Raw genomic sequence first — 144,179 nt, forward strand, 5'->3', positions numbered from 1 at the left:
TGTGAAATGTTTGAAAGAAAAACCAAATAGGTCTGCATGGCTAACAGAGCAGAAGGCACAATGCTATTACAGTACCAGCAACCCGGGTTAAAATCCGATGCCTTCTGTCAGGAGTATGTTCATTCTCCCCATGTCTGGGTGGGTTTCCTCAGGGCATTCCAGTTTCCTCACACCCTCCAAAATGTGAAGGATTGTAGGTTAATGGGGGTATTTTGGCAGCAGAAGCTTGTAGGCCAGAAGGGCCTGATACCATGCTGCATGTCTAAATTCAAAAGGTAGGATATGGAAAGAGAGAAATAGAGTGAGAGCTTCAGGTTAATGATCTTTAACAGGAACTGGCAAGAATGTGAAGTGGAGAAGAAATAAAAGATAAGATTGTGATAAGGCGTCAGCAAGAAAGATTAAATGATTAAAAAGCCTGCAAGGTGAATGAGAGCAACTTGGAACAAGCAGAACCAAAAGAAAACCTGGAGAAGGAAGTAGAGTTGTATCTAATGCTGTGGAAAAGGGAAAAATTAATCTGGAAATCCAAATTACTGCAGGACATGCTCATTCATTGAATTCTTGAATAAATTCTTGTTTTTTTTTCCCCCACTCTTACATATTTTAAATTGAATTAGTCCTCACCTTGCATCTGGAGGTTGATTCTACCTATATAGCAGCTGTAACATACTGAAGAACTCGGCATTCTACCTGCCCTTTTATTATATGTGTGGGACTGGTCTATCTAAAATTAGATTTTATAAATCACAAAGCCTCAAATTTTACAGCAAATCTTTGCAGTGGCTTTGTGAAATCAAATTAAAGATGACTATACTTGGATAATACTACAATTGACTGCATTTTTTTGTGTGGGGACACAGTAAAATTGATTTATTTTTACAAAAGAATGCTATTGCAAACTTTTTTGGAAGTATGAAGTTAGTTTAAAAGGTATAGATTTAATTTAGATAGTTTTGAAATAGAATCTATTTTGTCTTCAAAACTGATACGGTACTATCTTTTAGAACTTAGACTGCACCACTTTTAACAATGACAAAATATTCTCAGGATGCTGCAATTCTGCAGTAACACATCCTTGGTTTCTCTAATGCTGTATACCAGCCATTCTCAGTGGGGACCATTCAACTTCCATGGAGGCCACAGCACACTTAAGGGAGGCCATGGACTGAAATCATAAAAATATTTTGTTATGTTTGTTCTGTAGTCGGTAGGAGAAAAGTACTGAAGAAACCAATTCATCTTAATTGCTTCACATGGAAGGTGGCCCAGAAGCTTTGAGCAGAGTCCTAAGAGGGCCATAGCCAAAAACAATGCCATAACACAGAAATGTTGGAGGAATTCAGCTGGCCTTGTAGTATCTATAGGAGAAAAGGATATCTTACTGATGTTTAGGGCATGGGCCTTTCCTCAAGGAATGAGTTAAAAAGACAGGTGTCTGAAGTAAAGGCTAAGGAAAAAAAGTGGGAAGAATGGGAGAGGAGGAGTACCAACCAGCAAACAAAAGGTGTTGATTGAGTATGAAAGGGAAAAGGTGAGAATTGATTTTGGCTCTGTGAAAGAAAACAGGGAGAGGGATGGGAGAAAGAGAGAGTTAGAAAAAGGAAATGGGGAATAAGATGAGGGGATGGTGGGGGGTGGGGTAGGGGTAGTTTCTAATGGAAACCAGAGATGTCTATGTTCATGCCATCCAGTTGGAGGGAACCCAGATGAAATTTAAGGTGTTGTTCCTCCAGTTTGCAGGTGATCAAAGTCTGGCAATGCATGAGACCATGGACAGGCATGTCAGCAAGGCAACGGGATGTGCAATTCAGAGCAATTGTGCAATGAGACAAGCCTTGGATACTAACAATGAGAAAAATGTGTGTGTGTGTGTGTGTGTGTGTGTGTGTGTGTTGCACTTTCACCTCAATGCCACTTTCCTGCACTAACTTGAAACCCTTGAATTTGCTCTGAAATTACTCAGCATTAGTAGGTTCAATTCATTGGGCATCCACATATAAGGGGACCTATCCAGAGGCTACAACATTTATGCATCCATGAAGAAGGCACACTAATGTCCCTACTTTCTAAGAAGTTTGAAAAGATATGGCATGTTATAAATATTCAAACAAACCTCCATAGGTGCACTGTGGAATATATACCTGAATGGCCAAGAATGCAGAACACTTTAGAAAGTGGCAACTATAGTAACTCCATCACAGGCATCAATCTCCCAGATATTGAAAACATCTCAAGAAGGCAGCCAGCAACATTAAAATCCTTTCACCCTGGTCATTCTTTCTTCTCACTGACACATTTGGGCAGAAGGTACAGAAGCCTGAAGTCTTGCACCTCTAGGTTCCAGATCTTTTTTTTCCCCCAACTGCTGCCAGGCTCTTAAACCACACCTTACTAATTTAAACATATGTAGTGTAGATTATGGACGGTCAAGAGGGCTCTTCATAAGGGTACCTGGTGGAAGTATGGTTTGTGGAGGGTAATATGGCCTCTCTGGGGAAACATGAAAGATGTCTGAACAGAAGGAGAGGGGTGGTGAGGGTGAGAGATGATAGGTGGAGGGGGGAGGACCACAGTAAGGAGAGGAGTCTAGGCTAGGTAGAGAGAGAAAGGAACTGAAATAACTAATGAAAGGGGGGGGGGAGGCAAGCTGATTAGTGAAATGCAGTGAACTCAAAATTTCCCATGCTCACAAACCCCCCCCTTCCCTCTTTTGTTCGGACATCTCTCATGTTCCCTCACACCTTGATGAAGGGCACAACCCCGAAACGTTGGTGAGGTATCTTTACCTTTAGTACATAAAGGCACTGAGTGCCTTTAGTACATAAATGCTGAGTTTCTCCAGCATTTGTGCATTTTTTCACTTCCCCCAATAATATGAGTTGACTTGGTTGCACAGGCTGCTTTGTCCACATGACTAACAATGCGGAATTAGAAATCAACCACCTGGCTCTTCAAGGTTTTTCATTTCATTGCTGTTCTCAGATGAGAACTTGTATCTGACCTAACCCTTCTTTTGTCTTTCAGTCCAAACCATGGTGCCTTCAATAACTCTGGACAATGAATATTTTACTTCCTGAACACTTTTGGGCTTATTTTATTGATTTTTGAAATCACCTTAAAATGTTCCCATCAAGTATGGTTTTAGATATTGCCTATTTTCTGATTTCCTGTCATATTTTAAGTCTATTTCAAGTATACAAAACCATGAAGCACAACATGTCATTGAAAATTCATTTTCTGCATTCCCACTTGGACGTCTTCCCTGTTGATCTTGGTGCAATCAGTGACGAAAATGGTGAAAAGATCCACCAAGAAAAATTATAATCATGGAAAAGCGGCATCGGGGAACTGGAATCCATCAATGTTGACCAACGATTGTTGGACACTGACACGAGAGGCGTCAGATGCTGAGTACAAACAAAAATCAGTGGCAAAACATTTTTCGGTCAGTTGAATGAGTGCAAAGTATCGGCATCACTACAGAATTAAACATGCTAAATTCAATAGAAGTTAATTTAATGTTTCTTTAACTTCCTACATGATGCAACAAATCTGAAATGATCTTTGCGTTCAATTTGAAGTTGTCTATCATAATCCCCATTTTTTTTAGGAAGCAAATCTTTTGGGGGAAAAAAATGGTTGTACAGTGTAATTAGTATTCCACACCTATATTTCCTTATATCACGTAATATTGAAAGATTGGGAAAGCATCACAGTACATTTTAATTCTCTGGATCACATCATTCCATCTGATAGATAATTATATTCAAATTAATATTTACTTATTTTATTTAAGCCTTTGTGGTTTGATATCATATTCTGGCAATAATTGTTGATCAGGTAAATTTTTGTCTTTTGTTGCACTGGTATTTGTTTCATGGGGGAAGATGATGAGCGTAGTGTAAATGCAAAGGATAAAATAAAAGTTTTCAATCAGAGGCTATGTCCTTGGGGCAAATAGTACAATGGGTGAAGGAAGTAAGATTCTAAAGGAACATTCTTAAGATCTTTATATGTAGCAATCAAAGTAATTTTCTGTGATAAATGTGTGAAGACCTTTTGATTTAAGATTATTATTTTTTTGGTTCCCATTTTGATGATTATGTTTTCTCCACTATCATTGCCTACAGTAGTAGATTAATTCTTCAGTGTATAATTTTAATGTTTAAATTAGAAGGAATTACCGGTATTCACAAGCATTGGAACATTTCTGTGGTATGGTGCACATCTGAAAAATGTTTGGAATCAACAATTCATTGTTTCCTTAGTTGCATTAAATTGGGAACAGGTGTCCATCTTTGGCAGTAAGATAACTTTCAATGAGACTATTCCATATCTTGTCTGAAAGATGATTTATCTCAGCAGGGAGACTCATTTCAGGCTGTAAAATTGGCCATCATGAGAAACATGATAATTTTGTGGCTGAACAACCTGAGGTTTACAGTGGAGCTGGTCACGTTGGCGGTGAGGCGGTGTTTGGCGGGTCAGCAGTGAGGCGTTTGCGAGGCGGCCTTTGACTGGTAAGTGGTGAGGCAAGGCCTAGTGGGAACAACATTAAGGAGCCAGACTCAGCGAGGCGAGGTCCGGTGGGAGCAGCAGCAAAGAGCCTGACCCAGACACAGCTGGTTCCGGCAGGGGCAGTGGCAAAGGGAAGTTCAATTTTTGCTATTAGAATAAGAATTAGAATATGGCAACCAAGGCAGGGACATGCTCCTCTTGCTCCTCTTGTCAGGGAAGCCAACAGTATCCCTAATGACTTCAGCCGTGAGAAGTGCATCCAGCTGCAGCTCCTGAAAAACCAAGTTAAAGAATTGGAGCTGGCGTTGGATGAACTCTGGAGCATTTGGGAGTCAGAGGGTGTGATTGACAGGAGTTGCAGGGTCACTATCATACCTAGGAGGCAGAAGAAGGGTAGATAGATGACAATAAGGAGAGGGAAAGGGAACAGGCAAGAAATGCAAGGTACCTTTGTGGGTGTTCCCCTGCATAATAAGTATACCATTTTGAATAGGTTGAGGGGGAATGACCTACCAGACACAAGCTATGGCAATCAGGTCTCTGGCATGGAGACTGGTCATGTGGCTAAGAAGGGAAGGGAGAAGAGGCAAGCTGTAGTGATAGGGGATTCCGTACTTAGGGGGACAGATAAGAGGTTCTGTGGAGGAAATCCTGAATGGTATGTTGCCTCCCTAGTGCCAGGGTCCAAGATATCTTAGATCAAGTTCAAGGCATTTTCAGAAAGGGGGGGGGGGAGTGTGAGCAGCCAGATGTCTTGGTCCATGTAGGGATCAATGATGTGGGTAGGAAGAGTGAGTAAGTCCTGCAAGGAGAGTTGGAGTTAGGTGCTAGGTTGAAGGAAGGGACCTCCAGGGATGTGATCTCAGGATTGCCACCCATGCCACATGCTGGTGAGGTTAGAAATAGGAGGATAATGCAGCTTAACATGTAGCTGAAGACATGGTGCAGGAGGGAGGGCTTCAGGTTTCTGTATCACTGGGCTCTGGGACATGTTGCAATAGAACAGATTGCAGGAGTAATATCCTTTCAGGAAGGTTTGCTAGTGCTGCTCTGGTGGGTTTAAACTAGATTTGCAAGGGAAGGGGAAAGAGAGATCTTGAGCAGATGAAGGACTGGAGGAGGGAAATGATTATGATAAAATTGCATGCACCGATAGAAGTCAACGGGTTGAATGAAGTGGAAATGTTCTCAAGTGCATCTATTTCAATGCAAGAAGCATTGTAGGAAAAGTAGATGAGAGAACATGGATTGGCCATGTCGAATTACAACATTGTGGCCATCAATGAAACTTAGTTGCAGAAGGAAGAGGACTGGTAGCTCAGAGTTCCAGGCTTCTGTTGCTTTGGATGCAATCGAATGGTGGGGATGAAAGAAGCAGGTGTGGCATTGCTCATAAGGGAAAACATCACAGCTGTGCTTTGGCAGGACAGACCAGTGGGCTCGTCTACTGGGTGAAGCTGAGGAATGGAAAGGGTGTGACCACACTCATGGGGTCTTCCAAATAGTCAGGGACAAATGGAGGAGCAAATCTGTAGAGAGATAGCAGACAGGTACAGGAAATAAAGAGCTGTGATAGTAGGAGATTTTAACTTTCCACATATTGACTGGGACTCCCATAATATAAAAGGTCTGGATGGCCTGGAGTTCATTAAATATGTTCAGGAAAGCTTTCTAAATCAATATATAGAGGTACCAACTAGAGAGAGAGAGCAATGCTGGATCTTGTATTGGGGAACGATGCAGGGCAGGTGACAGAAGTATGTGTCGGGCAACATTTTGTGTCCAGTGACCATCATGACACTTGTTTCAAGTTAATTATGGTAAAGGATACATCTGGGCCTCAGGCTGAGATTCTAAATTGGGGAAAGGCCAATTTTGAGGAAATGAGAAAAGATCTAAAATGCGTGGATTGGGATAAATTGTTTTCCAGCAAGGATGTGTGAGGTAAGAGGAGGACCTTCCAAGGAGAAATTTTGAGAGCACAGAGTTTGTATGTTCCTGTCAGGATCAAAGGGAAGGTTGGAAGGTTTTAGGAATCTTGGTTTTCAAGGGATATTGGGGATCTGGTTTGGAAGAAGAGAGAAGTGTATAACAGGTATAGGCAACATGGAGGAAATGAGGTTCTTGAGGAGTATAAAAAATACAAGAAAAACCTCAAGAAAGAAATCAGGAAGACAAAAAGAAGACATGAAGTTGCTTTGCTAGATAATGTGAAGGTAAACCTGTAGGGTTCCTACAAATATATTAAGAGAAAAAGGATAGTAAGGGACAAAATTGGTCCTCTCGAAGATCAGAGTTGTCGTCTATGTGTGGAGCCTCATGAGATGGGGAAATCTTAAACAGTTTTTTTGCATCAGTATTTACTTAGTAAACTGGCATAATGTATAAAGAAGGTCGAAAAATAAGCAGTAGTGTCATGGGACATATAGAGATTAAAATGAAGGAGGTGCATGCTGTCTTACAGTGAATAAAGGAAGATAAATCCCCGAGGCCAGACATGATATTCCCTTGAACCTTGATGTAGACTTGTGTAGAAATTGCAGGGGCCCTGGCAGAATAGTTAAAATGTCCTTGGCCATGAGTGAGGTGCCAGAAGACTGGAGGGAGGCTCATGTTTTTCCGTTGTTTAAAAAAGGCTCCAAAAGTAAACCAGGAAATTACAGGCTGGTAAGCCTGACATCAGTAATAGGTAAATTATTGGAAGGTGTTCTGAGAGATATCCAAGTATTTGGACAGTCAAGGGCTGATAAAGGATAGTCACCTTGGCTTTGTGCATGGTAGGCCATGTTTAACAAATCTTAAAGAGTTTTCGAGGAAGTTAGCAAGTAAGTAGATGAAGGAAAGACTCTGGATGTTGTATACATGGAATTTAGTAAGGTCTTTGACAAGGTCCCACATGGGAGGTTAGTTCAGAAGGTTCAGACAGTAGGTTTCCATGGAGAGATTGTAAACTGGACTCGAAATTGGTTGTTTGGGAGAAGTCAAAGAATGGTAGTGGACGAATGCTTCTCAGACTGGAGGCCTGAGACTAGTGGTGTGCTTCAGAGATCTGTGCTGGAACGATTGTTGTTTGTTGTCTATATTAATGATCTGGATAATAATGTGGTAAATTGGATCAGCAAGTTTTTTGATGACACTAAGATTGAAGGTGTTGTGGACAGTGAGGCAGGCTTTCAAGGCTTGCAGAGCGTAAAGCACGTCGAAAGAATCAAAGACTTGTTGATCCAAACCAAGGCTTTTATTAACTAAAAGATTGGAGCGTATCACATGTAGGTCGACCAGTCCAGAATGACCTGGTCTGGCCAGGAGCAACCCTTTAAGACCTGCCAGTAGGCGTGGCTACACTCTCAGCCAATCACAGTCATCCTACACTACCATCTGTACATATACACATTAGTGATAGAATCGGTACTATCACACAGAGGGATCTGGACCATCTGGAAAAATGGGCCAGAAAATGGCACATGGAATTTAATGCAGACAAGTGTAAGGTGTTGCATTTTGGAAGGATGAACCAAGGTAGGACATACACAGTATGAGGAGTACGAAGGAGCAAAGGGATCTGGGAATACAGATACATAATTCCCTAAAAGTGGCATCACAGGCAGACAGGGTTGTACAGAAAGCATTTGGCATCTTGGCCTTCATAAATCAAAGTATTCAATATGGGAGTAGAGATGTTACGGTGAGGTTGTACAAGACATTGGTTAGGCCAAATTTGGTATATTGTATGCTGTTCTGGTCACCAAACTGTAGGAAGGATATCAGTAGCATTGAAAAAATGCAGAGAAGACCAAAGAAAGAGAGAGAAAATAAATATCCTCCTTTTTTTATTTGAAATCAGCTAATTTCAAGTATCAAAAGTTCACTCATCTTGACGTTGAGTACCATGGTAGTGTCTCGTTTCACAAATTTTGAAGTCTCTTCAAGTGAATGTAGAAATATCTTCTGATCTTTCTGGGTAATCCTCAATCTCAGCAGGTAGAATAATACAGGACTGAAATCATTTTTATACAGCTCTGCTATTACCTCATTGTAGATCTTGTGCAGAATCCTCCACAAGTCTAATATGAAAAGTTAGATTTTTTTTGGAATGACTGGTTCTCAAGATTATCCCCATTTTTTGATAATGATGAAAGTGTAATATAACTGCAGTAGGATAAAAGTGAGTGGTGTGCTCTTTCCAGCACTAAATCATTTCCAAACACTTCGACTCCAAACCATTCAGTAAGAAACTCCGTAAAAAAAACTATTTGAAGTTTGCCCTTTTCAACATTCTCCTTCAGACCTAAAATATGAACATAATTTTGATGACTCTGTCCTCTAATGTCAATACTTGAGCATTTTGTTTTGTTATCAGCAATCAAAGCTTTGTTTTGTCGTTCAAGTTTATTCAGCCTATTATTCACCATGATGCCATCGGCTTCCAATGTAGTCAGACATTCTTTTATTTGTGGTAGTAAGTCCAAAGCTGTATCAAGTTTCTTTTCAATTTCTTTAGTGCACATTTTAAAGCTTTGGCTGGTTTCCAATCATTTGACTAGCCATTCCAAATGTCAGAGGAGTGTCCTATTCAATCTCAGTTTCTTCCTCCATTTCTTCCTTCTCCTCTCTTTCTTTCATGGTTTTAAATGTCGATACTTTGGCTACTCTCTTTGGCCTGAGAGATCTTCTAGAAGTAATTGACAGACTTAAAAATAAACTTTAACCAGTTTGGTTAATTAAAAGCGAGTAGAAAGTATGGAAATGTAAACAATTTAGCCGGAGCTCACGACCACACCTCTTCACAGCGTCAGGTTGCCAGCAGAACGTTACCTTCCCACATTCTAAAGATGTACAGGTTGTAGGTTAATTGGTCACATGGGTATATTGAGTTGACACGGGGTCATGGGCCAGAAGAACCTGTTACCATGCACTATGTCTCTAAACAAAGTCATGTACATCACAAAACAAAATGTATTTTAAGTGATATTACATCCCTACTTGCTCCCTCTGCTGGATAAGAAGTAAATTTGTTTTATTTCCTTCCAAATAGCTGATTGCAATAATTTTATTAATATTATCAACAAGAAAATGTCACACCACCTCTGAGACAGAATTGCTTTGGGAAAATAATGCTCACTCCCTCTGAAGATGATGGCTGTCCTTCATTATGTTTGTAAGTGGAAGAGGTAGTATGTTCTGAGGTTAAGAGCAGCATGAACTAAGATACAGATTTAACCACATGGCTGAATAACTCAATAATTACAGAATAAACATCTTTCCCAGAGCAAATGTTTCTCCTTGAGCAAATCCTTTCATGTACAAAACAAATATGTCACCACAGTCCCCTTCCATAAGAAGTATGCGATAGGTCACCTTGTATCTCATTTCTATTCCAAACAAAGGGTCTCCCAAGGAAGAAAGTAACCAGCATCCAAATGCTTCTTATTAAATTAGTAATAGAAAATCACAGAGCAGTATGATCTGCATTGATTGCATCTATATTAACATTACTTTCTTTTGGGTTCACCAGCATTGCAGCATTATGAAATCTATGGAGGTTGGTTACACTTCCTATAGATGCTGCATGACATGCTGAATTACCCCAGCATTTTTATGTATTCCACAACAATCCCAGCATCTGCAAACTCCATGATCTCCCTAATGAATAGTATATCAGCCTGAAATATAATTGCTAATGTCTAAATTTGAAAAAGGAGTGGCAAGGTTAGCAAAGAGATTAGCATAAAGCTGTTACAGCGCCTGTAACAGGGGTTCAAATCCAGTGCTGCCAGTAATGAGTTTGTATGTTCTTCCCATGTCTGTGTGGGTTTCCTCTGGGTACTCCAGCTTCATCCCACCCTTCTAAATGTACTGGGTTGTAGGTCAATTGGACATATTTTTGCGGCTTGGACTTGAGGGCCGCCTCGACAAATGAAATTTTTAAAAAAGCTATAATGCAGTGTGAATAATTGTCATAGTTATGTTATTCTTTCTCTCTCTCTCTCTCTCTCTCTCTCTCTCTCTCTCTTTCTCTCTCTCTCTCTTCCCCCCCCCCCCTTCCATCTGCAGTGAAAAAATGCCTCTGGTTGACATTGTGGTTTGACTATATTTATGATGCCACTGCACACATTGAGATTCTGCCCTTGGCACACCTGTATGTTTTATTAATAGAGGGTTTTTTCCCTAAATCAGAAAGATGTCTCTGCATCAGGAGTTAACTGAGAGACAGTCATCATAATCAATATTCTAGTCAATATGAACAGCAACAGAACACAAAGGAGAATGTAATTATCCAAAATACCAAGTTGTCTTTAAAATTGGTGACCAGTCAGGCAGTCATATTCATCGTATTATTCTGGGAGAAGAAGAAAACTGATAATAGTATTACCTTGCCACTTGTTTGTAAAACCAATATAGGATTGAAAGCACATTCCTGCAGGAACCATTGGTAGTAGCTTGAATTATATGGTGAGTGATCACACAACAAAAATACTGTCTGACAAACAGTATTTCCCACATCCTGTTATTACACCCAAGATGGTGACAAAACATCTGAGTATCACTATGCTAGCTAGTAGATTCACAGAACAAATGACTGGGCAAGGTTAAAGGAATGATGAAAGCCACCACAACTAATAACATATCCTCACACTCTGGAAGGTGCATAAATGAGAAAAGGGACTATCTAATTCAATGGATGCCAATTTTAGCCAGCTACAAATTCCTGAGGAGACATTAAAATGCTTCATAATATTAAACTGAATCTTGCATAGGAATTTTTATAGCTGTCTTACAAATCTGATTGAGACTTTAATTTAATTTTGAGGTACAGCACATTGACAGGTCATTCTGACCCATGATCCCACCCACCCCAAATGTTGTACACCCATGTGACCAAATGACCTACTGACCCTATATGTCTTTGGAATGTGGAAGGAAGCCAGAGCACCCAGACGAATCTCAGAGAGGTGATAAAGGTTGGTTATGAGGAAAAGGCAATGGATGTTGTTTACGTGGACTTGAGTAAAGCATTTGACTAGGGCCCCTCATAGAGGACTGATCCAAAAGGTGAAGATGCGTGGGATTCACAGTGAATTGATAGCTTGAATTCTGAATTGGTTTGCCTTCAGAAGGCAGAGATTAGAGGCGGAAGGGTGTTATGTGAGTGACCGTTGGCATTCTGCAAGGAGCAGTGTGGGGAGCCCTGTTGTTTGTGATGTACATAAATAAATTGAATGAATAAGTTGGTGGGTAAGTTTGCAGCAGAGATAACATGTGATGGAGTTATGGATGGTGTAAGACTGTTAAAGGATATTGCAGTATATAGAACATTTATAGATATAGGCAAAGAAATTGAAAATGGAGTGTGAATTGTTTAAGTTTGGAAGGTCAAATGTAAGGGGAATGGCAGGACTTGCGAGCATTTTGATATGCAGGTGGGTCTGGGGGCTCAGGTCCATAGTTTCCTGAAAGTCAATAGGGTTGTAAAGAAGGCATATTCCATTGATTATAATGGTAAAGAAGTCATCTTGCAATGAAATAAAGCTTTGGTTAGGACACACTTGGAGTACTGCATATGTCTGGTCTTTCCATTATAGGAAGTATGTGAAGGCTTTGGAAAGAGTACAGAAGAGATGTTGCTTGGATTGTGCACTTCAATGAGATATTGGACAAATTTGAGTTGCTCTCTCTGGAGTGTCAGAGGTGGAAGGGAGATGTGGTAGAAGTTTATAAAATTAGAGAGGCCTAGATAGAGAATCGGGATCTACTTTTCTGGGGTTTAAAAAATTTCACATATGAGAGTTTAAGGTGAGGGGGTGGGAACATTTTTTAATATACAGATTGATGGGTCCTTGGAATAGACCGTCGGGGGTAGTGATAAAAGCAAATAAGATGGTCACATTTAAGAGGCTTCCAGATGGGCACATGAATATTCAGGGATAGACGGATATGTATCAAACAGTAGGAATTTAGTTTAATTTGGTGATGACAGTTTACCTTATCAATGTTCTCATAATTTATTATCCTCCAAAAGATCTAGCATCAGCTTCCTATGCTCTGAGGGGAAAAAGTCCCAGCTGATATATTGCTGTTCCTTATGACTTGAACCCGCCAGTTTCAGTAACATTCACAGCACCCTTTCCACCTCAGTGATATCCTTCCTATGGCTGGCATGTACTATGCTCCAAGTGTGGTGTCACCAATAACAATCCCACATGGGGCCCTTGACCATTTTTGCAGAGCTTTTCTTCTAGACCGAGTTGTAAAGAAGGGTTTGGGTACCTGAGCCTTCATAAATCAAAGTACTGAGTACAGGAATTGGAATGCTATGGTGAGGTTGTATAAGCCATGGGTGAGGCCAAATTTAGAGTATGGTGTGCAGTTCTGGTTGTCTAACTACAGGAAAGATATCCGTAAGATTGAAAGAGTACACAGGATGTTAACCGGGCCTTCAGGAGTTGAGTTACAGGGAAAGATTAAACAGGTTAGGGACTTTATTCCTTAGAGCATAGAAGATTGACAGGAGATTTGATAGAGGTTTACAAAATTATGAAAGGTATAGAGAGAGTAAATGCAAGTAAGCTCTTTCCACTTAGATCAGGAGAGAAAAATATGAAAGGAAATGGCTTTAGGGTGAAAGATTTAGGGGGAACATTTTCACTCAGAATGATGGGGGAGTGAAACGAGCTGCCATCTGACATGGTAAATGCAGGATCACTATTCAGTTTTAAAAATAAATTGAAGAGATACATGGATGGGAGAGGTCTGGAGGGTTATGGGACTAGAAAGGCTGAATGGCCTGTTTTCTGTGCTGATTCTATATCCCCTGACTCAATAAATGGTTTCAGCTCAAAACATTGATCATTATTTTTCTCCCACTGATGCTGCTTGGATATCTGAGTTCATCCAGCAGACTGTTTAGCTTCAGATTCTAGCATCTGCAGTCTCCTGTGTCTTAATAATGACTTGCACAGTTGCAACATGAGGTCCTTGCTCTTGTACTCAATGGTCCAATCTATGAAGGAAACCATGCCAAGTGTTTTCTTCACCACTATGTCTACGTCTGATGCCAATTTCATGGCATTATCTACCTGTCCGCCTAGGTCTTTGCTCGACAACACTCCCCAGGGCATTATCATTCACTGTGGAAGTCCTGCCCTGGTTAAACCCATCAATGTGCAAAACTTTGCACGTTTCTAAACTAACTCCATCTGTCATTCCTTAGCCAACTTTCCTAGTTCATTGTGATCCTTTGGGAATCTTGGATATCTTTCTTCACTCTCCAGCATTCCACCAATTCTAGTATTAACTGAAAATTATATTGTCATCAAAATTGTTAATACTGGTGACAGACAACAGTTGACTCAACACTGATCCCTATGGCTTACCACTGGTCATGAATCTCTAATCTGAATAGCAACCCTGTACCGCCATTCTCTGACATACCATCAAGCCAATTTTGTATCCAATTGGCCACCTTGCCCTGGATCCCTTACAACTGAATTTCCAGACCAGCCTTTCAAGCAGGACATCACCAAGGTTAATGTTAAAGTCCACATCGACCAGATGTACTACCCTCCATTCAGTAATCATCTTGGTCACCTTTTCTAAAAACTCAATCCAATTTATGGCACACCATTTTCCATGCACAAAACCATCTCTAATCAGTCCGTGCTTTTTCTAAATGCAGATAATGTCTTTTAGAATTCCCTCAGCAGTTACTTAACTATGATTGACATTAATCTTACCAGCTTGTAATACCCTGGCTTGTTCACGCTGCCTTTCTTAAAGAGAGGTACAACATTAAGGTGGCACAGTTGGCGTAGTGGTTAGCGTAACGCTTTTACAGCACCAGCAAGTGGGACTGGGCTTGAGTTTGTACATTCTCCTCGTGTCTGCGTGGGTTTTCTCAATAAAGGATTCTGGCCTGAAATATTGACTGACCATTTCTGCTCTGATCACTGAGTCCCTTTGTTCAATGAAAATATTTTTGCATCTTCATCTTTTGTGTTCCTCATGTGACCAGAGCAAGTAGTTGTAACAATGGATCCTCTTTGAGGACCTCCAGCATGAAGAAATTTGCCTCTGTGTCTAAATCAGTCTAATCCCTGACAAGAATTTTCCAACTCCCTGCCAATTATTCCAATCTGCAATCAGGAAATAACAGCAAACCAGAAGCTGAAGCATTGTTATTTGCATTGTGTTTTGTCACTTCCAGAACTATCCATAGACATCACACCTGTGATGTTAAAAGCTGGAAACTACAATAACCTACAGTTTATCTGTGAATAATCAATGGGAAATTAACACAGGAAAATCTGATAATTCTGCTGATCCTGGTGTTTCATAACAGCAACTTTCAGTTAAAGTGTCTTGTGCTAAACATAAGGTAAACAGAAATTTCAATGCAGAAGGAAATACAGTACCTTCATGCCTAGACAAATAATTAAGTAAGTACTTTATTATTGTTGCAAAAGAAAACACAACAAAATTAAAAACACAACCTGCAGTCCCCACAAGTACAACATAGAAGAACATAAAACTAATAAAACCAATTAAAATCAATAAAAGAAAAAACTCAGCAGCATTAAACAATACACTAATTTGCGGAATTTTATTCTAAATGACTCTGGGATAGAAACTGTCCTTGAGTCTGTTCATCTGTGATTTAATGGACCTATATCATCTACCTGAGGGCAAACAAATGATGGCCCGGGTGAGTAGAACCCTTAAGGATATTGGCTGCCTTCCCGATACAGCAAGATCAAATTAAATCCTTCAAAGAGGACAGGGAGCACCCAATGATCTTCTGGACTGTATTGATAACCCTCTGAAGACCCCTCTTAATTTCTGCTGTACTGCTGGCAAAGCGCACAGGAATGCAGCAAGTCAGCACACTTTCAATGGAGCAGTGATAGAATCTGATAAGTTGAGAAGGTAATAATATCATTAGTGGAGAGACATAGGTCAAATTGAATCAGATGGAACCGAAGGAGGGGGAGTTGTAAACCTGAAGGTGAAATAGGACTGGAAGAGGATGGAAGGGTGAATGGAATGGAAAAATGTTGGGGGGGGGGAGTGGTTGGGATGTGAGGAAATTGGACAAAAGCAAAAAAAAAAAAAACATTTTTCTTTTCCCTGCATGGATTTTGCTGGATCAAACAAGTTCCTCTTACAGATAACTTTTTTTTCTGATCCAGATTCCATGTGTCTTGAGATTAGGACTGAAGCTAGATTGCTTCCTCTGTGCTCTACAAGCAGCACCAATTCTGCATAATTGAGTACAGAATCAAAATTCTCCAGAGGCTCAACACCATATAGAACAAAGCAACCCAATATATCCCCCTGCTCAAAATTCATTCCATTCACCACCATGGCTGCAAAGTGTTCCATCTACAAAATCCCCTGCAATTATTTGCCCTGGTTGCTCTTGTCAGTATCTTCTATGCCTGCAACCTTATTGTGAAGAAGGGCGTGTTGCTGTTAATAAAACCTGTGAAGCAAAAAAGTTCAAGCTGAAATGATTATAAAATAAAGTCCCAAGTCAGTTGTGAGTTGAAAGCCATTTAATTGTAAGGTAATCCCAGGCTTGTGCCTTCATCCTACAACAGGAACAAGCTCAAGGGATATTAAATAAAGATGAATGGCAAAAAAAATCAGAGTTAATAGCTCAAAGATTCATTACTGTAAGCTTCATCCTCTCCCTCTGTGGTCCAAGAAAGAGCCTTGACATCAATTGTTGCTCACCCTTTCATATAGAGCATGAGGTCAGACTGGAATTGAGTCAGAATGATGGATTTGAATGTCACATGATGAAAATGTTCCCAGAACTATCCAAGATGGAATCATTTTGTGAGGAAATATTCTTCCATTTCTTTCATGAGACTGAGTTTGAAGACTGTGAATATCATTGCACAAGCGAATCTTGCATGTCTGCCACAGATACCCTGTCAGAGAGATGATCACCATCTTTGTGAAGATGACAACATCTTGATAAAAGGCTGAAAGCTAATGAACAGAAGCACATAGATTTCAGAATAACTTCATTCTAGCCTGGGGATCTTGATATTGGATGAATACTAATACCGTATCATTATTCAAGAGAGAGCAGTTGAATAACCTGCCGGCCATTTCCACATTTTTTTTCTTTGGGAGGTTGTTGGAATCCATCATCTTAGACAAAATAAACTTTGATTATGAAAGGCACAGGGGCTAAGCATTGATTTGTTGAAGTCAATATGTGTGTGATTAAATTTATTGAACTTTTTGATAAATTTGAAGATCAATTAAATAGAACTGTTTTGGTATCTATGGAATTTTAGAGTGTCTATAGTGTCAATAAATCTTATCAAGGAGACCAAATAAGCAGCGAGGTTTAGAAAAGTGAAAGAGGTTGTCATTGAAACATTTAACTCCTGTGAGTGATTGATAGGATTAATGTTGCTATGTAGTTTCCTTTTGTTGGAGAACGTAGAACTAAGACTACCCACTCGGGGATGTGTCTTGCGAGACAGGGTAAAGTTTCTTCTCAAGAGGTTTGGAAATTCTTGATATCTTCCACCCCACAACACTATATATTCAATTGCTGTATACCTCAAGATAGGTAGATTTTTGAATGCCGTTCAGAGGCTGGGCAGATGAGATTGGCTTGAAATGAAGCTCCAGTCCCATATCCAATGAGGACAAAAACATTCAATAAAATAAATTTGATCACTTACTTAAAGTTTAACTATTCTCCCTATTGCCAAATCTAAATGTGTTCCATTCGGACCATGCAGCCAACAAATGATAATATGTCTTTAATGACTTTGATCCTTTCGATAACATTCCTCTCCTCCTTCAGTTCAAAGATTCGGAAGTTCTGTGTTACCTTCACCATCATCCTCCACTGTGGTGAAGACATGTAATGTAATTAAATAATAATTTAGTCGCATTCTCTACCTCCACACGAGGATTTTCCAACTTAATGTGCCCAAGCTTTATACCAAACTGAGAACGAACGGAAAGAAGACAAAATAAATGAGTTTCTAGCTAAAATTGAACTAACGAAATTGCAAGAAGAGGAGCAAAACAAATTGATAAAACCATTTGAAATAGAGGAAATACAAGATATATTAAAAAAGCTACCGAACAATAAAATGCCTGGGGAGGACGGTCTCCCAATAGAATTCTATAAAACATTTAAAGAGTTACTATTTCCTCCTCTCCTGGAAGTAATGAACCAGATTGAAGAAACACTAAACAAGCCAGATTCCTGTAAAACAGCAATAATTACAGTAATACCAAAAACGGGGAAAGATCCACTAACACCAGCATCACATAGACCAATATCTCTACCTAACTCAGATTATGAGATAATAGCAAAACTATTAGCAAACAGATTGGCCGACTGTGTACCAAAAATAGTAAAACTAGATCAAACTGGATTTATTAAGAAAAGATGAACAATGGTCAATATCTGTAAGTTCATTAACTTAATCCATGCAGAACAAGGAAATAAGACACCAACAGTGGTGGTTGCTTTAGACACAGAGAAAGCCTTTGACAGGGTAGAATGGAATTATTTATTTAAAGTACTACAGAGGTTCAATCGGCCAGAGAAATATATTAATTGGATTAAGGCATTATATAAGGGACCATTGGCGAAGGTGACAGTAAATGGATATATATCGAACCAATTTAAATTAAGTAGGTCAACTAGGCATGGTTATCTACTATCTCCCTCACTGTTCGCTTTAGCTATAGAACCGTTGACAGAACTGATAAGAACAGAAAATAAAATAAAAGGGATAAAAATAAAAAAATCTGAAGCAATAATATATTATTCCAAATGAATGACCATACTGTCCACTGTGCCTGATTGCACTTGTGTCAACATCATTGATCTTAATATCCACTGCCATATCAAGGAAAAATGACAACGTCTTTATTCCACTCTCATGAAGTGATTGAGAACTTAAGATTTATATTGAAACAGTTTTCTGCAACTTTTTAATAACATGTTTTTACAAGATCATATTCTTGCATTTTATTAATATTTAATGCACATATGCAATATGTCCCAAGAAATGCAGATTATATTGATGTCTGTAGTCAAAGGCATGGATCTTAATGACCTGCTAATAATTACTATAATAAAAGTTGGATCAGATAGATTAGAACAATGGTAATTGATTTATGCAGGTCTTGTTTGAAACAGATATCTTTTCTGTAATGGTTTCCTTTTAAATATCAGAAGGCAATCATGTGAAACCAATAATTCTGACAGAAACCTAAATTATTTAAAATTTGTAGCTCTAACATTTCCACAGATATTGCTCGCTGAGGATGAGATGCACAAAACAGATTTCTCACATTTTGTAGCAGACATAATGCCTTTATATCTTTTTATTGAATTCACTCGTCTTCTTGGAGAATCTCTTGGGATTGAGGGTGACTTGCCTCCTCTCTGGTCCTCCCTGCATTGAATGTGGACCACCAAATGGAGCTGGTTTAGTATAATGAGCAGGGCATTGGTCTAGCCGAGGACCCTGACAAAGATTTCTCTTCCCTCCTGGTAAGTTTGGAGGATATTGGAGAGTTGGCAATGAAGAAACTTCTCCAGTGCTCTTGGATCTCTGCTGTCACTGAAGCACCTGCACGAACAGCAACAAATTTGCTTCTCAGTAGCAACTGCAGTCAGATCTGATTCATTGGATTCTCTCTTCCCCAGTCAGCCAAAGGCTGAGGTGGGGATCTTGGCACATTAGTGACTTTTTTTCATTGAAATCTGCCTTGGCTGAGAGGTGGGACATGACATTTGGACAGAGAGGCATATCTGGTGGGGTCAGTTGGTGGACAACTTTTGTTGGTTTTTTTTGTATAAATTACATAATTTCACCTTTTTCAGTAAAAGAATTACTGATTAAACCAATCAACTGGCATTCCTGAAGAAAGGTTCAAGCTGAATAATCAACTTTACATGGATGCCATTAGGACCTGCTGAGATCCTCCAGTACTTCTATGCATTGTTTAATTACTGCTGGCTGGATTCTGCAGTCATCCACCTGGAGAAACATATTGTGCTTAATGCCTTCCAAACCTTGATCCATTAAATGCTTATCTCTGTTGAGTCAATATTAATGTTACTAAATGAATAAAATGTTCTTTTGAATGGTTTCCCAAATATTACCACCATTGAGAAGCTAAACAATATGTATCCATTAAAAAAAATGCTTTTGATACTTAGTTTAGCTTATTTATATAGCGCATTTAAAACAACTCACATTGACCTATGTGCTGTACAGATCATAAATTACATCTTAACTTAAGCATCTATTGAAAGCGGAGTATAAAATGGGTACTCGAGGTTTAGAATTGTACATATAACATGTTAACAATCAACAATCAACTCTAAACATTTGTGAGTAAAACTACAACATCCACCTGGATTTAAAAGAATTAAAGGAAGGGGCTGATTTGATGGAGGGGTGAATGTTGTTTCACTGTTTGGGGGATGCAATAGCGAAGATGCGATCTCCCTTGAGTTTACGATTGGAGTGTGGAATAACCAAGCGCCCAAAATTGGCCGATCTGAGGGGTGTTGAAATGGAGTAGGGTGTTAGGAAATTGGTGATGTAGGAGGGGGCTCAACAATTAATGGTTTTGTAAACAAACTGGAGAACTTTAAAATCTATTCTGAATTGTACTGGCAGTGAGTGAAGAGAGGCCAGAATAGGAGTGATATGATCCCTCTTTTTTTGGCTCCTGTCAGGAACCTTGCTGCAGCATTCTGCACCAATTGACAATTGACTAATTAGTGTTAGAGTTGCCTAAACAGGAGAAAATGAGGGTGTGGATAACTTTCCCAAGGTCTTTCCGTGACAAGAATGATTTGATTTTGGCAATAGTGCGGAGCTAGAAAAAGTTGGCTTTTACTACTGCATTGACTTGTTTGTCAAACTTTTTAAAAATATGTTTTATTTAATACTTTACCGTGAACCATGTCAACAACAATATATACAAATATTTATCATTAAAATATACACAATGACATTTTCATTCCCCCCCCACCCTCCCTACCCCCATAATGTAAAGTAAGAAAAAAAGAAGAAAAATAAATAAATAATAAAAGAGCACACAAGAAAAGAAAAATAAATCGTGTCATCCAAAATTCCACTTTTAAGTTTTTTCGCACTTGTATCTTATCACTTTTAGAGATGGAGGTCTGAAATCGGTGGTTTATACTATATTCTGTGTATGGTTTCCAAATTTTAAATCCTCCCAAAAATTCTGTGCTAAAGTGGGCCTTATAACCTGACTGGAATTTTTCAGATATGTTGTTTTAATGTAGGTTGGGCAACAATTGCCCACGAACAACTTTTTGAGGTCTTTTGACTGGATGAAAGTTTAGAAACAGGTCTGTAATTTTTGGGTGTGAAGGGGTCTACATTGGGTTTTTTTCTAGAGGGGCTGGACTACAGCTCACTTGAAACTGTTAGCAATAGAGAGGATGCTAGGACCGACTATATCAAAAACTTACCTCAGGAGAGGAGTAGGGATCATGTCGAGGGGGCAGGTTGTCAGCTTCATGGCGAACACAATCTTTCTAAGGGTGGCTAGTGTGTTTGGGCTAAAACAGTCCAGGTTGGATGAAGAGAACTGTGGTACAGTTAGATTGCATGTGGTGGGGGGGGTGGGGGGGGATGTTGGTCTTGATGTTCTCGACTTGGTTTATGGAGAATTTTAAATATTCTTCGCATTTGATATGGGAAGCATCCGAGTTGGGATTAGGTGCGGGACCAATGATTGAGTTGATGGTATTGAACATGACCTTGGGATTAGGGGAGTTGTTGGATATTAGGTTGGCTAAATATTTTGTTCTTTCGGCCTTTACTGTTTCTTGGTTATATGTGCCTGTTGTCTTTCATAATTTCAATGGAAATTTGTAGTTTGGTACTGAATCAAGAAAGATGGTCATGCATCAAAATACAATACAATTAAAGAGACAAGCTGGCCAATAGAATTAGAATTTTACCAACAGACATTTTACAATAAAGGAGCAATAAACTACAAAATAATAGAAAGGCAGCTAAAACAGTGCTTAAATATAGAATGGGGTTAACATGATTGACAGGGAGACACCAAGATAATGACAGAGACTGGAGGTTATAGTTCTGATGGGTGTGTTTCTACAGTTCAGGCTCATGGGTCAGAAGGATCTGTTACCGTGCTAAGGGGGATTTACTATTCCTCCTGGTTGAAGAACAGGTGAAAAGGATACAGTAGTTTGCCTCCTGGCAACTGAATGTGTATAGAGAAACCACAAGAGATTCTTTTGCAGATAGGATTCTTCATCAAGGAATGATGTTGTCACACAGCCTTCTGCATCTTGTATATCTTAAATATTTAAAGTTGAAGAGGATACAATTCTATAAAGAGAGCATAGGACAATGGAATTTGTTTTTTTAATTACTTTGGCATGTGCAAGCACGTTCACAATTGAATAATTGGATTATGATGTCCTTCACAGGGAACCTAGATCTCTTTAAAAATTCTTGCACTTCAGCAATGTGAAGTGATTAACTTCCTCTGTCGGAGTTTGCTGAGTGTAAGTTGGCTGCCTTATTTGTTTAATAATTAGCATCCGGATTTAATCTATTTATTTTATGTGTTTTGTAATTTCATTGTATTTCTACAGTGAAACCCTTTCATGATGCTCCCCGATGTTATGCGAATTTGGATATAATGTGATGAGCCATTGGAGCTTTTTCTGGTTATACAAAACTTTTAATGATGGCTACCACATGTATTATTGAATGTTTTTGACTATTCTCCTACCCCTTCTTCCTGCTGCAGGTCTGGAGGACGGAAGGCAAGCAGTCCCGGATGACACGGCCTCTCTGGATGGCCAGTACTCAGAGTGCAACAGTAGAGCCAAGCAGTCTCCGCAGGGTGCCTTCAACCAGCGACTTGGAAAATACCAGCCCTAAGGTCAGACCTTCATCACGGCCCACCTGCTGGCGGTGGCCGAGCTGCCTGACAAGGCAGGGGGCACAGAGAGCTCAGCAAGACCAAAGAGCGACAGCTTTAACCAGAGCTCGTCACTGGACAGTGGGGTGCTGCGGGACACAGGCAGAAAGCGCAAGTGGTTTGAGGTGACATTGGGGATGACTTGGCTGGTGTCCAAGCTGCAGGAAAGGCACTGGGTGGAGGGCACAGAGGTGCTGTCCATTGACAATAGCCAAACAACGAGGCTGCTAGGGGACCTGGAAAACGAGCACACCCACCATGCAGCCACAGCCACAATGAGGCCACCAGGGGACATCAAATCTGAGCCGGGGATCTCAAAACTACACTCAAATTTGGAGGAATATGGTAAGATCTCTGGGGACAAAATAAATTGGGAATAAAGCAAAATTATGCCTCTTACAGAAGGAGATTACACATTGTCAAAGAAATACTCAATTTAAGTGACCAAAAGATAGAATTAAATATTTAGGGATTTTTGTAGATAATATTTAAAAAAAAAAATATATATATAATTTGAATTATTTGCCATTATTCATTCAAAAAGGTTGAAGATTTAAAATAGGATGAATTCACCTATAATGTTAATAGGAAGGGTTAACTGTGTAAAGATGAATATATTCCCAAGAATACAATATTTTTTTCAAACCTTACTTTTATTTTACCTCAAACAGTTTTTTTTCAATAATTAAATAAACATGTAAGGAAATTTCTTCAGAAGAGTAAAATGTCAAGTGTTCCTATGGAAAGATTAATGTGGAAATATGAATTAGAAGACCTACAGCTAACTTTATGAATTATTACCAAGCAGCTCAAATGAGATTTCTTGTCTCTCTTTTTGAAGGAGTAGAAAAGCCGGCATGGGTTAAAATAGAGTTAGATAAAATAGAGAGATTAGCAGAAGAATATATATATTATATATATGGGATTCCAAATTATTAATTGGGGGTAAAGTGACACCATTGTTGCAACACTTGATTACTGTTTGGGATAAGATAAAAGTCGAAATTGGAATAAATGGAAGCGTATCGCCTAAGACGCCTTTGACCCAATATCAGCTTGTACCTTTTACAAAGGATAACCAATTTTTTAACTATCTGGTTCAGTGAGGGTATTAAAATATTAAAGAGTGTTATGAATAAGGACAATTTATGTCATTTGAATAATTGAGGAATAAGTATGGAATATCTAGCAACACTTTATTCTGTTATTTCCAATAGAAAACATATTTAAGGAAAAAGTTAGCTTTAGAAGTGTAGTTAACTACATGGAAATGAATTGCAGTGACTTAGAAATCTGATTCATATTTAGATCAGGGAAGATGGAATGCAGAAATTCAAACCTATATCCCTTTAGAGACAATCACAAAAATTTGAGAAATAAATATCTTATATTTTTGTGAATTTGGAAATTGTACATACAAATTTCAAGTATAGATATGTAGAAATGTTCTTCCAGCCTCTTAAGAATTGTGTTAGTCTTCTTCCTTAAAATGAAAATGATCATATATAATCTGTTGGGTTCCATTGAATTTGGGGTGATGCTCCAGGCAATCCACGATATTATATTGTTTCTTTCTCTTTTCTTTCTTTTTATTATGTATATAATTCTTTATTTATGTGTGTGTGTGTGTGTGTGTCTGTGTGTGTGTGTGTGTGTGTGTGTATGAGAGTGTGTGTGTGTGTGTGTGTGTGTGTGTGTGTGTGTGTGAGAGTGTGTGTGAGAGTGTGTGTGTGTGAGTGTGTGTGTGTGTGTGTGTGTGTGTGTGTGTGTGTGTGTGTGTGTGTGTGTGTGGATATATACACAGTATATAAAATTCTTTGTGAGTGGGAAAGTAGGGGAAGGGTTATAGCCATCATGTAACAAATGAAAATTTATTCAATGTAAACACATTTTATTGTACAATCATTTATTAATTACATGTATGGAAATTTTTCTAAATGAAATATTTTAAAAAAAAGAAAGAAGCTGAGCATACTCAGCACAACCTCCACAGCCACAGTGTGCCCCCAAGGGAACTCACAACCAAGCAAACCCAAATAAGCAAATTATCTTTTATCGCAATAACACTTTTTGGACCCAAATGATTGCCATATAACGTGGTTTCACCATAGTTGTGTTGCTTATCTTAAAGAATAGTTTTCAGTATTGTAAAGACGCCCCACCCCACCACCCAATACCCCACTGCACAGATTTTGATAGCTCTCACCTTGATCTGAAATGTATTCTTAATATTTCCAATTAGGCATTGGAATATTTGACCAGGCAATGCTAGTCAGAATCAATGCTAAATCAGAACAATGCAATCAAGGTTTTACACTAGATACCATGGTATTGCATTAGCAGACTAGATCTCTGGGTTTTGTGGCTAGATGTCAACTATGAAAGGCAAGGCAAGGAAATAATGTTTTTTTTTTAATTGTATAATTTAAGAGAGTCTGAATTAAAGATAATGCATTGAAATCTATGCAGAGCCCTTAAACTGACAGCAAGCCTCCATTTAGAACCAAATATTTATTTAAACATACACAAACATTTTCAATCTTGTGTTGTCTCAGGATACTGCAAATATTCAAAGATTTTACTTTGCTTTTGTAAAATTATGCACTTAAGTGAATTTACCAAAGAATAGAAGTCATCAATTCAAGGAATGGATGGGTAGCAATATTGGATTACATAAGCAACATGATGATTGATTACCACTGAGATTTAGAAGCAAAAATGTTATTCCATTTGACGTACTCTACATAATTCACCATTAATTTTAAATCTGACGTTTTGAAGAACAAAATCACTTTGAAAATTGCATTGTTTCATTTTTAGATTGCTGGTAATTTTTGTTTGCATTTTCATAGAATTTAAACTAATTTTCCATGGTATATAAGAAATTCAGCTGAACCGTTCATTGGAGCCCATAATTATCATTGAAGCATTTCAGATTTATTGTCAAAGTACATACATGACATCACCTACAACCCTGAGATTCTTTTTTCTGTGGGCAAAGCAGAATTACCACATATTGGTAGTGCAAAAAAAAATGCGCAATGTACACATGTAAACAAATAAAGAACTTCAAACAGATAATGTGAACAAACTGTGCAATACAGAGAAATTTTTAAAAATCAATAAACTACAAAAGTATGAGTCCCTGATTGAGTTTGTCATTGAGAAGTCTGATGGTGCAAGGGTAGAAGCTGTTCATGAACCTGGTGGTGAAGGTCTTCTGGCACTTGTACCTCTTTCCTGATGGTAGCAGAGAGAACAGAGTGTGTGCTGGGTGGTATGGATCCTTCATGATTGCTGCTGCCCTCCAATGGCAGCATTCCTCATAGATGTTCTCAATAATGGGGAGGGTTTTACCTGTGATGTCCTGGGGTGTGCCCACTACCTTATGGATGGCTTTATGCTTAAGGGTATTGGTGTTCCCAGACCAGACAATGATGCAGTCGGTCAGCACACTTTCCACCACACACCTGTAGAAATTTTCCAGAGTTTATGGTGTCATACCAAACCTCTGCAAACTCCTGAGTAAGTAGAGGCACTGACGTGCTTTTTTCATGATGCCATTAGTGTGTTGGGTCCAGGAAAGATCCTCTGAGATAGTGATTCCAAAGAACTTAATTTTCTCACCCTCTCCACATCTGATCCCCCAATGATCACTGGATTGTACACCTCTGGTTTTTCCTTCCTGAAGTCAACCATCTTTTAAGTTTTAAACTTTTTATTAAACATATTATAGTAAACAATACATGAGGAGAATAGAATATAGAATCGAATAGTAATAACAGAAACATCAATATATTGCAATACATAATACAATGTATAACATTATAATAGATTGAACAATATTATTCCTTTCTCCTCAATTTGGAATATTCAAAAAAGAGAAAAAAATATATTGTTAATACCCAGTCTAACTGACCAAAATAAACAAAAAAGGCTGGGCAGACTAAACTGAGATTTCACTACAACAGATCCATACAAACTATTTATTTGGTCTTTGCCAATAATAAAAAAAACAACAAAAATCCAAAACAATCTGGAAGGTAAAGTCAAAATACAAATTACCACTTATGAAAATAGTTTATAAAAGGACACCCTCCCTTCAAACTTAACGGAAATATCAAAAGTGCAACTTCTAATTTTTTCTAAACTTAAACATGACATAACTTGAGAGAACCATTGCATCAAAGTAGAAAAATTGCACTTTTCTGTAATTAACAATCTTTCTTGTAGTGGAAGATCTTTGAAATGAACTTCTGAATTTTGTAAATAATCTATTCTTTGCTGAGTAAATCCTTTGATACTCCAAATTTGCAGTGTTGAAGATTCAACCCACTCCTGATTGTCTGGAAAGAACTGGTAGTTATTAACTCTTTGATATTTAGGCAGTTGTAATGTGTGCATAATGTATCAAATGCATTTTCCATTTTACACCTCTGCCCCAACACTTTTACAAAACAATTTCCCCCTTTCAACAGTCTAAAGCTCAAAATGCCTGTTGAAGAGGCCCACAATCTTCACAAAGACAGACACTTACTTGTCCTAGCTGTTTCTCTCTGGCCAGACAAATTAAGTATACTATTCATGCACTATTCAATCTAGGAGAATTTGAAACCTTCCTCACACAACAGGGGATGGTAAATTGTGAAAGCCTATTATAGTTCCATGTGTTGGTTATATTATGGACCTCTGCCCAAAACTTTCAGCCATAACTTAGCTATGAATATGGAATGAAGTCATAATATATAACATTACATAAAAATTCACTTTGTTTTCTATTGCCATTTATCAGTTTGATTAAAACTTAATGGATTGACAAACAATAAATTTGAAGCCAAAACTCTATTAAATCAGATTCAATTTCAGATTTATTGTCGGAGTGCATACATGACACCAAATGAGATTTTTTTATTTTGGTGTGCAAAAAAATTTCTACCCAATGTACACATGGCAAATCGCTGTATATCTGAAAACATATTTGAAGATACCTCTGTTATTTAAATGCCTTCTGATGACACCTGCTTCACAATATCTGCAGTGAGTCGCATCATAAAAGTTTTCATATAATGTTGATAATAATAATAGTGAATTTATTGTCATACATACAAGTACAATGCCTAAAATTCTTATTGTTACAGGCAAATGAATTCTTTCATTAAAAAATCCCTCCAATATTATGCTTTCAATTACTGTATCAAAATAAAGAATAAGTATAAAAGGGGTATTCACATTTAAAGTAGTGCAAGAAAAAAGAAGTGGTCTTTCAAAAGTGCGGACAGGTCTTCTAGTGGAAATTTATGATTAGGGTATGAAGGAGAGGCTCAAGAAGTTGATAGCCAATGGGAAAAAAAATTCTTGAATCTTGATTCAATGTACTGAATGATAAGATTTTTCATTTAAACTTTTAAGTGTCATCTCATATTGAAATATTTGCATTCATTTTCTCAATTCTATTTTAAATCTTCAATATGAAGAACCGCAAAATAATAGTAACTGCTGAAACACATCTTTGGAAATAAATAATTTAGAATGTTACTGAAATATTTGATTATTACCCTATTAGAATAATTAAAAGTAATTGACCCAAAATTAATTCAGCATGTAATGAATGATTTTATTTAAGCAATTATGAATTACCATCTTGGGCAGTAATTAAAGCTGAAATAACTGAATTGAAAGGTGTAGGGGTTCAATATTTGTTAGTTAAGTGGCACTGGAAAAGTAATGATGTGAAAGTCAGGTAAGAAATGCATATTCAAAATATTGCAATAGTTTTTGATCTCTGCGCAAACACCATGTGTAGAATAATTTTACTGATGAATTTTCATTGTAGAGAACATGGCAGGCCACCTGTTGAACTACTTTGGTCAATGTCATTACCAGTCCACAGTTTCTAGCAAAGGATTATTAGGGTAATGTACCTGTGGTGGACAAAATTACAATGTGGAAATTTTATTTGGGAAAGAAGAAGCAACAGAAACTCCAAAATAACATCATATATTTAATTAGCTGCTGATGTTAAGTTAGGACTAAATGGTTCAAGTTCCTGGACCAAATTAAGTAAAATTAAAACTATTTAAAAATGTAAAAATGGTCATTTAATCTTCATGCCCTACTGATGTCTCGAGTTGTTCTCTGCCCACCTTTGTACCAAAATCAATTCATTCTTTTGCATTGTGTGCGTGTTCCCCGAATGGATATTTTATAAGCAGTTATAAAAATTTTCTGTTGATGATTATTTTTTCCCCTCTGTGTTACATCTGGGCATTGGACCTCTATCTTTTCATTACGTTTCAAGAATTCTCCCCCACATTTCTGAGGTTCAGCTGTGTGGGAGAGGGAAGTGGCCTGCCTGAAGCAATCGTGGCAAATAAATCAGTTATTTCCGTGAAGCTGGAGGATAGGTTTAAGTGAAATGTTTGCTGATATAAATAGAAAATGTGGTCATGGGGTTCATTCCTGGAGTGCACCAGGTCTGCATATCTACAAGTAATTGGCAGCAAGGCAAATGTCGTCCATATGTTTGTAAGTTTTTTTTCTTCTCTTTCACCCTCCTATGTATCTTTGTGCATCAAGCCAGTAATAGCCTATTGCTATACGCACCTTAAACCTGGAGATGTGGATATATTTTCATCTATGTATAAGGTCAATCAAGTGAGTTTACCAACCAAGCTCAAGTGTCAGGAAAATCATATTAAATGCAGTAAATTTTGACTGTTAGGAAATCCTGATGGTTCAGTATCTGGCTTGCTACATCATGTTCGCTATACTACCTGTACACTTTATGTTCCCCACCCATTTGCCAGGACCTGGCTCCCAAGCTCCGAACGGAGTGCACTGCAAAATCTTGTCTTCTATTTCTGTATGACATCATCAAAACAAAAAATTGAATCAAAAGTGAGTTGGCGTGTTAGTAGAATAACTTGATAGTTTGGAAAAGCTTTTAGCTCAGCACCAACAGTTCACAGAGTTTTATAGAAATGGGCATACCATACCAGTTTGACAATCAGACAAAAGGCAGAGAAAATTTCGAGCAACTTCCAGGAAGCCATCAGTGATCTAAACAGTGGGAGCATAAGATTATGTAGAAAGGAATATTCTATTAACTATGAATAACAAAAATTACAATGTTCTCATGAAATAGGATTCCGAAGGAAATGACAACACCAGTGATGCAAATGAATTGACATTCCTAACACCAACTGGACAAAATGGTGCTCGAAACCTGAATTGAACAAAATGCAGCTTATAATTGTGGGCAGATTTAAATGTCAGCATAGTGGCTTTTACAAAATAGCACATTAAAAACAAAGTTTAAATAGATTAACACAGTCAGGTTGATAAAAGCTTTCCTCTGGGGATGAAAACCAAGCACTTTCTTGGTTGAGAGTTCTCGAGAGTTCCCAAGAGTACTCATCAGCAATTCTCACAGGAGTGTATATCTCTCCCAATGCAGATTACAAATGGAGCTGCGTGATGTTGTTAATAAACAAGAGACAGCCAGCTCAATGCACTACAAATCATAGTCGGCTACTCTAACCAGGTTTGTGTCAAGAAAATCCTGCCCAACTACCTACCACCAGCATGTAACCTGCTGTTCAGAGGTCCCAGCGCACTCAATCATAGCAGATGACACCAAAATAAGGAAGACCTATTGTTCTTTCCCGAGACTGCATTTTTGTAAATCTGATCCTTAAGGCTGTGGTCCTTTAACTTAAAAAGAGAGGCTCTAGAGATCAGGACAGCTAGAAGGTGGTCACAGGAGGCTGAAGAATTGTTACAGGATTTCCTTGAGTCAGTGGATTGGGCGGTGTTCAAGGACTCAGCTGAGAATCAGAATGATTACACCAGGGTTGCTACAGACCTTCTCAAAAAAGCTGTGGGTGAGTATGTCTCCACCAAATCATTCAGGGTTCTCCCCAACCAGAATCCTGGATAAACAATGAAATCCAGGATCATAGGCATTTAGTACCAGAGATTCTAATCAATACAGAAGGAGCAGGGATGACCTGAAAAAAGCTATTGCCCAGGGGTAGTGGAGATTCTGAAAGAAAATGGAAACAACAAGGGACACCCGACAGCAGTGGCAGGGCCTAAATGCCATAACCTGCTGCAAAATCAAATCTGGTGAAGTAGCAGATGGCAAAGCTTCACTCTCAGAGGAACTTAATTCCTTTACATCTGATTTAATTACAGTAGCAGTGAAGAAACACCCCTTGACATCCCAAAATCCCCTGATGATCCCATCCTGCCTGCATCTGAGGATGACGTGCATGCTTCCTTCAGGAGAGTGAATTTGATGAATGCATTTGGCCCAGATGGAGTACCTGGCTGAATATTAAAAATATGTACTGACCAACTCACCAGTGTATTCATGGATATCATCAATATCTCACTCCCCCAGAGCATGGTACCACACAGGGCTTCAACTATTCCAGTGCCCAAGAAGAGTGTGGTAACCTGCCTAAATTACTATCGACCAGTGGCACTCACATCCACAGTGATGATTTGCTTTGAAAGGCTGGTGTTGAAGAATGGTGACATGGATCCATTCCAATTCACCTATTGAACCAACAGGACTACAGCGGATGCCATTTCACTGGCTCTCCACAAAGCCCTGAATTGTCATGGTGAATATCTATTGCTGTTGGGTTTTAGGGTCCTTTGGGCTTGTAACAAGTGTTTTTAGTTTGTTGATTATTCAGGAATCTGATGGAAGTGGGGAAGAAGCTGTCCTTGTGCCACTGAGTGCTAATTTTTAGGCTCTTGTACCTTTTCCCTAATAGTAGCAGAATGAAGTAGGTGTGGCCTGGAAGGTCTTTGAGGATAGAGGCTGATTTTTTAAGAGATCCTCTCATGTAGGTGTCCTCGATAGAATGAAGTCTGGTGCTTGTGATATCACAGGCCAAGTTAACAACCCTCTGGAGTTTATTCTTGTCCTGAGAGTTGGCGCCTCCATACCAGGCAGTGATACAATCAGCCAGAATGCTCTCCACAGAGCATCTGTAGAATGGAGCGCCAACAACTACCTTGTTCACAGTGTCACCAAAACTGAGGTGATTGTTGACTTCAGGAAGGGAAAACCAGAGGCATACAATCCAGTGATCATTGGGGGATCAGGTGTGCTAATTTAAGTTTTTTCGAGCCACTATCTCAGATTATTTTTCCTGGACCCAACACACTAATGGCATCGGGAAGAAAGCACGTCAGTGCCTCTACTTCCTCAGGAGTTTGTGGAGATATTGTGATGGAAAGTGTGCTGACCAGCTACATCACAGTCTGATATGGGGATGAGAGGGGATTTGATAGTATTTAAGATTATGAAAGGGATAGACAGAGTGGATGTGGATAGACTATTTCCGTTAAGAGGAGGAAAGATTAAAACAAGAGGACATGAGTTAAGAATTAAGGGGCAGAGGTTTAGAGGTAACATGAGGGGGAACTTCTTTACTCAGAGAGTGGTAGCCGTGTGGAATGAGCTTCCGGGAGAAATAGTGGCGGCGGAGTCAATTGTATTATTTAAGAAAAGGTTGGACAGGTATATGGATGAGAAGAAGATGGAGGGTTATGGGCATTGTGCAGGGAGGTGGGACTAGAAAGGGGTGTTTGGTTCGGTGCGGACTAGAAGGGCCTAATGGCCTGTTTCCGTGCTGTAATTGTTATATTATATATATATATATATATATATATATATATATATATATATATATATATCCCTGAGCATAAAGCCCTCCAAAAGGTAATGGACACACCACAGGACATTATAGGCAAAACTCTCCCCACTGCCGGAAAGCAGCAGCAACCATCAAGGATCCACACCATTCTCTGTTCTCACTGCTGCCGTCAGGAAAGAAGTATAGATGCCAAATGATTCACACCACCAGGTTCAGGAACAGCTGCTACCCCTCCACCACCAGACTCCTCAACAACAGACTCAACTCATTTAAGGACTCTTGCTTGTGCACTTTATTAATTCTATTTTTATTCTCTCTGCATTGCAGTCAGTTTGTTTACATTAACTATCTGTTTACAGTTCTTTATTTGTTTACATGTATTGCCAATAAGTTGTCAATCTGCCTCACCCACAGTAAAAAGAATCTCAGTGTTGCATATAATGTCATATATGTACTTTGACAATAATTCTAAAATCTATGTCAAAAGCTGCAAAGGATGTAAGAATTATTTTTCTACATTTCATCCACACAGGCCTGGACCAGAGATAAATGGTAGAGCACTACCGGTTTCCATGGGCTTTTGATTAGCAACTTGTATTTTGATACATGGAATTGCCCCATCTATTTCTGTTACGCTGCCATGGTGGGTCCAATGAGCCTGCCACTACAAAATTCTGTGATGTACATGCCCCAAAGTATCCTATTTCATAGGCCTTGTGCCAAGAGTTTTCTTCATAGAGCACTACCATGACACAGTACACAGCTACAAGTTAAATATGGGTGCAGGTTTGTGGGGATGGCCTGAGAACAGGAGCACATTGGACTGTGATCAGAAATGGTTAACATGGGTTATGACTGAGTGACCTGAAGCATCAGTCTATCAGAATGGGGATGTGGTTTAGTGACTAATGATCAGAACAGGATGTTGTTGGGTATGGAGATTCATTGAAGGGGCAGATGATGACTCACAGATCAGTTGGCAGGGCAGTACTTGGGGAGGTTCTCATGAGGATTGTAGGCAGAAGGGAATGGAAGTCACAGCCTGGAGGGACTGGTGAGTGTAATTTTTATCGGAGATGTACCTGAAGTGTGCTATTTGTACTAGCCTCCGTGAGTGGGATGTCCTCAGACAAACTCCTCCTTGTACCTCTGATACAGATCCGGTCGCTGCTTCCATGATGGCCTACCTTATCTTAGAACCACAGACACATGGTTGAAAATCCTAAATGTAATATCCTGAGTGCAACTAACTGCACAAGTCTTGGCCTCTTTGCATGAGAGCAGATTACCGGTAGATACCAAGGCCACACAGAAGGGAATTTGCAAACTGAAAGAAATGCAGGCAAAAGTAAGCCTTTTGATCTCTTGTGTCAGTTCTAATGTTCAAAAATAGCATGGAGTGAAATGTTCAGTCAATATTTGGGGTTAGAAACCTTTCTTGATCGTGGTTGCCCTAACCCAAAATGTTGCTGCTCCATTTCTATCCATGGATGTTGTCTGATCCATTGAGCTCCTCCAGCTTCTTGTTCGTCATCTTGTGCATTTCATTAAGCACGTGGCTGATCTCTTAGCTCAGGATCAATTTTTTTGCACTAAGCACAAGTCCTTTTGATTCTATTAACAGGAAAATGTACCTATCAATGTCATTCCACCTTCCCCAGCCAGAGGTGCAGCTACAAAGAAGGGAAGGAACACTTTGCCACATTTCCCAGGATTACTGACCTTTCACATATTGGCCATGAGGCAAGTTGGAACTGGAAACTTTTCCAGTACCTCAGTTTTCTATCCAATGTTGCATGCAGGATGTCACTGGTGATCTTTGATCCAAGAGAGCTCATCGGATTTTCTTCTCTCTTTTGCCAAAGACCAGAATGCAAAGCCAGTACGTGGCTGAATGAAGATTGCTAGGAGATGTCTCAGATTGCAAACATATTTCTCTGCATTCCCTTGCATGTCAATTGTGAGATGTACCACAGCCAAAAGAGACCCCATCCTTTTAAATTCACAGCATGGTTAGCGCAATGCTATTACAGGGCCAGTGTCTTGGGTTTGAATCCAGCCCTGTCTCAAAGGAGTTTGTACATTCTCTCTGTCTCTGCTCGGCTTTCCTCCAGGTGTTCTGAGTTCCTTCCACCCTTCAAGATGTTAGGGTATTTTGATGGCTCGTGTTCGTGGGCCAGAAGGGCCTTTTATCATGTTGCCCGTCTAAAAGAATACTTGAAGATCAATGGCTGATATCCTTATTGTAGAGAGAACATTTTCATCCAGTGCTCATCCAAGTAGAATGTTTAAACAACTATATCCCACCGCACCCCCCCCCCCACTCCACTTGGACAATTGTGATAGAGATCATCTGGCATACCAAGATCAAGTTTGGAAGTTATCTGTTTGGTGATGAACAACTTTGTCATCATGAGAGCATGTTCATGCTGATGGGCCTCGAGTGAGAGCTGCCTGGAAAGAGGAAGAGGGAACAAAAAAAAGCTTTCAAGACACTTCATTTCCAGCCTTGCTCTCCATAGAAACATTGACTGCAGCACCAATCCCTATCATCCATTTTTTTGAAAACCCAACAGATCACTGGTTGTCAGGGCAACCATTTGGCCACAATGAGCAAGTTAAAAACCTACATGGAATAGGCCATCTATGTTTAATGTTTATAATAAAACCTGCCACAATTTATAACTACCAAATAATTATTTTGCATCATCTCATACCAGTTTTCCAGGCCTGTGACTGCTCTATATACCTTTAGCCTAACAGATATATGGTAGCAAGGTCAATGAGAGGGTGTTGACTTCTAGTGGTTGAAATTTCAGATGGTTTTACAAAGTGACCTTGAACGTGGAAGGCCTAACTTGTTTGGCAGTTTTGTAGGTATGAATCTGACACATTCAAAGGCACCAGTGATGATACTTTATTTTTGTCTATGGAGGGATGATCAACAAGAGAGCAGACAGCATTCTGTTGTCTAAGCAGCTACTGCTATTCTGCCAGGCCAGTGTCTCACCAATCCTGGCAATCTTTTAATGAACAGTCAGTGGATTGTTATGATGCTCTGTGAAATCCTTTTCACAATAGAATTATGATAGCACTGTTTTGAATATCTTCCCAATGTTGGGTGGTTGCTTCTTTAGTTCCTTGGAAGCTAAGAGATCATTACTGATGTATGAACCAAGCCATTTTCACACCATTAGAAGAAGCCAGTCTCTCATTTCCGTCGTAAGCTATAGAAATTATAACATCATTACTATGAAGACTCCAAAAGTTAATGATTTTAGTGCCCTCATTTTCTGGAAGGGAATCTCATTTTATATTGAATTTTTTTGTTTTCCTTTCTGAGGTAAGTAATGGGTTACATTTGATAATAATGTGTTGAGTTCTCAAGTCCAAGGGATATTTGAACATTTCTACAGAGGTAGTAATGATTACAGTGTATTTAGAAAGTAAACTCTGACGTCAAAGAAACTGGCCTTCTTAGAATGGCCTTGCTAAAAGGAAGACAAACACTTGAACTCCACTGTAGATGTGCCCAACCATTAATTGGCATGAAATGACACGCTTGCTCAAAAGTTCTGGGTACTTTCCATATCAGTTACTTTTTAGTGCAAGCAGACTATCTCTAAAGAATGGGTATTTTATCAGAATTCATCATCATGGAATATTTATTGCATTATTACCCTATATTGACAGACTATCCTCTGGGAAAGTAAATGAATACATTCATGAGCATCACCAATTTTAAATAATTAGAGTTAAAGTCTGCTGATGCTGTGATTATAGTGGAAAACAAAAGTTCTGGAGAAACTCAGCAGGTCATGCAGCATAAATAGGAAGTAAAGTGTAACCAACATTTTGGGCCTGACCCCTTGATCAAGGTATAAGCAACAAGCAGCCAGACAGCTGAATAAAAAGGCTGGGGAAGGAGCACAGGCCAACAGGCAAAAGGCCATAATTGGACATTGATAGGAGGATCCTCTTCATTTTCTCTTCTACCCTCCCACTTATATCCTCTTATCTGTTAGCCTGCATTCCTCTCCTCCCCTCGCCTTTTTATTCAGGCGCTTACATGCTTTTTGCTCATTACATCTACGAAGGACTTGGGCCCAAAATGCTGGTTACCCTTTACTTCCAATAGATGCTGTGTGACCTATTGAGTTTCTCGAGCACCTTTGGGTATTTAAGTAATTAAAGTGTGCTGCAATGGTTCAGACATTGATTTGGAGATTTAAACTGACTGTGAAATATATCTCTAAAGTTCAAAATTCTCTCTGTTAACAATGAATACTTTGATTATAATGTATAAAGGAGAAACCGACTAAATTAAACTGCAAATATTCTTTGTACAGAGATGACACAAATTCAAAACTGTCAAAGAAACACCACTCACTTAAATTTGAAATCCTCATTATTGGTAGGTAGAATGTTTTGTGGGAGTTATAATAGCAGGTTACCTATATAATGAAGTATAATTCTACTTATAACAGCTTTTGAGATGCTTTCCATGACAGCAGGAAGTGAAGTAGAAAAATACATATTTATCCATTGTTACTTCAGTAAGATTGAATGACGTTTTAGTATCTTGTATTAATAGGGAACTCTTTCTTCCCAAACATTGCTGGACAGTCTTCGATAGGAAATATCAAATACTTCCATTGACTGAAATTAGTTCGATGAAGTTTCCAGATAATTTACTGTACATGAAGACCAAGAGAGTGCTGTTGAAAAGTACCATCATTTACTCTTAGATGTTGTATGTTTAAGCTTAACTTCATGTTGTATTCTCTTGACAGGTGAATGCTGCAAATACAGAAACGTCAAAAATATTTTCTGTAAACTTGTTGATAAGGCACACTAGATCAGTGATTTTCAACCATTTTCTTTCCACTCGCATACCACTTTAAGTATTCCCTATGCCATAAGTGCTCTGTGATTAGTAAGGGATTGCTTAAGGTGGAATATGGGTGGAAAGAATAAGTTTGAAAACCACTGTTTTAATTGTACCTAATTGACTTGTTATGTGCACAGTTTCATAACTCCAAAGGAAATGGGCCAATGACATTTTTCTCAAGCAAAATATTTCAGTAACAATTGGGTCCAGAGCAGTGATTCTCAACCTTCCCTTCCCACTCATATACCACCTTAAGCAATCCCTTATGAATGACAGAGCAGTGATGGCATAGGGATTACTTAAAGTGGTATGTGAGTGGAAAGAAAAAGGTTGAGAACCACTGCCTAGATTAACATTCTTGTGGAATGTCTTGAGTGGCCTCTAGGGTGTATTGTACCATAGTAAAATATGGAGTAGATCTGAGGATCTATGCAAGGAAAATCCTAGTCCTGAGAAAAAGTCAGATGCAGAACAATGCAGTTTTTCATAACAAATTATGCAATCCATTCGCGAATCAAATCATGTATTGCAAGCAGCTTCCAGAATTAACTTGGTTCTGATGCAAGCTCCTCCTCTGTGCAATGTTATGTCAGAGCCTCAACTCCTTCCAAAGTTTGCAGAGGTTTGGTATAAAATTGGAAGCAGTGGCAAATATCTACAGATGTGTTGTGCAAAGTGTGCATTACAATCTGCTATGGGGACACCAATACCCTGCAAAAGTAAGTAGACACAGTCCAGGACATCACAGGCAAAACACTCCCCACATCTATAGGGAATGCTGCCATCGGAGAGCACCAGCAATCATCAAGGATCCACACCACCCAGCACATGCTCTGTTCTCACTGAGACCATCAGGAAAGAGGAATAGGTGCCACAAGATTCTCACCACAACGTTCAGGAACAGCTGCTACCCCTCCTCCATCAGAATTCTCAACATCAAACTCAGTTACGGAGTCACTTAAGGACTCTTCCTCTTGCACTTTTTTGATTTTTTTTCTCTGTATTGCACGATCAGTTTGTTTATATTTCTTTATTTGTTTGCATGTTTACGTCAAGTACAGGTTTTTTTTGCACGACCAATCATTGGTAATTTCTTGCAGAAAAAAAAGGATCTCAGGTAGTATGAGATGTCATGTAGAAAATAAATCTGAATTGCAGGAATAGAATAAGCAACTAGAGGTGAATGTTGAAATCAATAAAGAAAAGATGTTGCTGAGTAAAAGGGTAGAAAAATTGAGAAAAGTGGAAGCAACTTATCTGCGACATTGAATATAACTTTGTAAATTCACTACGCCAGAGAATGTGGTTGTGCCAGATGTGGCAGATTTTCCAGTCTGGACTATATTAGATTCGGAATTTGGCATGAATATGTCACAAAATTTATTGTTTTGCTGTAGCATATCACAGTGCAAACATTTATATAAACTACCTTAATAAATAAAAATAGTGCAAGAAAAAGTTGAGGTAAGGCAGTGTCTTTGTTTCATTGTTCATTCAGGAATCTCCTCAAGCTGTCGTGCTGCTGAAGTGGTGTCATGCCAACAACTTTGCACTCAATGTTAGCAAAGCCAAAAAGATGATTGTGGACTTCAGGAGGAAATCAGGAGAACACAAACCAGTTCTCATCGAGGGGTCAGCAGTGGAGAGGGTCAAGAACTTTATCTTTTTCCCAATGGTAGCAGAGTGAAGTGGGTGTGGCCTGGGTGGTGAGGGTCTTTGATAGTGGCTGCTTTCTTAAGACACTGCCCCTTGTAAATGTCCTCAATGGAGTGAAGTCTGGTGCCTGTGATGTTGCAAGCCGAATTAACCAGCGTCCGTACCAGGCAGTGATGCTACCAGTCTCCTTGGTACACCTGTAGAAGTTTTTGAGAGTCTTTGGTGACATACAAAATCTCTTCAAACTCTTCGCAAAGAGTAGCCACTGGAAATCCACCTTCATGGTTGCATTGATATGGAGGTTCCAGTACAGAACCACAGAGACAATGACACCCAGGAATTTGACCCTCTCCACTGCTGACCCCTCGATGAGAACTGGTTCATGTTCTCCTGATTTCCTCCTGAAGTTCACAATCATCTGGTTTTGCTGACATTGAATGCAACATTGTTGTGACACCACTCAATGAGCTGATCATTCTCCTCACACTTCAGCATAGTTTAACTTCACCTCTTTTATCAGATATTATGAACTAGTATCATAAAATTTTCCAGTTAACCGTGCAAGTTTGAAGGAATGTGGAATCAAAGTGTTGGTATGTTGAAAAGGAGTTCAAAAACAAAACATTGTGCGTTTCAGGAAATGTGGGGGATAGGAGCCCAGTAAGTTTGAAGTGAATGTGAGAAACAAAGCCACAGTGATTTCAAAGGGCCCTGGTGAGTTGAAACAGAGGGCAAGATCCCCGTTTGTTTAAAGAGAGAGCTGGAAACAGGATTTGGTGTGTACAAAGAGATTGCAGGAAACATCATCCACTGAGCTGAACAAAGAGCCATTTGAATTTCTAAAAAATTAGATAGCAGGCTCTAAGGCATTGAGTGTACTTGATCAGTTTGGATTGGAAATAATCTGTAAAAAAAGATGCAAGTGAATTTAATTGCAGGGTGATTTGTAACAGTGACAAGTGGAGTAATGCGGGGACTTGTTCTGGGACCCCCCCCCCTGCTCTTTGTAATATTTATAAATGACCTGGATGAAGAATTAGAAGGATTGTTGGAATCTAGGGGTTAAAACATTATGAAAGAAATGATTAATTAATAAGTTTATATGTACTGCATGGTTCAGGGAAAAAGAGGAATGTGATTAAGTGGCAATCACAGCATGGAGCAAAGTTGGCTGAGCAAAATTGTCTGCTCCCAAATACAGGGAGAGGAAATGCATAAAATGATTTAGGAGGAATGCTCAAACTGAAGGAGGTGGTGAGTAGCACAGGAGACACAGGCCAGACCAGAACAAAGAATGGCCTGCAAGAAACAAAGGGAATGGAAAACAGTCTAGGAGGAAGATTAAGGCAGGAGGAGGTGTTAAAGAGAACAGCAGAAATTGGCCAGACAGGAACAGAATGGTGATTAGAAATATCTGGGGATGAATTAATTTCTGATCAAAACAACAGGATAGTCTGGCCTGGAGGATTAAGATGGGAGCGCTACACCCCAGATATCTGCAAAACAGGAGATGACTTGTGATAACCCTTATGCAAAAAGATCTAGCAAAGGAAGACAACTTTTGTTCTGTATGATAATGAAATCTAGCAAAGGAAGCCAACTTTGGTTCTGTATGATAAGGTTGATCTATATAAACTGAGCCAACTGGACAATAGGGGTCAGTCTTGGGGAATAGCTCACTGTGCAGGTGACCTATGAACTAACGACTGACCCAGAGCTCTGTTAAGTTTTATTCTTGTGCTGTGTAATAAATTGACTGTTGAACCGAATACCTTCTCCTATCACTTCATTCAAAGAACACGCTGGACTCAGACCACACATAGACTAAATTAAGAGTAAGGTAAAGCCAGAGTCCGACAATTTGGTGACCCCGACGTGATGAAGATGGAGAAGTGACGGAAGAAAAAGATACGAAACACCGGTCGATTGTGGTGTGGTGATAACAACAAGAGGCCATTCAACAAAAGGAGGTAAGCAGACGCCTGTTTAAACCAAGTTCTGCTATTGGCAACGATAAAATTGTGTGTTGTCACTACTCTCCAAAAGTCCTAGTTAAAGCCAAAGAATAAAAGTTTCAGGGGTTAGAGTCCCCTGCAAGAAACGGGGGTTAGAGTCCCCCGTAAGGAACTGGGGTTAGAGTCCCCTGTAAGAAGCGGGGGTTAGAGTCCCCTGCAAGAAAAGGGGGTTAGAGTCCCCCTAGTAGAACGGGGTTAGAGTCCCCTGTAGAAAAAGGGGGTTAGAGTCCCCCTAGTAGAACGGGGTTAGAGTGCCCTCGTAGCGATCTCGAGAGATAGGTTTAGACACTTGGCCAATTAGAATAAGGTGTATTGTGATAGTTATTTGTTTCTATAGTGTACAATAAGTATTTGTTTAAGGATCGTGTACCATAGTAGTGTATAATAAGTATCTGTATAAGGTGTATTGTGTTATAGTTATTTGTTTCTATAGTGTATAGAATCGTGTAGTGTATCATAATAGTTTATAATAAGTATTTGTTTAAGGATTGTTTACAGTGTGCCGCTGGTGTTTATAATAACGTGGGAAGGGTCGAAGTAGATTGCAGGGTGGCAAAATCCTACCGGGGAGAGACCCAGTGAACTACGAAGTCTAAAGGGTTAAAAATCGGAACATAAGATGGAAGGAGTAATTAGGGATGTAGGGCAAGAGTTCGGGGAAGACAGATGGGTTCCCCCATCTGTAAACCGACAGTGGGAAAAAACAAGGAATCAATTACTGGGAGGATTACCGAAGGGAGAGGAGGTACAGTCTATGGCATGGTACAAACAGATATGGAAAGAACTGCAGAGTCAGGGGAAGGTACCACGAGGGTTTGAAAAATCCGGCTGGTACTGTACTTAGGAGAAGCAGAGAGGGAAGCAGCCAAGGAGGTACAGGAACATGAGGCAAAGGGACAATGATCTATATGGAATAGAAGAAGGCTTAAACAACAGAAAGAAGTGAAGGAACAGAGAAGGGCAGATTTACACAATATGACATTGGCTTGCATGGCTGTGGAAGCGAACCTTCAACATGATATTAAAAAGGGATCCCATATCATAAAGGAGAAAACGGGGGAGGTTAAGCTGTCAGCCCCGCTATATCCAAAGTTACCAGATGCCAGTGATGCAGATAAATGAGGGAATAGTGAATGTCACTGAATTAGCAGGTCACGAACTCCAGGAGGCGAAGGAGAGACTTAAGAGAGTTATGCAGGAAAGGGTGGAGGAAATGAAGGAGTTAACAAAGGAAATACAGAATGATGTATGTAAAGTGAGGGAAACTAGTATGTGACTGGAAAAAACAAATGAGAGAGAGCAAGAACAGACACTTGAGAATGCCTTCTCGGTAGGAATGTCAGAGGATCACACCACCCCCACTCCTCACAGTAGACAAAAGGAGTCAGAGGATGAGGAGATCTTGACCTTTTTGAGTCAGTGTAAGGAGAGTTGGACGGATAAAGCAGGAGTACACCCAGCCACAGATCCCTTGCAGACTACACTCTTTAGGGCTGCAGTAATGAGTGGACTGCCAGCTGTAGTTAGGGAGGCATTAGAGAATAACCCTGATATTCCTGGCTGCTCGAATGAGCAATGGGAAAAACATTTGACCCATCACATGAAACGTTACAGGGCTAAGCAAGAGGAGGACAAACAAACTACGGAGTCGGCACAAGTGCAACTCCTTAAACTTCAATTGGAAGAGGCTAGGAAAAAGGCAAATGAGACAAAAAAGAATTCCTCAAAGGGTGCGAACCAGATGATTCAGCAGCCACCGCAGCCACCACAAGGGAATAATATGAGTTGGCACCCGGCCCCATATTGGGCACCGGGTCCCACCTATGTGGGCAGAACGGGAGGTCCAATGGGGGGATTCCGAGTAAGAGAGAGAGGTCGGGGTGCTCCACGAATGCAGCCAGCCGTATGTTTTGTATGTGGTCAGCCAGGACTGCCCCCTAGTTTGGGGTCCTCAGGACACTGGGGGAAGGGGATATGGACCACCACAAAATGAGCATTGGGTCCAGCCCCAGAGATCGTCAGTGCCACCCCTGGTACATCAGGCACCCCATGCGGCTTTAGCTCCGAAGAGACAATTCCCTTTGCTGATAGAGGAGGAGCAATATTGCCCACAGTGTCGGAGGCCGAGCACCCACGAGCAGGCTAGGTTGGCAGACCCTTTCCTGCAGATTAAAGTAATGGACATGGAAGTATCCTTTTTAGTGGATACGGGAGCCAAATTTTCAACACTCACTGGCGCTGAGTTTCAAGCTAAAACATCATCCTCTAGCGTCCAGCTGATAGGGTTCTCGGGTACACCAGAAAATCTGCCGTTTTCTACACCACTAGTCACTTCTGTGGCGGGACAGACTTTTACACATCAATACATTTTGTCAGCCAGGTGCCCTACCAATCTTTTGGGCAGAGACCTACTGGTCAGGTGCGGAGCATCGATCCTTTGTGGACCCAGCGGAATAGAGGTCACCTTTCCAAATGGATATTCTATGAACTGTTCATTAACTACACTTCATTCCGGTTCTCAGATGTTGTTGGCGGCAGCTGGAGGATCCGCGTCTGAGGGACAATGGGCTGACATTTACTGGGGGCTGTTGGAACTGGAGGACCCACAAAAGGGAGGGCTGCTAAAGCTTTATAATCAATGGAAGCCGTGGATCCAGACGTTACACCCATATACCCCTCCCTCGGACCCCCTCCATGCTACCCTCTTTTACGATAGAGATGGGGTTGAAATTTATCAGCATGCCTTTTATGAAGAGGTAGAGGGCATACAATGGGAGATTAATTCGGACTACATAGTGGTAAGAAAGGAGGGAGTGGCCGCTACGGTGGCACTGACATCTGAGCAGCTGGAATGGTATGTGATGGCTGGTGAGGCCATTCCTCGTCACCCTTGCAATTGGCACTACTCACCAGGCAAAAGATTTGGGACCGATGTGTCGGAACTTGATGTCCCTAAGTGACTGGTCCGATACCCAAATACCGACAGTGCAGTTCTCCTCATCTGGTCAGGCATACATGATCAAGTCCTCCTTGAGCATAGACAGATTGAACGCTTTCATGGTAGAGAGAAGATGGATCACCCCGACTCGGCCCCTAGGCTAGATTCTCTCCCTGAGAACCTGTGGTCAGTGGGATCAGCAGATGTGGGTTTTTGTCAGCAGGTTGATCCCATAACCTTCGAACTATCAGACTACACCCCAATTTGGCAGATGCAGTATCCCCACAAACCTGAAGCTGAGGAGGGTTTGGCAGATACCATTGATGGCCTTATGTATTCAGGGGTGTTGGAACATTCGTGTTCTAGTTGGAATACACCCATCTTACCTGTTCCTAAACAAGACACGGGCAAATATCGGATGGCCCATGACTTAAGGTGCATCAATGGTATTGTGAGAACACCCACAGTTTCAGTACCAAACCCATATACTGCCATGACTGCTTTAACCCCTAACCACAAGTGGTTCTCTTGCATAGATTTAGAGAATGCTTTCTTTTGCTTGCCGCTGGCAGAACCACTAAGAGATGTGTTTTCATTCACGTATAGAGGTAGAAAGTTGCGGTATACTTGACTCCCGCAGGGCTTTATCTTATCCCCAGGGATTTTCAATCAGGTTTTGAAAGAACAGCTGGGGGGGCTAGCACTGCCAGGTGGGGTAGTTCTGATCCAGTATGTAGATGACATCCTATTAGCAGCACCTGATCATAATTCCTGTTTGGAGGCCACCTGTCTCCTGCTAGTGCAGCTGTTCAAGGCAGGCTTTAAAGTCTCTCGCTCAAAGCTGCAATGCTGCAGACAGGTGGTCACCTTTTTAGGTAGAATGGTCTCAGCGAAAGGCACAGGGATTTCCCCTGCACATTGAACAGCGATCCTACATCATCCAAAACCAAAGACAGTTAAGGAAATGCTTTCGTTTTTGGGTTTGTCAGGTTATAGTAGGCAGTTTATCCCATCGTATGGTGAGTTGACACATCCACTGCGAAATTTGGTGAATGAGCAGGGGATAAGGAATCTGGGAGCTACACTTGATTGGACTGCACAGGCTGAGATGAGTTTTATTCTATTGAAGCAAGCTCTTACAACAGCTATAGATTTGGCGATTCCAAATTATAAACTACCTTTCTTTTTGGATGTTTCTGAAAAAGCACACACAATTGATGGTGTTCTTTTTCAGAAAAAAGGGGATGGAAGATGTGTGCTCATGTATGTGAGTATCACACTAGACCCGACGGAAGACAGACACCCACCATGTACGAGACATGCAGCGGGAGTAGCAAAGATTCTACAAAAGGTGGCACACATAGTAATGGGACATGGCCTGACGGTACTAACAACATATAGTATTGTAGCATTTGTGAGCTCAACAGCATTTACAATGACTTCGCTAAGGCAGACGAGACTAGAAAAGATCCTGAATGCTCCAAATGTTACGTTTACCCATGAAGGCATTAACATGGCAGACAATATGGGAGAGGGAGAACCACACTGTTGTGAGAAGAGGGTAGTAAAGGATATTAAAATAAGACCTGACTTACAGGCTACACCCTTAAGAGAACCAGATGAAACCTTGTTTACAGATGGGTGTTGTTACAGACACCCCACAGATGGATTGAAAGCTGCCTATACAGCAAAGATTCTACAAAAGGTGGCACACATAGTAATGGGACATGGCCTGACGGTACTAACAACATATAGTATTGTAGCATTTGTGAGCTCGACAGCATTTACAATGACTTCGCTAAGGCAGACGAGACTAGAAAAGATCCTGAATGCTCCAAATGTTACGTTTACCCATGAAGGCATTAACATGGAAGACAATATGGGAGAGGGAGAACCACACTGTTGTGAGAAGAGGGTAGTAAAGGATATTAAAATAAGACCTGACTTACAGGCTACACCCTTAAGAGAACCAGATGAAACCTTGTTTACAGATGGGTGTTGTTACAGACACCCCACAGATGGATTGAAAGCTGCCTATGCGGTGGTACGAAAAACTACAGGAGGATTTGAAGAAATCATTACAGGGACAGTGAGAGGAAAGGAGTCAGCACAACTCGCAGAACTACAGGGAATGATAGCAGCATTAGAATGGGCAGAAGGGAAGGAGGTCAATATATATACAGACTCGGCATATGTGGTAGGGACAATACAGGTTGAGCTTTTAACAGCAGCAATGACCCCAATTAAACACGAGAAGGACGTTAGGAAACTGGCTGAGGCCCTCCTGAAACCAAGGGCATTAGCAGTTCTTAAATGTAAAGGACATGATAGAACAGATACGATGGTGGCTCAGGGAAATCAGGAAGTGGACATGGCCGCTAAAAAGGGCAGCAGGATACGGCCCTCAGTTTATTATGATACAGGCAGACAGAACAACACATGACTTATTACCACCGTGTAGGGTAGAAGTAATAATACAGGAACAAGCAAAGGCATCACCTCAGGAAAGGATGGTATGGGAGGAAAGGGGGGCAACCGAGGATCAAGGACTATGGAGATCGACAGACGGGAGGCTAGTTTTACCATCTGGACTCATGAAACCCCTCCTCGAGGAGGCGCATGGGATAACACACTGTGGAAAGAAGCAGATGATAAGGTATTTGATACATTGGTGGCACCCCTTCCTGCTGGTGATGGTGGAGAACCATATTAGAGAGTGTGAGGTATGTATAACTTTCAATGTCAAGGCGACTGTAAAGCCACATGAAGGACAGTTCCCGTTACCTAAGTTACCAGGGCAGGAAATTGTACTCGATTATACGGACATGATTGAGAGGGTAAGTGGCTATCGATACCTCTTAGTAGCAGTAGATGTGTTCACAGGGTGGCTGGAGGCAATCCCTGCCAAAAGAGAAGATGCAAGGACGGTATGTAAATTCCTGATCAACCAGTATATTCCGAGACACGGATTTCCCAGAAAAATTAGGTCCGATAATGGAAGTCATTTTAAGAATAACGATCTACAGGAGGTAGAAGCGATGTTGGGATTGAAACATGCCTTTGGAACGGTGTACCATCCACAATCCCAAGTGAAAGTGGAGAGGATGAACCAAACAATAAAGGGTAAGATCGGGAAAGTACAGGCACGGACCAAACTAAATTGGGTGGATGCATTGCCCCTGGCATTAATGTCAATAAGGAGTTCAGTAAGTTCTGTGACAGGATTTACTCCATATGAACTACAAACGGGGCACCAGTTTCCGGGACCGGGAGCCGGAATTCAGACTACGAAGAATGAGGTAAGTTCAATGGGATGCAAGCTTTATTATGATAAACTAATGGCTCTGGTGTCAGATTTTTCACAACAGGTCACAAGTCCCAACAGAAAAGGGGAAACACCGATACCATCAGTCGCGGAGTGGGTTCTGCTAAAGGTCATCAAGAGAAAGTGGTCGGAGCCCAGGTGGACAGGACCCTACAGAGTGGCGGAGAGGACGTCCCACGCGGTTCGACTACAGGGAAAAGGCGAGACGTGGTATCATTGGAGTCAGTGTCCAGCAACAGACCCACCGACACGGACACTGGAACAGATTCGAACAGAGATGACTGGGACTCTGTGAAGAAACCACAGACTAAGAACTTTTTGAACGGTCCCTTTAAAGAGACTATTGGATTACGGTGACTGTATTTCAGTATTTGAAGTGATATTTCTATATTGAAGTCAACAGAATTTAGGGGGCTGTGATGGACACTATGTGGGGACTATGGGTGATGTTGTTCCTAGCCCTTGAAGCATCTGGAGAAGGAAACAACTGTACAAAGTGTTTGTGGTCAGCCTGGGAGGCCCATAACGAACCGAAACAGTACTTTGCGGATTGGACTGACATTCCTGAACACTGTGTTGGGGCCCCCACTGGACTGAAGTGTGTTCATAATGGCCAAGTTTGTGAGGTTAAGTTTAACAAGGGGTCGGAGATGCCGGTCCTTGCAAAAACTCCTGAGGTCTTGGTCCCATAAGTTAACTGGTGGTTGGTCTCATTTTCATGAGACCAAAAGGGGGACTGTTGGAATCTAGGGGTTAAAACATTATGAAAGAAATGATTAATTAATAAGTTTATATGTACTGCATGGTTCAGGGAAAAAGAGGAATGTGATTAAGTGGCAATCACAGCATGGAGCAAAGTTGGCTGAGCAAAATTGTCTGCTCCCAAATACAGGGAGAGGAAATGCATAAAATGATTTAGGAGGAATGCTCAAACTGAAGGAGGTGGTGAGTAGCACAGGAGACACAGGCCAGACCAGAACAAAGAATGGCCTGCAAGAAACAAAGGGAATGGAAAACAGTCTAGGAGGAAGATTAAGGCAGGAGGAGGTGTTAAAGAGAACAGCAGAAATTGGCCAGACAGGAACAGAATGGTGATTAGAAATATCTGGGGATGAATTAATTTCTGATCAAAACAACAGGATAGTCTGGCCTGGAGGATTAAGATGGGAGCGCTACACCCCAGATATCTGCAAAACAGGAGATGACTTGTGATAACCCTTATGCAAAAAGATCTAGCAAAGGAAGACAACTTTTGTTCTGTATGATAATGAAATCTAGCAAAGGAAGCCAACTTTGGTTCTGTATGATAAGGTTGATCTATATAAACTGAGCCAACTGGACAATAGGGGTCAGTCTTGGGGAATAGCTCACTGTGCAGGTGACCTATGAACTAACGACTGACCCAGAGCTCTGTTAAGTTTTATTCTTGTGCTGTGTAATAAATTGACTGTTGAACCGAATACCTTCTCCTATCACTTCATTCAAAGAACATGCTGGACTCAGACCACACATAGACTAAATTAAGAGTAAGGTAAAGCCAGAGTCCGACAGGATGGATCAGTAGGTTTGTGAATAATACAAAGGTTGGAGGTGTTGTAGATAGTGTTGTGCCTTAGGATATAGACAGGGATATAGAGTTGGGTGGGAAAGTGGCAGGTGGAGTTCAATCTGGAGAAGTGTGAAGTGATGCATTTTAGAAGGTTGAGCTGGAAGGCAGAGTTCATGGTTAATGGCAGGATTCTTAATAGAGTGAAAGAGCAGAGGGAACGGGTTCAATCCATGGATCGCTCAAGGTGGCCATGCAGAGTGATAGGGTAGTTAAGAAGGCTTATGCTATGTTGGCCTTCATTAGTTGGGGCATTGAGCTCAAGTCAAGAGGTATAATGGTGCAGTTCTATAAAATGCTGATGAAATATTTTTAGTTTCTGGTCATTTCATGACAGGAAGGATTTGAAAACTTTCAAGAGGGTGCAGAGGAGATTTACCGGAATGTTGCCTGGATTGGAGAATGTGCCTTTTGAGGCAAGATTAACCGAGCTAGAACTTTTCTCTTCGGACAAAGAAGGATGGGAGGAACTTAATAGAGGTCTATAAGATTATGAAAGGCATAGATGAGATGGACGGCCAACACTTTTTTGCCAGGGTGAGGGGAAGAAAGTTTAAGGGCGACATTAGGGGAAAGTTTTTTTTTTACACAAGAATAGTAGATGTCTGGAGTGCATTGCTAGGGCTGGTGCTGAAAGTAGAAAAAGTAGGGACAGTTAAAAGTCTCTTGGACAGGTACATAAATGCAAGAAAAAGTAAGAGGGTTATAGGTGTGAAGTAAGGAAGGTTTAGATTATTGAGTAGGTTTTTACATTGGATCAACATTGTGGGCTGAAGGGTCTGTACTGTGCTCTAATGTTCTATGTTCTGCATTCTATTCCAAAACAAAAGTGTAAGTGACAAGTACTGTTATTAACAACAAGCATTAATGAAACAACATAACTTTCAACAAATGGCTTTGGTTCTCCTTTTTGATGTCTTTGTAACAAGGTTTTTTTTCTTCTTTTTTGAATAATATTGTAGCAAATACAAACTTAGAAACTTCCTCATTAAAATGAATGCTGTATGACCATGCATTGAATTGTTTGGAATCCAATTATCATAGAACTAAGGTAATAAATATTTATGTTGTGTTGCTATAAGAAAAACTTCACATTATTCTAAACTCCAAAGAATCAGATCCAAGTTCTTTAACCAGGATATGGTGTGTATTCTGATAATTTTTTTTATATATGGCAATTCATTGCCTTTACAGGCAAGGTCTCTCAACTCTTCCTCTGCTACATCGATGACTACTTTGGTGCTGCCTCGTGTACCCATGATGAGCTCGTTGATTTTATCCACTTTGCTGCCAACTTCCACCTTTACCTCACATTCACTTGGTCCATCTCCAGCAACACTCTCCCTTTCCTCTATCTTTCTGTCTCCATCTTGGGAGACAAACTTTTGACATCTTCTACAAACCCACCAACTCCTACAGCTATCTTGATTATTCTTCTTCACACTCTGTCCCCTGTAAGGATTCCATTCTTTTCTATTAATTTCTCTGTCTCTGTCATATCTGTTCCCAGGACAATGTCTTTCATGCTAGATCATCAGAGATGTCCTCCTCCTTCAAACAATGTGCTTTTCACTATACCACAATCAACTCGACCCTCACCTGTATATCCTCTAATACCTACATATCTACCTTGGCTCCCACTGCCCATACACGCAACAAGGACAGGATTCCCTTTGTCTTCAACCCACCGGTCTCTGTGTCCAACATATCTTCCTCTGCCATTTCCACCACCTGTGACATGATCCAGGCACATATTCCCCACTCCTCCCCTGGCCACCTTCCACAAGGACCACTCCCTCTGTAACTCCCTTGTCCATTCCTCCCTTCCCCCTTGGTACCTACCCCTATGCTTGCAAGAAATGCTACACTTCCACCCACACCTCATCCCTCACCACCATTTTGGGCCCCAATTAGTCCTTCCAAATGAAGCCACACTTCACTTGTGAATCTGCAGGGGTCACCTACTGCATCCAGTGCTCCCGTTGTGGTCTCTTCTACTTCAGAGAGACTGTGTGCAGACTGGGAGATTACTTCATTCAGCGGCACTATCTGCCACCCATTTCAATTCCACACCCCATTCCCTGCTAACATGTCTGTCCATAGTCTGATGCACTGCCAGGCAGAAAGGACCCACAAATTGGAGGAACAATACCTCATCTTCTGACTGGGCAGGCTCCAAATTGATGACATTATCATCGAATTTACCAGCTTCCATTAAAATTTCATCCCCTGTCTCCTTTCCTCTAGTTTGTTTTTTTTTTCTCCCTCTCTTCCCTTTTCCCTCTGCCTCCTTTCACAGAGCCAGTCAATTCCCACCTTTCCTCTTATCATATCTAATTAACACTATTTGTTTGTTAGTCTGCACTCCTCTCCCTCCCATTTTTCCCATTTTCTCTCCCAGTCTTTATTCAAACACCTGCCTGCTTTTCTGCCTCAAAACACACTAATATACCTTTACTTCCCATGTACACTGAGAGATCAGTTGAGTTTCTCCAGAATTTACTGTGTGCTTTTATTATAATGACAGCATCTGCAGACTTCAGTGTTTCACAAGGCATCAGAGAGACCATTTAGGGATTATTCTCTACTGGTCCTTATTAATGAAAGAATGTTTCTGCATTATCACACATCAGAAACCGTTTACTGACAAATGCTGGAAATTAATGAGTTGTCTAATTGGAGGTTAAAATATAAAAGGGACGGTGACTGAAATGTATAAGTGGCATATAAATAACCAAGGTTTTTGAAGCCAGAGCATTGTAAATATTAAAAGTAGTTAGATAATTCTTTGAAATATCTGGAAAAAGAAGGCTCAGAAAAATTAGAAGAGATGTTGTGTCCTGGGTAGATGAGTTATATGCATATTGAGTGGTGGGGGGCAGGCTTGAGGGGGTCTGATATTTCTCCTATTTTTTTCGTGGTTTTGTGTCATGCGAAATAATTCTGGAAGTTGTGTGTCTAAGGGTGTACTGATAATCATGCGTTTTCTGCAAAAAATATTTGTTGCTGATAAACATATGCACATTTGTACTCAAGGTTCATGTGTCAGCATTACTTAGACCTAACTAGTGTTCATGATTGAGATTAATGTTATGCACATTTTTCAGCAATGAGGAAATGTGGTTAGCTTTTAAAAATAATAAACTGGATGATTAAAGAAATCTGCAAATTGAAACAGGTTATTCAGTATTTCCTGCTGCAGAGCTTTCTACACTAGTGAATAAGATTATTGCCTTTACTTCGTAGCTCGCAATGGCAACTGATGTTTAAGTTAAGCCTTTACATTTGACATTAATATTAAATTGACTTTTTGATTTCAATTAAGTGGATATTATTTGGTGGTTAGAAGAATGAGAGAAATCTTCTTCAAAGTTATTAAATTGTTAGAGAGCTTGACTAGTAAGATTCTGGCAAGATATTTCCCCCTGTTTAAAGAGTTTGAGACCATGGGGCATAGTTTCAGAATAAGATGCAGCGTTCTCTACCCTGCAGTACAAAGAAGGGTCAGTTATTGTGTTTGTTCAAAAGAAAGATAGAATAGGGTGTTGGACACCAAAGGGAATCAATAAATTTGTTGGCCATGCAGGACCATAGTGCAAAAGAAGATGAGGTATGATCTTGAGTAATGATAGAGTGCTCGTGGTCCTCCTGACCACTGGAAGAGTCAGAGACTAGTTTGTGGCAGCTTGGGTTGGATTCATGATGGATGCCTCCACACAGTCAGGAATTCTTTAGCTAATAGAATATAGTTATTTTAAAAGAACCCAAGTTTTTATTTCAATAAAAGAAACATCACATGAAGTGTGCAGAATGAGAATCAGTTGATAGCAGCAGAGAAATGGGAAGTGTAAAGTATCCTAATGCTGTAAATTGGGCTGGAAATGTCGACCATGAGTGGAAATTGTTCAAACAAAGACTTGTGCTGTACCTGCAAGCCATTGAACTCGATAGCAATTCGGATGCACAGAATATTGCACTGTTACTTAATGTGGCAGGAGCTCAAGCATTAGAGCAGTGGTTCTCAATCTTTTCTTTCCATTCACATACCATTTTAAGTAATCCCTATGCCATTGGTGCTCTGTGATTAGTAAAGGATTGTTTAAGGTGGTATGTGAGTGGGAAGGGAAGGTTGACAATCACTGCTCTGGACCCAAATGTTACTGAAATATTTTGCTTAAAAAAAGTTGTTATTGGTCCATTTCCTTTGGAGTCATGAAACCGTGTACATAACAAGTCAATGAGGTATGATTAAAACAGTACTTTTCAAACTTTTTCTTTCCACCCACATACCACCCTAAGCAATCCCTTACTAATCATAGAGCACCTATGGCATAGGGAATACTTAAAGTGTTATGTGAGTGGAAAGAAAAAGGTTGAGAACCACTGCAATAGAGGTTTTCAAAACATTTGTTTTTGCTGAGGAAGAAGACGACGGCAAGTTCGACAAGGTTATCAAGATGTTTGATGAACACTGTTCACCAAAGGAAAATGAAACCTTTTAGAGGTATATGTTTCGCTCGTGCATGCAGCTGCAGGGAGAGAGCTTTGATACTTTTTTAGCGGACTTGAAATTAAAAGCAAGATTCAATGATTTATGATCAAATTGTGTTTGGAATTATTGTTAAGAAAGTGAGAGAGAGGTAGTTACGAGAGACAGAGCTTACCTTAGTTGGAGCTGTGAAGATATACCATGCCAGTGATATAGCATTAAAGTTTGGTGAAAGTTCAAAAGCTAGAGAAAACGAAGGCATAGCTGTAGCCACAGTGTTGGGACACACAAATAAACAAAAAATGAGATGTAGGAAACAACAAAAAGGAGAGACATTCATTTGTAAACGATGTGACACTCAACATGCACCAAACCAATACCACACCTATGGAAATATCTGTAATAAGTGCAAAGGGCAGAATCACTATGTAAAGCAATGTTTTTCCAAAGGGAAACTAAACAGAAGTGAAACTGTAAACACTGTAGAAAAAATTGATCTCAGTACTGCACTCTTCGTTGGCATGGTGGTGCAGAAAAATTTTAAACCAACAGTCATTGAACAGCCAAGCGTGAACAGAGTCGAGCAAGATAAGTAAACGGTGTCATTGCATACAAATGGAACAAATATTCATTTCAAGCTGGACATGGGGCCAAAGGTCAATTTGATCTGTGAGAGGAAATCAGATAAAGCCATACATCCATGCAAATCTTGTGGAAATCAAAGCCTACAATGGCTAGAGCATCGACACGAAGGGTACATGTTAACTCAAGGTAAAAATTAAAGATAAAGAGCACCACTTCAGATTCTCAGTAGTCCCAGATGGACATGAATCACTGTTGAGGGACAAAACATGTGAAAACTTAAGCCTAGTCAAGAAGGTGTATCACATTAACAGAACCAGACCACAGAACAGTGTAGTGGAAATACTGGATCAATTTCCAGATATCATTAAGGGAAATATCTGGAAATTGGAGTTCTACCATTCTCCTATTCTCTTCTTCTTTGGCTTGGCTTTGCGGACCAAGATTTATGGAGGGGTATGTCCACGTCTGCTGCAGGCTCGTTGGTGACTAACAAGTCCGATGCGGGATAGGCAAGCACAGTTGCAGCGGTTGCAAGGGAAAATTGGTTGGTTGGGTGTTGGGTTTTTCCTCCTTTGTCTTTTGTCAGTGAGGTGGGCTCTGCGGTCTTCTTCAAAAGAGGTTGCTGCCTGCCGAACTGTGAGACGCCAAGATGCACGGTTGCAGGCGATATCAGCCCACTGGCCATGGTCAATGTGGCAGGCACCAAGAGATTCCATTCACCTATAAGATACAGTTAAAGGACACACAGCCAATAATGCATGTGGATTCCAGCACCACTAAAAGAAAAGCTCACTGCAGCAACAGACAAATGCAGAGGATCCAGCCTGCACAGCAAAAGAGGGAACACCACCAGTGCTTGACAGTTGTGGACCAGCAGAGCTGACACAAGCATCTGTGTTAAGAAGATCTGCACGTGTTATCAAAGCTCCTGACAGACTGAAGTCCTGCTGATGTATTTACGTTTATATTGAACTTTAAATTGAAATGAATATAGTATTAGTGTGTCTTGTTGTTCGATTAAACCTCTCAAGGAAAGGGGTGCAGTGATGGTGCCAGTGATCCTCCTAGAGTGAATTAAAGTCTAGTTTATTGCAGGTTGAGTTAGATTCAAGATGATGTCTCCACATGGCCCGGGGGGGAGTTCTTTAGCTAAAACAAAAGTATAGTTGCTTTTTAAAATAAATTCTTTATTATAATAAAAGAAACATCACATCGACAACTTGCTCCAGTTGTTATTTCTCATGTACTTAGCTACATCAGTGAGAACTGGTGCACAAATATCTCTGCTGTGAAGTCCTTCTGCTTAGCAGTGATGAAGTACCTATGTTTTGCCACCAGCCAGTGAGGGTGAAGGCATGAAGGAGATTTATAGTGGCATCTGCAAAGCTCAAATGTCACACCCTGACGGTGCCATGATTGCTGATGGTGACATGCCAACCTGCAAATGGTCATAAAATGGTTTCAACACCATGTTGATTTTTCCACCAGACAAGAGAACACCCTGGACCGGTGTACACCAACATCCCTGCTGCATACAAGGCTGCACCTCTCCCCCACTTTGGTTACTTGGATCACATATCCATCCTACTAACCCTGACATACAGACTTCTGGGAAAGCAAATTAGGTAAGTTTGTGGGGAGGTAAAGATGTGACACGGTTGGGTTGGCACAGCATCGTGCAAGACTGTTCTGATACCACGGACTGGAGCTGTTTCAGGGAGGTGGTCACCTACAATGATCATGTAAACATAGAGGAGTGGATGAGCTCAGTGACTGGCTACATCATCACGTGCATCGAGGACGTCACTGAGATCAAATGTTTCACAATCAGGCCTTACCAGAAACCATGGTTGGGTGCAAGGGACCAGGTCCTTCTCAGAGCTCGTGATGCTGCCTTCAGAATAGGAGTTAGGATGGCACGAGAATCAGCCAAAGCGGAACTTTCCCATGAAATCCACAAGGCAAAATGGTTGTAGCACAGAAGATCCACAGACAGCTGTGTGACACCAACGACACGAGGCGCATGTGGCAAGGGATCAAGACTATTGCAGATCAAGTCAATCTTGCAAGTTAAAGACTACGAAGCCTCCCTTCGAGACAGACTGGATATCTTCTGTGCACAATTTGATGAGAAGAACAGGATGATGCTGAAGAAAGCTCCATGTCCCCCATTGTATGGGCCCCTTGCATGGTGGCGGTTGAGGTGAGGAGAACCCTATTCAAGGCGAACCCATGCAAAGCGATAGGACCAGACAGGTACTGAAGGACTGTGCAGAACAATTGACGGAGTTCTTCACAGACATCTTCAACACAGCAGTTCATTGTTCCCATAGGATTCAAGACAGCCACAATCATCCCGGTACCCAAAAGGGTGACAGTAACAGGGCTCAATGATTACTGCTCAGTGGCACTGACCTCCACCATTACGAAGTGCTTCAAGCATCTGGTTATTAAATGCATTAAAGAACATTTCGCAGAGACACTGATCTACTTCCATTTCAATTTCAAGTTCCACTGTTGATGCTATAGCCTTGTACCTTCAATCTGTCCTGACCCATGTGGAGAACAAGGCTCATACACCAGGCTGCTGTTCATTGACAAGCTCAGTGCTTAATATAGTCTGGAGGAGAAGTTATCCTTGCTGGGACTCAACAGCCCTCTCTAACTGGATTCTAGACTTCCTAATGCAAAGACCACAGTCTGTCTGGGTTGGTAGTAGAACATAATGCACCATCAAACTGAGCATTGTTGATCACAGGGCTGCGTACTCAGCCCATTCCTGTTCACGCTACTAACCCAAGACTTGATCACCTGATCTAACTTCATCCAGTTTGTAGATGACACAAAAGCAGAGGGCCTCATCATCAACAACAGTGGAAAATCTGATACGTAATAACCTGAATCTCAAAGTGGATAAGATGAAGGAGATAATAGTGGACTTCAGGAGGACCAGGAATGACCACTCTCTTTTTTTTAAACTTTATTTAAAGATTTTATCACAAGAATAAAAAGAAAAATTACATTTAAAGAAAAGATAAAAAATAAAATAATAAGATTACAATACAACATTAGTAACCTAATTTAAATCCAACTAACCCCCCCAATACGACCACTAAGAAAAAAAATAAAATCTATATTTAAAAAAAACCACCGTTCCCCCAAAATAAAGAGTGAAGAGTTAGTAAAATTAATAAAATTATATATATATATATAAAAAAAACACTCACCTACAAGAAAAATAATAATGAAAAAAAAAGAATCATCAAATCTAAATTATCACACTTAAAAACATATTTAAGTCAAACTTAATTGCGTGTACTTAACAAATGGAGTCCACTTCAGCTTATAAAAAGACATCTTATCTTGAATTGAGAAAGATATCTTTTCCATAATTGAACAGGATTTCATCTCTAAGCACCACCTATCCAAAGTTAATATATTTCTATCTTTCCAAGTAAGCACTATACATTTCTTGGCCACCGCTAAGGCTAAATAGATAAAAGAAATTTGATGATCATTTAATCCTAAGTCAATTAATGATTGCATATTCCCTAATAAAAATATATCAGGATCTAATACAACATAGATATTATATAAACTATTAAATATAGATTGAATACCTTTCCAAAACTGTTGTAATCGGTCACAAAACCAAACAGTATGTAAAAAAGTATTAGCCATCTGATCACAGCGAAAACAACAATCTAACTTACTAAGACCAATTTTTTTAAATTTCTCTGGTGTTAAATATAATTGATGTATAAAATCATAATTAATCATCGCTAATCTAGCATTAATCAATTTCCGAATACTATTTTGACAAATTTCCATCCAGGCTTCTTCAGCTATTGTAGAACCTAAATCTTTTTCCCATTTCAATTTATCTTTATCCCAATCTTTCTTACTTTCATTTTCTTGTAAAATACAATATAAATCAGATATACACCCCTTTTTTGGTATTGAAAGCACATATATCTCAAAACTAGTTTCAGGCAATAGAATCATATGCCGACCACATATCTGTTTTACAAATGATCTTAACTGATAATGCACAAATACAGAGTTTCCACTAATACCAAATTTCCTTTGTAGTTCCTCAAAAGAACAAAAACATCCTTTGAAAAAACAATCTGATAAATTTTTTATTCCTTTCCTTTCCCATTGTTTTAAAATGATATTGGAGACTGTAAAAGGAACAACTTGATTATTATATAATGGCAATCGCCCAGACCACTTATTTTAAGCCCCAATTTATTAAGTTTACTCATCCATAAATTCATTAAATGTTTCAATATTGGTACATCATAAGTTCGTAATAAATTTTTATTCCCTCGAAACAAAAATTCATGTGGAAATTTTTCTAAAATGACTGCCATTTCTATCTTTGCCCAACTAGACGAATCCTCCATATTTATTAGAGCACTAAGAAATTTAAATTGAGCTGCCTCATAATAATATTGAAAATTTGGTAATCTTAAACCTCCAAATTGAAAATCCCACATCAACTTTCTCATTGCTACCCTCGGAAATTTTCCCTTCCATAAGAATTCTCTAACTGCTTTATATAAATCCTTAAAAAAACTTTAAAAAAAAAATAAGTAATTGATTGAAATAAATATTGTTTCCGAGGAAAAATATTCATTTTTATAGTATTAATCCTCCCTAATAAACCTAAAGGTAAATCCTTCCACCTAATCAAATCTAATTTAATCTTTTTTATTAAAGAAAGATAATTAATTGAATATAAATCTTGATATTCTGTATTAACATTAATTCCTAAATATTTAATTTGTTTAGTCCACTTCAAATTTGTAATATTTTTATATCTTGAATAATCATCTTTACAAATTGACAAAATTTCACTTTTGGCCCAATTTACCTTATAACCCGATAATTGACCATAATTTGCTAAAGATTCTTGAATTGCTGTTAAAGAAATATCAGGATCCACCAAGTATAATAAGACATCATCAGCAAATAAATTAATCTTATATTCCTCATTCAAAACTCTCATACCCTTAACATTTTCATTTTGATGTATTAATTGTGCCAAAGGTTCAATAACTATAGCAAATAAAGCCGGTGACAATGGACATCCTTGCCTAGTAGACCTTGTTAAATCAAAAGATTCTGAAATCTGCCCAATGGTAGCAACTCTAGCCTTCGGACTATTATATAAAGCCTTTATCAATCCAATAAACGAGGAACCAAAGCAAAACTTCTCAAGTACTTTAAATAAAAACTTCCATTTCACTCTATCAAAAGCCTTTTCTGCATCTAATGAAACCACTATTGGATAATTCATTTGAGATTTAGATTTATTTATCAAAGTAATTAAATGCAAAATATTATCAGGTACATATCTATTTTTTATAAATCCTGTTTGGTCTTCATGTATTATTTTAGGTAAATATTGAGCTAATCTATTAGCCATAACTTAAGCCACAATTTTATAATCTACATTTAGCAACGATATTGGTCGATAAGAAGAAATCTGTAAAGGATCTTTATCTTTTTTTGGTATAACTGTAATTATTGCATTAGAACAAGATTCAGGTAGTTGACAAGTTTTATAAATTTGCTGTATTACATCCTTATAAATAAAAGATATATCAACATAAAAAGTTTTATAAAATTCTATAGAAAACCCATCTTCACCAGGTGCCTTTCCATTTGGCATATCTCTTATCGCCATTTCAATTTCATTTTCTGTAAAAGATTTATCCAACTCTTGTCTATCTTCTTGATTCAGTTGTGGCAATTTAATATTTTTCAAAAAAGAATCTATTGCATCTTCAGTTACATCTTTACATTCAGAAGTATATAATTTTTTATAAAAATTACAAAATTCCTCATTAATTTCATTTTGTCTAAAAGTAATACCCGATTTCTTTCTAATTGCTTGTATAACCCTAGATAATTGTTCCTTTTTTAACTGCCATGATAGAACTTTATGAGCTTTCTCACCCCATTCATAAAACTTATGTTTAGTTCGATTCATGAAACATTCAAACCGATATGTTTGTAATTCATTATATTTAAATTCTAAATTAGTTAACTGATTATTTTGCATTTCGGTAGCATTTTTTTGAAATCCTTTTTCAATAACAGTTATTTTTTTCTCTAAATCTTCAATCTCTCTAAGTCTCTCTTTCTTTACTTTCGAAGCATAACTAATAATTTGACCTCGTAAAAAAGCTTTCATTGCATCCCATAAAACAAACTGACTTGAAACAGAATTAATATTATTACTAATAAAAACCTCAAATTGTTTTTTTTAAATAACTAATAAACTCTGGTTTTTGTAATAGCATAGTATTAAATCTCCATCTTGAAGTTCTCTGAACATCTTGTGAACTCTGGTATTCTAATAGTAGTAACGAATGATCTGAAACCAACCTAGCCTTATAATCCACGGATATAACCTTATCCTGCAAATGTGTTGAAATTAAAAAATAATCAATTCTTGAAAAAGAATTATGGCGTGAGGAATAAAAAGAAAAATCTTTCTCTGCAGGATTAAATCTCCGCCAAATATCAACTAAATTCAAATCTGTCATCATATTAGTCACTTGTACTGCCATCTTAGATTTCTTAATTACTCTTGGATACTTGTCCAATAAAGGCTCCAATATCACATTTAAATCTCCCCCAATCATCATATTAGAATTTGCTTGTCCAAGTAATAAAGACATATCCACAACATAAGCTGTATCCTCAACATTTGGAGCATAAACGTGAAGCAAAGTCCACGCCTCATTAAAAATTGTACAATTCAATTTTAATAACCATTTTTTTCTTCATTCTGTAACTGAAATGGTAGATTCTTGTGCACCAAAATTGCCACTCCTTTCACCTTTGAATTAAATGAGGAATAAAAAACTTGTCCAACCCATTCACGTTTAAGTTTCAAATGTTCCTTATCTGTTAAATGAGTTTCCTGTAAAAAAGCCACATCAACTTTTAATTTTTTTAAGTAAGCAAGTACTTTCTTACGCTTAATATGATTATTTAAACCCTGATCATTAAGACAAGTGAACTTTAACTTAGACATTTCTTACAACAATGCAAACAAACAAAAAAAAGAAAGAAAAAAAAGAAAAAACAAGAAAAGAGGGGGAAAAACCCCTCCCCTTATCCCCTCTTAAAACTACAAGAAAAAAAAAGAAATTAATTTTTCTTTAAAAAGAAATAATTAAAAAAAACTTCACTCCTAAATCCAAAAATTAGTTAAAAAAAAACAGGTAAGAGGTTACAACTACCTCCTCCTGTCTTAACCCCACAATGGGGTAACTCCCACAAAATATTGGGTGTGAGATAACTCACACGTAGCTGACAACTTCTGGAAAATAATGCCCACCCAGCTCCCTCTCCCAACTCCCATTTCACATTAAACCATCATCATTATCTAAAATCTTCTCAGAAAATTTTTTTTAATCAACTTTGTCACTCCGACCACCATTGCTTCCATTTCTTCTTGAAATTCGACTCCCATCTTGCATCTCCACTCTCTTTGGAGACCGTGGAGGACTACGTCGTTCCTGAAATTGCGTAATTGGTAACGATTGAGCAAAGTCCATAGCTTCCTTAGGGTTATCAAAAAATTTTGGTTGATATCCATCTTGAAAAATCTTCAATACTACAGGGTATCTAAATGTTGCTTTATATCCTTTTTTCCATAGCACTTCTTTCACAGAATTAAATTCACGTTGTTGAGAAATAACTTCTTGACTTAAATCCGGATAAAAAAAACACGATTATTCTGAACCATCAAAGGAGATCTATTTTGTTGTGCATTTCTAATAGCCACATGTAAAATTGTCTCTCTATCATAACAGTTTAAACAACGAACCAGAACAGGTCTTGGATTCTGTCCTGAAAAAGGCTTTCTTCTCAAAGCTCTATGAGCACATTCCAATATTAAGCCCTCCGGGAACTTATCTTGTCCTAACACTTGTGGAATCCATTCGGTAAAAAATTTTCTTGGATCTGGTCCTTCTATATCTTCTGGCAAACCAACAATTTTTACGTTGTTCTGTCTAGACTGATTCTCCAAATAGTCAACATTTTTCGCTAAATTTTTATTCTGAATTTGTAAAATTTCAATTGTTTTATTTACGTCTTGCAATTGATCTTGTACCTCGACTATACCTTGGTCACAAACATCAAGTTTTTCACTTTTATGGAGCTTAAAAGCTCCATAATTGACCATCTGTTGAGTATTAATATCCACCAAGGTATTAAGCTTAGTGTTAACTTGAACTAAAGATTTACCTATCTCTTTTATTGAAGAAGATAACTTAAATTCAAGATTCTTAATAAGCATATCAACTGGAATATATTCAGGTACAATAGGGTCCTGCTGTTTCTGAATAACCAAAGGGTCTTCTTTTCCTTCCCTTAGTTTAACTGTTTTTCTTGCAGTATGACTACGTGTAGAAACCCCTACCACAACCTCCTCAGTAATATAAGAAGACTGATAGTCAGGGTTATCCTTAACCCATATTGTATCAAGACCCTTCGTTACATCAAAATCTATTGAAGCCTTCATAACTGGTGATGCATTTCGCAGCGCCATCGCTACATCGATCGGTGGACATCTCTTTAATGTCGGGTCTTCAGCTGGCGGCGTCCCAGCTGTTCCAACTGTCAAAAGTTCAGTGACAGCGCTCATAGTGGGCGTTGATTGAAATACACGCGTCTGGCTAGCCCTTTGTTCCAAAGGCTGCCGGGCGCCATCTTTAAAGAGCCCTACCTGTAAAGAGTGGAGCTCCGTTGCCGAGTCTTGCACTTCTTCTCCTGGATCCATTCCACGCTGAGTCCTGGCTTCTTGTAAACAGGTAGGCTCAGATAACTTCGGGAAATACAGTTTCTTAGCGATCTGTTGCCGGTTTTTTTTACTTTTTTTTAACAATTGTACCATTAGGAGCTAATTCAAAACCTCTAACTATTTATAAACTTTTTTAAAAGTTTTAACGGGCACTTATAGACAAAACAATAACAAAGAGTCAGGAGAGGACTGGAAGGCACGTCTATTCCTTACGCCATCTTGCCACGCCCCCCCCCCCCCCAGGAATGACCACTCTCCACTACACATCAACAACTCTGTAATGAAAGAGTGGAGAGCAGTAAATTCCTTGGAGTTCTCTTAACTATTAACCTATTTTGGACACACAATATGTCAGAAAGGTGCAATAGCAACTGAACATCCTGAGAAGACTGAAGCGGGCAAGGCTAATGGCCACCATTACATCTGCCTTCTGCAGGAGTGCTATCGAGAACATCCTGGCTGGCTCCATCACAGTGTGGCATGATTGCTGCAGAGAATTGGAGGTCAATCCATAAGACCATGAGAATAGCAGAGTGCTCACTGGAGTCTTCCTCCCTTCCTTTAATGTGATCTACTGGGATTGTTGTCTGAACAGGGTGCACAAAATCATTGAGAACCCCTTCTACCCTGCATACAGTATCTTTCAGCTTTTCCTGCCAGGGCAGACATATAGGAGTATCAAAGCTAGCCCCACCAGGATGAGGAACAACTTCTTCCCTCGGGCAATGAGAATGATGAATGACCAAAGGAATTTTTCATACTTAAGCATCTGAATTCTCATATTCACAAAACGACAATCATTTATTGTATATATGAATACTTGCCCTGCAAATGTATTGTTTGTCTCCATGTGTGTAACATCTGACTGTATGTTTGTGTATTTTGCACTGAGATCCGGAGAACTCTTCTTTGTTGGGGTGTACTTGTGCAATCAGATGACAATAAACTTAACTATACTGTGCCATTCTTGGCTTAAAATAAATATATATACTTTCAAAAAGAAGTTTAATATATGCTTTCACATGCATTAAATGTTATTAGGGCAACTTCTTAAATCTATGTTTTCTTTGGCATCTGATACAGCAAATAATCTAGTTTGCTTGTAATTGCATATTTTATTCAATTGGATCAATACCTATCACAAATACATTTGAACATCGATTTGTAACTTCTATCTTGTTCGATTTTAGCTTTGCTTGGCACTCTATGAAGCTTTAAATATGCTGTCCACAAGAAACCAGTCTAAAATATTTTTAAACAATATGGTTTGAAGAAGAACATGAATAATATATAATTTGCAATGTTTCCAAAAGCCATGGCCTACTTATTAATTGAGGTACAAACTCTCCTCTGAAACAAGATGAATTTCAATAGCTGAATTCAAAGCCCTTTAGATGTCTTCAGACTATTGATGTAATATATCTACTCTGGAAAGGGGTCAGAGATCTTTTCATGTTGTAACTTGAAGACCAGAATTAATATAAAAGGCAATGATTTTGTATGTCAAGGAGAATTTTTCTAAATAAACAGATGTTGTGAATGTGTAGTGTGGGTGAAGATAAAAATGTTTGTGCATTTTTATGCAGTTGTATGCGTTATCTAGAGAAATCATTTGGGAAGGAGTCAACACAAGTTGAAATTTATTCCTTTTGGTGCAATTCTTAGTTGATGCTTCCTGATGAGTACTTGTAGAATCCTGGAAACCATTCATTTGTTTGACTTCTTTTGGCATGGACCTGCTGGTCTTATTGGGCTCAGTTGAATTGAATATGACTCATCAAACACCGACTTGGTTGCTTATATTTGCTTCCAAACAGGATGTCCAGCAGGCAGGTGAGTGATAGTGAGGACACAGAAATGCTGGAAGAACGCTTGCAGCATCCATAAGAGACCAGATATATTACAGCTGTTTTGCATGATAGTGAGTCCTCAGCAAAAGGCAGATCCCAGGTGGGTCAACGTGCTAACAGAAAGCCGGAGAAGTGACAGAATTTCAACCAGGATCAAGGCTGAGAAGCATTTTAAATGCTTATGGTAATTATTTCTTAAAAATTTGCATTAAAACTGAAGACTGCTTAAATCTTAAAAGTTATTTTAATGCTTAATAACCATCTGTTTATAAATGAAATACATTGCAACACATTAAAATAATTTAAAACATTGATTGCCAAATAAAATAAATAAAAAGAAAATTTACACAAATTTGAAATAAAGATGCAAAATGTCCAGCATGTTTGATATAATTTGTGGAGGGAGAAGTAGTGTTGCCACTTCAGATCAATGTCCTTTCATCAGAAACCGGATACAATTTTTCTTAAACAACACAGTAGAAGCTGCTTGAAACTTCTGCTGCCCAATTACACCCAATTAACCTACAGCCCCGTACATTTTGTAGTGCACAAGACAGAAGGAAGTCTTGCTTTAATTACATAAAGCCCATGTGAAACTGTATCTGAAGTATGATGTGCAAGGCTTTTCTTCCTGTCTAATGAAGTTAAACAGGAAAGTCTGCAGACACTGTAATTGTCATCCCATATACAAAAGTGCTGTATTTAAGTGAACAAAGATCCAATAAATTATTCCTGCTTCTATTTTTTATATTCTTAGCTACTACAATATAGAAAATGGGGAAGAGGGCATGTGATATACGGTAATTTTTGGCTATATTCACTTTTTATAAATCGGAAAACCTACCCTTGACCTAAGATCAGGAAATATTGTGCATTATATGACCAACCAGATGGCCAGTTCGATTATTTGTAGGCCTGAAAGGGGAAATTCAGTATTGAGTTCCTTATTATGATTGGCATTCATTGTTCCTGATAAGCCAGGGCATCAAAGATTATGGGGAGAAGGCTGGGTCTGGGGCTCAGTGGAAAGTGGATCAGCTCATGATGAAATGGCAGGCTGAATACCCTATTTCTCTACTATGTCTCATGGTCTTAAACTTGTTTTGTCAGAATTCCACAGCCCTGCTGCTGAGAAAATGAGAAGTTACAGTATTAGAAAATGTTAATTGTCAATTTAATCAAATTCACTCTTCACAATTATCGGACGGTTAGCGCAATGCTGTTACAGCACCAGCGATCAGGACTGGGGTTCAGATCTCACGTTGTCTGTAAGGAGTTTGTATGTTCTCCCCATCTCGGTATGTGTTTCCTCTGGTGGCTGCAGTTTCCTCCCACCATTTGAGACATACCAGGGGTTGTAGGTTCATTGGGTGTAATTGGGTGGCACAGGCTCGTGAGCCAAAATGGCCTGTATGTCTAAATTTTAAATTTTTTAATAGGTTTGGAGAAGGTGTCAAAGAAGTTTGCCTTGATAATATTGATCAGGCAAAAAAAATTTGATTTGTGTCATTTTGTGGGTGTCACTAATAAATTTCTGCTTTAAATCCCAGCTATAATGTACCCTGAAATAGTATATTATCCTCTGAAATGGTCCATCAAGCCACGGTGAATAAGCCACATTGCTGTGAGTCAGAGTCGCATTCCAACCGATATGGGAATGGACAATGTGTCTCCACCACCCCCACCCCCTCCCGACGGACATTATTGAGTCAGATACCCATACAAGTTAGGACTCAGAGGATAGAAAAATGTGATCCATTTCAGTGGGATATGAGAGAGTTGAACAAAGTGTGACTTGGGATCAGCAGACTAGGACTTTGGACTGCAACGTAAGGGTGGGGTGCAAAAGAGCTTAAGTGTTGATGCAATGTGATCCTGAGGCAAACATTAGTGCTGGTATTTGAATAATTGGTGTACCTGATTCCTACTTCAGATGAGAATTAAGCAGAGTCCAATGTTGTTGTAAGCTACTTTCTGGACAACTGTTGGCTTTTTTTAATTGAAGTGAAGCAGAAAGGAACATATTGTATGGAAGACCCATCCAAAAAGAATTTACAGAAGGAGAGTAGAATTTTTTGACTGATCTTGAATCAGTTAAGGTTAATTATGTGATACCTAGGATGACATATGGTGACTGCATTTCTGAGAAGTGTTTGCTGCGGAGATCTGGAAGAAATCCAGCGATTTTTTTTTTAAACTCATGTGGAGCACCATAAGGTCGGCTCATTCTACATAGCAGGGCAATGTCGACCCCTGATCAGATTGTGCTCCACTGTCAGTCCCCAGTAACAAGAATCATTCCCAATCAGGGGCTTCCACCAATATTAAACCGGGTAATCCCAAAGTTAACAAAGCTTGTCACTTTTATCTTGCGATGATGTTCAGTACTTGCCTGTGCGATTTATTGAAAGGAAATCCATTTACTGGACAATATTTTTGAATTTGAAAATTCCAAGTTGTATATTGCATGTTTTTGGAGCTGTGTTGGGATGGATTTCCTTATTCCATTTATTTTCTTCTGTTTACCAGCTTTCAGAGTCAACAAGCACATTTATATATTTCTGATTTACTCTTTAATGACACTCTTTTCCCACAATTTGTTGATGCTACTTTCACTTTGCTGTTGTGGTTGCCTTATTTTACAACTGTCATTCATTAAACTTTTCAAATACCTTCTATATTTATATCGACAGCATAAGTGTTCTACCGGAGTTCCGTGTAGTAGTTCAGAGTTACATGTTTGAGCAGAGTGAGAACAAATTGTTCCACGCTGTGTATGAATACTTATGTTCAGTAATTGAACAGAAAATAAATGGTTTATATACATTTGCAGGGAACTTTATAATTGAGTAAAGTTCATCCTGAACAGAAAATACCATTTTGTTTTTAAATTCTCAAGTTCCCTGCAAGTTCTCAAACTCAAATGATATATGTCATAGAATATTGCAATAAAACATATAAATTTTCTTAAATATAAGGTAAAAAGATTGACCAGCACTGCTCTAGCAGTAGTTTCCATCCAGTGAAGTCATTGGCAGGAAAATAGGAGGTAGATGAGTACAGAACCAAACATTTGGGCAAAGTTATTCAGAGAATAATTCTTAGTCCATTCAGCCTTTGGTTATTTCAAAGACTAGAATAAATCACTGCATTTGTGCCTAATGGAATCACAACAAATTTCTTTGGTGTACATTTAGACTCCACTGTATTTATCTTACCTGAATGTATTGTTCTAGAACACTGGTTTTCAAATTGCCTCCCTAAACTCACATTCCACCTATGCCATAGGTGCTTTGTGCTTAGTAAGGGATTGCTTTAGGTGGTATGTGAGTGGGAAGGGAAGGTTAAGAATCATTGCTCTAGACCCAATTGTGACTGAAATATTTTGCTTGAGAAAAATTGTCATGGGCCCATTTCCTTTGGAGTTATGAAACCGTGCACATAATGAGTCAATTAGGTACGATTAAAACAGTGGTTTTCAACCTTTTTTCCACCCACAGTCCACCTTAAGCAACCCCTTACTAATCACACCTATGGCAAAGGGATTGCTTAAGGTGGGTGGAATGTGAGTTTAGTGGGGCAGTTTGAAAACCACTGCTCTGCAATTATATAAATGACAAATGGGTAATTGTAACTGGGAAGATCATGGGCCATATATAATGACACTTAATAACTCAGTATCATACATTGCTCCAAAGAAACTGATAAAGGAAAGTGAAAACCTCTCAGATTTTCTGACTGTAATTAAAGAAAATCTAGTCAGAACAAGTGAGTTCACAATAGTAGACCCATAGAACTGCAAAACACTACAACATAGAGGCAGCCCCTTTGGCCCAGCTAATCTGTGCTGAACTATCATTCTGCCCAGTCCCAATGATCTGCACCTGAACCATAGCCCTCCATACCCCTCCCATCCGTGTATCTATTAAAAAAAGTTCTTCAATGTCAAAATGGACCTCACGTTCACCACTTCAGCTGGCATTTGTTTCACACTCTCACCACTCTCTACATGAAGAAGTTTGCTCATATGTTCATTTTAAACATTTCCCCTTTCACTCTTAACAACTCCAAAATCATTAGTGCTAAGGATATGATCAGACTGATAAAATGAAGACTATTTATGGACTTCAAAATTACCATTTCATCAAAAATATTTGTAATTTGTTCAATACATCCACCAAAAAAAAACATTTTGGCTGAAATTCATTGTGCTTCTGCAAGCATTTATTTTGTAGTTAATCCCATTTTGCTTACAAAGATTGGTGAGTACATTATTTATCTCCATGTACACCTTTGACAGGCAAGCCAGCTGATGGAAATGGACTATGTATCTCCTCCAAGAGTGGGCATTGCTGGAGATTGGAGAGAAAGATGCATGAGATAGGCTTTAAGAGACCTGGTTTCTTTTTACACTGTGGTACTTAAAATGATATATATCTTGAAACTTTCCAGGCATTCTTGTTTTGGAGGATCAAAGTGGATAAAGCTGGCACTGCACAACTAATTCCATGCCACAGATGTCCAATATGCTGTTAAGCTATTAAAATGTCATGTTGTGAGTGGATTCTATTGTATTGACTCAGATGCTACTCATATCATTTAATTAAGTTTAAATTGCCATTGGCAAACACATACAAAAGCTAGAATTTCGCTTCTCTTTCAACATTCTTCAACATTAATGATTGTAAATTTTAATTCACTTTAATTGTGTCTAATTATCATGCATAATAGTACTAATTTTCTTTGAATAATGTCAACCACATTTTGCACTCTATGCGATCTTACTTTGGAATCAGGTTGAATGCTAAAAATCTCATTTAGGTCTTGCCTCGTCCCAATCTGTGGCCATACTCAACACGATATTCACCAGAAATGGTAATTCAAGATTTTTATGTCAATCTATGCCACTGTGCGGTTGCCAATACAGTTTATCCCTCACAATTCCTTCCCAAAGCTTAATGTGCTTTCTTAATGGTATGCCACATCTCACACTGGTATTACTGGTATTGTCAAGTGTCCACATTTGTCTTGAGTCATCTAGAAGAGCTGCTGCCTTTCTGTGCCAGAAGTGTGCTTGCTGTTCTCACTGAGTTCAAAGGTTCAAGGATTCCTTTTATTGTCATGTAATAATACATTAAAAATAAAATATACTTCAACTCTTGTCAAGATAAACAAAAAGTCACCTTGAGCTTTGCCCACTGCCCCTAACAATAGAGGAAAAAGAAGTAGAAGAGAGTCCCTTCAGAGACATTGTGTCTGTGGATTCTCCTCCAGCGCTCCTGCAGAACCAAAGACTCCATCGGTCACCCAAGCTCCAGAATCCCAGTTTCGATACCTGGTTCCCATGAGCCAATCCCCAGCCGTCCACAGCCTGTGTGGTCCTTTGACCACGTCGCCAGTAGGCCATGGTCTTGTGTAGGTTCTTTATCCACAGAGACCCTTGCTGGTCTGCTGCCCCAGTCGCTGCCTTGTAGGGTCATATCCCATGTTTCTCCTTCTCAATAGGAAGTATTATCCTCTTTTCTGGTGCCATGCACCAGTCTATTTATATGTTTTCCCTATGACTGCATGGGTTTCCTGTGGGTGCTTTGATTTCCTGTCATGTGGGCTTAAGTGACCTACTACAAAATCAAATTCAGCCCCAGTAAGAGTCAGCAAAGCTTAATTTCCTGATGAGCTCAATAACCACTAGAACAAGGAAGAACCTCTGCGCACCCCTATGTGCCCTGATGATACTCTATTGTTAGTATCTGAAGATTAAGTGTGATCTGCCTTCAGGAGAGTGAATCCCTGTGCTGACCAACTTCCTAATGTATTCACAAATATCTTTAGCATTTCACTCCAACAGGGTGAGATACCCCCAACCTGTTTCAAACAGGCCTCAATCGTACCTGTGCCCAAGAAGAGTGTGGTAACTTGCTTAAATGACTACTGACCAGTGGCATTCATATCCACAGCGATGAACCACAAGTTACCTCTGGAGCTTAGGTAGGTGGTGGAATCTGTGGAGTTAATGCAAAGGTGGTGAGGATTAAAAAAATAGAATAAATGTCAGATTAATGCAAATCAGTGTTGATATTTGGCACACAATTAATGGTCTGTTGGGCCAAATTCCGCGGTGAACATCTCTGATTACAATGAAATTAAAGCCAACAATTTATTTTGTATTGATTAAGAGAACTATAAAGCAAAGATAAAATAATTTCTGTTTGTAATCCTATTAACTATGGTCCGCAAAGAAATATAAAATGCCTCAGAATATCTATCTGTACAGAATAGAATTCAAGTACAGTAAAGGCCCTGCAGCCTTTGATGCATGTCTGTGTCTGTGTCGGACATGATGCCAAATTAAATTGATCCCATCTGCCTTCACATGGTCCATATACTTCCATTCCCTGCATGTTTGTGTGCCTGTCTAAATGAGTCTTAAACAGTGCTATTATTATCACCCCTGGCAGTACCTCCAATCACCTGCCACTCTCTGGATAAAATAAATTTATCTCAGACATCTCCAATTACGCTTTCTCCATCTCATCTTAAATATATGCCCTCAAGTATTAGACATTTCCACCTTAGGAAAAAGACTACATTATCTATTGGGGGAGCATGGTTAGTGTTGCAGTTAACACAAAGCTACTTTAGCACAAGTGAGCTGGGTGTGAATCTGACACTATCTGTAATGAGATTGTTCTCTCCATGTCTGTGTGGCTTTCACTTGCCTCCATTCTCCGAAATGTACAGGGCTGGCAGACTAATTGGGTGTAATGGGAAGCATGGGTTTCGTGAGCTAGAAGGGCCTTCTACAGGGATGTATCAGTAAATTAAAAAATCTTACCCTATCTTGCCTCTCATAATTTTATAAATTTCTGCCTTCAGTCTTCAACACACTAGAGAAAGCAATTCAAGTTTATTAGTATCAGAATCAGAATTTATTGTCATGAACATATGTCACAAAATTTGTTGTTTAGTTGAAGCATTGCAGGTGCAAAAATTGTTATAAATTACAGTTTTTAAATAAATAAAGTAGGGAATGTCTGTGGTTCATTGTCCATTCAGAAATCTGATGACGGAGGGGAAGAAGTTGTTTTTGTACTGTTGGGGATTTGTCTTCAGGCTCCTGTACCTCCTTCCTGATGTTGGCAGTGAAAAGAGGGCATGGCCTGGGCGGCAAAGGAGGCTTTCTTGAGACACCGTCGTTAATGGAGTCAAGACTAATGTCTTTGCTGGTGCTGGCTGAGTTTGCAACTCTCTGTAGCCTCTTCCTGTCCTGTGCATTGGCACCTCCATAGCCAATCAGTGATGCAACTTGTCAGAATGCTCACCTGTGGAAATATGCAAGAGTCTTTGGTGACATATCAAATCTGTTCAAACTCCTACTGAAATATGGCGAGATATAGTGGGTTTTCTTCATGATTGCATCAGCATGAAGGCCCCAGGAGAGATCTTCAGAGATGTTAACAACCAGGAATTGAAATTCTTTATTCTTTCCATTGCTCAATGAGGATTAGTTTGTGTTCTCCTGGTTTCCTTTCCTGAAATCCACAATCGGTTCCTTAGTTGTGCTTGGTTGAGTGCAAGGTTGTTCTTGCGCCACTGCTCAATTAGCTTATCTATCTGTACGCTTCCTCATTAGTGTCTGCGATTCTGCCAACAACCATGATATCATTGACAAAATTGTCGATGGCATTTGAATTGTTCCTGGCCACACAGTCATAGGTGTGGAGAGAGCAGAGCAGTGGGCTAAGCACACATCCTCGAGGTGCGCCTGTGCTGATTGTCAGTAAGGAGTAGATGTTGTTAACAATTTGCACTGACTGTGGTCTTCAGATAAGGAAGTTTCCAGGATTCAGTTGCAGAGGGAGGTGCAGAGGCCCAGGTTTTGGACCTTGCTGACCAGTACTGAGGGGATGATTGTGTCGAAAGCTGTTGTAATCGTTGAAATGTAGCCCGAGGTACATATCACTGCTTGTGATCAAGAGCTGAGTGGCAAGCCAGTGAGATTGCATCTGTTGTGGAATGATTGCGCCAGTCGGCGAATTGCCATGGGCCCAATTCTTTTTTTAGATATGAGTTAATTCTGGCCATGATGCAACTCTCAAAGCATTTGATCACAATGAAATTGTGATTGAGGCAGATCACTCTGCTCTTCTTGGTTTGATTGATGCCCTTTTAAAGCAAGTGGGGAAAATGACTGCAGCAATGAGAGACTGAAGATGTTACTGAAGACTCCAACTAGTTGGTTGCCACAGATTTTCAGTACCCTACCAGGTATGTCATCAGGGCCTGACACCTTATGAGGGTTCACCCTCTTGAAGGATGTTCTGACCTCAGAGACCTCAGAGACAGATATCACAAGGTCGCCAGCCTCTGCTGGGATTCTCATAGGTGCTGTTGAGTTCTTCTTTTCAAAGTGAGCATGAAAGGTGTTCAACTCATCAAGCAGTGAAATATGTCCAACCTCCCCTCTGAACTGATACCCTCGAATGCAGGTAACATCCTGATGAATCTTTTATGTAGCCTCTGCAAATTCTCCAAATCCTTCCTGTAATGTGCTGACAAGAACTGCACATAACATTTTCTCCAAATATGGCCCAACCTAAGTTTATAAAGCTGCCACAGTTGTCTTTAGAATTGTATCCACGTGTGTCCACCTTCGGAGAGCTGTGGGCTTGCACCCCAAGTCTACACACTTGCCCATTAGCCTATCTGCATTTTCATCAAATTTATTAACATATGTCACAAACAACAGCATTGCTTTCAATGGTACAGCATATGTCTTAAACAAAGAAGCCACATTGATAACTCTCCAGTCCTCTGGGACCTTGACTTTTGCTGGAGGGGATACAATAATCTATGTCAATATAGCAGCAATCTCCGACCTTGCCTCTCTCAATATCCTGGCCCATTCCTTGAGGCTTTAGGGTCATATCCACTTTAATATTCTGCAATAGAAACAACATTGCCTTCTCCTTGACATCAACATACATGGAATATTAGTAAATCCCACACTGACCTCACTGTTTTCCATTTTCTTTTCATTGGTGAATATTTTTACAAAGTATTCATTTAGTACCTCACCAGCTTCCTCTGACTTCCCTGCTTTGTCCTTGAGTGGTCTAACTCAATCCCGATATACCCTCTTGTTCTCAATATATTTATAAAATGCCTTGAGATCTTCTTGATCACTAAGGACATTTCATGGACCTTTTCAACCCTCCTGATTGAGTTTTTTTTTCCTGCTTTCTTTACATTTCTGAAGTATTAAGCCTGGTTTCATTTTTTTTTAAATCTTATTTGTCTTTCATTTGACTTTGTACAAAATTTACAATAGTTCTATTCCCGAACCTTTCCATGCCAGTCTTTCTTCCTCACTGGAGCATGGCTGCACTGGATTCTGATAAGCTGGTCTTTAAGCAACTCCCACATGTCAGATGTGGACTTACTCAATAACAACTGCCCCCCATCTACTCTCCTAGCTCCTGCCAAATAATGTTCTACATTTCCCTCAAATTAGTACTTACCCGAGTTCCAAACTTATCCATAATGATCTTAAAGTTAAAGAATTCTGATTGTTTCCAAAATGCTCCCTAACTGAATTTCTGACCACCTGATAAGACTCATTCTTCACCATAGTGGACAATATACTATGTATTATTTCAAGAAATTCTCTTGGATGTACCTAAATTTGATAACAACCAGTTTGGGGTCATTTTATGGCATTCTGACAATTCAGTTGACTTTTCCAGTCTATCTCATATCCTGCTTGACAGTTTGAGCTGCAAGAAGGATTCAGAGATGATGCTTCAAGGGTTGGAGACAGGATAAGAAAATGGACAGGTGGAAAGTAATATTGGAAAATTTGAAATCAGCTATTATGTAGATAAAAAGACATGCAAAGGTATCTCTTTTTCCCTCTCCCACTCTCTTTCTCCTCTCCATCTCCTCTCTCCTATCTCTCTCTTCTCTCCCCTCTCTCTCCCTCCCCTCTCTCCTCCCCTCTTTCACTCTCTATCTCCCTCTTTTTTCTCTCTCTCTCTCTGAATTTCCCATATTGATATTGCCCTCAATTATTGTTCAAAGGATGCAAATATGGAATGATTGCCAAGGATCATCTGTCAGTAAACATTTTACTGTAAAAATCTGTCAGTACTGTCTATGATTTACTTGTGAATGAAAACCTATTCTACTTTCTTCATTGTCACATCATAATTAACAAGAGGTCTCCTGGCATTACTTCAAAATGTGTAGAAAACAATATTTGCATAATCAGCCTGCAGTTTCTTACATCATCTCTGGACTGCGTTTGGAAATTCTTGCTTAGGCTCTTGAACTAATAAATTACTTAAGCAAGTGAGATAGCTGCTGAAGGTATTTAGTGCAGCAGGTACATAAGTTTTTGAGGATTGCTCTCTTGAAATTAGTGTAATCAGTGAGCAGATAGAGTGAAAATGTCTTTCAACATCTAGCTTTATGAAGTCCCTCAGCGTATCTGACCGCGACAGTCAGCCAGTTAATTCTACAGTTAGTGCAAACTTTTGTACCATTGAAAACAAGTGAAATGTGATTCTAAGTGGATATTTTTGACAGTGTGTCCTTGTGAATTAAATTGATTTTAACAGAAAAATTATATTAAACTAACAACTGGGCAGATCCATAACCTAATCAGTGATTAAAAGGCTGTTGTGAAACGTAATTTCAAGTAAAATTTCAGAGGAAACAGATCTGTGGAAATGTCCAGTCATTGCAAGATCTTAAAGTGGTATTTCTCCATTGGCAGCCATGCTAGAGCTAACCGGGCTGAAATGGCAGTTAGCATAGTGATTAACACATAGGCGGCGGTGGCCCCGATCCGGGCAGGAGCAAGGGGGAGGCGGCGGCCCCGGCCTCAGTCGAGTGAGGCAGGCGGAGGCCCCGGTCCGGGCAGAGAGGTGAAGGCGGCGGCTCCGGTCCGGGCACAGGGAGAGCAGCGGCGGCCCCAGCCCCGGTCCGGGCAGAGGGTAGGCGGTGGCGGCCCCAATCCGGGCAGGAGCAAGGGGAGGCCCTGGCCTCGGTCGAGTGAGGCAGACGGAGGCCCCGGTCCGGGCAGAGAGGTGGAGACGGCGGCCCCAGTCCAGGCAGTATGGACCGACCTAGGAGGGGAGGCAGGCCCCTCCAGCCCGGGTAAGAAACCTGCATAGGAGAAGGGCACTCCGATATAAAACCTACGACCCAAGGACCTTGCTGCCACATCCCAGCTTGCTTGGCCACGGCACACGAACCATGGGTGTAAAGGGTGGGGCCAGTACTGCGCGCACTGCTCTCCACCTAAAAGCTCTTTTGCGCAGGCCCGAGGACAGGTCCACATCCTCCCCCTCCACGTCCTCCCCCTCAAAAGATGCTCACAAACTCAAGCTAGCATGCTGGAACATCAGAACCATGCTAGACAAGGCTGACAGCCACCGACCTGAACGTCGGTCTGCCCTCATTGCACGTGAACTCCTCAGCTGACGTGGACATTTACCCCCTCCATAAATCTTCGTCTGCAAAGCCAAGCCAAAGAAAGAACACATTGCTATTACAGAACAAGTGATCTTGGTTTAAACCTAGCACTTTGGAAGGAGTTTGTCCATTCTCCTCATGACATGCATGGGTTTCCTCTGGGTGCTCCAGTTTCCTTCCAACCTTCAATATTAATTGAATATAAATGAGCAGCATGAGTTTCATGGGCTGGAAGGGCCTTCTGCTGTGTTGTATCATTAAAATTGTTAGAATTAAAATCATTAATGCAGGATGGGCAGTAGACGAAGAAATAGGCATTCGTTGATGAAATTGTGGCATTGGAGGTGAACATTGTTGTCACGGTTGGATAAATATGTATCCACTATTAGGCTTTTGACAGAATATGCCCTATTATGCATTCTTAAATTTAAAAAAAAGATCACCTTGTCAGTTCTCTGATACATTGTGTCAGGAAGATATTAAATGAGCTGCACAAAATTGTGAGGAGCCCGGATAGGTTAAACAAGTAAACTTGGTTCTTTTAGTGGAGAACACAAAGTTTGGTCAGTAGGTAGAAGGGTTAGACTTCAGGCAAAATGTTACTCCATAGACCACTGGTGGTTTGAATGGTAGGGTAGAAAATCTCATTTTATTTGAATATATCTGGATGATCACTTGCCATGCTATAAATTACAAAATGACTACGCCTCACACCAAAGGTCTATAGCTCAACAGCTAGATCTGTTTCCACAATTCTTTTCAAGCCATCATGAACAAAGTGGATCAAGCAGCCTCCCTTTGTACTGATCTATCCCGATTCTGTGTTTTCCAATGAAAAGAACGGAATCTGTTCGGGTCAGCAGTGGAACTTCTTGAACTATCACATTGAGAACTGGCACACCTCAGGGCTGTACTCAGCCTGTTCCTGTTCAGGCTACTGACCCACAACAGCTTCAACAGAGTCACCAAGTTTACAGATGAAACGTCATTAGTTGCCCTCATCAGCAACAATGATGAGTCACACTGCAGAGAAGAGGTGGAAAATCTCGTGATTTGATACAAAAATAACAACCTGAGTCTCAATGTGGACAAAACAATGGAAATTATCATGGACTTCAGGAGGTCCAGGAATGACCACTCTCCACTACTGAGAGTACCAAGTTTGTTGGAGTCCAATTAACAGCTGACCTATCCTGGTCATACAACCTCTCGTCAGGAAGGCACAATAGCAACTACTCTTCCTGAGAACACTGAGGCAGGCAAGACAACCGGCCTCCATCTTGTCAACTTTCCACAGCAGCTTTATCAAGAGGCTCCTGGGTGGCTGCTGCATCACAATGTAGTACAATTGCTGCGGAGCATTAGATCAATCCCCAGGACCAGAAGAGTGGCAAAGAGACTCACTAGGGTCGCCCTTCCAACCCCACCCCCCTTCCTCATCGACATGATCTACTGGGATCATTGTTTGAAGATAGCTTGCAAAATCATTGAGAGCCCCTACCACCTCGCATGTGGCATCATCCAGCTACTCCCATTGGGAAAGTGATATAGGAGAAAGTCAGAATCACCAGGCTGAGAAATAGCTTCTTCCAATGGTTATTGAGACTTTTGAATGACTGAATGAACTGTTCATATAAAGCCTCTGAGACGCAACTATATATTGACAAATATTTATTTATTTTTATTTTATGTATGTACGTCCTGCATGTGTATCATTTGTCTCTGTGCGTGTGCTTTGTCTTGTGTTTTTGCCTGCTTCCACCCCCCCACCCCCCGCCCCCCCCCCCCCCCCCCCCCGCACCGCCAGGACTAGAGAATGCTCTTTTGTCAGGCTATAGTCTCCATTACAGGCAAAATCTTCGCTAGGATTCTCCTAAATAGAATAATACCTAGTGTCACCGAAAATGTTCTCCCAGAATCACAGTGCGGCTTTCGAGCAAACAGAGGAACTACTGACATGGTCTTTGCCCTCAGACAGCTCCAAGAAAAGTGCAGAGAACAAAACAAAGGACTCTACATCACTTTTGTTGGCCTCACCAAAGCCTTCGACACCGTGAGCAGGAAAGGGCTTTGGCAAATACTAGAGTACCTCGGATGCCCCCCAAAGTTCCTCAACATGGTTATCCAACTGCACGAAAACCAACAAGGTCGGGTCAGATACAGCAATGAGCTCTCTAAACCCTTCTCCATTAACAATGGCGTGAAGCAAGGCTGTGTTCTCACACCAACTCTCTTTTCAATCTTCTTCAGCATGATGCTGAAACAAGCCATGAAAGACCTCAAAAATGAAAAAGCTGTTTACATCCAGTACCGCACGGATGGCAGTCTCTTCAATCTGAGGCGCCTGCAAGCTCATACCAAGACACAAGAGCAACTTGTCCGTGAACTACTCTTTGCAGACGATGCCAGTTTAATTGCCCATTCAGAGCCAACTCTTCAGCGCTTGACGTCCTGTTTTGCGGAAACTGCCAAAATGTTTGGCCTGGAAGTCAGCCTGAAGAAAATTGAGGTCCTCCATCAGCCAGCTCCCCACCATGACTACCAGCCCCGCCACATCTCCATCGGGCACACAAAACTCAAAACGGTCAACCAGTTTACCTATCTCGGCTGCACCATTTCATCAGATGCAAGGATCGACAACGAGATAGACAACAGACTCTCCAAGGCAAATAGCACCTTTGGAAGACTACACAAAAGAGTCTGGAAAAACAACCAACTGAAAAACCTCATAAAGATTAGCGTATGCGTATACAGAGCCGTTGTCATACCCACACTCCTGTTCGGCTCCGAATCATGGGTCCTCTACCAGCATCACCTAGAGCTCCTAGAACGCTTCCACCAGTGTTGTCTCCGCTCCATCCTCAACATTCATTGGAGCGACTTCATCACCAACATCAAAGTACTCGAGATGGCAGAGGCCGACAGCATCGAATCCACGCTGCTGAAGATCCAACTGCGCTGGGTAGGTCACATCTCCAGAATGGAGGACCATCGCCTTCCCAAGATCGTGTTATATGGTGATCTCTCCACTGGCCACCGTAAGAAGAGGTATAAAGACTGCCTAAAGGAAGCTTTTGGTGCCTGCCACATTGACCACCGCCAATGGGCTGATATCGCCTCAAACCACGCATCTTGGCGCCTCACAGTTCGGCAGGCAGCAACCTCCTTTGAAGAAGACCGCAGAGCCCACCTCACTGACAAAAGACAAAGGAGGTAAAACCCAACACCCAACCCCAACCAACCAATTTTCCCTTGCAACCGCTGCAACCGTGTCTGCCTGTCCTGCATCGGACTTGTCAGCCACAAACGAGCCTGCAGCTGACATGGACATTACCCCTCCATCAATCTTCGTCCGCAAAGCCAAGCCAAAGAAAAAAAATTGTGCAATTGGATGATAATAAATTTGAATTTGAAATTGAGCAGATCTTTAAAGAAGTTTCCAACATTCAATAGTTTCCTAGGCCAAGGCTGATGTCCAGACTAGCCTGTTGCTTTTCCCCATTCCATGAGTCTGATCTGGTTTTGTACAGTCAGATTAGGTAGGCTATTTCTGTGCTGTAGTATTCTATGCTTTATGGTTCTATACTGTCATATGGACCTCAAGGGCCTGACCTGGATGGGGGGGGGGGGGGGGGGGGGGAGAGTTTCCTTGAGTTTTCAGCTTCAGTTGCCACAGTTCACCTACTAGTCACCATGAATGGATAAAGTAGGTGATAATATCATTTGGCTACTTCTCCTCAGGAGTTATGGATGTCCTGAGAATTCCTGGCCTTTCCTCCAAAACCTCTGTTCATTTAATTGGGAAAACTGGTGTCCCATATTTACCTCATTATCTCTCATTAAAAAATAAATTAAATCCTGCACAATGTGAGGCTGCAAGACAAAATAAATGGGAGAAAATGAGGGAATGGATAAGATATCCGCAGATCCTGAGAAGCAGTAGGATAGGTTCATAAGGAGGTTAAAATCATATGTCAAATAAATGAGTAAACAACAATTAAATAATGTATACCTAAAAGAAGGAATTGGTTGATGTATGTCAACTTTCATTGACTCAGAATGACCCACTTTATAATGATGGAATGGATGTGAAATGTTTCAATGGCAAGATATTTTTTTTTTCTCTTTGGCTTGGCTTCGCAGATGAAGATTTATGGTGGGGTAAATGTCCACGTCAGCTGCAGGCTCGTTTGTGGCTGACAAGTCCGATGCGGGACAGGCAGACACGGTTGCAGCGGTTGCAGGGGAAAATTGGTTGGTTGGGGTTGGGTGTTGGGTTTTTCCTCCTTTGTCTTTTGTCAGTGAGGTGGGCTCTGCGGTCTTCTTCAAAGGAGGTTGCTGCCCGCCGAACTGTGAGGCGCCAAGATGCACGGTTTGAGGCAATATCAGCCCACTGGCGCTGGTCAATGTGGCAGGCACCAAGAGGTTTCTTTAGGCAGTCCTTGTACCTCTTCTTTGGTGCACCTCTGTCTCAGTGGCCAGTGGAGAGCTCGCCATATAACACGATCTTGGGAAGGCGATGGTCCTCCATTCTGGAGACATGACTTACCCAGCGCAGTTGGATCTTCAGCAGCGTGGATTTGATGCTGTCGGCCTCTGCCATCTCGAGTACTTCGATGTTGGGGATGAAGTCGCTCCAATGAATGTTGTGAGAGATGGGAAAATTGACCTAAAATTATGAACATGGAAGAAACTAAAGTTCATCAGTAAAATGGCTGTAACCAGTTCAAACAGGATAAGCTTGGGGCTTAGGATGCAGGAAAGCAGAGTCAGCACGATTAACATAAGAATCTTCTAGTCTTTGTGACAAGACCATAGGACTAAGATAAGGAATGGTAAGGTACAATAGAATGTAGGAAGTTGAGGTAGTCTGGATCAGATAAGGGTCTCCTAGCCCTGGACAGAAGTACCAAGTCATACATTTCTAATTAGCTAACCATACACAGATTTATACTGTTGGACTCTGGCTTTAATTTATTTACTCTTAATTTAGTCTATGTGTGAGCTGAGTCCAGCGCGTTCGTTGAATGAAGTGATAGGAGAAGGTATTCGGTTCAACAGTCAGTTTATTACACCACACAGCACAGCACAGCACAAGAATAAAACTTATCAGAGCTCTGGGTCAGTCTGTTAGTTCATAGGTCACCTGCCAGTGAGCTACTCCCCGAGACTGACCCCTATTGTCCAGTTGGCACAGTTTATATAGGTCAATCTTATCACACAGAACAAAAGTTGTTTTCCCTGCTAGATCTTTTTGCATAAGGGTTATCACAAGTCATCTCCTGTTTTGCAGATTTCTGGGGTGTAGCCTTCCCATGTTAATCCTCCAGGCCAGACTATCCTGTTGTTTAGATCTGAAATTAATTCATCCCCAGATATTTCTAATCACCATTTGGTCCCTGTCTGGCCAATTTCTGCTGTTCTCTTTAACACCTCCTCGTGCCTTAATCTTCCTCCTAGACTGGTTTTCCATTCCCTTTGATTCTTGCGGGCCATTCTTTGTTCTGATCTGGCCTGTGTCTCCTGTGCTACTTCCCACCTCCTTCAGTTGAGCATTCCTCCTAAATCGTTTTATGCATATCCTCTCCCTGTATCTTGGGAGCGGCCAATTTCTGTTCAGCCAACTTTGCTCCATGCTGTGACAGCCACTTAGCCACATTCCTCTTTCCCTGACTCATGCAGTACAAATAAACTTATTGATTAATCATTCATTTCATAATGTTTTAACCCCTAGATTCCAACAATACATATGAAATTAGCCAACCCTAGATAGAATGAGTCAACTCTGCATATCAAGAGACTGTAGCCCAGAGAATCAGGAAGGTGTGAATAAGGACAATGACATGATGGGGCACCCACAGGATACCCCCTGGTCCTCCAAGTGTACTGAAACTGCACGTAGGCAGGAAGGATTACCTATGCCAAACCCATCCAGGGGGGCAGAAGAATGTAAGGGGGAGGGCATTCTGATACTGAAATTGACTGTATAAAAGTTGGGTGAGCCCCAGTATGTGTGTGTATTCCCAGGGTAAGGGGAAGCACCCAACTTTGCATTGTTGTAGTAATAAATGTTCTTTGTTCTCAATTTTTGTCTCGAGCAATTTCTTTAAAGGTACTTTAATTCCTAACAATGTTGAGGATGGAGCGGAGACAACGCTGGTGGAAGCGTTCTAGGAGCCGTAGGTGATGCCGGTGTAAACTAGGCTAACAACTCAAAAACAATGAAGCAAGTAAATGATCTTGTAAAAATAATATTTTGTTTTAACAATTATATAGATGCCTTTTCCAATGACTGCAAATCATCTTTTTTCAGAACTGTCCCTTTGACATCCGAGACTGAGTCTCTAATTTGAATATCCTACATTCACCAACAATTAATTTAGTCATTGCTGGATTTGTTCAATTGAATTAAGTAGAATATAGAACACTTCAGCACAGAACAGGCCCTTCAGCCCCAATATTGAGCCGGCCTCTGTAAACCTGGTCTACAACTATCTAATTTTTCACTACTTCAAACTCGTAACCTTTAATAAAGAGTGGCAGTTATCTTCATAGATGAATTAATTGTTCCGAGTCCAGAGGACCCCAAAACCCAGTAGCAATAGAAATTCACCAAGACAAATGGTTACTTAAACAAAAGTTACTTTTAATTTTCTTTAAACATAAAAACAGGATCAAACTTTAACGTATCACTATTAACCTAACTTAACCCCATTCTAATTCTAAGCACATGTGGATGCAATGTGTATATGTTCAGGAAAGTTCTTTGCTTTAATAGTTATTGGTGAAATTTACACTCACTTCTCCAAGTTCATCGGTATCAGACAATTCTTACACTGAGCACAGAATTTAACATTTATGGATCTTCACCAGGCTCTGGTGTTTAAAGGTAAATGGTTACCATGCAGGGAGGTTCTAGTTGGTTTCAGAGAGAGGTTTGTTGCTTTTTGGGACGCACACAAATTGATTTCCTCCGATCAGCCACTTCAGTGACTTGCCAAAGAATTTTGCCCCATCGTGGGTTTTCCAAATGAAACACTCTAGCGAGCCATTTCCTTTTGTAAGGACTAGAGGGTTTACAACAGGCTGAACTCAAAGTACACAACCCTTCTTAAAAATAGGGTTTTCAACAAGCCTATCAGCTTGCCATGTTGCAGCCTCCAAAAGCTACTGTAGAACTGAATTCATTCTCTCTCTCTCTCTCTCTCTCTCTCTCTCTCTCTCTCTCTCTCTCTCTCTCTCTCTCTCTCTCTCTCTCTCGCACTGGAATCAGTTTCTGCCTGGACATCTGTTGAATTAAAGACAATAGTGCATTTACTCCACACATCAGTCCAATTAACACCTACTTGTGAAATCTCCAAAGGCATTTTTCAAAGTTTCTGAAAAGTCTGTGGACATGAAGTATTTGTTTATACATAGCTCTTACACTTCAAATAAGATGTCTTTTGTGAAATGTTAATGTCTGTTTGTGAAGTGACCTACACTAAACATACATGAATATATAATATAACCCTTAACAGAATCATCTTTGTTTCTGTTTATGTTAGGTAGCTTGGCTGTTCTTGAAATTGTTATTCATTAACCAATATAACCTGCTTCAGGCTATAATGTTGTCAGTGATAGTGCAAGTGTTAGGCTGCTGTTTCACCTTGCCATTGTAAATTAATAGTAAGGTTATTTTTTCAAGAATTATTATGAAGGATCGACTATGAGTCTGTGTGGCTGCAGGGCTGCTGGAGGTGAATCCATGCACACTCAGTGACTGAAGAGGTTACCTTTTTCTTCTCTTTCTCTTGTATTGCAAGGGGCATTGGGCAACACTAACGGTGGCTCTGCCTTTTGGCAGGCAGAAGGCGGTTTTGTCCAAAATTACATGGTCTGTACTATGACAAAACAATAAAGGAAGAGTCTTGACTTCTCCAAACTAAAAACAAACAATTTCATTCTTGTCATAGAAGCAACCATTCTTCTTCACATTCTGCTCTCATTATTATTGGCTCTCCACATATTCTTCTTGGACATAACAGCACAAAGAACTCACTGATAACAAGCCTTTCTTTGTGATCTATGCAGTCAGTTTGTGAAAATCTGCAAAAATGATCCCCCAGCACTGATAGACTACAAAGTGCTGACCTAATCCTGAAAGGTGAGGAATTGCAGACATAACAGAAAGAGAGAGATGGAGCAAGAACAAGTCACAGCCACAAAGAGCCTGAGAAGAACTGACAGCTCCTTGAGTCCCAACTCTCAAATCCTCAAATATAAAGCATAATTTTGAATGTCTTTCACCTTCAGAAACAGCCAAAAATACTCAAAAACTATTAAAAATTTATTAACAATAAAAAAAAAACTAACAAGGTTATTAAAAATTAAAATCAATGAACAAAAGATAAAGCACTCAAGAATTATGGTAATCTCTGCCTCCACAGAAGGCCATTCATCCCATTAAATCCACACCAAGCAAATATAGATGATGGGAAATTCCATTTTTTTTCATCATTTGGTATATGGTTCTATGAATTATGGTTCAGCAGGTGCTTATCCATGTACATTTTAAATCTAGTAGGAGCTTTTCCCTCCATTACCATTCCTAGCAAAGTGTACTCTACCTAAATTAATTATTTTGCTAATCTTCTATAATTGTACCCAAGTTACAAATTTCTTTCTTTTCTTTGGCTTGGCTTCACGGACGAAGATTTATGGAGGGGTATGTCCATGTCTGCTGCAGGCTTGTTGGTGACTGACAAGTCCGATGCGGGACAGGCAGGCACGGTAAGCAGCGGTTGAAAAGGAAAATTGGTTGGTTGGGGTTGGGTGTTGGGTTTTTCCTCCTTTGTCTTTTGTCAGTGAGCTGGGCTCTGCAGTCTTCTTCAAAGGAGGTTGCTGCCCGCCGAACTGTAAGGCGCCATGATTCACGGTTTGAGGCGAAATCAGCCCACTGGTGGTGGCCAATATGGCAGGCACCAAGAGATTTCTTTAAACAGTCCTTGTACCTCTTCTTTGGTGCACCTCTGTCTCGGTGGCCAGTGGAGAGCTCGTCATATAATACGATCTTGGGAAGGCGATGGTCATCTATTCTGCAGACGTGACCCACCCAGCGCAGTTGGGTCTTCAGCAGCATGGATTCGATGCTTGCAGACTCTGCCAGCTCGAGTACTTCAATGTTGGTGATGAAGTCATTCCAATGAATGTTGAGGATGGACGGAGACAGCGCTGATGGAAGCGTTCTAGGAGCCGTAGGTGATGCCGATAGAGGGCCCATGATTCGGAGCCGAACGGGAGCATGGGTATGACAACGGCTCTGTACACGCTGATCTTTGTGTGTTTCTTCAGGTGGTTGTTTTTCCAGACTCTTTTGTGTAATCTTCCAAAGGCACTATTTGCCTTGGCGAGTCTGTTGTCTTTCTCTTTGTCGATCCTTGCATCAGATGAAATGGTGCAGCTGAGGTAGGTAAACTGGTTGACCGTTTTGAGTTTTGTGTGCCCGATGGAGATGTGGTGGGGCTGGTAGTCATGGTGGGGAGCTGGCTGATGGAGGACCTCAGTTTTCTTCAGGCTGACTTCCAGGCCAAACATTTTGGCAGTTTCCGCAAAACAGGACGTCATGCGCTGGAGAGCTGGCTCTGAATGGGTAACTAAAGCAGCATCGTCTGCAAAGAGTTAACGGACAAGTTGCTCTTGTGTCTTGGTGTGAGCTTGCAGGCGTCTCAGATTGAAGAGACTGCCATCTGTGCAGTACCAGATGTAAACAGTGTCTTCATTGTTGAGGTTTTTCATGGCTTGTTTCAGCATCATGCTGAAGAAGATAGTAAAGAGGGTTGGTGCGAGGACGCAGCCTTGCTTCACGCCGTTGTCAATGGAGAAGGGTTCGGAGAGCTCATTGTTGTATCTGACCCGACCTTGTTGGTTTTCTTACAGTTAGATAACCATGTTGAGGAACTTGGGGGAGCATCAGAGACGCTCTAGTATTTGCCAAAGCCCTTTCCTGCTCACGGTGTCAAAGGCTTTGGTGAGGTCAACAAAGGTGATGTAGAGTCCTTTGTTTTGTTCTCTGCACTTTTCTTGGAGCTGTCTGAGGGCAAAGACCATGTCAGTAGTTCCTCTTTTGTGCGAAAGCCACACAAATTTAACCCCCTTATAAATGACCTTTCTGTAAAAGGAAATGGGTATTTTTATCTTATTCAAAACACTCATAAACTTGGGCAATTGAATCCTCTTCTCTTCTTTCATTTCAAACTAAATAACCATGTTCCAGACAGTCTGTCCTCATAACTAATGTATATACTGGCATAAAATATGACTCATGAATAGATGGCCCCCCCCAAATTTCACCTAAAATGTAAGTTTTGTGCAATACTCTTTGTATAAGATAACCACCCCCTCCCCTCCAAAAATCTGGCACTTACTGCTGACCAGTGGATGCTGTTAGAAGTAAGTCGCAAATATTTTCACACCAAATTACTCTGTAAATGTTTTAATTTTATTGGCTTATTTTAAAATAAACCACTATTGGCTCCTGTAACAGCCTGTTTAAAGCCTGTACAGAGCCAACAGTAATCGGACCCCATGGGGGAGCGCTGAGACTTCATTGGTAACTAACAAGATTGCACTGGAGCTGGTGGGAAGATGCCAGTGATGTGGAGACTTTGCTGTCAAGGTTTGGATTTTATACTAATTGTATAAAACAACCCCTGAATTTGAGGTAACATTTTTAAGTTTCAGGTTGTTCTATATGCTGGCATATATGGTATATTTTCCTGGACCTGGCAAATTTCTCACAAATAGCCAAGGGATGCAAGGAACATCTTTACATCGAGATGAGGAAAGATCAGCAATTCACTACCAATGTTGTTGAAACAGAATCAATGCTTTCTAAAGGAATTTAAGAGGGAATCTAAAACAAAACAGAAAATGTTGGTTTTCACCACTGCTTGAAATTGGCAAGACAATGGAGAAAGAACTCGTGAACTGAATTGATGGGATTCCTCTATTATAGGACAGCATAGACTTGACAAGCCCTCCTTCCATATCTCCTTTCCACCCTCTCTTGCTATCACATCCAATCTGCACTGACAATGGAGAAAGAACTGGGGAACTGAATTGATGGGATTCCTCTATTATAGGACAGCATAGACTTGACAAGCCCTCCTTCCATATCTCCTTTCCATCCTCTCTTGCTATCACATCCAATCTGCACTGACAATGGAGAAAGAACTGGGGAACTGAATTGATGGGATTCCTCTATTATAGGACAGCATAGACTTGACAAGCCCTCCTTCCATATCTCCTTTCCATCCTCTCTTGCTATCACATTCAACCTGCACTGTAACATTAATGTAATATGTAATATCTTCTCTTTGGCTTGGCTTCGCGGACGAAGATTTATGGAGGGGGTAAATGTCCACGTCAGCTGCAGGCTCGTTTGTGGCTGACAAGTCCGATGCGGGACAGGCAGACACGGTTGCAGCGGTTGCAAGGGAAAATTGGTTGGTTGGGGTTGGGTGTTGGGTTTTTCCTCCTTTGTCTTTTGTCAGTGAGGTGGGCTCTGCGGTCTTCTTCAAAGGAGGTTGCTGCCCGCCGAACTGTGAGGCGCCAAGATGCACGGTTTGAGGCGATATCAGCCCACTGGCGGTGGTCAATGTGGCAGGCACCAAGGGATTTCTTTAGGCAGTCCTTGTACCTCTTCTTTGGTGCACCTCTGTCACGGTGGCCAGTGGAGAGCTCGCCATATAACATGATCTTGGGAAGGCGATGGTCCTCCATTGTGCCGTAAATATTTTTTTATCAGCTTCTAAATTGACCTTTACATCGATTCAATCTTCAGGTCAGCATTTATATTCTGTGCATATTTACTCATGAGGAGGCAATAATGAGCTATTTTATTAAATTATTTTGGTTATCCCGATGAAAACACTCCCATAATACTATTGAAGTGGCAGTTCTGAGACTTAGACTCGGAGATGTACAATTATTCCAAATTATGACAGGTGCAGATAATAGATGTGGAATGTACTATCAGTGCTGTTTTGGCAAGTCACCACATTGCATTTTGTAGATGGTATACAATGCAACAGTGGTGGGCAAAATAAATCCACCGACAATCAATTGGCCTGTTTTGTGCCAGATGATAAACCACTGGGGAGTTGTTGGAATCCAGGTAAATGGAGAGCTTTCCTACTTTGTGTCGCGTAGATAGTGAAAAGCATTTTGAGTGTGAGAAAATGAATAATCTGTCAAATTATATCCAGCCTCTGAGCTGTTCATGTTGTAATGGTATTTATTTAGTGAGTTGGTAATGGAGCACTGGGTCCAGGTAAGATCATTTGCTATCCAGGATATGTGGTTAGACTCTGACTTGATGGAAGTGGTCACTTCTGTGGCAATGACCACTGTTCATCCCATGCCTGAATTTTATCCTAGTCTTGCAGAGAAGGTGCCAGAACTGATTTATTTGCTGAAAAATTGTAAATTTTGTAAAACATTGTGTAATCATCAGTCTCCCTAAAAGGAAGAAAGGTCATTCCATAAAGCATCTGAAGATGGTGGGAGCCAGGTCTCCGACCTGAAGTAAATCTGTCCTGATGTCCTGGGATGGGATGATCAACCTTTAACGCCCATAACAATCTGGCATTGAGCAAGATACGACTACACTTTGACTAGCTTTCACTTAACACTCACTGACTTCAGTTTCAACAGGGTGCTCAGTCATTTCATCAGTCAAATGCTGCTTTGATGCCAAGTATAGTTTTGGATTAAGGCTGTAAAGAACTCTGGGAATGAAAAGTGCTGATATAAAACCCAAAGTGGGTATTGGTGAGCAGATTATGGGAGAGTATATGGCACTTGAAGGACAGTTAACAGCAGCCTCTGTCACTTTGAGAGTATGATAATTGAGCAGTAATTAGCCAGGTTGGATTTGTTTTGCTGTTAGTGAGCAGGAAAATTCTGAGCCATTTTCTACATTGTTTGATTGATGTAACAGTAGTGGAACAGCTTGGCTGGAGACACAGGTAATCCTGGCACACAGGCTTTCAGTGCTACAACTGGATGCTTTCTTCTTGTCAGAATGTGAGGCGAGTAGGTTCTGGCAATGCAGTCTTCACTGCAGAGGTTGTGTTTAAATAATTGTTTTTTTTAGAGAGGGTGTATTTTTGAAAATAGTTGACTAAATTAGCATTCTGGCTGAGCAAGAATAGCTGGACTGGCCATAACCAAGGACATGACCTGATTTTACAGCTTGAAGAGCTGCTGCTTTTGAGCTCTGGTGACCCAAGTTCAACCCTGACATCCAGTGCTGTCCATTTTCTCTTTGACTGAATGAGGTTAAATAAATTGAGATATACAGCACGGTAACAGGCGGCCATTTCAGCCCATGTGTCCATGCCGTCCAACCAGAGAACCAGGTTCCTCCTGGTTCTCTGATTTCCTTCCTATCCCAAAGATGGATGGGCTGGTAGCTTAATCGCACCTAGTGTTGGCGGCCTGTAGAATCTGGGGGCAGTAGATGTGAAAATCTAGGACAAATAAAATAACATTAATGTAGGGCAAACATAAACGGCTGACATTCACTAGAATGGCTAAAGAGCTTGGCTCAGTGGTCTATAATCTATGGTGACCTTTCTAGTGTTACTGCAGGAAAGAAGGAAGTCAGGACAAGAGCAGAGAGTCATTGGGAAGAAGGGAGTAATCAGTGGAGCAGAGGGGGTTTAGAGGGGAAATAATTTCAGGCAATTGACCTGGTGGAATTGTGGAATTCTCCTGGCCCTCTCTCATGGTTAAAAAGAAATAGCCTTCTGTCATTTCTGCTGTCTTAAACCTGCAGCTGCAAATCATACTGCTCACTGTAAAACTTAAGTCATGATGCTGATAACATCAGGAATCTTCAAGTTTGAAAGTTAATGAGGAATCTGTCCAGCCTTTAAGAAAACCTTGCTGATGCTACAACCTGGAGGTCACTGATCCTTCCTATCTGTTGTGGTTAGAATTGCAATAGAATGTACTTTAACAGCTTCAAGCAGCAGAGGGCATTAAATCCATCTACTTGGTGTATTTTCTGGGTAAACTGTGCAGTTTGAATATGATTAGTCTGTACCTCATGGATAGGACTGAACGTGACGTTGTGCATTTCTCAGGACATTTACCTACCTCTGTTTTGCAACCCTCAAAAATCTTAGTTAAGGCTAAGATTTAATTGTTAACCTTCTAGTTCACTCCTCATCCACAAGCTTCAGGTTGAAAGAATGTCTCCATTCTTCTTTCTTGTGAAACGCAATTTTATTCTTAAATAGTCTAATTCTAATGCTATTAATCAACTATGAGGTAATTAATTATTCCCTTCCACCTTTTATGATAGTTATGTTCAATAGGAGTAAGCTTTTCAACACTAGTACAAACTTTACTGGTGAAATTTAGATTAATTTCATTGAATTATGGGTTGTTAATAACCCAAATTCTAAATAAAATGTTTACTGCATAAGAAGACTCTTCGCATAATTGGCTTTCTGAATGAGATTGGAGCAAAAGTCCAGAAGAGGCACAATGTTGACTTTCCACTGGAAACCTGATTGCTAAGACCAATTTTATTTTGGATCCCTAGCAGCAGCAGCAACAAGAGAACTTCATTTTATTTTCTGAAAATAAGTCTGAGTTATTTTCAGCTGAAATATTCCATGTTACAAAGACATTTCCTGACAGTAACCCCTCATATTAAGTATATCTATCTTGTGTAAGTCATGTCCCTCAAAGATAATTTAAAGACACGATGCTGAAAACGGACAGATTCCTGACATTAATATGATTAAAATGACCACACATACAAAATTCATCCCTTTTGCAAAGAAATTTCTGGTAAGGCAGACATATCAGCGGGATGTTAAGGAAGAAATATTTGACAGTTATTCATATCCTCAAGGCTTTTTCATCGAAACAGAACTTGCAGAATTCAAGGAAAAATAAGTCAACATGTGGCAAGTCTATTGTGAGGTAAGATGAGGCATGGTCACCATGCACTAACAACATCATTGGACTTCGAATTTTAAATATCGACTAAGCCCACGATAACCTTTTAAGAGAGCTTTTTCAATGTCCAGATTAAATAGGTGGTTTGATTTGTTTTGCTAGGAGCTACCTTTAAACAAGACCAGATTTTTGGGCAATTGAACCTCAGAGGCCAGATTTTTGATTCTAGTGGCTTCGATATAGGAAGGGATTTTACTGGATTAGAAATGAGTAGTTTAGGAAAAAGATACAGATTGTCTTTGGTTATTCTCTTGGTTGGGGCTAAATAATCAAAGATAAATGAATTTTGGGAAGCGAGCATTGTTTTTAAATAAAGAAATACAGGAAACTGGCAAAGGTCACTGAGTTCCCTTTGATTGATGAAAGATTGGTTGGTCCCTGAACCTTTCCCTCATTAGCAACTTGTCATTCCAACTGTTTCCACTTTGTTTTGAATAAGATTATAAAATCATTTCTGAATATGACACATTGTTGGCTGGAAAGTTGGCCACTCAAATCAATGTAATGTTGGGCCTCCTCTGGCAGCAGTAACATAGAATTCCTCTCTCAAAGTCCCTCCTTTTGTACTGGAGTGCTGCATTATTGCTGGCCTTTTATAAATTGGAAATGCAAGCATTCTTCCCGTGTGACCTTGGCAGGTCAATTTCTCGGAGACTCATTGCAGTCGAAACTGCCCCAGCTCTCACCAAAGGTGTTGAAATTTTTAGCCAGAGATTGACAGCTCTCATTGATTTTCACCTTTTGTTTTGCCAGAGATCCGAGGTCAAATGCTAAACTTCATCTTTCAGTCCTGCTCACTGTAAAACTTAAGCCATGATGCTGATAACATCAGGAATCTTCAAGTTTGAAAGTTAATGAGGAATCTGTCCAGCCTTTAAGAAAACCTTGCTGATGCAAGTTTCAATGAGATTGGAAACACCACAACAAATCAGGAATAGAAATTGGGGCTTTTCCTGTTTATGTGTGTCAATGCCATCATCTAAGAATATCATTCCTTTTATTTTATAAAATGTTGATATTAACATAATGAATTTGAAATTAATCTGTCATGTTAAAGATTTCCCATCACGAGTGGGGATTTATATTTGTGTATGCTAGTACACTGATTATTGCCAAAACTGAAGTTTTGCTGGTGGATGTAATCCTTCCATTTTTCTCTTTGTTAGCTTCTCTTCACTGATGAGTTTCTGACTTTAGATTTTACCTTTAAAATATTGCCAAATCACCAGTGGGGATTTATATTTGTGTATGCTAGTACACTGATTATTGCTCATCGAATGCTATTTAAACAGTCCAACTTGCTGGAATCTGCCAGACATTAGTTTATCAAATTCCTTCTTGAAATAAACAATTGTTTTCTGCATCTGTGTCCCTTCTAAAATCCACAGATGAGAGATAATGATACATCACCTTTGTGAACAGAAAAATATAAAATTAAAGCAGTTCATTTGACAGCTTCATCTTTTCTTCCAGCAAATAACAGTGCCTGTTGTTGTATATTTTCCCCATGCATTCAATGCAGCCATAAAATGTGTGCTTTTCCATCTGTTGCTGGGGGATTTAGTACCACATATTTTGTTCACCAGAGGGAATAGATTGATATTAAAATAGGTTTCTCCTTGGCCACTTTACAGCTTCCAGAAGGAGCAGGTTTGACAGTAAGGAAGATTTTTTTCTCTCAATACATACAATATTCTGTTGCACCATGTTATGTTATTTCATTTGTTCTACACTGACATGGTAAACCAAAACATGCAAGCTAAAAACAGTTGAATATCAACCAATTCTATCATTCTTTATTAAAGTGAAGGAACCAGGATCAAAAATGGGTTTCAGTACAGCTTACTAGTTGCAAGTTCTAATAAAATTGGTGAGATTCAGCTATGTTCAAAGCCTCCTGGAATAAATGCATCATCTGCACATGGTCTTGGGAATCACTGGCCCATGATGTTTGAAAGCGAAGGAGGAGCAATTGGTACAGTGTTGAGAACCTTGGCAGTGCACACAGAAGCTTTGCATAAACAGCAGAAGTGTTGCCCAAATTGCCCATCACATCGGGTATTTTCTGCCCCATCAGTGGAAGAGAGCAATTCCCACATCAGCAACCTCAAAATCCACAGAATCAGAATGGAAGCAAGTTATCCTTAATCTCGAAGGACAGTCTAAGAAGATGACTTTGGGGGATTGCTACTTGTACTTCTGTGTCAGTGTTTTACTGAGGAAAATGCATTAGAAAAATATTTATTTGCCACAAATAAAACTTAGAAGATTACGTTACCTTGGATCACACAGTTGGCATATGCCCATAGGCTGCCTAATCAGGTTTTCACAATTTTATTGAATGAAGAGTCAGCCTCACTGTTTACATGGCAATATTTAATTGGAAGCAAATGTGTAAAAATTGATATGAAGTAATTCACAACAGTGATTTATTGAGCCCCCCCCCCCCCCCCCCCCGCACCTTCTACTATAACTACGCTTCAAAGTAATGTAAACCTGTCAGCATCAATCCAGATATGGTGGAACTCCATTACAGCGTGATGGTTTGGGTCCAAGAAATCGCATTGCGTAAAAAGTGGGGTTGCGCTAAGTCAGCGCTTCAATAAATGGTTGTAGTTAAAGTTAGAGCACAAATGAATTTTTAGTGAACTCCCTGCTACTTGCAACATACACAGGTTCCTGCTGCTCGCGGCATCCCCAGGTCCCCACGGCGGCCCTAGGTGCCCACGGCAGCCCAGGTCCCTGCGAGCCCTTGGCGGCAGCCCAAAGCCCGAGTCTAATGACTCATTGCGTTATATCAGAATTTGTGTTAAATTGGGGTTCCACTGTTTGCCTTTTGGTTGGAAAAGCAGAGCCTCGCATACTTAACCTGACACTAATTTTTAAAAAAACACTCAATGCTTGTGAAAGTTCCATACTTAGCTGAAGTTGAAAACCAGCATAACCTGAAGCATGATACAATCTACCTGATGTGCTTTGCAGTCGTTATGTTGCAAAATCAAAGTCGCATTAATATTTCCACAGATAGTCATCAAATCTTTGGCTTTACTCTCAGCCATAGCACTGTTTTTGATTCATATCAAAAAATGAATTAAAAAAGTCTAAGTGCTCTTAAATATGCATGACATATAGACAGTTTGTTATTTCTTTCAATTGGCACGCAGCAAAACATTTAAATCAAATGTGGTAAAGAGGGGTAGAGAATGCGCAGCAATTTGACTTTGAGCAATAGGGGTGAATGTACCAAAAGTTACAGCCTGATTTTGGAAAGGTACAAGTTAACTATCAGCCAGTTTCCTCTTATTGGCAATCAAAGCTACTCCCAAAGTGTATGCAAATATCAAATTCAAAAACAGGAGGAACAATGTGATTTGAGGCACCTGTTTTGCCACTCTGAATTGGATCTGAATTCATTGCACTGAGGCACTCCAGGAGCTCCCTGCCAAGATAGTACCTCTATTAATGGCTCTGCTCATTAAATTGAAAATAAGTGAATCCTTTCCATGGCCTCCATGGAATATGACAGAGTGATGGATGAATGCAGCTCCAACAAACAGCTTGATTTGCATCCTATTCACCACCATCCCTTCCCGTACTAGAAGTCCACTATACCTGCAACTTGAGTTCAATTTGCAAATGATTTTATATTATTATTTCACCAGACATGGATGTCATCCAGCAAGACAAACATTTATTGCTCATCTCTCGTCATCTTCAGAACTTGCTAATTTTGTAAGGAAATTAAGACTCCCAAGACATATGCAGGTCATTCTAACCTGAAAGACATTTGTGAATAGGATGAAATGACAGAAAAAGCATCATAGAATAGAATTGTTACTTGCAATTAAGGCCTCCAAAGTCAAGGGCAAATAGTAACATAGAGAGTAAATCAAATAATGAATAAAAAGCAAACAGCAATGATAAATGTTGTTTTTCCTTTTTAAGATTTTTTATTAAAGTTTGCAATAATAAAAAATTAAACAATACAGTTATATATTGGAATGAAAATTACAAGAAAAAGAAAAAAAATGTTAATTCAAATTCCCTACCACAAAATAAGGTTTTAAAAAAGCTAACATGTGGGTATCAAGTGGCCACAACCTGGAAATAGAAGGCACCAAAGTTTATAACAACCCTAAAACATTAGATTGTGGTCCATAAAAAGGCCCCATGTCTTTAGGAAATTAGTATTTGAATCTCTAATGGCATATCTATTTTTTTCTAAACTTAAACAAGATATAATATCATTTAACCATTGTGTGTGTGTGTGTGTAGGTGGAGTGTTATCTTTCCTTTTTCTCGAAATTGCACATCTGGCCATCAATGAAGTAAAAGCTAAAATTTGGTTTTGAGTTGCAGTCAATAAAATATCATCATCTTGAAATGATCTGAAAAGAGCAATTAAAGGACAAGGTTCCAATTTAACATTAAGAATCACCAATAATGTTTGAAAAACTTCTTTCCAAAATTTTTCTGAACTATGGCAAGTCCAGACCATGTGAATCAAAGAAGCATCACCAGTTTTACATTTGTCACATAGAGGATTTATATCAGAGTAAAAATGAGATAATTTAACTTTAGACATATGTACTCTATGGATCACTTTAAATTGCAATAAGCAAAGTTGTGCAGAAAGGGAACTCATATTAATCAGATTACAAATAGAGTGCCAAACCTCATCAGAGAATAAAAGGTTCAAATTCTGTTCCCAGTCTCTCCTGATCTTAACTAATGAGGCCATTCTCAAATCAAGCAAATTGTTATAAATAAGAGATATTGAACGTGAAAGTAAATTAAGGATATTTGCCTCAGGAATTTGTGGAAAGTCAGGGATCTGAGATTGAAAAAATTTCTAACTTGTAAATATCTAAAAAAATTAGTATTTGGTAAGTTAAATGTTACCACCAATTGTTGAAAAGAAGAAAAATTGTTATGAATAAAAAGGTCTTTGAAACATTTCATACCCAATCTATGCCAATTTTTAAAGACAGTTTATTTCAAAGAAAGTTGAAAAAGATGAATAGATATAACAGGGCTAGCAAGAGAAAAATTCTGAAATCCAAAAAACCTTCTAAATTGCATCCCTATTCTCAAACCAAATTTAAATATCAGATAAAAAGGACCCTGAAATTCCCCACAAAGAAATCTTTGTAAAATTTAATTCTATTTCTTCCCATGAAGGGCAGTCAACCAAATTGTCAAAATGTAACCAAAGAATTAACCTACGAAGAATGACCGTCCAATAATATAATCTAAAATTTGGAAATGCCAGCCCACCATTCCTTTTAGCTTTTTTGAAGGTGAGCTTTATTTAAGCGAGGGTGTTTTTTCCAAATTGTGCATAAACATGCAATTGTGTTCCTTTAAGATAAATACTGGGGATGTGCCAATAACAAGGACGGGCGCAAAAGGTGGAACATTTCAAAGTTTGCAGATGACTGTGATTCAGAAATGCAAATAGCAAAATAGCTCATTAGTCAAATAATTAGACACTTGACAGCTTAAACTTAATATAAATATGGTGATTCATTGTGGTAGGACAAGGCAATGTGACCTAAATGCTGTAATTGTAAAGAGATTATATGCAAAGAATGGTGTTGGAGTATATTCCATTTTTTTGGTCATTGTCAGAACAAATTAAAAAGGCCACTTAAAAATTGTCCTGAACTCTATTAATAACACCCAGAAGCAAATAGATTATACTAATACTTTCTAAAACCCTGGCTAGACATCAACTTGAATAATCAGTTTGGTCTTCGTACCATATTTTTGGAAGGATGGGATTTTGGAATGAGGGCAGATATAATTTATGTCATGGTATCAGAAATAAATAATTTCACTAAATGGAGAGTCTGGATAAGATAGTGCTATTCCCCTCAGAAGACATTAAAAGATTTAATGAAGGTAATTCAGAGTAAGTGAAGAAACATTGTTTCTAATGGCATAAGAATCAGTAACCAAAGGACACAGAGCAAAGATAATTTCCAGAAGAATCAGATAGAATATATGGAAACACTGGGAAATCAATTCATCCTTCATCACATGCCTTCTAAATTAGGTTGCATCAAAATTGAATTTACAGGCCCATAGGGAAAGAGCAGATGAAAATGATTAATTAGGAAGTCTTGTCTTAGAATTGGCAGGAAGATGATGGGCCCGATTATTCTATTCATGTCATGTTTTCCTATTTTCACCTCTTGAACACTGCAGTGCCATCTCATCATTTTGATTTCTGAAAAACTATATGTGCACTAATGGCGAATTAAGGGCAGCATTATCGGCAGAGTGGTTAGCACAACATCTTTAAAGCACCAGTGATCGGGTCTAGACTTTGGTTCGAATCTCACACTGTCTGCAAGGAGTTTGTACATTTTCCCCATGTCTGTGTGGGTTTTCCCTGGGGATCCAGTTCCTTCTTACCATTCAAAAACTTACTGGGAGTGTGAGTTAACGGGATGTAAATTGGGCGGGACAGACTCATGGGCCAAAGTGGCCTGTTACCTTGCTGTATTCCTAAATTTAAATTTAATTTAATATTTTATGAGACCAAAAATTCCAATAATTCCAAACACATCCTTTCTGGTTTGATACATTACCACCCAATAGGGAAACATATGACTATGAGCCAGAGACTGACCTGCCAACTGTGCTGGTACAACTCTCTGAATGTCAGTATGATATGGCGAATCTAATAAATCATTCAATTGAAAATATGGAAAAATACCTAGTGTGGAGATTTAAGTTACAACCAGAAATTTTCAAAAATGACCCTTTAGTTCACAAATGCATTTTTATAAATATTATCACAAAAGGTGATGTTTGATAAATATTGCATACCAATCTTTACATTAAATGGTTACATTTTGGTAACAGTTGGAAATTAAAGCAATAACAGACATTTTTCTCATTATGAACTTATTATTTTAAATATATATATTTTTTAAGTAGAGACTATAGTGTATTTGTTAGCCAGTTGAAATTGAGCATGTATTTGAAATATTGGCTTAGAATTCAAGCCATGTTGCCAATGAGCAGCTGTTCATCACAAACTCCTGTTCTGTTTTACTGACACACTGATAGCAAAATCCCATGTGAAAATTGGATCCAAATAGTAGCTTACAAATCTACCATGTTTCTTATTGAAACCAAGCACATTGTGTGCAGTATCTCATAGGAAAGGGATTACTCTAGCCATTGCCACTATGAAGTTTTGGAGCCTTTCATTAATCATGTTTAGTGGCTGCATTGAGCATAACATCTTCCTCCAATATGTTATGATATTTAAGCTGGCTTTGCTTATCTTTTTCACGTCTTATAATATAGCTGTTCAAAAGGTGATTTTTTTTTTCTTTCTGTTTGTACAGATCTGCATGTTTTTTTCCAGATTGCTTGGGAAAGATAGAAGTATCCTACGTTAAATTGGTAGGACTCCGATCACTTTTGTTAATAAACTGCTGGAAATAAAGCACAATATTTTTGGTTTTTAAGATCAGAAGACAGCTAAACAATGTGCCTGGTGTTAATGAGAAGGGAAGGACGAGGCATTTTGCCCTGTTAGCTGGCCAGATAACCAGTCACTAAGGTAAAACTATTAAGGGTAAAACTGACTGTCAATTTCTGACATCCCGGACTCTCCCATCCATTCAACAGGCACAAATATTTGAAATTATTTTCAAATTCTTGGTGCTAAAGTTTTTCTGAAAATGTATTTTATGAGAAATGAATTGTTTAAAGAAACACATGAACAGAACACGTCACAATACACCAAGGAAGGTTGATAACTTCACACAATTCAAGTACTTTTCAAGTTCAAGATCTAGTTTATTATCTTCTGATTGTACATATAACCCAACAAAACAGCATTCTCCAGTCCTGGGGTGCAAAAACATGCAACGAACCAGAAATAACACACATACATTTGATATATGTAACCATTACATATATCAAAATAAATAAATATTGTTTAATAAATAGTAGAGTATCCAATGATTAGTATGATCCGCTCGGAATCTATGATCATAAATTAGTCTCTGTCCGATTTTGGTTTTTATAGTGATCCTTAAAGAGATCATTGGAGACTTCAGTAGAGAAAGGGATAAACTGGGTGCAGAATTGATTAAATGATCTCCCAGAGGACAGCTGATAAAATCTGAGCTGCCTGATCTTGTTTTGACCTACCACGTGTGAGATGTTGGACTTGTAAATGGACATTGACCAATGTGTTTCCTCTTCCTATTTTCATCGTATCTTGTGTTATTTTTGATTGCAAAGATAAAAGACTCTTATAATCATCAATGAGAGGTTTCACATTAGTTTTCTGAGTCACTTGGATCATTATTTATGAGAGTGACTGAAAGCCGTTGGCTCCAATAACTAGCATCATGAGAACCTTCTGCAGTAGAAGTTCAGCTTCACTCAGGAATTGCTTGATATCTTTTTCTGTGTTCACCTTGATTGGTTTCTGTCGCCCTTCTTCATTTTGTTCTCCATCTCTCCCAACTTGGCTCTTTTCCCACTCTTCCCAACTCTCGTTAAAGATCGACTTCTGCGGTCATATTCTGCTGGAGTTAAACCATTAACCTTCATTCTTTCTGTGCTACCAGAGCTACTGAGTGTTTTGAACATTCTCTGTGACCTCTTTGCCAAAGTGATGTATTCTCGTCAAATAAGTAATGGTCAGATGAACCTAAGAGCTTCTCTCAACGGTGAAGAATGAAGCTTTAAAAACATATTGTATCAAAAGTTCCTCATGAAGGTTTTAATATGATAATTCCCCAGAGGCTGGTGGAGAAGCTGTCCTCCCTGGGACTCAGCACCCCTCGCTGTAACTGGACACTGGACTTTCTAATGGGAAGACCACAGTCTGCCCCGGGTAGGTAGCAGAACATCGAGCACTACCACACTGAGCACTGGCGCACTTCAGGGCTGTGTACTCAGCCCACTCCTATTCACGTTACTGACCCATGACTGCATCGCCAGATTCAACTCCAACATAACAGTATTTGGCCTCATCAGCATCAACAATGAATTGCACTACAGAGAAGAGATGGAAAATCTTGTGATATGGTGGAAATGTAACAACCTGATTCTCAACATGTCCAAGACAAAAGAGATGATCATGGACTTCAGGGGGATCAGGAATGACCACCCTCCACTACACTTCAACAAATATGCAATGGAGAGTGTGGAGAGCACCAAATTCCTTGGAGTTCACTTACCAATGACGTATCCTGAACACACAACCTCTCCTCACTTGTCTGGAAGGTGCACTTCCTGTGAAGACTGAAATGGGCAAGGCTACTGGCCACCATTGAAAGAATCCTGACTGGCTACATCAGTGTGGTAAGACTCTTGCAGAGAAATGGATCTGAGGTTAATCCACAAGACCGTAAAAGTGGCAGAGAGGAATACTGGAATCTCCCTCTCCCCCCCCCCCCCCACCATCCCCCCCCCCACCTCCATTGACATGGCCTACCTGGATCATTGTCTGAAGATGGCCCACAAAATCACCTTTCACCTGCTCCCGTTTGGAAAGAGATAAAGGAGTATCAGAGACAGCACCTTCAGTTTGAGGAACAGCTTCTTCCATGGACAGTGAGAATGATAATTGACCAAAGGAACTGCTATCACTAACTATCCGAGGCTTTCTTATTTATGAAATAATATTTATTTATTTGTATATACGAATACTTGTCCTGCATATGTATTGTTTTCGGTATGCCTGTCGTATCTGGTTGTGTGCCTGCGTGTTTTGCACTGAAGACCAGATAACTTTGTCAGGTTGTACTTGTGCAATTGTAGAACATTGAACACTACAGCACAATACAGGCCCTTCAGCCATATATTCCTTAAAAAAAACTAAATCCTCCCTACCCTGTAAGCCTTTATTTTTCTTCCATCAATGTACCTGCCTAAGAGTCCCTTAAATGCTCCTAATGTTTTAGCCTCCACCACTATCCCTGGAAAGGCATTCCAGGCTGTCTTGGGTAAACTTATACCTCTCATTTTGTTCATTTTAGATTGGTCACAGTGTTTGAACTACCGAAAGAAAATAGACACACACACCGAGAGCAGTTCAGTTTATACAAGTCTTTATTACTAAATAGCTAGCTGAATTCACACTACAATATGCAAGCCCTTCCCAATTATACTTATCAATGCCTGGACTGGTCCCAACTGCCGAAGCGAGGCAACGACTGCACACTTGTAGCTTCTCCACCTCCAAGGACCTCCCCTGACCGGGACGTTAGCTGGACTCTTGAAGTTCTTCTTGCTGAGAGATGTTGCCACCTCTTGGAGAGTCTCAAACTTCAGCAGTGGGACCAGGGCTTATATTACCCAAAAGTTGTTTACCTCAAATCCTATCTCTTTGAACAAATGGTTTAATTATCTTCAAGGTCTCCTGACAGTCTGCGACCAACAAATGTAAACTGCTCTGGGCCTCAAAAGTGTAAATTAGATAATGTCTTCTTATTCAACTGCATCCTGGGCCCCATGGTGGGTGTTTACTAAATATGCATCCTGGGCTCATGGTGGAATTTAGATGTGTCTACTAATTCTAAAAAAACAGGCAAGTTCTCAGCCTTGGAAAACCAAAGACTGCAAAAGTAAGAAACACGGTTTAAATCTTCCATTACACAGGCACCCATAACTCTCTGTGTAATAAGCTTACCCCTGATAACTCCCATAAATTTCCCTCCTTTCACTTTGTACATGTGTTCTCTGGAGTTTGCTATTCCTGCCTTGGAAAAAAGGGTGTTTGCTGTCATAATCTTGTAGACCTTTTTTAATTCTCTTCTTATCCCTCTATTCTCCAAAGAGAAAAGTCCCAGCTCTGCTAACCTTACCTCATAAGAATTATTTTCCAATCCAGGCAACATCCTGGTAAATCTCCTCTGCACCTTCTACATTAGCTTCCACATCCTTCTATAATGAAGTGACCAGAACTGAACACTTATCAGAGATTTGTAGAGTTGCAACGTGACCTCCAAACTCTTAAATTGAATCCCCCATTAATGAACCCCAAAATCCATAGGGCTTCTTAACTATTTTATCAACCTGCATGGCGATCTTGCCAAACTCTTAAATTGAATCCCCCATTAATGAACCCCAAAATCCATAGGGCTTCTTAACTATTTTATCAACCTGCATGGCGATCTTGAGGGATGTATGGATTTGGACCCCAACGTCTCTCTGTTCATCCACACTCCTAAGTAACCAACTATTAACCCTGTACTCAACCTTCTGGCTTGACCTTCCAAAATGCATCACCTCCCACTTATTGGATTGAACTCCATCCGCTACTTTTGATCCTTCTGACATACTAACATACTCCTTAGACCCTTACTATTTACCATGTCTGTCCTGCTTTGGTTTGTCTTTCCAAAATGCAACACCAGACATTTGGTGCCGTTTTCTCATCTGCCATTCTGCAGTTCATTTTTCAGGCTGTCCACGTGCCTCTTTAAGCTTTGAAACCCTTTCTTGCTGTCTATTACACCTCCAATGTTGTGTCACCTGCAAACTTGCCATTCCGAATTATCACATTATCAGCCAGATCACGGACAAACAGCAATAGTCCCAGGACTTGAAAAGGAGTTGGATGTGAAGATAATGGTGTTTTTTTCAATTACGCTCTGTTTGATTTCACTATTGATCAGTGAATTCTTGAACTATATCATAATAAGCTTTTCATTTTAAATTCCCATTCAATCTTTCCATATCAAACCATTACATCAGATAGGTACCTACACACTGTTCCTTTCAACTTTTTTACATGATTGCAATTTTATTTGCATAAAGCTCTTTTTTCAAAGCCTTTGCGTGTGACAGACTTGACGAGCATCAACAGAGATTCATTGGAACAGAACATACTGCAGTCATCAACTTGGTCCAATTAGCAGTAACCAACTTGCTTTATTTAAAAGGCTGAATTTAAATCATGATGGTGTTTTGATCACATCACTTGCTTGAAGGAGGAAAGCCAGGGAAGTCTGGTCTGCCAATGCCATCTGCTTCATCACACTAAGCTCCTGTCCTTATAGCTGCTTGCTGGTTTTGGGTTGGACGACACAGCTCATCAGCTAAGAGAGCAGCTGGGATGAAAGTCAAGTTCTTGCTCCACCTGGCTGAGCTTTGCACTTTCATGGAGTCTCTTTTATGGACTGTTGTAATTGGCTACAGCTTGCATGCATCATATCAATGCCACCTCATGATTCAACTTGGCAAAGACTGTCAATGTAGGAAATAAGCCTTGATTTGCACGATGAACAGGCCTGAACAAACGCATTTGTTTTCCTTCATTTATGTTTGTTTAAATCATTGACCATGTGAAGGACAGATAAAGACCTAAAGCTGCAAATTCATGAGGGCCACCCACATATGTATGAAGGTCACTGTCTGGATCTGAACAGGAAAGACATCTTTTAATGCTTCTTATTCCCTAATATTTATGGGTCATTCTCTTGAGCAAAACACTTGTTTCTCAGTTGAATAATTTATGCTGACCAAGCAAAACAGTTTTTATCTGAAATTTGCTTCCTTGAACCTTAAATTTAAAGGAAAAGATTTCAGTTCACCAATAAAATGAGAACTAGATCAAAATTAGAACACCGCTGCTTTTAATTATTTGTATCTGGACTCGAGCTCATTGTGTCTTTTGCCGGGCAGTGTTTTCCAGGATGCTTTGGTTGGCCACAAAAGTAGCACTTCAGGCACTCCTGGGAGACTACAGCTGTGGTGGCCTTGCTCATCAGATGCAGTAGCGGACTGCTGGCTGGTAAACCCATGTCCCAAGATGGCAGCCCCCCCCAACCCTGTGGACCCCGTGCCATTGCCAAGTAAGCTTCCATGTTACAGAGGGCGATCTCCAGCAATTTCACAAAGTCGATCGTCCCTTTTGTCCAACTTACTCTGCTCCATTACCTCTGGTGCACATAATCCCACCTGATACCTGCGACATAGGTGTCCCGGATCATGTCCTCAGTGTTTTGGGTGGCTGACACCAACTGAACGTTGTACGCTCATATGAGTCCTGCAGGGTCTGGAGAAATTTGTCACACAATTCATCTGGTCGCTGTCTGCAGGTGGCCAGCATGTGCATGGTGTATACTTTGTTGACTTTCCCCCTTTACTGGTCCTTGAGCATGTCCATTGCATCCCTGTACATTGAGGCATCCCTGATCATCAGGAATACTCGATATCTGACCCAGGAGAAGAGTAGATGCAGCTTGTTTGTCTCCATGCCCACAATTCCAGAGGAATTTTACAGAAATATCTCATCAGCATAGCCAGAGTTCAAAGCAGCCTAAGGCTTTTGGTAATTGTGGTCGATCTCCAGCTTATCGGACTTCAAAAGTTGTTCCATCGTTGGAAAATATTTATTGTAAATAAAATTGATGCGCTATCAATTACTCAAAAGACTGGAGTTACAGAACTAGAGGCTTATATTTACAATAAACTTGAAGGTCATCCTGTTGCTGTGACCTAGGCTTTCTGGGAAGGGGTTATTGTCTTGGATCCTTTATTCAGGGTTAAGAGGATGGAGCCACAGAATGGTTACAGAATGGGGCGGAGTCAGATAAATGAGAGTACACCAGTTCACCATATATAGACTCTTCAAATCTCTCAATTATTAAACTAAATTATTTCTGAACAAATCCTGCTCATACATAACTACAACTTCAAGTACTTAGCTGTCAACAATAATATTAGCTGTAAAAATACAAAGCTGGAGAAACTCAGCAGGTCAAACATAACTGATGTTTTGGGCTTGATCTCGTTATCAAGTTATCAGGTTCTGTAGCTACCTTGAATTGACAGGAAGAAGAAATCCCTTCACATCATACATCTGTGGCCCTTCATGCCCTTCTAATATATCTGACCTAATTAATCAGATTGGTTAGCCTGTCCCGCATCGGACTTGTCAGCCACAAACGTGCCTGCAGCTGACGTGGACATTTACCCCCTCCATAAATCTTCGTCCGCGAAGCCAAGCCAAAGAAAAGTATTATGACTGTTATGAGTGTGACAATACAATATTTATGAGAAGTGTACTTCTATATATATACACAAATTCATCTCAATTGATTATTTTCAGATTTTTCTTTTATGCATTTCAGATCAGATTCAGATTTATTGTCAGAGTACAACATGACATCGCATACAACCCTGAGATTCTTTTTTTTTCCCTGCAGTCAAGGCAGAATTGCCACTTATTAACAGTGAAAAGAAATTACTCAATGTACAAGCAGTCCCTGGGTTAAATACAAGTTCTGTTACCTAGGTCTGTCTTTAACCCGAATTTGTATTTGTCGGATCAAGTACGTACAATCCTTATTTAGTGTCAATTAGTTAAATGTTTATCTTAGTATATAGTATAGTTTTCACCTTGGTATGCAAATAAAACACTTCTCAATACACTAAAATAATTATACATAATAATGCAGTACATAATAATACAGGTAATAGTATAGTATTCTGCGCAATAATAAAGTAGCAAGGATCGACAATGAGATAGACAACAGACTCGCCAAGGCAAATAGCGCCTTTGGAAGACTACGCAAAAGAGTCTGGAAAAACAACCAACTGAAAAACCTCACAAAGATAAGCGTATACAGAGCCGTTGTCATACCCACATTCCTGTTCGGCTCCGAATCATGGGTCCTCTACCGGCATCACCTACGGCTCCTAGAACGCTTCCACCAGCGTTGTCTCCACTCCATCCCCAACATCCATTGGAGCGCTTTCATCCCTAACGTCGAAGTACTCAAGATGGCAGAGGTCGACAGCATCGAGTCCACGCTGCTGAAGATCCAGCTGCGCTGGGTGGGTCACGTCTCCAGAATGGAGGACCATCGCCTTCCCAAGATCGTGTTATATGGCGAGCTCTCCACTGGCCACCGTGACAGAGGTGCACCAAAGAAGAGGTACAAGGACTGCCTAAAGAAATCTCTTGGTGCCTGCCACATTGACCACCGCCAGTGGGCTGATATCGCCTCAAACCGTGCATCTTGGCGCCTCACAGTTCGGCAGGCAGCAACCTCCTTTGAAGAAGACCGCAGAGCCCACCTCACTGACAAAAGGCAAAGGAGGAAAAACCCAACACCCAACCCCAACCAACCAATTTTTCCCTGCAGCCGCTGCAACCGTGTCTGCCTGTCCTGCATCGGACTTGTCAGCCACAAACGAGCCTGCAGCTGACGTGGACTTTTACCCCCTCCATAAATCTTCGTCCGCGAAGCCAAGCCAAAGAAGAAGAATAAAGTAGCTACATATGGTCATAAGATCATGACTAAAAGTTAACACAGATGGAGGAATGGATACAGAACAGATACTTTCAATGTTGAATTACGAATTTTGTTTTTGGCTCATTTACTCCCTCCCTCCCTTCCCCCCTCCCTCCCTCCCCTCCGTCCACCCTCCCTCTCCCTCTTACTCTCCCCCTCCTTCTCACCCTCTCCTTGTCTCCTCTCTCTCACTCTCTCCCCCTTCCTCCCTCCCCGCCATTTTGTGAGGCCAAGTAGGTGATCATTTAGCAGGGATGAATGGTGGTCCCACACTGAGCCATGATGGTACCAGGGCATCGCAGTGGTACATCCTGCTGCTGCTTCACCCTCATACCACCCCCCCCTCCCTCCTTGGTGACTCAATAGCACTTTAAGGCCAGGCTGCCATTTGGTGGGCTGAGCGGAGGCCATTTTCAGTGGCCATTTTGCGGGGTCAATCAGCGGACATTTTCAAAGGCCATATTTCAGGGCCAAGCAGCGTGATGGTACCGGAGATGTTACGATGGCACAACCTGCTCCTTCTTCTTCTCCCCCACCCGCATCACCAGCCTGCTGCTTTGCCCAGGCCATGTGTGGCATAGCCTGATAGCGGATGTGCATCACCAGCCACATGATGATTGATAGGGCAGCGAGCCAATGGAAAGTGAGCTCTGCTTGAACCAGAAGTAAATATCATTCTCCTTCTGGGTGGCTTGTCAGTTCATAACTGTGGGTTGTTTGTAGATCTGACATTTTCAACCCTGGGACTGCCTTTACACATTTAAAAAAACTAAAGAAATGTAAACAAGTTGTGCAATACAGACAGAATAGTTATCAATAAATTGCAAAAGTAAGAGTCCTTAAATAAATTCCTGGTTGAGTTTGTTGTTGAGGACTCTAACGGTGAAGGGGGGAAGCTGTTCCTAAACCTGGTGGTGTGAGTCTTGTGGCACCTATACCTCATTCCTGATGGTAGCAGTGAGAACAGTGCATGTGCTGGGTGTTGTCGATCCTTGATGATTACTGCTGTTCCCCAATGATAGTGGTGGTGGGGAAAGTTTTACCTGTGATGACTTGGGCTCTATCCATTACCTTTTGCAGGGCCTTTTGCTCAGGGGTATTGATGCAGCTGGTCAGCACACTTTCCACCATACATCTATAGAAATTTGCCAGGGTTTCTGATGTAATGCCAAATCTCTACAAATTCCTGAGGAAGTAGAGGCTCTGACATGTTTTCTTCACCAATTAATTTTGTAGTCCAATATTTCTCCATATTCTCTTATTTAAACTTGTTGCAAAGAATTTAATGGATCTGTTAAATAAATCAAAACATCATCCACAAATAAATTTGTTGTGTTCCTCCTGATTCACCTTAATACCCACAGTCCTTAAATCCTATCGTATTAGTTCAGCTAAAGGCTCTATGGCTAAAAAAATAAAGCTGGTGATAATGGACAGCCTTGTCTATGTGATCAAAAATTGTTGAAACCTGACAATTAGTCACTACCTTCACATTAGGTTTCATGTATAACATTTTAAACCAATCTATAAATATTGATCCTGATTTACATTTCTCCAAAACTTTAAAAAGAAAATTCCATTCCCTTTAAAATACCTTTTCAGCATCTAAAACCACAGCTACACTTTGTTCTCCCCTCTTTTGAACTAAAGTATTAAACTAAACAACCTATCTACAGATTTCTGATTCTTAACAAATCCAGTTTGATCCATATGTATTAACTTTGGTAAATACTTTGCCAAATATTTGCTAATATTTTAGCTACTATCTTATAATTAACATTTAATAATCAAATTGTTCTATAAGATTTTGGTTTCAATAAATCTCTATCTTTCTTTGGAATTGCTGTAATAATTGCAGTCAAAAAGGATTCCAGTAGAGAATGTATCTTCATAGCTTGATTTAACACTTCCATAAATTGAGGTATTAACAAATCCTTAAATTTCTTATAAAACTCTTCTCCTGGTGATTTATTGTTCTGTAATGAACTAATTACATCACTAACTTCCCTTACATTAAACACTAAATTCAAATCTCTTTGTTCCTGATCACTTAAACTAGATAAAGCTAATTGAGATTTAAAAAAAACTTATTAATCTTATTTTCATCTTAGTCTGATTCTATTTGATAAAGTTTAGAAGAAAATTCCTTAAATAACTAATTTATTTTTTGTGGTTTATATGTAATAAGACCCAAACTTTTTTTTAAACTGCATTAATCACTCTAGATGTCTGTTCTGCTTTCAACTGGCATGCAAAAATTTTATGAACCCTTTCTCCTAATTCCCATATGGTTTTTTTTTCTTTGAATTAACTTTTCAGTTCTAGATGTTTGAATAGTATTATATTGGAAGTTTTTTTATTATTAATTAATTGATTTTTCTTCAGAAAATTATTTAATACCTCTTTTCCAATTTACCTATATCTTGTTCTTATTGATCGATCTCTTTCATATATTTTTTAATCTTAATAACATTATTTGACCTCTTAAATATGCTTTTAATGCATCCCAAATAATATCTTTATTATTCTATTGAATTAAAATTTGTTTCTAATTATAATTGAATTTTCCTCTCATAAACTCACAAAAAAATTCTATTCAATAACACAGTATCAAAGTATATCTATATACTCTTTTCCTCAAGAATTAAACATGTCAATAAAAGTGGAGAATGATCAGATATTATCTTAGCTTTATATTCAACCTTACTAACTCTTACCTGTAGCTGTGCTGATGTTAAAAAAGAAATCTATTCTCGAATAAGTGTCATATCTATGAGAATAAAAAGAATAATCCCTCTCTTTAGGATTCACCTTACACCAAATAGCAACTAAATTTAACTGTTTCATTAAATTTAAAGTAACTTTCACTACTTTAGCCCTCATTACTGTTTTAGTTGATTTATCTAATAGTGGATCAAGACAAAAATTTAAATAATCTCCAATTAAAACTTTTCCTGTTCCTCAGCTAAAAAAAAATCCTTTATAAAATCTTCATCGTCAATACTTGGTGCATAAATATTCATGTGTCTAGATTTCAGAATAAATTTGACAATTAATCAAAGCATATCTTCCCACAGAATCCTGTACAGTACCTAACATTTTCACCAGTAAAATTTTTTAACTAATATTACTACACCTCTTACTTTAGAATGAAAAGATGAAGCTACCACTTGTCCCACTCAATCTCTTTTTAACTAAGAATGTTCTTTTTCTATCAAATGAGTTTCTTGTAGAAATGCAATTTCTGCCTTCATATTTTTAATATAACTTGATACTCACTTCCTTTTAATTGTGCTATTCAGCCCATTCACATTAAAACTAAGAAAATGTAATATATTCTTTTTATCATTATCTAAAAGTAATATCTCTTCCAATCCCATTCTCCCAGGTCTCTTCACCAATCCTAACCAACTCCTGTGTTCATCTCTGTCCTATACAAAAAAATCCCAGTGCCTGTATCAGCCATTCCTGTCTTTGCATCAATCAAGTCCCTGTTACAGCCACAACAGAACTTCTCTCTTGTTGCTTTAATTCTCCTTTTGAACTTTTTTGTCATTTATGTGCAGTAAAGGAATAATTGGCAGTATTTAATTAACCCACCAGCACAGCACTGTGAGGCAGGAGGAAACCAGAGAACTCATTCAAAATTTGCGCAGTCACACATAGAATGTAAAACTCCACCTAGAGCTCACTGAAAATCACCACTGACCCAGGTCCCTGTAGGCAGAACCAATAATTACTGCATTGCACAACCAGAATAAATATTAAAGACTTTCTAAGCCGTGAGTATTATATATCAAACTTGTTCTTCAGGCGCCTTGCCGTTCGACATAGGCGAGCATATCTCTCCATCCATCACGGCCTCTGACGCTCCAAATTATCCAAATTAAACTATCTGTGCTAAAAAGAAACGAATTTAAATGTGCCCTTGTAATTTACTTGGTTGATTATTTCACAATTTAACAGATTTTTTTTTAATTTCAAAAACATGTATCAACAATATTTCAAGAACACGAATGTTAGAAATGCCTGCCTTCATCGGTTGGTCAACAAATATAAAAGTCAGGAAGCCATTTTGCCACTTTTTCCAATTTTTGATTTAGCCAAATTTGGTCCTGTGTGTGCATTTCTGTTCATTGCATTACAGAGGATGTGGAAGGTTTGGAGAAGGCAAAAGAGGTTCACCAGGATGTTGCCTGGATTAGAAAGTCATGGCTGAAAAGAAGAGGTTAGCCAAACTTGGATAGTTTTCTCTGCAGTATCTGGTTGGTTCATAAAATTATGAGTGGCATTAACAGGATAAATAGAGTCATTTTCCAAAGATTAAAATGTCATATAAAAGGGAGAGGGGGAAAACATAAAGGAGGTGGGTTTTTTTACACAGTGGTAAATGCCAGAAACATACTACTGGAGGGTTAGTGGGGTGCAGACATCTAAGTTGCACATGAACATGCAGGGAATGGAGTGATATAGATCATGTGTAAGCAGATGGGATTAGTATAATTTTGTAAAATGATTACCATGATCATTGCAGGTCAAGGTGCCTGCTCCTGTGCTGTCCAGTCAAGAATGTACTTAAACTACTGGATTAGAGCCCAGGGCCTGGATTATTTATATGAAGACAAGTTTGAGTACCACCACAGCAGCAGGGGAATTTAAATTCATGCAAGTTCATAAATCTGAAATTAAAAATATAATATTAAAGTGTGCGGTGTAATGGGTAAATCTTTGGCAAGCTGCCAGGGTTCTGGGCCTACTGATCCATGTGCAGAAATTTGAATTCCATGGTGATGTCTCTGGAATTTAATTTCAGTTCATTAAGTAAAGATCTGAAATTAAATATAAAAAGGGTACTTTCTCTAATGGTAATCATGAAAGTAGAGGATTGTTGCACAACCTGTCTAGTCCATTGATATCTGGCAGGGAAGGAAATCTTTCTTACCTGGTCCAGCCAGGTATGTGACCATAACACCAATGCAGTTGACTCTGAACTTCTGCCTTGGTTCAGGAGCACTTATCAATAGAAAATAAATGTCAGCATTGCATGTGGTTCCCTCATCCACTGCAGAAATGCAGAAAATAGAAAAATGGTGACTGCAGCATTACTAGATTGTCTTAAAACCTGAAATGGTCCATTGACATCTTCCATGGAAGCAAATCTGCCTTAATGTGACTCCAACAAGATGGACTCAGCTGAGCTGTGAAATTGCCTGGCAAGCTGTTTATTTCAAAGGGCAATTAGGGAGGGACAATAAAGATTTGTCTTGTCTGTGACATCTAGGCTGTCTGATTAAAGATCGAAAAAGGTAACACTTGGGATAACATTTAACCCTTTGACTGCCAGAGACCTAGGATCTCTTCAAATTCAACTTAACAGCAGCCAGATTGGCAGTGTTTGGACCTCCTCTCCAATTGTTTCACCAAAGCATTTCACCTGAGTTGCTGGAAAGGAGAAAACATCTCACTGCAGAGTTATGGTCAGCACCCACATTCAATGTGTTTTTTTTGTTACTTCCTAGTGGCTGAAGTGCTGTAAACATCCACAGTAAGGTATCCACAATAAAGTTTTCTCACTCCGTCAACTCCAGGAGAAGTGCAGGGAACAACAGAAATCCCTCTGTGTCACTTTCATCGACTTGACCAAGGTATTCGACCTTGTCAGAAGCAATGGGGACTTTCAGGTTCTCCTCAAGATTGGCTGTTCCCCAAACTCCAAAGTATGATCAAGTCATTTCATGACGATAAGAGGGCTACTGTTCAGTACGATGGCAGCTCATCAGAACCCTTCACTATTCGTAGTGGAGTCAAACAAGGATGCGTGTTGGTCCTTCTTTTTTCTGCTGTTGAAGCACGCATTTGGGACGTCGAACGAAGGAATCTACATGCACACCACGTCTGATGGGCAGCTGTTCAACCCTGCAGGCCTGAACAAGTACAAAGTTGTGAAAAATCTTACTATGTGATACGCTCTTTGTTGATGACACTGCTATAACCTTGCAGACCAAGCAGCGTCTACAGACTCTCATGGACCGCTTCTCTCAGGGATGCAAGGAGTTCGGACTTAACATCACCATAAAAAAAACTAATGTCCTTGCCCAGAATGTAGTGAAGACACCAGTCATTACCATTGACAACTACGATCTAGAAGTGGTCCATGAGTTCACGTACTTGGGGTTGACCATTAGCAACACTCTCTCCCTCGATGCTGAAACCAATAAGCATACCAGCAGAGCAGCATCAATCCTTGCTCAACTCTCCTCGTGGGTCTGGGAGAAGCTAAAACTTACAACAAAGACCAAGACTGCTGTGTATAATGCATGTATTATCAGCACCCTCCTGTATGGTAGCTCCTAATGGACCATCTACTCCTCAGCATCACCTGGAGAGACAAAGACCCAAATTCTGAGGTCCTCTCCCACATTGGGCTTCTCACAATGTTCACACTTTTAAGACAATGCAGACTGCACTGGCAGGGCCATGTCAATCATTTGAAGGATGGTAGACTGCCAAATCAACAGAGTGCTGGGAGGATACAGCAGATGACCACAACAAATGGCGAGGTACTCTTCATCAACACCTAGAGAGCAAGGTGAGAGAGTGATCTTGAGTCAATTTGAGGAGCGGAGAGCAGACAACAATTCAACGATGCCCTACACATGCAGCAACTGTGGCAGAGCCTGCCACTCCAGGATCGGCCTCAATAGCCACAGTCAATGCAAGCTCAACAAAGAAGTGGTGCAGTACCCATGGTCGACCACGACCGACAAGAGGCCAGACACAGTAGCTTAGGTGATGTAAACATCCACAATAAGGTATTGAGAAACTAAAATAAAACTGCAGATGCTGGAATCTTGAGCAAATAATAAGAAGCTGGAAGAACTCAGCAACATCCATGGGTAGGAATGGCCAGTCAACATTTAGACTCAGGACCCTTTTTTTGAGACTGATGCATGGATTCTGCTTGACCTGCTGAGTTCCTCCAGCTTCTCATTATTTCTATTAAGGTATGAGTTGGTGATGGGGTTGCATTTTGAATTTTATCTGGCATTGAAATAGAGCAGCTGGAACAAATAGGTTCCTGTACAAAGGATATAATCAGACTTTGTTTTCAGCAAAGTGCAAGGACAAAAAAAAATAAAAAGGCCTCTTTCTTTATGTTCCTTGAAAAGACAGAATAATTATATAAGGCTCATTATGCAATCGAGGCTATTAATTCAATGAGGGGACTGATTGATAATTTCCACTCTTTTAACTAACCATTCACATAGAACTAGACAGACACTGGAACATTTTCAGAGATCTGCACTTAGATTCCTTTTAATGAGGATCAGACATTTTAAAACTCTGATCTAAATTCTGCAACCATCTGTCACTGTACGACTTTTAATCTTTGCAAAGACGCAATGTTCAATGTGTACCGTCTTGCTGATAAGTATGGGAATATTTTTGAACAGTATAATTCTATGACAGGTTTGGTGTACCTAGGAATAAAGCAAATAGGGTATTGCTTATTCAAGAACTAATAAATACATATAGAAAATTCTCCAAATAAACTAAAGCAGGAGAGGTTAAATTAATTTGCCAATCTCCTTTGCTTAATTTAATAGGATATTATACACTGTGATCATTCATATTATTTAGCAAGTTATTGTTAGTGTACTAACCCTCAGAATTTAAATGGATAGGATTTGTAAGTCCCACATGCCATCATCATCCTGCTCCCAAACAGTTCAATGACTACCATCCTGTGGCACTGACCTCCACCATTATGAAATGCTTTGAGTGTCTGGTGAGGGAACACATCAAAGCTCACCTCCCAGAGATGCTGGATCCACTTTAATTCACCTATAGAAGAAACCATTCCACAGATGATGCTATAGCCTTGTCCCTTCACTTCACCTTGACTCCCGTGGCAGGCTGCTGCTCATTGACATCAGCTCGACATTTAATACAATCATTCCGCGGAGGCTGGTGGACAACCTATCTTTGCTGGGACTCAACACCTCTCTCTGGTGTTGGACTTCCTAACAGAAATACCATTGTCTGTCTGGGTAGCAGAGCATCGAACACAATCACACTGAGCACTGGTGCGCCTCAGGACTGTGTGCTCATCCTGCTCCTATACACGCTACTGACCCACGACTGCATAGCCAGATCCAGCTCTAATAGTATCATTAAGTTTGCAGATGACACAACTGTAGTTGTCTTCATCAGCAACAATGATGAGTAGATCTACAGTGAAGAGGTGGAAATCTCATGACATGGTGTGAGAGAAACAACCTGAGTCTCAACATGGACAAGACAAAAGAAATGATCATGGAGGTCAGGAGGACCAGGAATGACAACCTTCACTACACATCAGCAACTCTGCAGTAAGAGAGTGGAGAGCACCAAGTTCCTTGGACTTCACTATCCTGGATACTCAACATCTCCTCACTTGACAGGAAGGTGCAACAGTGCAACAGTGACTGTACTACCTGAGAATACTGAAGCAGGAAAGGCTACCTGCCACCATTATGTCAACCTTCTATAGGAGCTCTATCATGAGCATCCTGGCCAGCTGCATCCACATGTGGTATGGTCACTGCCGAGAAATGGATTGGAGGACAATCTACAGGACAATGAGCATGGCAGAGAGGATCACTGGAGCCTCCCTCCCCTCCATCAACATGATCTACTGAGATCATTGTCTGAAGACGCCACACAAAATCATTGAGGACCCCTTTCACCCTGCACACAGCATCTTTCAGCTGCTCCCATCAGGAAAGAGATACAGGAGTATCAGAGCCAGCACCACCAGGCTGAGGAACAGCTTCTTCCTACAGGGAGTGAGAATGCTGAATGACCAAAGTAACTGTTCACACTAACCATCCGAGACTCTCATATTCATAAAACAATATTTATTTACTTATTTGTATATATGAATACTTGTCCTGCATATGTATGGTTTGTCTATAGGTGTGTTATGTCTGGTTGTATGTCTGGTGCTTTGCATTGAGGACCGAAGAACGCTGTTTCATCGGGTTGTACTTGTACAATCAGATGATAAAATCTTAATTTGACTTGATGTTTTATTTTTACATACGAGGGGACCCCATTTATGCAGTATTTTGATTGCTATTTGCATGTACTGTAGTTATCACTTCATCTACTGTATCTTCCTTCTCTTTTTCTGCTGTTGTACTTTATGTGCATTCAATTGTCATCAGGCCAGGATGCAATAACCATCTGAGCAGAGGTCAGATCTCAGGCAGGAATCCTTGAGGTCCCAAGCCCAAACAGCGCACGATGCTGCCAAAGGCATCTGAACAGCATTTAAATATTTCTCTTGCTCAGGTGCAATTAAAAGTTGTTCAAATGTATTTAAATAATAAAATAATACATACATGCAACACTGTATCAGGCCCTTCCGGCCCACAAGCCCATGCTGCCCAAACACCCTAATTCACCTACAGACCCCGTAAGTTTGAAGGGTGGGAGGAAACCAGAGCACCCGGAGGAAACCCACACAGATACAGGAGAATATATAAACTCCTTATAGGCAGTGCCATTTTCAAACCTGAGTCACTGGCATTGTAATAGTGTTGCTCTAACCATGTCGCACAGTTAGCAATTCATGTAACAGAGTAATTCATGTAAGTGAGAGAAATGAATTAAAAGCATTGAGTGGAATAATGAAAAACACTCACTAAACCTTTTTCAGCCACAGGTGTCAAATAGTTGATCCAAATTGATCTACTCATGCAATTCAATGACATTTCCATCACTCAACCCCATCCTTAACATCCTGAGACATACCTTTGACCAAAGCGTTCACTGGACCAGCTACGTGCCCGGAAGAAATTAACACCACTTACAGCAAAGCAGCTCACTTGACTGGCACTTCATCCATCATTCTGATGGTTTATTCCCTCTGCTATAAAATTACAGAGTTCAATGCAGGAACCTGTAAGGAGACATGAAGGGCACCGAGCAGAACAGGATCAGCTGGTGAATGGGATCCCTACCATCTGCAGGTTTGGTTCCTGTTAGTGCACTAACCTGACTTGGAGATCTGTGCTGGTTGCTCAGTGCGTGATCCAAATCCTGGACTCACTCCCCATCCACCCCATGAGATTATCTTCACCAGAACGAGTCCAGAAGTACATGATGATGGCTCACCGCCATATGGTAAAGAGGGGGTGACACGGATAGCCTAGTGGTTAGCGCAGGGCTGTTACAGTGCCAGCGACCCGGTTTTTAAGCTGGCACCGTATATAAGGAGTTTGCACGTTCTCCTGTGTCTGCATGAATTTCCTCTGGGTGCTCCTGTTTCCTCCCACCATTCAAAACGTACTAGGGTTTGCAGGTCAAATAGATGTAATTGAGCAGCACGGGCTCAGGCTCGGAAGGGCCTGTTACCGTACTGTTTGTTTAAATAAATAAATAAATGGATGATGGCTTTGCCACAGATGCCCAGATCCGGGAAAAGTAGATAAAAGTTAATAGAAGCCTCCTATTGTACAGAAAAATAAAAACTTCAGAATGCTGGAATCTTGAGCAAACAATGAACTGTTGGAGGAATTAAACAGGTCAGCCAGCAAGTATAAATTGACTGACCATTTCTACCCATGGATGCTTCCTGACCCATTGAGTTCCTAGAGCATTGTTTGCCCTCTGATTTTAATGTCCTTTATTTCAATTAATTTTGCACAATCTACTCTATCGAAGGTGATAAATTATCTCTGACCATGGTGACCACAAAAATAGATTAATCCCATTTACCAGTTCTGTCAGGAATCTATCTTGTCAGGTTTCATACAGCATTTTGGGTTATCACCTTGAGATGTGTAAAATAACCCTGTCTTTTAGCCTTTTAATTCTTAAACGTGAGATTAAAATATAAATTAACTTCAATGGACTTCTTTCAATTCTAACCCAATCTAACTCAGATCATGCTCTCTTCTTCATAAATCATTTCATTTCATTGCTTCCCTGTCATATATATAGTTCAATTTAGCCCTATTGAAGAAAAGGTAAATTAAAACTTTAAACTTGTGATGAGCAGAAAACCTGTCAACCTTATCGTAGTTCTGTCACCATTTCAAAGCTTATTCTACTGCAAATACTTCGAGCATTTTATTTTCCTTCAGATTATGTCAAAACACCATTATTGCTGAGATGCTCCACTAAATCCACTCGTGTTGCATGGAGAACCCGGCATAAATACTAGTGTTAGCTGATACAAGTTCTTGTTTGCCCTCCAGTTACTTTCAGGCAACTGCTTTAAAATGATTCCTCTTGAAGGCATTTATTTGTTAAAGGTCAGCTGAGTGCTGGAAGTATTCCTTTAACTTGTTATTTTTTTATTATACTTGTGCATTCAACCTCATGTGTGAGATGAGTACTTTTAGTTTAAGGATTGAATTCTGATTTGGATATTGAATTGAGTGGAGTATTTAAACACCTTACTAGTTATCATACCTACTGCCAGTGTAGCATTTCAAGAATGGTCAGCTCCCATCATGCATTGGAGAAAAATACTGTGAATATCATAGCTGAGCAACAGAGCATTTTCACTTCTGAAATGAATCAAGTAATTTAATTTTGTCCAAGCAATAATTGGCTCTCGACTGGCAATGGATTATAAGGAAGCAACATTTACTAAAGATATTCTGTATTTCCTGCTTCAAATTTTTCCTTTTTTTTAATGGATATTCCATGAATTTCAAACCCTTATAACAATAGTTTTTGGAGACTCGATGCAGGGACATTTCCACAAAACCTCCCAGCCCACAAACAATTTTCTTGTTAACTTGTCTTTTGCAGCACTCATTTTATCCAGCTAGATAGTGCAATGGAAATATTCATAACTGTCTAAAGGGGCTACTTTTTGAAGTACTGATGCACAACTCTATATGATATTCTCATTTTTTTCAGTCTTACCCAGGTCCGCATCCTTACCTCTTTTTGTGACTCATTATTCTCCGTGATGTTTCTGCTTTCTGACACTGTTGTGGTTTGGAGAATCTTATTATCACCCTTCAGTTTCCAAAATAAAAGGAGAAAATCCAAAAATACACAGATGCAGTCTGAAATCCTGAGGAGGAAATGCATTGGGTAGCACAAGACAAACAGTTATTCAATATCAATTCATTTTCGATTATTAACAAAAGAGAAAATGGTGAAGAAATGAAATGAATTACCTTTACTATAGATCGGGATCATTTGTATCAAGATAAAGCCACTGTCACTTAAACCTTGAGAAGGCACAGACAAAATAAATTGGCCTTTAATGTGTGCATCCAGAAAGTAAGTCCCTCAAGGGGATCAAGACCAGCACAGTGTTCTTCAGCGGACCTGGAAACTATTTTGAGAATGTAAATAACTTCAATAATGTCAAAATTGCCAGGTTACCTTGAATCTTCATAGATTTGAGTGCTACTAAGCAAATAAAAGCAGGAGTTTTCTGTCACTTCTCACATCCTGCACTGACGTGCCTTTGATGTTTCATCCAATGATGTCATAATTATTCCCATGAGAACAACCAGAACAATGCAAGAACTCTGGAGGTTTTCCATTTGGTGCAATCATATCATCCATGCCGTCTTTTTCCTATACAGCGACAGTGGCCATACCAGCAGTGAACATCTTCCTCCAGATTTAAAATCATGCATTTCCAGCACATTTTTACAGCAAATATTGATACCACTAATATTTCAAGAAATATGAGACTTCATTGAGAATGTATTTACAAAGAGAAAGTTGGAAAACAGCAAGTGTCAAAAGAAAGAGAGAAGCTGGAAATTACACCATCCCTTAATGGCTCCCAGGGAGTCCATGTCACTTTTGTATCAAGGCCCCAGGTGTAATGCTCTATAATGCTTGTGGCTAGAGTGAGTTAGAACAAATCTCCTGCGGTTAAACTCAGATAAACTCCACAGAAATTGTCATAGCTGATCATGGGGAAATGCACTTGGAAGCCAGATTGGGTGTGGGCCAGGTAAGCCCATCAAGAATGAGTCTGGGGCCAAGATTATGGGGTGAGCACTGCTTGGAGGGGTGGGGGCGGGGAGAATGATGAAAGTAAAGGAGAGGAACCTCGTGGAAATATTTTGGCATATGGGATATTGGTGGAGATGATTTAGGCAGCAGAGTGAGTAGAGATAGAGTTGGCCCAATCAGGAGAACTATGGGCAATAATGTGGGATGATCATGTGTGGAAAGATCACCAAAGCAAGTAAAAACAGTTGATGAGAAGATAGGTTTTGTCATATACATGATGCACTCAAATTCTTACTTATTGCAACCACAAGGTATGTCGGATGCATTAACCAAAATAAAATAAATCAAATTACCACCATATAGCAAGATAAAAAAAAGCAAATAATAGATAAAAAAAGGACAGAAAAATAAATAATCTTTTACAGTAAGTGCAAGGAAATAAATGATGCTTTAGTCGAACAGGCAGATCCTCTGGTAGAGATGGACTAGTTTAAGGTTAAGTTAGTGCTGGGAGGTTCAAGAGCCTGATAGCTGTTGGATAGAAGCTGTTCTTGAACCCAGAGTGCTGCACTTTTGGCAGCAGTGAAATGAGATTGTGACCAATGATGAGGTTCCTTTATGATGTTGGAAATTTCTTCAGTAGATGGCAGGTTTTAGCTCCTAATGGGCTCAGTTGGGTTTGCTATATTCTACAGTCTTCTGTATTCCTGGGCACTCGATTTTACAAACAAGGCCATGATGCATCCGTGGTATATTTTCCATCTGCAGAAGTTCGATGGACTATTCAACCAGCTGCCAAACCTCCTCAGACTTCTTGGAAAGTAGAGGCATTTGTGTGAATTATTTGTGATTGCTTGGATGTGCTGGCTCCCGGAGAGGTCCTCCCTGGAATCTGAAGCAGCTAGACATAAATATGCTTTAAACATTAAGGACGTCAATGTAAAGTGAAGATATTTTCACTGTTGCAGGTTTCTGTTTTATTTTAGTGAGTTACTTTGGGGGTTGGAACAGGGATGCAGGCACTCACAGATTTCATAATAATATTTTGAACAGATGCACGGGTCAAGTTTTCCTTTATTTGTCATTTAAAAGCCAAACTACAAATGCAGTACGCAGTTTTTTTTTAAAAACGAGACGATGTTCCTCCAAAAACCATTGTGCTACATTTAAACGACACATGACTAGACAAAACAGCATTGGACAACACAAAGATTACACTATTTCTATGCAAGACAAAGTGAATTAAAAAAAAACAGTGCAAAAATACATTAATTAACAAACAACTAGACCATTGGCACAGTGGAAACAATCTACAATATAATAGACTCTGTATATTAAAAGTCTGTTAGCTTGAGTAAAGTGATTGCCACCAGGATCGAAGAGGCTGCTGGAGGATGCTGCAGTGCCGTCATCTTGGACCAGGCTTCCAGTCCAAGCTGTAAACAGAGTTAATGCTCTCAACTAAAGACTATAACAATGGATTGTTTACCTAAGGAAAAGAAATCTGGTGAGAAGAGATGTTGATGATTTATGCTTTTGGGAAATTGAAGCCGAAACCAGTATAGATCAAGCAAGTCATGTGATTGAAACACTTGAAGAATTAGCATTTTATATCATCAACCAGAGTCATCTGAAAGACAGAAATGAAGTAGCTTTGTATGAGATAGACACTGCTGTTATTTTCAACTTGTCTGAGTGAGAAGGGGTGGTGGGAAACAGTCATCTGCTGTGGCTATTGTAATGGTCACTTTTGACCTGTATCTAGGTAAAGAAAGCAAGATCATTCTTACGTTTGGATTGTGACCATTTTGATGGTTATTTTGTCTGACCCTTGCCTATGTATTTGAAAACATTGAGGAAGTCACATGTTTCATTCCCCCTATGTAAGGAAGAGGGAAGTTGTGCCCACCATTCATAACATTTCTCTGGAATTAACTTAATAAGGATTCATGAGTTTTGAACAGTTTGATCATACAGTGTCTCACCTACATTGTAATTACTTCTGAACAACAGTTTAAAAGTTTTGAGTTGCAACCCAAGATTTCTCAGACTGAATTTTAAATTGGCATTTCAATATTCTGCCCAAGCTGTAATGGTTTTAGTAACAGACACACACACACACTCACACACACACATACACACTTGTAAATAGTTGGGGTTAAATTTAGATTAAGTAAGATATATTATTAGTCTTTATTAATAAAAATATTGTTTTAAAATGTCATTTCCTTGGTGAATTTCTATTGCTGCTGGTCATGACATAACATCACACTGTCAGAAAATCTAGAACTATTCGCCAGAATGCTGTGCATTCTATACACCAGAATGCACTTATAGCATTCCAAGCACAATCTGCGCCCAAATAACAGCAATCCCTCCATTCCATATTGGATAATAGGAAACTGTGTTATTTCACCCCACTTGAGGAAGAGAATTCCATACTCTGCCCTCTATATCACCCCCTTCCTCAGCAGCTTGGAATCATAGTTTCATTTTGCTAACTAGTATCATTGAAAAACACACCAAGTTGAAAACCTTGTTCTTCCCACTCCAACTGATAATCATTTACCTCTTTCACTTCTGTTTGCTGTCATGTCCCATTTTGCAAGGCAACTGCTACAGTGACACAAATGGAAAATATACCCTTAGCAATCCACATTATTCACCATGTGTCTGCCAGGATACTGCAGATAATGAAAGAGATATTCAAACTGATTTTGTCTGAGATTATTTAATAAAAATGCTTATCTGTATGTATTTATCCTGCTAAATCACTGACGTGTCTGAAATATATTCAGTAGCTGTTTAATGGTAACAAATCTCCATGTTAATCAGAGGAAATAACTAAACAGAATCCTAATGGTAACTGACTTGGATTTCACTGTTATCCTCCCAGCATTTGAGTAATACTGCTCACACCAGAAATCTAATCCTGGGATTTTCTTTTCCTTGCTTCTTGTGTTTTTTCTTGTACCACTATTTGCAGTTCAGGAAGGCTTGAGCTATAATCTGAGCTACTTTTCAGCTGAAGTAATCACAATAACTGAGCTAAAACAAAGGATATCCGAGATTCTCGTTTCTTGGTGCTGCCTAATCACCCCTGGAACAACGCAAGGGTAAATTGAACTAATATAGCTCGGCTTGCCATTACTTCTCTTTGATCCAATATTCAGCTGTCAATCACTATTGAAATGTGGATGAAATGGACACTGTGCTTTGCTAGGAAATCTTTGCATGAAGAATTGAAATGAAAATCAATATTTACATTCCTGAATTGGTGGAGAATGCTCATGGGCAGAATATATAATTAACCTCCCAAAGACAATTAGAAAAAAGAATAATTCACTGAAACATAATACCTTTGCATTGGTTTGTTTTCTCACTTTACCTGCAATGCACCATTGTTTCCCCCTCAGTTTCTATGTTGTAACCATTGTTCCTTCATTCTCCTTCTTAGAACATACTCCATTTTCTAAATCATAAACAATTCTCCTCAAGTCAGTGTTCAGTATAGGGTGCCCTCCATAATGTGCGTAACAGGCTTTTTTCCTTTATTTGCCACAGTTTTAAATTTATATTGAAACAATTCACATGTAATTAAAGTGTACATTCCAAATTTTATTCAAAGTTATTTGTGTACATTTTGGTTTGACCATGTAGAAATTGCAGCACTTTTTTTTATACATTTCAGGGCACCATGATGTTTGGGACATTTGGCTTCACACGTGTTTGTGATTACTCAGGTTTATTTAATTGCTGCATTGGTGTAGGTATAAGAGAGCTAGGCTCGCTTCTAAGCTTTTGATCACCTTTGTAGTCTGCAGTTGCCATTTTTTAACATGAGGACCAGACTTGTGCCAATGAAAGTCAAAGAAGTCATTATGAGGCTGTAAACGAGAATAAAACAGTAAGAGACATTGCCTAAACCTTAGGATTACCAAAACCAACAGTTTAGAACATCATTAAGAAGAAAGAGCATACTGGTGAGCTCAGTAATCGCAAAGGGACTGGTATTCCAAGGAAGACCTCCACTGCTGGTGGCAGAAGAATTCCATCATAATGAAGAAAAATCCACAAACATATGTCCGACAGATCAGAAACACTCTTCAGGATGCAGGTGTGGATGTGTCAATAACCATTGTCTGCAGAAGACTACATGAACAGAAATACAGAGTCTACACTGCATGATGCAAACCACAGAAAAGATGGCCAGATTACAGTTTCCCAAGAAATATTTAAAAGAGCCTGCAGAATTCTGGGAAAAGGTCTTGTGGACAGATGAGATCAAGATTAACCCATATCAGTGTGATGGCAAGAGCAAAGTGTGGAGGCCTTAGATTCAAATCATCTCATCTTTGGAATGATACTCGCAATTAAATCCGTCTGATGAAAAGATTTTCCTAAGATACAGTACATTCTGTCCTAATACAATGAAATCCATTAATATTTCAATAAAACTTCTTTTTTAAATGAAATCTAATATAAATGCTGGAAATATTAATAATGTTGAAAGAATTTGAAGGATTTGCCAGATTAGACACTCATTTTATTGGCTGCTCTGTTTCTTACCTTACACCACTGATCTCTTCAGGAGTATGTGAACATTCTTTCTGTTAAATACATTTGAAGAAGAATGCTGTATGATTTTTTTTTTAAACAACATTTTAATATTTCAAGCGCAGTCAATATCAAAATCTTGAAACACCAGTTTTCACGTATAGCTGTCACTCCATCAATACTTCCAATCAATGGCACCCAAAAGGTTTCCCATTATGATTCTTCAATGTTTCTTGCAAATTGGCCTGCTTTGTAATTTCTTCTGGAGTTGGGTGTTGGTGTTCATGTGCAAAACTAAAAGGAAAACTTGATCCTGAAGGAGAGATTTGATCTTGTTCCCTACAAAGAGAAAACACACAACTTCATAGACCATCTATGGCAAAAGCAGTAGAAGAATAGGTGTGCAAGTGGTGCAAAAACAGGTCTTCAGAGGTGAAACAATTGAACAGTGAGATATTAGTCAAAACACGGAAATGCTGGAGGAACTTATCAGGTCCAGAAGCGTCCACTGAAGGTAAAAATGTCTTACTGATGCTTCAGGGCTGAGCCCCTCTTCAAGGTATTGAGCAAAAAACAGCAGGTGCCTGACTAAGAAGGCTGGGGGAGAAAGGAGAAAAAGGGTGGAGTGGGAGAAGAGGGGAGCACAGGTCAACAGATAAAAGAGAATAATTGGACAAGGATAGGAGAATTGATCAGCAGAGGGGATTGCTCTGTGAATGCAGACTGGAGAAGAGGGGCAAGTAAAGAGAAAAAGAGAGAGACCAGAGGTAGAGGGAAGGAGAGAGATGGTGGGGGATAACAGAAACCAGAGAAGTCAATATCAATACAATCTGGTTGGAGGATGCTGTAATGGAGGATTTAGACCAGCTAATGCAAGAAGGGATGCAGTTGCATCAGAAGACATAATCTAAATTCCACTATGGGGCCCAGGGATGTATATGAATCAATAGACATTTACCTAACTTCCACCATGAGGCCCAGAAATGCAGTTGTCTTTTGTTGGTCGCAGACTGTCAGGAGACCTTGAAGATAATTAAGTCATTTGTTCAAAGAGATAAGATCTGAAGTAAATAACTTTTAGGTAATATAAGCCATGGTCCCACTGCTGAAGTTTGAGACTCTCCAAGAGGTGGCAACATCTCTCAGCAAGAAGAAGAACTTCAAGATTCCAAACTGACCTCCCGGTCCGGGAGGTGGAGAAGCTGCTACCGGCGTCCAGACAACCTACTACAAGTGTGCAGTCGACACCTCGCTTTGGCAGTTGGGACCAGTCCAGGCATTGATAAGTATAATTGGGAAGGGCTTGCATATTGTAGTGTGAATTCAGCTTTAGATTTAGTAATAAAGACTTGTATAAACTGAACTGCTCTCGGTGTGTGTGTCTATTTTCTTTTGGTAGCTTGAACACTGTGACCAATCTAAAACGAACAAAGTGAGAGGTACAAGTTTACCCAAGACAAGATGGTGGGGGCTAACAGAAACCAGAGAAATCAATATTAATACAATCTGGTTGAAGGATGCGCAAACAGAATATAAGATGAGCACCTTTGGTGAGCACATTCATTCTGTCCACTGCACTTGCAGGGATCTTCAAAGGCAATCCATTTTAATTCCCATCCCCATACCCACGCCAACATGTCTGTCCATGGTCTCAACCACTGACTGACTGGGACCATCTGCAAATTGGAGGAACAACACCTCCTATTCCTCTGGGCACTCTCCAACCAGAATGGCATTAACGTTGACCTCCAATTTCCATTAACCACTCCATCACCCCTGTGTCTCCCCTTTCCCATCCTTATTTTCCCTTTCCTCTAGCTGTCTCATTATCTTTCCCTTTCCCTCTTTCTCCTTCCCTCCAGCTCTGTTTCACAGAGCCACCCCCTCCCCTGATAAGTTCTCAACCTTCCTCTCCTGTACTCCTAAACATATCCTATTTTTGCTCTTTGTCTGTTGACCTATGCTTGTGCCCCCCCCCCACCCCACATCCACCTACCCTTTCCTTTTCTCCTTCCTCTCATCTGCCCCAGATTTTTTTAAGCACGCCCCTGCCTGTTTGTTGCTCACACCTTGAAGAAGCGCTCAGGCCCAACGTGTCGGTTATATTTCTTTACCTCTGTTGGATGCTGTGCAACCTGCTGCTGTGTTTTCATACAATCACATTGTCTATAAACTTTTGTGTTTCACTAAGACATTAGTCATGTCCACAGCAAGCTAGCTGCAATTGCAGCGCATCACCAAAAAAGTTCAAGTGTATTTATCATCGATTGTACAAGCACAACCTGACGAAACAATGTTATCTGGTCCTCGGTGCAAAACACTGCAGACATAACACAGACAAACATTTAATATACACAATTTGTATACGCAAATATTAAAATATATTAATGTTATTTGTTAAATAAATAGTAGAGTCACAGAGCATTTCTATGAGCAGTTCATCAGTCATTCAGGACTCTATCTGCTGTTTCACAGCCTCGTGGTTCTTGCTCTTTACTCCTGTATCTGTTTCCCAACAGGAGTAGCTGGAAGGTGCTGTGTGTGTGGGGTGGTCACTGTTTTTGCATGCCCTCTTTAGACAACAATTCCACCTTGATCATCTCTGTTGCTTTTATGGTCTTGTGTATCTGATGCTCTACTGCAGCTGTACCACACTTTGATGCAGCTGACCAGCATGGTCCCAATAGAGCTCCTGTGAAAAGTTAGCAGAATGATGGGCAGTAGCCTTGTCCATGTCACTCTTCTCAGGAAGTGCAGACGCTGTTGTGCCTTCTTGACAAGTGAGGAGATGTTGTGTGTCCAGGATAGATCACTTGTTAAGTGGACTCCGACAAGCTTGGTGCTCTCCATTCTCCCCACTATCAATCTATTAACGTGTAGTGGAGGATGGGCGTTCCTTGTCCCCCTGAAGTCCATAATCATCTCCTTTGTCTTATCCATGTTGAAACTTGAGTTGTCAATCTTGCACCATTTGTTTCTCCCTCCAACATTCAGAGAAACTTCCTTCAGATGACATTTGTCCTGCTTTGTTTCATCAAAATTGCATGCAGAGAGGGACTCATAAATTACATTATTTGCAAGTGCCAGGTAATAATCAAAGTTTCTCACATATCACATTAGAAAAGGAAACAAGATGAATCAAATTATTTGTAAGTCACAGCTGGCAAAGCAGTTGTTTGTTGAGATGTCCTTGCCCTGTTAGATAACTGAGATCTGAACCAGCAGATTTGTGGTGCAAGACTGGTTTAGTTATCACATTTCCACCAGATTTCCATTGATAAAGGGAACCGAGGTTTATGATTTCCTCAACCTATGCAGAATGGTAGCTCTCGGTTGCCTTGGTTAATCTATGCAGTTATCTACCACTGGACTCCAATCAGAAGCACATCTTTTGCTGATCCACATGTACTTCCTACATGTGCTGCTAATCATATCAACACAACACTTGGGAAATCTGCCAGTCTAAACAGGCTGAAAGCCTCTGATGTTCAAAAAAATAACATTTGTCCATGGGCTATATATCAGTCTTGCTAAATTGTGCTTGGCAGATATGCATTGACTACAAAATATACCACAGGCTCTCACAGTAGGCCTCAAAATATGTAAAGTCTAAGCTGCATGGAAGCTTTCAGCTCCACATTCCACAGCCATGGAATACCTTGGAACCACCTGATCTACTTTGATAGTGGAGCTTTACATCCATGATTAGGGTCAGATGCTTCCCTTATTCTCTCAACTCCTCCAGCGTGATGCATAGGAACCTTTGGCTTGCTGCACTCACTCCAGGCTAGGTCTGGATTATGTATTTGGGATTCCATTATATTAACAGAATAGCGTACTGTTGGGTAAGGTCAGATTGTTCCTAATATGTGAATTATGGAAATGTGATTGACTATTTCTAATTAATTACAAGAAAAGAAGGATAGAAATAGATCCATTTGATAACCTTGTTCTCTCCAGGTGGTTTTATAATCACAGACTGCTTCCATATTATTGGTGTGGCTCAGTAAAAGAGTCAAGGATAAGATATATCATAACTTAGCTTTCAAAATAAGACAGATTTAGATTGTTAAATTGGTTACAATTGTGATGTTTTCAAATCCATTCAATATTAGAGTCAAACACAGCACCAAGGCCAAGCAAGTCCCTCATATGCAAAAATAGCTTTTTTCTGTTTTTCCTGAAGTTCGAACACACCTTTATGGGGTAACAGCCTCACAAGGAAATGAAAACCCACTTCCTTTTATTTTTAAAATATTTTTATTGGTTTTCACAAAAGCCTTTTACACAAGGTATACTAATAATAACATAAATCAAATCATATCATTTATATATATCATTCATATGTCAATTGTGAATTAGAAGCATAGCCATAATTATTAGAAACCCTATTCAGGACATCAAATTCTATAATTATAATAGTGAAACAATTAAATAATAACTCATACTAGGCCCAAAAATAATATTGAATACAATATTATTTACTTGTTTTTCTTAATAATAAAAGGAAAAAAAATCCCTACTAATCTACCCCCCCCCCCCACCCCACAAAAAACAAGGTTATCTGTATATATTGTAAATATGAATCGAATGCAGGGCCCCAGACAACAGACGGAATCCCCGGAGCATCCGCACCACTTAAATCCTCAGATTATGATATTAATCGTGAATGGGCACCACATCTTATCAAATTCAGACTTTGCAGCTTTAATATTGTGAATGCTGCTGTGTGAATAATTCTGATGCAAAGATTGTACAATAGGCTTTAATTATCTTAAATGTACACACCAGTCTTAGTACCTTTGCTATCTCCACATGTCTGACTCTCCGAAGGGGCCATCTCGAGTCTTTATGACAGCTAGTAGGTGGGGCCAGCCTCCCAGATGCTCAAATATCTCTCATGTTCCCCCACACCTTAAAGAAAGGTTCAAGCCCAGAACGTTGGTGAGGTATCTTCACCTTTGCTTCATAAAGGCACAGTTTGACCAGCTGAGTTTCTCCAGCATTTGTGTGTTTTTTCACTTAACCACGGTGTCAACAGAATCCTGTGTTTTGCCTCTTCATCAAAATTGATGGAGGACTAATATCAAATATTTATAATAATTTAATGGATTGAGGAATGGCCAGGATTAAGAATGATTGAGAGCATGATTTGAACAGAGCATTCTTGGACGAGGATGGGACACAACTCTTAATTTAATCAATGAGTCTTCATTTTGTGCACAACATATGTTGGAAGTTAAATAATCTTATTGTCATCCTGATATGGATCCATTATGTGATAAGAATAAAGTTTTTGAAGCTTCATTGATTCATAAGTTTTGGGAGTGTCCGATCTTAGAACATTTTTGGTAAGATATTTTCTAAATTTTATCAGTGATTCTTAAGACTAAATTAGAACCATGTCCTTTGATTGCTTTATTTGTTTTTTCTCTAGAAGAGGGTATATCTCTGTCCTCAAACCAGAAGAGAATGCTAGTTTTTACTTCGTTGATAGCTAGACGAGCAATTTTGAAAGCCCACTTCCATGATGTTAAATTATGCCTTTGAGCAACAAGTTAGAAATGACAGTAACAAAAATTCTTTCAGCCTCTCTCCATCTCCATTAACTGCTATAATTTACTGACTCATTAATGATCTGTTGTTTTGTGCTGAAAAACTGATTGATGTGCAATGAAAAAAATTGAGCTTCAAAACAGAAGCAGTGATTTTGTCATAAAACTTGTCAAGTCCAGCCAAGACATAGAACATTATAGCACAGTGCAGGCCCTTCACCCCTCAGTGTTCTGCTAACCTATATATTCCAACCAAATAAAAATACTAAATCCTTCCTAACTCATAACCCACTATTTTGTTTTCATCCATGTGCTTATCTAAATGTTCCTAATGTTCCAGCCTCCACCACCATCCATGGCAAGGCATTCCAGGTACCAACAACTCTCTGTAAAAAAAAAATAAAACTTTGCCTCTGATGTCTCCACCTGAACTTTTCCAATTGTGCAGATGTCCTCTGGTGTTTGCTTCTCCCACCCTGAGAAAAATGCCCTGGCTGTCTATCTTATCTATGTGTCTCAGAACCTTTATTGAGTCACCTCTCATCCTTCTTAGCTCCATCCATAGCTCTACTTTCCTTGCCTCACAAGACTTATTTTCCAATCCAGGCAACATCCTGGTAAATCTCCTCTGCACCCTCTCCATACCTGCCACATCCTTCCTGTAATGAGGTGACCAGAATTGAACGTAATAAGTGTGGTCTCACCTTATGACCTTGTGGTCTTGCCTTAGTACATGATGTATCAGAATGCCTTGATGTCAACTTGATTCCTTTGCTTGGTTAATGTTTGGACTGGATTTTTAAACATCTGATACAACTACAGGAGAAACTAAAAATCATTTTGTCTCCCATGCTTACAATCTTAAAAGAGGGAAGGAATTGAACCAAGAACAAGATCAACTGAAGGGATTATATTGAATATTCTTAGTAGTTTTACTGCTGTAGTATCACATTCTCCATCCAATCCCTCTCTTGACAAATACTCTTATAGCACTACATGGGGTAGGGAAAAATTTCTGCCCACATGATTTTGTGTTTTTCAGTCTTGCAATTTGAAAAAAAATTCTCTTTTTTTTAATCTCTGACGATTATAACTGATACATAGGGGATGTCATTTAAAATAGTCAATGCACATTTTTTTTTAAAAATCAATGTTTTCTTGAGGTGGTCAGTATTTGTCACCTTCCAGAAGTAAACTAGAACCAGGCAAAAGATTGTGGCACTGGTAGTTATTTTTTCAAGTGTATGTGATAAAACTAAAGCTATTCACTGCACAGGACTTAATCATTTGAAAATAATTTAAAGATGTATTTCTTTTGAAGTTCTGCTGGCAGGATGAGGATGAGGGTCAATTTAATCAGACCTTTGACCTTGAAGTCCTTGATCATGTAAACTTTTGTTAGTTGCGATATGTCAGCCATGTCCAATGTTAGGATATCAATCTGTCTGAAATGTTCTCAAATATATTTCAAGTAAGAACTTCCAGAAAGGGATTATAGAATCTCAATTCAATTCATTGTGTTATCAATTCATTTTCCAATTGACAAAGAAATATTGTGGTATAATCATCTGGTAATGAGCTCTCTGAACCCTTCTCCATTAACAATGGCGTGAAGCAAGGCTGTGTTCTGGCACCAACCCTCTTTTCAATCTTCTTCAGCATGATGCTGAACCAAGCCATGAAAGACCCCAACAATGAAGATGCTGTTTACATCCGGTACCGCACGGATGGCAGTCTCTTCAATCTGAGGCGCCTGCAAGCTCACACCAAGACACAAGAGAAACTTGTCCGTGAACTACTCTTTGCAGACGATGCCGCTTTAGTTGCCCATTCAGAGCCAGCTCTTCAGCGCTTGACGTCCTGCTTTGCGGAAACTGCCAAAATGTTTGGCCTGGAAGTCAGCCTGAAGAAAACTGAGGTCCTCCATCAGCCAGCTCCCCACCATGATTACCAGCCCCCCCACATCTCCATCGGGCACACAAAACTCAAAACGGTCAACCAGTTTACCTATCTCGGCTGCACCATTTCATCAGATGCAAGGATCGACAATGAGATAGACAACAGACTCGCCAAGGCAAATAGCGCCTTTGGAAGACTACACAAAAGAGTCTGGAAAAACAACCAACTGAAAAACCTCACAAAGATAAGCGTATACAGAGCCGTTGTCATACCCACACTCCTGTTCGGCTCCGAATCATGGGTCCTCTACCGGCACCACCTACGGCTCCTAGAACGCTTCCACCAGCGTTGTCTCCGCTCCATCCTCAACATCCATTGGAGCGCTTACATCCCTAACGTCGAAGTACTCGAGATGGCAGAGGTCGACAGCATCGAGTCCACGCTGCTGAAGATCCAGCTGCGCTGGATGGGTCACGTCTCCAGAATGGAGGACCATCGCCTTCCCAAGATCGTGTTATATGGCGAGCTCTCCACTGGCCACCGTGACAGAGGTGCACCAAAGAAAAGGTACAAGGACTGCCTAAAGAAATCTCTTGGTGCCTGCCACATTGACCACCGCCAGTGGGCTGATATCGCCTCAAACCGTGCATCTTGGCGCCTCACAGTTTGGCGGGCAGCAACCTCCTTTGAAGAAGACCACAGAGCCTACCTCACTGACAAAAGGCAAAGGAGGAAAAACCCAACACCCATCCCCAACCAACCAATTTTCCCCTGCAACCGCTGCAATCGTGTCTGCCTGTCCCGCATCGGACTTGTCAGCCACAAACGAGTCTGCAGCTGACGTGGACTTTTTACCCCCTCCATAAATCTTCGTCCACGAAGCCAAGCCAAAGAAGAACTAAAGTAGAGGAAATCTATGTTTTAATTTTTTAAAAATTTATTGATATAGCACAGTAATAGCCTTTGCAGCCCACTCGCCTGTGCCACACAAATACACAAATATTCACTCAAAAACAATCTCAGGATCACCAGCACATCCAAGCAACTGACAAGCAGAAGATTTTATTTAAGAACACAGCAGACAAATGTAAACTCTGTCACCTTCTCTGATAAGATACTGCTCTGTACTCTGTCCTACCCAGAAGGAAACAAATGAAGGAAGTCAACGTAATTAATGAGAGGAAAATATCCTGGCATGAATATTTTAGACATGACAAATGAAGATATTTCACATTTTTGGGGATTTGAAATAGAGTAGCTACTTGTTGCTAAAAATACACATGCACCATCTTTATTCTCCACCTGACGACTCAGATCTTGTTTATTATGCAATTGACTTGTGTTATATTCCCTAGAATTGCTTTACTCTCTTTAATGACATTGTGGGCCACTCCAACCCTATTGATGAGGTCATTGTTCACAAACTCCACAATACGTCATTGGTCAAGTTTTACTGCATCAGTCACTGAATAGCATATCCTATGATTCATTGCAAACTTTCACAACGCTCCACAATTGGATCTACGCAACCCATTCTAAAAGAGTTATCCCTCATCCCACAAAAAAAATCAACACTCTTCCATCTCCATGGGATTCATGCCACTGAATGAATGGCTGCTGCAAACATGGATAGAAAAATGGAAGAGTAATTCATTGTTCAACTGTAGCACTTCATATGAAGTTACAAGATGGAATTCCTAGAAACATGACTTAGCCAAATTTCCATAATGCAAAAGAACAACAACTAAAAAGCTTGCATTTATATATCGCCTTCATCGGTTTCTTTTTCCCAAGCACACAATATTTGATAGTTCTCATCAGGAAGTGAAGACCCCTTTTAATTCCATTTTGTAAAAATTCATCTCTGGCTTGACCTTCTACCTTGGTGTTCTGTAACATGTTTACTGACATATTGTAATCATCTCCTTTTCCAGGAAATGGTGCTATTTAAAGTTATAACAGTCAAACTGCTGCAAAAACGCAGAAATGCTGGAGGAACTCAGGAGGTTGGTGCAGCATCCATAGGAGATAAAAATATGACCGACATTTCTGCCCTGAGCCCTTCTTCAAGGTATGAGTAAAAGGCAGGGCGGAGTTCCTCCAGTATTTCTGTGTTTTTACAACAATCACAGCATCTGCAGACTTTCATGTTTCACTTTATTCAGTCAAACTGCTGTCCTTAATACTCACTGGGAGCTCCAAACTTCTAGTACAAACACAACCAGATATGTGCTTGGACTGCTTCAGCAATGGATGATTTTCAACTTCCTAGCTGTAGGATTATTTTAGGCTGCAGTTGCAGATGTCTGCCTCATCTCACAGTTTACTGCTCACTGCAGCACTGGGGATGTCATTTAACATAATGAGGAAGAATAAACGTCATTTATATTTTCTTCAGCTCAGAGTAGCAGGCAATGTAAGCAGATGCATAGAGCTGATTTCCCCAAAGTGAAGGAATTCTAACACTGCATTCATGCCTTCAAGACTTCCTTGTCAACTCTCTGCAGCCTGCAGGGTCATTGTATGGAAGAGGGCTTCCCCACCCAGCTCCCATTATTGCTCTACACTCCCCAACCAGGAGATCATTGCTTGTTTGGTGGTACGATCCATTTCCAGAGTTGGGTGCCGAGGTCACACCTGCAAAGTGAAACTCTGGCAGTCTCAAGAGCTTGAAGTAGTTTCACGGAGAAAGCCAAGCAGAAGAACAAAAAAACTATGAGGCATTGTGTAAGAAAACCCACTAATGCTGCTCTGTGAATCTCACAAATGAAGATATCCATCTTTAAGCTTTCTAATTAAAAAGGTAGTCAAGCTATTTTCTAAAGTTTCAGTGGAAATAAATTACAGTTAAATAACTTTACTGAAAGGAAAATGCAAATAATTAAACTTAATTTCAGTTTAAAGTGTTTTTTTATTAAAAATACTAAATTCAATTTATAGTGGAATCCAAATGAAATCAGTCATGGTAGACAAAAGGACTGCCTGTCAAAATTTTGCCATTAATAGGACAAGTACTTCTGTTTTTATCATTCTTCAAGAAATAAAAGATATGTTGCAAAAATCTGATTTGAAATCAGGCACAGAGGCTTCTCAATACCCCAACATCATCCTCCACAAAAGAGGAGGTGGGTACTTTCTCATCCATACTGCATGATGGCCAAACATGGTGGTCCTGGCTCCCTACACCTGGGCTATCTCATCATGGAGTCTTATCCCTATCGCCTGACATGGGAGTTTACAGCATCTATACTAACACCCTAGGTGAACATGAAACTTGTACTAGATGAACTATTTGCTTCCATCAGGAGACTTGAAATGAAGCACCCCAAAGCCCTATTCACCATAACCAGAGAATTTGACCACACTAGCCTCAGTAGTGTGCTACCATACAGGCATATACCCGTGCCACCAGAGGCCTTAACATCCTCAACCACTGTGACACATTCAGCAAAACCACCCAAACTTCCAGCCCATGCCTGCACCACAGTAAATCAAATGACCAGTCAGCACTTCTCCTACCTGCCTACAAACAGAAGATGAGGTGTGTGGACCCGATAGTCAAAGTCATTCATCGACGAGCTGAAGGAATAGATGACGTGTGTGGTATGGGAACTGCTCTGTCCAAGACTGCAAAAAAATGGCAGAGGGTTGTGAATACATCATACATGCCTCACTCCCCTCCAACGACTCCTGCTACCTTGGAAAAACCACCAACATATTAAAAGACATATCCCACCCTGGGCACACTCCTCTCGCCTCAGAAAGAGGATTCACACCAGATTCAAGGCAGTTTCTTTGTTTCCATGAATCCTGAATGACCCCCTGACTAGTAAAATTATGCTGCCTTCGCTCTATATTATCTGACCTCTCTCTGTAACTCTGCACTGCCTTACTGAACTATATAAGAGATGTGTAGCTAGACTGCTTGCAAAACAAATTCTATCTTGGTGTACGTGACAATACAATTCAATTTGAACTTAAGCTTCAAATTGCCACTAACATACCCTAGTGTAATGCTCTACTATTCATCTAATTATAGTCCTCAGTGGAATATATCCAAACATTAGCAGATCTGACTTTTTAAGCAGTTCCCATTACCACACACGTCATCTGTTCCTTCAGCCCATCGATGCACAGCTTTGACTATTGGGTCTACACACCTCATCTTCTGTTTGTAGGCAGGTAGGAGAAGTGCTGACTGTTCATTTGATTTACTGAGGTGCAGGCATGGGCTGGAACTTTGGGTGGATTTGCAAACAATGAAATACAGTATTTGAAATTGCAATGATCTTTCATGTCTATTCCTACTGTTGCAATTTACACTTTTGAACTCGGCAGGGATCATTGCCCAAGTCAACCTTTTTTATATAAAAAATGAGTTATGAAAGTGAAATCACTGCTAGAGGCTGAACATGAAGGGAGGAGTTGGAAAATTGGTTTGAAGTCAAACGAATGACTTACTCAGTCAGGGTTACATCGCCTGGTTATTGTCAAGGATCTTCAGACCTCTGTGGTTCAGTACAGGACTTCAAGACTTGCTTACCATATAATCTGATAATTTGTGTAATTCTTGCACAAAGTCATGAGCCCTAAACTCGATGGGTAAGCTCGACCAGCATTTCCTTTGCTGCATTTCACCACTAGACTCCCCACAGAGAGATTATTTTGATGGAAAAATGTTGTGGGCTTGGAAATTTATACTTGACTGAAAATCACAGATAAATTTTGGAGACACAGCAGACAAAACAGATAATGTAAATTTTGTCCTTTGTTAAAAAGAATTCTTCATCACATCTTCAAATCACATCCACTTCTCTTAAAAGAAATAATGCTTTAAAAGATCCTGTTGTCGCTCATAGCATGTTGGACATAGAGGAGTTCAATAAACATCTTTCTGAAGGTCATTGCCTGTTCAAAGTGCCGCACTTCCCAGCATCTGACCAATATTTTATTGCATTTTATTCTATCCTTTGTTGTAATTTTTAAAAATTCTGTTTTGCTTTTGGAGCCTGCCATTTCTAATCACCCTCGAGATGGCACAGATGATCTGCCCCTTCTGTTCTGGCCTGGATACCTGAACAGTGCTGTTTACTGATGTTTAATGAACGATTGCAGATGATTTTCATGTCAGAATGATGCAGGCCTCAGTGAGGAAAATGTTGGAGCTGGTTTTCCTGCATTCTCTATTCAAACCTGCTATTCCAAGCTTGCACCTGGAGAGTGCTATTTATAACGCAGTGTGGCCTTTTGAGAGCCATTGCCCGAGTTCAGAGCCATAAACACAGTTGATACTAATGCAGAAATTCAGATGTGAAGTGTCTGTGAGTTTCTTTGTGTTGTTGTATGCCCAAACAAATGGACAGAGGTAGAGTAAATAACCGGAATTATACAGAAATGTCTGCAGACACTGGGATTTTGGAGCAATACACAAAAGTGCTGGAGAAACTCAGCAGGTCATGCAGCATCTATAGGAAGTAATGGGTAACTAATGCTTCAAGGATGAACCCTTCATTAAGGTATGAGCAAAATGTGTCTCCTATCCTTCAGCTACCCAACCCCCAACCCCCCCCCACTTCCGTTCCCTCTCTAGTCAAAGAGCCACTCCCTCCCCATCACCTCTCAGCTTTTTTCTCTTCTATCCGTCCACCCATATCCCATGTCTTACCTGTGAGCCGCACTCACCCCTTTCCTCTTTACCTTTTATTCAGGTGCCAATCTGCTTTTTGCTCATATCTTGATGAAGGGTTTACACCTGAAACATTGGTTACCCTTTACTTCCTATAGATGCTGCAGAGTTTCTCCAGCACTTTTGTATGTTGCAAAGTTCATAATCAGTCAGTTCTTTTTAGAAAGTAATAATTCAAAACCAAGCATCAATACCTTTTATAACAATGTATCAGAGTCATGCAATGCAATACAGACTATTTTTAAAAGGCACCCTATGCACAAAAGGTTTATAAGAAGGAGGCTATTTGGCCCATCATGGCTGTGCCAAGTGGAACAGAAAAAACTCCTTATTCCATCTTCTACTTCGGGATATTTTGCTAGTAAGATCGCACTTGGAAAGTACAGTCCAAAATTCTTTAGAAACCTGAGATTTTCTGCCTCTACCATCATTTTAGGCAATGGGCTTCATTAAGACCATAAAACATGGGAGCAGAAATAAGCTATTCAACCAATCGAGTCTACACCACCATTTCATCATGAGCAGATCCATTTTGCCACTTAGCCCCACTGCCTGGCCTTCTCCCCGTAACATTCGAGTCCCTGGCTAAACAAGGATTTATCAGAGATGACTTAAATGAACCCAATGACTTGGCCTCCACAACTGGCTTTGGTAACAAATTCCTTACTACCCTCTGGTTAAATTAATTCCTGCATATCTCTGTTCTAAACCCTTCAATCCTAAAGTTGTGCCCACTTGTCCTAGACTTTCCCACCATGGAAAGCAACCTGTCTATATCTATTCCATCTTTCCCTTTCAACATTTGAAATGTTTCAATGAGATTCTTCCCCCTCCCATTTTCCAAAATTCCAGTGAATACAGGCCAAGAGCTATCAAACATTTCTCATATGATAAATCTTTCATTCCTGGAATCATCCCTGAGCATCTCCTCTGAACCCACTCCAATGTGAGCATAACCAATGTTAAGTGAAGAGCCTAAAACTGCTCGCAATATTCCAAGCATCAACATCACATTGTTTCCCATCCATCCTGAAATTTAATCCTGCTTTAATCTATTTTCAAAGATAGTTACCATGAAGTATTAAGTCTTAAAAAAAATGACATCAACATCAACACCCCTCTTTAGTAAAGACAGTTGGAAAGTATTCATAGGGAACTATGCCTACATCCCACAGATGCACACAGGTGGTGAATGTTTTAATCATTGGTTGACCCTCTCTTCATTTAGTTATCCCCTTGACCACATGCATTTAAAATATGTCAAGTTCAAATTTAAGTGTATTGTCACATGTACTGAGGTACAGTGCAAAGATTTCCACGAAAAGATTTGCTCTGTGTGCTTTCAATCAAGTCACCCCAGTCATCAGTCATGAAATGCAAGATAGAGTACAGAATTTCAAAGAGGGATTGGTAAGAATATTACTTTACTCGCTGTTCCCATGCTGTGGAGTGATGCAACCTGACAGGATGCATCTGTAGAAACTGTTGAGAGATGTAGGCTTCTGAGAATGTAGAAATGTTGATGCGCTTTCTTGACTATCTTTGAAAAAATGTTTGTATTTTCCCTTTAATCTTACCTGCAAATATGTTTTCATGCTGTTTATTTGTTGTCATCAGTAACCAGTGGACCATTGCTCTTCCCAGTGTGCTGTACCCCCAGCTCAGCAGGCTACGAATGAAATTGCCAGGCCTCAGTTTTGCATGTCTGTTTCATAGATTAGACATTCTAATTTGAAATTCCCTGAGTAGCACTGATTCGGTGAATGTAATGGGTAATCTGAACGATGTTGCCTTTAAACTTGCTTCATTTACTCAGCACCAGTCTTTTTATTCCACCAGCTTTTATCAACTGTCTCCTCCCACCCCAGTTTAGAGTGTAAACTTTTGTTAGAGCCCAGGTCTGTCATTCAGTTCCCATTTCAGAAGTCTTGGCCAATATTGGACTATTCACGTCCACACCTTGTGGTGACTTTTGGCCTCTGCTTCTTCTCCCTGCTCCGGTGCACATGTTCCCTTGCATCCTCCATTTAAATCAGCCATCTTTTGTGCGATAAACATCTTTAGATCCTATCATGTTTTTGTGTCCTTTATTTTGTATAGCTTGTCAAATAGGTGGATAAACATGGTGCATTCTGAAACTTAGATTCATTCCAACTCTGATGTCACTAGCATCTCCTCCTCAGAACCAAAGTGTGCAACAGACCATAATCCCAAGTCAACCTGTGAGCTGCGAATACTATGGCATATTTGGAGATGTTTTTAAAGCATCCAGCACCCTGTCATGTGGAATAATTTTGACATAGTACATTCTGCAGCAAGTTCCCATTTGCCCACTTTGCTAGGCTCCTCCATCTGCTTCTATCTACTTTGTGATATACCTTAAACAACCTTCCTCCAAGTCACTCTCTTCTGTGACTGACACTGCTACCAGTCAGAATTCCGTTATAACTTCAGTCTCTGAAACATGACTTTGGCCTTATCCTCAGTTGTGGAAATTCTCACCTGTGTTCCTTCTGCTTTCCCACCTTTTGAGCTGATGACTACTTCAGCATTTCCCAAAGACCTTTGTAAAAGATGATGCAATTTAATTTGACTGAGCACAGCGTGGAATGAAAGATTTTCTTCTTTCGTGGACATTGATTCATTGGCTGCATTACTTGCATGCATATACATCAATAGCTGAAGTGCTACTCTTCAAGGGTTAAGATGAAAGGGGAAAGAGATAAAAGTGACCAAAGGGTAACTTTTTCCACAGAAAGGACAGTGGGAATATGAAAAAAAAGCTGATGGGTGCAGGTACTTGTGCAAAACACAACAGTTTCATCACCTTTGTCACCAACATGACCAACAAAAGTACCCTATGATCCATGTGAGTGCCCATGGCTAGTCCTTTGAGCTGCAAAACACTGTGTGCAATCAACGGAGAAGTTATTGAGATTACATACAAGTTCTGCCAAACGGATGGGAATATTAGTCAAGAGGAAGTTATTGGGTGTTTTTTCAAAAAAAAGTGAAGGGCCTACAACCTACCTGAGAGGAGAGAGGTGCTGACTTTGTTCAAGAAAAAAATAGAGGTTCCCAAGGTCTTCCTGCTTTTGTAGAAGAAATAAACGGAGGACTTTAAGGCTTGCACATTTCCACTCTATTTTATGGACAGCAAGTATTCTAAGTCTGTTCATGTGCACAGCTATTTTAAGAACTAATTAGTATTGTATGGTGATGTTTGTTTTATTATAATAAACAGGTTCTTTATAAAACAATTATACTTTATTAGCTATAGAACTCATTCACGACCATGTGGAGGCATCCATCTTGAATCCAAACGAGCTGCAACAAACTAGTCTTTGACTCTTTCTAGTGGTCAGGAGGATCACTAGCACTCTATCATTACATGCCCTTTCCTTGAGATGTTTAATCTAACAATATAACACACTAATAACGTAAACACAACATCAGCAGCACAAGCTTTTTTAGTGTGCAGTTCTTTCTCTTTTAGACATTCAATCTGTCAAGTGCTTTGATAAAACATGTGGATCCTCTTAACACAGGTGCTTGTGTCAGCTCTGTTGGTCCACTACTGTCTAGCACTGGTGGTGTTTCCTCTGTTGCAGTGCAGGCTGGATCTTCTGCATTTGTCTGTTCCTGCAATTCTTGCATTGTCAGCAGGCCCTTTTGATTCCTTCTCAGTATTTGACCATCCTCTGGCCTGACAGTGTAGAATCTTGGATTCACCTCTTCCAGAGCAGTAGCCCTTTTTGTCCCAAGTGTTGGAATCTCTGATTCTCACTGTGTCATTTTGTGCCAGTGGCCCTAAGCTTCTCGTGGACTTGTTATAGTTCTTTGTAGATGCTTTTGTTTACATTCGACATCTTCGACATCTCTGTTCTCGTTTGGGTCTGCGGAGTAGGGAAGTGTGGTGCGTAGTCTGTTCCCCAACAGAAGTTCAGCGGGTGACATGACGTGTTCAAGTGGCAAAGCTTGGTAACTTAAAAGAGCTGGATACAGAAAGTTAGTGCTTTCTTGAGCAACTGTATAACTATGTGAACTCCTTTCTCTGCTTTACCATTTGACTGTCAATGCAGAGGACTTGGTCATATGTCAAAAATTATACTCTTCTGCAAAGTTCTGGAAATCTCTACAACTGTAGCATGGTCCATCGTCACTTCAAACAGGTCTCACAGCTTGAAATGATCCTGTCAATGTCAGCATTTATCCAATAAACAGCAGTTCTGGGCCTTCTCTTGCATTTTTCCATTCCAAGGTGGCCTCGTGCACCCTTTTCAGCATCTCCTGTCGCAGAAGATTGAGCAATGATAATTCTGCTCTGTCTGAGTAGAAACCCATTGACAATACACAGCTCTGCCCTGACAATGTAGTGTTGCTGACATTCACCTCTAGGCCATCTTTCATTCAGATTCTTGATGACCTTCTGTAGAACTGTGTTCTTTTCTGTTTCTGCTGTGATCTGCTTGGATTTCATGTCAGGTACAGGGAGCAAATCAGTGATCAGGTTCATGTGGAGATTCACATCTGTCTCTGTGGAAATCTCATTGTGTACTTCACTCTGCGTTTTTACCCATCAGCTAACACAAAAAGTTTCACTGGTGTATACACCAATTCAAAGTCATAACATTGTAGCCCCATCATCAGTCTTTGGATTGTCGAAAACATTTCACTGATATTTTTCATGATTATCACTATTAATGGCTTGTGATCTGTCTCTGCCACGAATGTTGGTAGACCATACACTTAACTGTGGAATTTCTCGTCCATAGACCAGACCTAGCCACTCTCTCTTGATCTGTGCATATTGACATTCAAATAACTTCATCATTCTTGATGCCTATGCTACTAGCCTCCAATCTTTTCCCACAGCTTGAAGTAGGATGCACCTATTCGATCTTTTGAGGCATCTGTAGATATATCTGTCCTTCTAGATGCGTCAAAGGGCATCAAAAGTACTGGTTCTGTAGTGAGAATGGTCTTCAGTCATCCCCATTCTTCCTCATGTTCCTTAGGTCCACTGTTTTGGAAGACAGGTTTGGTATGAATTTACCAATGAAATTGATCATTCCCAGCACTCTCAATGTGCCTTTTTTGTCACTGGGTCTGGGCATCATTAAAGTTGCTTTCACCTTGCTCTTGTCTAGCTCCACACTTACGTCTGACAGTTCATCTCCCAGAAATGTGATTTCCTTCACACCAGACTGACATTTTTCTCTTTTTAACGTTAATCCATACTTTTGGATGTGTTGTAGCATCTTGATGAGCCTCTCGTTGTGTTGCTCTTGCGTGGATCCCCATAGGATCATGTCATTCATGTACACACATACCCTATTTATGCCTTCTATGACGTGCTCCGTTGTCCTGTGGAACACTTTGGGAGCTGAAGAAATTCCAAAAGACATCCTTTATCAGTATTGACCAAATGGTGTATTGAATGTACAGCATTTTGTGTGTCTTAGTGCAGTTTTATTTGCTAGGAGCCCTAGGATGTATCCAATTTAATGAAAAACTTGGCACCAGCCATCTCAGGTAATTTTATCTATGGTTGGAATCTGATAATGTTCCCTCTTTATATTGGCATTCAAGCCTTTCTGGTCCATGCACACACACAGATCACCATTCTTCATTTTGACACACATCATTGAATTCACCCATTCTGTGGGATGCTTCACTTTCTTTATGACCCATGGTGCCGTCATTTGGTCGAGTTCCTGTGTGAGCTTTTCTTTTAGTGGTGCTGGAACCCACCTCAGGGCCTGCACTACTGGCTGTGCTTCCTCTTTTAACTGTATCTTATAAGTAAATGGTAGAACTCCAAACCCCTTGTAGATGTCTGGAAATGGATCCAATGTTCCCTCAACACTGTTCTGTGCACTGGCGCTGTTAATGCAATAAACCTTCTTGATCAGGCTTAAGTTTTCACATGCTTTGTCACCAAACAGTGATTTATGTCCATCTGGGACTACTGAGAACCTGAAGTGGTGCTCTTTAGCTTTCATCTTGAGTTAACATGTACCTTTCATGGCCATTGTAGGTTTTGAGCTGAACAGGATTTTCATGGATGTATGGTTTTATCTTTATTGCCCTGATGTCACACTCACAGATCAAATTTACCCCTGTGTCCAACTTGAAAGGAATATTTGTTCCATTTGTATGCAATACACATTCCACTTATCCTGCTTGACTCTATTCATGCTTGGCTGTTGGTTTAAAGTCTTTCTGCATTTCTATGACGGATTATGTTATATTTTATATTGTATATAGATATGTTTTAAAGGAGATAAATTGTGGAAGGTTTCTTAGTATAGATCACATACAAGCACTTCAAAACAGATACCATTTAAAATGCCAGACAGTTCAGGCTCTGGGTGCATTTGCAAAAACTTTGAAGAACGCCTATAAGGACTTCACAAGTAGGTGATAATTGGACATGATGTGGAGTAATGGATTATTGTTTTGGAAAGCAACAGGTGAATGAACTTCGAAGATTAGATCCTGAGCCACAGTCTGTCTGGGTGCAGTTGGTTGTTCTAAGAGGATCATGTGGTTTTCTCTGGGTGAGAGAGAGAGAGAGAGAGAGAGAGAGAGAGAGAGAGAATTCAGTTCTACAAGTCTACAGTTCAGCAGCAGCAGCTGGGACTGGAACAGGACAAGCTGGAAAGTATGTGGAAAACCCCCATTTTGAAGACAGGTTGTGAGTTCTTAGTTCAGCCTGGTCAAAGCTCTGTGGTCCATACAACAGGAGAGGGCTGGCTGTATAACATTTCACTTGGAATAAGGGAAAACCGTCAACAACTTTTCTGAGCGGTAACCATTTAACTTTCAAGCACAAAAGCCTGGTTAAATTTATAAATGTTAAATTCTGTGCACAGTAGAATTGCCTGATACCAGTGAACTTGGAGGAGTGAGAAGTGAGATCGGACTGTCAAAGAACTTTTTCTGAACTTATGCACACATTACATACATGTGCGCTTTGAATTAGAAGAGGGTTGTTAATAGTAATAAGTTAAAATTTGATCCTGTTTTCATGTTTAAAGATAATTAAAAGCAAATTTTGTTTAAGTAACCATTTATCTTGGTGAATTTCTATTGCTGCTGGGTTTTGGGGACCTCTGGGCTCATAACACTACCATGTCAATGAAAAGTGCATCACTAAGATCAATTTCTTCTACAGTGTGTACCGTTTCATTTCTGTTTTGTTTCCCTTTGGAAAAACATTGCTTTGCATAAGGTCTCTTCCATAAGCTGAGCATTGTTTTGGTGCATGTCGAGTGCCACATCATTTGCCCTTGAATGTCTCACCATCATTTTGTTGTTTCCTATTTCTCATTT

General features: G+C 39.9%; 2 long non-coding RNA genes across 6 annotated transcripts; one reads left to right on the top strand and one right to left on the bottom strand.

Annotated features, from left to right (window-relative positions):
* Window positions 1–20,633: 20,633 nt before the first annotated feature.
* On the bottom strand, window positions 20,634–118,640 carry LOC138752364 (uncharacterized). Of its 4 annotated transcripts, none has more exons than XR_011350563.1 (5): window positions 118,346–118,640; window positions 118,104–118,239; window positions 71,213–71,264; window positions 70,353–70,379; window positions 20,634–21,917 (listed from the first exon to the last, which is right to left on the bottom strand). It is a non-coding gene; the product is annotated as an uncharacterized lncRNA (long non-coding RNA). The 4 variants fall into 4 exon arrangements; XR_011350562.1 differs by having other exon boundaries at window positions 70,269–70,379; XR_011350560.1 differs by lacking the exon at window positions 20,634–21,917 and adding an exon at window positions 68,611–68,729 and having other exon boundaries at window positions 70,314–70,379.
* LOC138753637 (uncharacterized) lies at window positions 22,351–49,535 on the top strand. Of its 2 annotated transcripts, none has more exons than XR_011351319.1 (3): window positions 22,351–22,863; window positions 40,536–40,709; window positions 47,047–49,535. It is a non-coding gene; the product is annotated as an uncharacterized lncRNA (long non-coding RNA). The 2 variants fall into 2 exon arrangements; XR_011351318.1 differs by lacking the exon at window positions 22,351–22,863 and adding an exon at window positions 33,175–33,246.
* Window positions 118,641–144,179: the final 25,539 nt, after the last annotated feature.

Source organism: Narcine bancroftii, chromosome 2 (assembly GCF_036971445.1).
Source record: "Narcine bancroftii isolate sNarBan1 chromosome 2, sNarBan1.hap1, whole genome shotgun sequence".
Lineage (NCBI taxonomy): Eukaryota > Metazoa > Chordata > Chondrichthyes > Torpediniformes > Narcinidae > Narcine > Narcine bancroftii.